This window comes from Myiozetetes cayanensis, unplaced genomic scaffold (genome assembly GCF_022539395.1).
Source record: "Myiozetetes cayanensis isolate MyiCay16 unplaced genomic scaffold, myiCay2020 scf22, whole genome shotgun sequence".
NCBI classification, from domain to species: Eukaryota; Metazoa; Chordata; class Aves; order Passeriformes; family Tyrannidae; genus Myiozetetes; species Myiozetetes cayanensis.
The window spans coordinates 2,309,080-2,424,167 of NW_026087434.1; the positions used below are offsets into that span (position 1 = coordinate 2,309,080).

At 46.9% G+C, this 115,088-nt stretch overlaps 3 protein-coding genes and 1 long non-coding RNA gene across 5 annotated transcripts; 3 read left to right on the plus strand and 1 right to left on the minus strand.

Moving 5' to 3' along the window:
* Positions 1-212: 212 nt before the first annotated feature.
* On the plus strand, positions 213-34,894 carry ABCA5 (ATP binding cassette subfamily A member 5). 2 transcript variants are annotated; one of them, XM_050319213.1, is made up of 40 exons: positions 213-545; positions 4,496-4,633; positions 5,287-5,400; positions 6,029-6,251; positions 7,393-7,551; positions 7,825-7,922; positions 8,546-8,775; positions 9,965-10,106; positions 10,978-11,166; positions 11,480-11,627; positions 12,339-12,507; positions 14,078-14,136; positions 14,649-14,759; positions 15,244-15,419; positions 15,630-15,749; positions 16,548-16,686; positions 16,814-16,904; positions 17,150-17,289; positions 18,817-18,936; positions 19,877-20,078; positions 20,314-20,483; positions 21,390-21,523; positions 22,481-22,618; positions 23,109-23,222; positions 23,474-23,644; positions 24,484-24,597; positions 24,846-24,983; positions 25,740-25,814; positions 26,303-26,394; positions 26,839-26,965; positions 27,066-27,183; positions 27,282-27,373; positions 27,520-27,695; positions 28,236-28,311; positions 28,393-28,487; positions 28,967-29,086; positions 29,301-29,450; positions 30,378-30,457; positions 30,698-30,753; positions 31,595-34,894. In XM_050319213.1, the coding sequence occupies exons 3-40, from the start codon at positions 5,296-5,298 to the stop codon at positions 31,700-31,702; spliced, it is 4,965 nt and encodes a 1,654-aa protein (XP_050175170.1). In that variant the 5' UTR covers positions 213-545; positions 4,496-4,633; positions 5,287-5,295; the 3' UTR covers positions 31,703-34,894. The 2 variants fall into 2 exon arrangements, with proteins under 2 accessions (XP_050175170.1, XP_050175171.1); XM_050319214.1 differs by lacking the exon at positions 213-545 and adding an exon at positions 1,322-1,451.
* Positions 34,895-42,656: 7,762 nt separating this feature from the next.
* Positions 42,657-61,436, plus strand: LOC126641927 (ATP-binding cassette sub-family A member 9-like). Its single transcript, XM_050319098.1, is given in 34 exon segments — positions 42,657-42,776; positions 43,242-43,427; positions 43,914-44,046; positions 44,665-44,836; positions 45,637-45,695; positions 46,595-46,604; positions 46,606-46,703; positions 47,186-47,361; positions 47,678-47,797; positions 48,124-48,262; positions 48,666-48,756; positions 49,320-49,459; positions 49,908-50,027; positions 50,568-50,727; positions 50,994-51,160; positions 51,612-51,739; positions 51,949-52,086; positions 52,898-53,011; positions 53,596-53,766; positions 53,893-54,006; positions 54,178-54,285; positions 54,859-54,927; positions 55,492-55,583; positions 56,667-56,787; positions 57,144-57,261; positions 57,523-57,614; positions 58,429-58,607; positions 59,240-59,315; positions 59,828-59,922; positions 60,230-60,346; positions 60,528-60,668; positions 60,811-60,890; positions 60,983-61,038; positions 61,164-61,436. Coding segments are annotated over 33 exon segments (3,855 nt in total). The 5' UTR covers positions 42,657-42,776; positions 43,242-43,256; the 3' UTR covers positions 61,254-61,436.
* A 1,720-nt stretch (positions 61,437-63,156) lies between these two features.
* LOC126642041 (ABC-type organic anion transporter ABCA8-like) lies at positions 63,157-84,542 on the plus strand. The gene is made up of 39 exons (XM_050319312.1): positions 63,157-63,534; positions 65,658-65,770; positions 66,157-66,367; positions 66,785-66,943; positions 67,200-67,300; positions 67,524-67,750; positions 68,082-68,220; positions 68,570-68,755; positions 69,758-69,905; positions 70,377-70,548; positions 71,104-71,162; positions 71,587-71,697; positions 71,792-71,967; positions 72,288-72,407; positions 72,732-72,870; positions 72,993-73,083; positions 73,356-73,495; positions 73,828-73,953; positions 74,107-74,302; positions 75,297-75,463; positions 75,622-75,749; positions 76,113-76,250; positions 76,747-76,860; positions 77,299-77,466; positions 77,782-77,892; positions 78,016-78,180; positions 78,387-78,434; positions 78,872-78,963; positions 79,387-79,507; positions 79,843-79,960; positions 80,411-80,502; positions 80,858-81,030; positions 81,626-81,701; positions 81,961-82,055; positions 82,518-82,637; positions 82,824-82,964; positions 83,224-83,303; positions 83,384-83,439; positions 83,993-84,542. The coding sequence occupies exons 2-39, from the start codon at positions 65,669-65,671 to the stop codon at positions 84,089-84,091; spliced, it is 4,905 nt and encodes a 1,634-aa protein (XP_050175269.1). The 5' UTR covers positions 63,157-63,534; positions 65,658-65,668; the 3' UTR covers positions 84,092-84,542.
* A 6,262-nt stretch (positions 84,543-90,804) lies between these two features.
* Positions 90,805-94,785, minus strand: LOC126642096 (uncharacterized). The gene is made up of 2 exons (XR_007629385.1): positions 94,389-94,785; positions 90,805-93,598 (listed from the first exon to the last, which is right to left on the minus strand). It is a non-coding gene; the product is annotated as an uncharacterized LOC126642096 (long non-coding RNA).
* Between the last annotated feature and the right edge of the window lie 20,303 nt (positions 94,786-115,088).

A 115,088-nucleotide genomic window follows, 5' to 3' on the forward strand; every position in this document is an offset into this window, starting at 1 on the left:
TTCCAGACGAGGACACAGCCTCCTGACTGTTTCCAAGGAAAAACGTGGATTCCACACTGCGGTTACAGAGCTGTGCATCGCCAGCTCCTCAGGTGCACAAAACAAGGCGGACGGACGAGGAATTCCAAACCCTCCTGCATCCTCCGCAGGGACCCTGGGAGCGCTCGCCCCGAGGCGGAGCGGGAGCCGCCCGGTGTTCTCCTGAGCGCTGGATTGCAGCGTCTCTGCGGCAGAGCTCGGGATGCTCGGAGGCACCGCCGGCTCTGATGTTCGGCTCAGCCCTTCCCAGCGGCTCGCAGGAGGCGTTTAGGAAAAACGAGCACGTCGGATTGCGCTCCCGGCGACGGGAACAGGGTGATTTACATCGCAGTGGGTTTGAGCGCATCCCAACGTCAGCAAAAGGATGGTCACGGACTCAGGCCCGTCCCGAGGGTGACAGGGACACTGGCCGGAGGGCGAATAACTCGCTGGGAACCAGCAGCCACCCCAGGAATTCGGCGTTTGTATTCAGGGCAGCATTTTCAATGCTTTAATTATATTTTTGGGTAATGCAATAAAATCCTGGCGACCTCCTGGATGCAGGCAGGAGAAGGCAGCACCGGATGGAGGGAGGTGGCTCCCACCCAGCCCCCTGGGACTATTTTCCAGCCCCTTTCCTCTGCTCCTCAGCGAGGTTGTGCTGGGAGGCAGAGTGGGGTTGTCCCTGGGGGATGCGGTCCCCGAGAGGGGGGATCCCTTGGAGGAGGGAGTCCTTGGAAGATAGGGTCACTTGGAGGATGGGGTCCCCGGGAAAGGGGTGCTCAGGAGGGATGGGGTCCCCCGGGAAAAGGGAGACCCATTGGATGAGGTCACCGGGATGGGGGGACCGCGGGAGAGGTGGTCACCTGGAGAATGGAGTCCCCGAGAGGAGAGTCCATGGAAAGGGGGTCACCCGGAGGATGGGGTGCTCGGTAGGGGGGTGCCTGGGTGGAAAAAAAGGGATCCCGGGAGCAGAGGTATCTCCGGGAGGGGAGGAAGGTCACCAGGAGGGAGGGGGATGTCCCGGCACTGCCGACGGACACGGGGATGCGGGGCCAGGGGTGGAGGGTTGGCAGCCCCGCTCCATCCCGTTCCATCGCGTTCCATCCCGCTCCGCTCCGCCCCGGGACAGCGGTCCGGCCCCTCGGAGCGCCGGGTGGAGGGGACGGGGGGGGCACCCGGGGGTACCGGGGAGATACCGGAGGGTACCAGGGCTGTGCCGACCCCGCTCCGCTGCGGAGGGAGGCGGGACCGGGGCGGGGGGGCGGTGTTGGGACCGGGGGAAGGGCCCCGCCCGGGGTGGGTCGAACGGGAAGAAGCGGAGAGGAAGAGGAGGAGTTGGGCTGCACCTGAAATGCGCGTCATTACTCGGGAGCACGGGCTGGGCTGGTGATGGCTGTGCGTGCCGAGGGTCCGTGGCTGCGCGGAAAATGGTGAGGAAACCGCGCCTGAAGGGGTTTGGGATGGGCAAAAAAGGGAGAAATGGAAATCCGAAGGAGTGTCTTTCCCCCCCACCGTCCTCCCTCGAGACCTGCGGGGGTCCCCGGGGGCGGCGGGGATGCAGGAGGATGCTCGGGGATGCAGGAGGATGCTCGGGGATGCTGCGGGACCGGGAGCCGTGCTGGAACAGCCCGGCCTGGCTCTGCTCCGTGTCATTCCTTGCCCCCGCAGCTGAGCGAGGATGAGTTCGGAGGGGAGCGGTTCGTGGTTGCGGGGCTCCCTCGGGCTGCGCAGCCCCAGGCACGGCTGGGCTTCCCTTGGGGGGATCAGATGAGGGGCAAAATTCAGCCCGTTTTTAGAGATCCATAAACAGAGCATCTCGCTTTATTATTGCATATTATTGTATTTGCAATTTGAATAATTGAGCAGTAAAGAGCACATCAGAGTTTTGCTTAAGTACCATTTCAGCTGCTGTTCTCTTGCAGCAAGATCAATAATCTTATTTTCTGACCCTTCTGCAGGTGTGGTTCAGTGATAAGTTGTTTTTTGACTCAAGCCACAGCTCAGTTAGCTGAGGCTCTTACCCCCCTTGTTTGGTTTTCTTTTGGATTTTTTTTTTTTTTAGCTTAAAAGACAAGGAAAACATAATATGCAGCACTAAATCATCACCTGACCTTTAAAGACCGTTGCCAGGCTGATGAGTCTGGGGAAGGGAGGGGAGTCTTCCCAAGTATCAGCTGAGCATTATTTAAGAAGCACTGGCATCTCTCGTGGAATTAAAGCCCAAACCCAGTCATCTCCTTGAGATTGCTTTGATTGAGATGCCCACAAGCAGTTGTGTGTCACCTGCTTCCCTTGTCAGTGCAAATCATAAATCTGTAGCTAAATTCGGGGAGCATCTCATAGGTTCAGAGTTTTTTCATTTTGTCCAGAATAATTCAATTAAATGCCTTGGCAGCTTGTTCTGCTCAGCCTACATGCTCATTTCCTTCATCTGGAGTTTCAAGGAGGATTTGGGGTTGTTTTTTTTTTAATCCCAAATACAATTTTTCACCGTACATGTGATGCTTCTTCAGTGTCCTTCATCATCATGATGTAGCTTCAGTTGCTTACATGGAGGTGGCAGGTGTAGTATGAAAAGTTAATTAACATTCTTAAAATGACCCTTCCTCCAACCCAGGTGATGTAAATTTAAGCGTGGCAGTGTTCCAGTGAAGATGTGGGAGTGTTTTGGTTTTTACAAGTGGATAGAAAATAATTAGAGAAACAGTAACTGGCACTGGTGATTGAATGTGATTGTGATTAAATCATCTTGGCCAAATTTTAGGTTTCATTAAAACAGAGAAGTGTGGCTGAGTGCTTTTGAAATGTGCTCCCGAGAGCCAGCAGTGGCAGTCCAGGCACTTGGAGGGTGTGCTGTGAGCAGAAGGGAGAAGGACAGTGGTTTTTATGACCTGTAAGCAATAACTGCTGCTTTTGATTATTTTTAAAACACTCTACTGCCAGTGTGAAGCGTTCCTTCCTCGAAAATATCTGGAGGAGTCGTACTCATTTTTCCTGCAGGACTTAGTTACTATCACGGGTTGGTGCTTAAGCATTTTGTGGTTGGATTTTTCTTTTTTTTTTTTTTTTTTTTTTTTTTTTTTTTTTTTTTTTTTTTTTTTTTACATTTTATTGTCACGTTTGAAGTAGATTGGGTGAGACTTTAAGGGCAGCACTGCGAGCTGGGGGTGGGATTCCTCTTCCCAAGGCTTCTCTTTCAGTGACGAGCAGCTGTGTCCCACGTGGGTCCTCGTGCTGCTGGCAGGGTCACTGCTCCCTGCAGGACCCCAAAACGCAGCCAGAGGAGCTGGGAATGGGGGATTTGATCCCTTTTAGCCCCTTTTCCCTGCTCTCCTCCCTCCTGCACTCAGACACAGGCTCTCAGTGCTGTCTGTGTGTAAGGTGTTTGTTTGTTTGAAGTTCTCCCAGCTCAGCTCAGCGGGGCTGACATCTGAGCAACCTCGAGTGAGATGCTGTCTGTGCTCCAAAAATAGATTTCCGTATTAAAATACAGCCAGGGCAGGAAGTTTGAGCCATGTGGTGTCTAACAGATAACACAGAAACCGGGTCCTGCTGTTGCCAATTACCTCCAAAATCACTGGGATAAATAGAATCTCTAGCACTGTCTTTTTAGTGTTAGAAAGCAAGGCATTGTTTTTGTTTTCAGTGCTGGATGTGTGCGTGGCCAGTAAAACTCTTGCCTCCACACGGGCACCAATACATCACTTTTTCACTATTTATATGTTTTTAGCAAACAAAGAAATTAATATTTATTGGTTCTTAATTACATAATTCTCTTTAATTAGTTAGTATTCTGCCTTCTATTGGTTATTAATTTTGCAATTTCTATGCTAATTAAGGACACACTTTTAGTCTTTTTAGTATCTTTTTCTCCAGTAGGGACTTCCAGCAGTCACACTGAATTCTTTGTTAGTTCTTTCATCTTCTGGTTTCTGCAAAAGGACCTTGTAGGTCACAAATCCGTGTCCCAAATGTCCAATTTCAACAATACATCTTTCTCCCTCCCTGGGCTTTGTCCATTGAAGCATATCAAGGTTAACAAAACTTAGAGTTTTAGTACTTTTCCCAAGCTGTGTTCTCACAGAAGTTGCTCCTGACAGCTTTTTTTGCTCTATGCTGGCTAAAAGTGATTTAAGGCCTAACACACAACTTGTGATTAGTTAAAGCAGCTAACAGAAAGGTTAATTAGGATCACTGAAAAGTTAGAAAAGCGATATCATTTCCAACACTGCCTGGAGACCACAGGCACCAGGAACATCAGCCCGCCTCTGGAATGAGTGTTGGTAGCTGCAAAGCCTGGAATATGGATAAATTCCTGGAATCTGCCCTGAGTTTTGGCTGAAGTGTTGAGGAGTGACTCAGTTGTTCACTGGGATGTGGGTGTGGGTGGGACTGGAAGGGTGGTGGCCGTGGAGCTGTGCTGGTGCTCTGCTGTCCCTGCCGAGCGGCTCATGGTTGTGTTTCCCCTTCCCAGATGAAACATTCCAGCATTCACAGGTGAGGAAGCAGAGGGAGATGTAGATCAACCCATAACTCCAAACCTGAGGCAGCAAAGTGGCGGCAAAACTGGGGGAGAGACCTGCTGGCTCCTCAGCCCACTGCCCCTTTGCAGGTACGTGCAGGCTGCTGTCTGCTGGGAGAGCCTTTTTAGTGTGATTTAAGCATTTTCCCCTTTTCCAGAAGGTTACCCTGGGCACTCGTGTGCTGTGCAGCTGGGCTGATGAAAAGGTTAAAATGTAATGGGGAGGGAAATAAGCAGTGCTGGATGTGCTCCAGGATGGAAGGGGGTTACTCACGGTAAATTGAACAGCTTGCCTGGGGTGAGCTGGCTCTGGCTCTCGCATGCATCGCCCTGGCTGGATGCCCTCAGCTCCTGCCACGGATGCTGGAATTCTGCTCCCAGAGAAATGCTTGGGTTTGTAGTTTGTGTGGGGAAAAATAAGCCCAGGTTAGGTCAAGTCTAGTGAGCTCGCCTAGAGCTGGTCCTGCCCTTGGGTGAAGGGTTGGCTCGGGGGCATCCCGAGGCATCTTCTGCCTGGATTCCCAGCTGGATTCCCGAGCCCTAAAGGAGCATCACCAGTTTCTCCATGTAACAGACACCCAGCATTATGTATCAGAAGGCATTTAAAGTATGAAAAAAACTGAAAATAAAACATTTCTACGGAAATGTAAAAATAGGAGACACTGAAAGCTGCAACCGCCAGGCTTTGGATTTTTAAATTATGTTGTCACTTAATATTGATTTATTTGTTTTTCCTAAACCAGTCTTGAAAAATGGCACCAGCTGCTCCCAGAGAAGCAGGAGTATGGAGACAAACCCGAGCTCTCCTGTTCAAGAACTGTCTTATTAAGGGTAGGACTAAGAAAAGCAGTGTCCAGGTAAGGGGGGAGTCCTTGGGTCCTGCTGCTGATGCATCCCCAGTTACTCTGTGCTTAAATAATTCCCAAATCAGAGGCAACACTGGGTTTTATTATGATGTTTATGAGGCTTCATGGTCTGTGTTGAATTTTGGGTTGAAATAGGCTTCTCCAAAAGATGTTTTGTGATCCTTTGGTTGAAGATGTATCCTAATGTGTAAGGCTCTGTACAGAAAAAATAAACAGTTCAGCCCTGTGTGTTGGTGTTGTGATGGTACTTCAGGATGAATTTTGAGGAGAAGAAGAGACAGTGCAGTGCTTGGCTGGGCTTGTTTAGTTGTTCACAGCTTGTGTTTTGCTACTTCCCAAAGAGCACGAATTTGCAGATGTTTAAAGCTTGTGGAATTATCCCTTTGGGCCTTCAAATGGCTTCTTAGGTTACTAATGCAGGCGATTAAAATCCTGCTTCAGCGCCAGGGCAGGATTTGGCATTAAAATTGCTGTTGCATTGAGAACATCCAGGGAATTTCCCAGTCAAGTAACTGAGCTCACAGTCAGTCCCTCCTTTGAGCTCTGTGTAAGAGAAACCTGAGGAAGGTTTTACTTCCCTGACTGCTCTTTGAAATGCTCGTTTTTTCCCTTTGTCCAGGAGGTCCTTTTCCCTCTGTTTTTCCTGTTTTGGCTCATCCTGATGAGCATGATGCACCCGCACAGGAAGTACGACAAGGTGGCCAACACCGACCTGGGCACCCTGGACACCTCCCAGCTGGTGAACTTCGTCATTGGGTACACGCCACCCACCCAGATGGCACGGGACATCATGAAGAAAGTGGCCTTTGATAACTTTGAGGATGGTATTCACACTCTAAATGGTGTGTTTTTTCTCCCCAAGTCCCACTCTATGACTTGTGTTTGGAGAGGGAGCTCACGGGTGCTGCTAGCAGGAAAAATCCATTTATTTTCCGTCCAAGTGAAGGCGCTGGTGGGGGATTTTTGCTTGTTTTTCCTGGGGTGACAAATGTTCTGGCACTGCCATCTCGAAGTGATTCCCGTTCTCCTGGTGCAGCCAAAGTGTTGTGTGGCTGCAGGGAAAGGTTTGGGTACAAAAAGCCCCTGAGCAGCTCTAGGGCTGATTGACACCTGTCCTGTGACACCCTGGAGCAAACTCAGGGGGTGGTGCTGTTCTAGGTTGTGTTTTCTATCCTGGTGTCACTATGAAAACAGCATTTTTAATTTTTTTTTAAATGCTTATTCTCATTAACACTTTGTCACCTCTCCTCTTGAAAGCAATTTTCCTTTTCTTTTGCTGTTTTTCCCCCTGATTGTTTTTTTTTTTCCCATTTGTTTTTTCCTGTTTTTCTCCTTCTGATTGGTTTTCTTCACACTTGTTTGGGTTTTCATGTTTATTATTTTTCTTCCATTTGTTTGGTTTCCCTGGGTTTTGTTTATTTTCCCTATTTGTTTGGGGTTTTCCTATTTGTTTCCCATTTGTTTGGATTTTTCTATTTGTTTGAGTTTTTAATTTGACAGTGTTTTTCCGTTTGTTTTGGTTTTCCTCCTTGTTTTTTTTTTCCTATTTTTTTCCTTTTATTTATTGTTTCTTTTTTTCTCCAGTGCTCTACCTGCTCACCTCACACGTGTAGCAGGGACTTGACTCTCCAAACCCACTGATGTATTTTTAGTTTGATATCTTTGATGTCTCCTCTCTGTGTTCCTCCTGCTTCAGAGGAACCTGGCCTTGGACACTTCCAGGGATGGAGCATCTGCAGCTTCCCTGGACAACCTGTGCCAGGGCCTCACCACCCTCAGAGGGAAGAATTTCTTCCTAAAATCTAATCTAAACTTACTCCCTGTCAGTTTGAAGCCATTCCCCCTTGTCATGTCATACATTATATATCTCCAAACTCAAATAATTAATGATTAACACAACACTTTAAAAACTGTTGCCCATTTTTTTTTCTCCCTGCTGTGCCAGCACCTAAATCAACACGATAATTCCTTGATATCCCTCAGGCATCATCACTGAGGAGTATTTGAGTGAGGAGGAGCTGCAAGAGGCCAGTGCTCTCAAACCCTCCAACTTCGTGGGGGTCGTGTTCAAGGATTCCATGTCCTACCAGCTGAGGTTCCACGACTCCATCGCCATGTCCTCCATTTATATGGAATCCAGAGGTAAATGGGAGCTCTCTCACGTGTGCTCTGCAAGGGGAGAAACTGGAAAATTGTTTTCTATTTTGGGTTGTTTTGTTTTTTTTGCCTGGTGTGGCAATATATTGATTTATGGAGGTTGTTTCTGGCACTGTCAGGGGTGGCCTCGAGCTGCGCCTTGGGGACAGGGCAGGGGTAACTCTGGTTTTTGGCATTTTAACACGGAAACAGGGAGTCTTAGAGCAGCCTGGGCTGAAGGGGACTTTATGGATCCTCATTCCTTGCTTTATTCTGCAGCCAGCTGCTCCAACCTGCGGAAGGGCTGTGAGTCAGTGACCTACTGGAGCTCGGGGTTCACGGCGCTCCAGGCCTGTATTGATGCTGCCATTATACAGGTAACTCTGGAAAAACCCATCACAAACCCAGGGAGGTTCAGCTCCATGGGCTGCCTTGGCTCTGGCTGCTTGTCTGATGTTGGCTTTAAAGAATGGGAAAGGCCATATCAGAAGTCAATCTCACCCCTGATGAGAAGGCAGAATGTTTTTGGCTGTGCTTTGCTGTATTTGGTGCAGAGTTGTTCTTGTTGGGATGGATAATGTGGATGTTTGTCTCAAACTGCATCCAAATGAGCCCAAACACCCATCACAACAGTGCTCAGAACACAAAGGTGCTCACCCCAAAATGCCATTTTGGGTGCTGTACCAAAGGGGCTGTGGAATTTGCCTCATTTTGGTGTCAGTATTGATCAACAGTTTTTCCAATACCCCTCCCCTCATCCTGCTCGTGGTGAGAGCAAATTTCATCCTTTCAAGGGCCAGAAATTTCACATGTGCTGCTTTTGCCTCCAGGTGTTCAGATGTTCTCCAGTTTCCCTGCTTTTGGATTGGGATTTGGGGTCTTCAGGTCCTTCCCTGCCAGCAGGGAGGGAGGTGGAGCTGAGCTGGAGCCTGGGATGGGGCTGAAAAATCAGGAGCAATCCCGAAATAACTCTTCCTTCTCTTCCTTCTCTTCCCCTCAGCTGAAGACGAATCAGTCGGTTTGGGAGCAGCTTGAACTGACGAGAGCAGTGGTTATGGGAGAGGCTGCTGTGGTGGAAATAGATAATTTCCCCCGTGCAATCATTTTAATTTACCTGGTGATCGCCTTCTCCCCGTTTGGGTATTATTTGGCAATTCATATTGTGGCAGAGAAGGAGAGGAAGTTGAAGGAATTCCTGAAAATACTGGGACTCCATGACACTGCCTTCTGGTATGTGAGTGTTTAGTGTAACTTGTTCTTTATGAAAGAATTGTATATGTTTATAAAAAGAATTACTTGAAGAAAAACACTTTCTAGGAAAACTCTTCTCTTCCATCCTTCATTTTTTAAATTGTTTTCAGTCTGATTAACTGAAAACAACCAACAAGGGAAATATTCTGTAAAATCAAACATAGAGACACTTGCAGTATTATGAAAATATGAATATTTTAGTAAGTAAACACCAGAGTAATACTGTTGCATTTATGCATGTAAATCTGTGCCAGACTCAGAGGGATTAAGTCTGATGATGTGTGAGGTTTTTATGTAGGTTTTTCTTTCTCTTTAAATATTTTTGGCTCGGTATCTCCTTTCCTAGGGGCCCAACAGGTAACCTGCAGTCTGTTCAGAGCTTAGCAGCAGTTTCCCTGGCACATAATTAAATTAATCCAACTCTATAATTTTAACACGACAGAGTAGTCGTAGCAACAGGTTTTACTGTTTCCTTACCATGATGGAAATTGTCCTGTGCAATACAACGTTTTATTTTTCCCCCCAAATGAGAGGATGTGCTGATTTGAAATCACTGATAGCTGAAGAGATAAAACCAGGTTTGGCTTTGCCCTTTCCTGCAGCGTTTTCACATCTGTCCCAACTGCACCGAAACAGCCACCTGGGCTTGCTGGAATGATTTTTTTTTTTTCCCCTCTACTTCTGAGGAAATGTCTTTTTTTTACTACCTGTACACAAACCACCCTTGTTTCCTGAGGTCAGAGTTGCTCACAGGCTCAGCTTTTCAGAAGAAAAGGATTTTATTACCCTGCCCGGCGACTGGAATGACTAGTGGATTAAATTTTAAATAGAATTTCGTGAATTATTGAAACCTATGACTCTGTTACTCTCTTTTGGTTATACCAGGGAATTAATTATGCAAGTTTTTTTTTTTAAAAAATATAATAGTGAATCATCTAATTGTGTGTCTTTAGCTGCTGTGGGTATCTGTGTGTGCTCTAGTGCTGAGTACAATTCCAGGGGTGTTTACAAGAGCTCTTTTATTTGGGGACTCTTGTTTTGTTCCAAGCCTGGCCTTTGGTGCAGCTGTGTGGAATATTAAAGAATGGTGGGTTTAGCTGTTTGTGTGGCCGCTTCAGGCTGGGGATTCACTGCCTGGTTTCTGTTCTTTCCCCCCTTTTGTTCCTAGGCTTTCCTGGGTGCTGCTCTACGTGAGCCTGATTTTTGTCATGTCCATTCTCATGGCAGTGATCGCCACGGCCTCTTCCCTCTTTCCCCAGAGCAGTGCCTTCGTGATATTTCTCCTTTTTTTCCTATATGGAGTCTCCTCAGTAAGTATTCCTGGTCTTGTTAAACTCAGCCATCCCATCCCTGTGGGTTTTATTCCCTTCCCACCTGATCTTATTCTTTCTCCTGAAGCATTTGGGACAAGCTTTGCTCCTGGAGGGCCAAACAGTGCTGGGTGTCTGACATGTCCCATCCCCTTCCTTGGCTCTCCTCCAGTTCAGGATGTTGCTCAGGTGTCACCCATCACTATGGGGAAGACATTTCCCTACTGAAATATCTGGGTTTATAATAATCAGTCTTTGAGCTGAAAACACTGTACAGAACCATTTAGCAGTCCAAACCCACGTCCTCTTCAAAACATTTGTTGTTACTATATAGTGTAATGCTAAAACCCTAATTAAAGCTCAGAGAATTATATTAGAATGTGTTATAAATAGCTGGCAGATTTCCTGTCTGAGTTTATAAGCAGCCAGTGCCCGAGTAGGTATTTGTTTGCTGTCATTGGCAGAAGGGACACTCGCCAGGGTGGAGGTGCACACTCAGCTCTATAAAAGAAGAATTAGGAGCCATAATTGTTTTCTGTGCTCTGTCTCCTGGCATCCCTGGGAAATCTGTCCCTCCTGATGTTCTGGAGGGATATAAAAGCCATGTAGGTGTGGCACTTGAGGACACGCTTCAGTGGCAGCCTTGGCAGTGCTGGGGAAGCAGTTGGACTCGATGACCTGAAAGCTCTTTTCCACACAAAATGATTCCATGATTCTCTGTGGGTGAATGCTGTCATCACTATACCAGGAAAATGATATGATTATCAGAGGCAAAATGGCATTTTACCTTAGTTTTCCTGTACCTGTATTATTATTATTTTTAAAACAGCACCTTCCTCTCTGTTTTTGTTTATTTTTTTTTTGCCCTCAGGTTTTCTTCGCCCTTATGCTGACACCTCTGTTTAAAAAGTCGAAGCATGTGGGGATAGTGGAGTTCTTGGCCACGCTGGCTTTTGGGTTTGTGGGCCTTAATATTGTCCTGCTGGAGGATTTCCCCAAATCTTTCGTGTGGTTTCTCAGCCCTTTGTGTCAGTGCAGCTTCTTGATCGGTGTCGCGCAGGTAAAGAACCACCAGCTCCTCATCACCCCTTTGTCATGGATCATTTTCAAATAGATCTTGATGGAGATGCTCTGAAATATTTATTTTATTTCTAACAAATTGATGATGGTGGGGGAAAATGCCAATTTTAATAACTTCCCCTGGGAATTTAATGTCAAGCACCGTCAAGGGGCTGTTATTCTTGGTGTTTGTTGCTGTGATCTCAGCCACTTTCTCATTATTTTTGTTTCTTTTGCCAGGTTTTTGCACTGTGCTGTTGTGTCTCTCAGGCTGGCCCAGTGCTGGTGTGTAACATCTCCCTCTCCCTGTGCAGGTCATGCATCTGGAAGATTATGAAGATGGGGCAACATTTGCAAATATAAATGATGGTCCTTACCCGCTCTGTATCTCTCTTATTTTGCTGGTGCTGGACAGCATCTTTTACCTGCTTGTAGCTGTGTACCTTGACCAGGTTATCCCAGGTATGTTCCCAAGAGCTGAAGCAATTCCTGCAGTCCTGAGCAGGCTGATGGCATCTCTCCCTTAAATTCAGCTGTGGAGGAAGGAGGTGATACTCTTTGCAGATGGATTTTTATGCTGTTACTCAGAATACTTTTAGCTGAAATAATTTATTTTCTGTTAAAACCGTGAGGTGTGAGGAGGGGTTTTGGACCTAAAAAGCGAAATTTTTCCCTCTTTCTAGAAGAAAAACTTCCTTACTGGGCTAATGAATGCTTTGACCTTTAAAATTTGCTCTTTGAGGGTTGAAAATCAAAGACCCCTCTGCCTGTTCCAGACCTTTCCCTGTGACAGAAGTGGTTTAACATGAAACACAGGATAAAGTTGATAATCTTACCACTCAATCCTGGTTAAGCCCCTCAGCTCCGTTCACCTCTGATCCCTCTGGATTTGTGTTATTGTGTTTTAAGTCACCGTTTTTTTCAGCCCTGGGTATTTCTCTTGCACAGAAGGAGATTTGCACTATATATGTTTAAACTCCTGGCAATCCTGGAGCCTGCCAGCAGCGTTGATGGCAGCGATGGCTGAAGTGCAGGTGGTTGAAGTGGGCTGAAAAAATCCCTCTGGAACAGAGGCGCAGGGTGGGGCTCGTGGGCCTTTCACGGGAGAGCTGAAACCCAAGAGCTGAGGAATATCTGATCAGAGGCTGGGGCTTTTCCCTGTGTTCCCTCCAGGGGAGTTCGGGCTGCGCCGTGCCCCGTTTTTCTTCATGAAACCCTCGTTCTGGTCCAAGCACAGGAAGAATTACAGGGAGCTGTACGAGAGCAGCGTCAACGGCAGCTTGAGCTTCAGCGAGATCGTGGAGCCCGTGCCTTCGGAATTCCAGGGGAAAGAAGCCATCAGGTACAGGCCCTGCCCCGCCCCACAGCAGATGAGCAGGTCACCTGGGCTCCCTGGGAATTATTTTTGGTTTTTTTTTAATGTGGGATTTGGAAAATCCCCTCGTAGTTCTGCCCCTGTTGGATTCAAATAGCATATGGTATGCATTGCAGAGAGCCCGGCGTGGCTCCCTCCCGGAGGATCCCCGTCCTCAGTGGATGCTCTCCAGGGATAAATCACTGGGCTTAAAGAGAGGGCTTGCTGGTGGATGGTTTTCCTCTGGTTGGAGTCCTCTCCAGCCCGACTGGTTTTCCATTCCCTCAGTTTCGCTCGGGCCACGGGCGGCGTAAGCGGTTGCAGATGTTGGAGCGTCTGCTCCGCTGGGAGGGTTTAGTTTCTGGTAAAACAGATTTTTTTAGGACAAAAAGCCGAATTCTAGGTTTGTGTGAAGGTTTTGGTGTTCTCCATAGACCAGAGGGGAACTTCCTGGTGGTTTTACCCAGCTGCCACAGGCAAGAGAGTAAAAGGAAACTGAGAAGAAATAGATGTCCCCACTCTCATGTTTCGTGCTGTGCTGCGTGTCACCTGCTGTCTTGCATCTGGACTGTCATGTGCTTTGTGGTGTTTCTCAGATGTTATTTTCAATGTCTTCCTTGTTTCCATCATTTTCCAGTGGCATAGCCTGATGGGAGGTGGGGAGCTCTGCATCTTCACTCCTGGTTGGCTCCACTAGTCTCAAATGAATATTTGAGCTCAGTGACCAGAACAAGTCTTGTGTTGTCCACACCATCCATGTCTCTTTGGGCACCTGCCATGGGTTCAAGGGTCCAGTTTTAATCCTGCTGTTCACATGAGAACACTGTGACCGCTGTTGCATTAAGTCCATCCAGCCTGGACTCCTCCCATATCATCCCTTCAGCAGCTCTCTAGAATTTTCACATTATCTTGTCATCTTTACGTGTACAGGTTTTGTTTTCTTTCATACCTGGTTCTCCTCCCCGCTTCTCGCCCATAACCCACTCTCATCCTCATTTCCAGGGCAGCCAGGCTTCCAAAACCCATCCTGAAGGATGGGTGCCCTTAGATTTTTCTTACTTGGAAAACCAGTGGGGCTGGAAGGTTTTTACCCTTCTTGAAGAGAAAGATACCTGCTTGCTTTTACCTAATTTTGATGAAGAGCTGTCAGTAATCACATCTTTGCAGCCTGTTCTACTAAAACCTCTTTTCTCTATCATATCTCTGGAGTGTTTTGTTGTATTGTGCAACCACTGGGAAGTAGCTGTTCCCTTTTCTACCTTGAGAAACCTTTGTTGTGTTGTTCTACCATGTGAAAGAGGCACAGATTTTAAAGAATTCAATTTGTCAACACAGGAAGTACCTTAGAAGGTGATCAGAAAAAGCTTTCTGATGCCAGGGTGGAGGTGGGCAAAGCTCATCAAGATGTCCTGTCTCTTGATGTGCCTCGATGGGTCTTGAACGTGTCTGGTGCCAGTTTAGTCTGATCATCTTGTCGTGCCTGTTGCCAAGTACTGATCATTCAAAATGCCATATAAAGATCCTGAAACAGTTTATACAATGACATGTCTTCTTTCAGAATCAGCTGTGTTCAGAAAACATTCAGGAAAAAGGGGGAAACTGTGGAGGCTCTCAGAAGTAAGAACATTTTAGCTTTTTAGCTGCTTGTCAGATGCAGAGGAGCAAGAGCTGAATTGCTGAGTGATCTTTTGTGTTTCAGTTCAGGCTTTTTGGTTTCTTTTAGAGGGGTGGGACCTTGGAGCATGAATGCCAGGTGTGCTTGTGTGTGTATTTCTCTCACAGCTTGGGCAGTAATCTTGTTTAGAACAGCACCCCAAGAAGTGATCCCTTTTATCACTAAGGAAAGCCTACTGTTACCATCCCTGTTATTCCTCCTCTGCCCATGTAGTGATATGATCTTCCCTGCCCCTCCTCCCTGATATTTTCATCTTGTTTCCCTGGGTGGTTTTGGATGTGGGTGCAGGGCCCATCCTGTGCCCGGCCGTGGAGGTAAGGATGCCCCCAGCAGAGCGTGAATGCATACCCCATATGTCAGTATTTGAATTTACCTCTGCCTTGGGAGCTGGCTCCAGGTGCCAGGAGCACAACTCTGACATCTCCTCCTCCTCCTCCTCTGCCCTGGGGACCAGATTTGTCCTTTGACATCTACGAGGGTCAGATCACGGCTCTGCTGGGACACAGCGGCACCGGGAAGACGACGCTGATGAACATCCTCTGCGGGCTGTGCCCACCCACGGACGGTGAGTCCTCGGGGCTCCTGGGTGCCCTGCTTTCAAAACCAGAGCTCGTGACCTTCGTGGTTATTTCAGGGTGCACCGGAGTTTGAAAGGGAATCACAGAATCCCAGGCTGGTTTGGGTTGGCAGGGACCTTAAAGCCCATCTCATTCCAACCCCCTGCTGTGGGCAGGGACGTCTGCCACTAGACCAGGGTGCTCCAAGCCCTGGACAACCTGTGCCAGTGCTTCACTACCCTTATAATAATAAAGAATTTCTTCATAATATCAAATCTAGCCCTGCCCTCCTTCATCTTAAGGTCTTTCCCTTGTCCTGTCACTCCATGCCCTTGTGAAAAGTCCCTCTCCAGCCTGCCTGTAATTCCCTCTCAGACCTTATAAGGTCTCCCAAAATTCTCTTTCAATTCATATCCACATTCACCTGCTCTCTGGCTGTAAAAACCTTCTTTCTTGATCGCTCCTGGATATTTTGTTTACTTCTTGTTTTAGGGTTTGTCTCTGTCTATGGGCACAGAGTGTCGGAGATCGACGAGATGCTGGAAGTGCGGCAGATAACGGGGGTGTGCCCTCAGTCTGACATACACTTCGATATTCTAACTGTGGAGGAGAATCTCTCCCTGTTTGCTGCCATTAAGGGAATCCCTCAGAATGATTTGATTCAGGAAGTAAGTCACCTGGGCACAGGTGTTGCCTTATGTGTTCACTTCTAACCTGTAGATGAAAATATCCTTTTAGATGAGTTTGCAGGGAAATATTACTTTATGGGGCAGTAGACAAAGAGGTACAGACAGATATTTTGGCAAAGATAAACTGTTAAAAACAGTTTTGTGTTTTGTTTTTTTTTAAACAGTAAATGTGTTTCTTGTGTTTTCAAGGTGCAGAAGGTGTTGTTGGATTTGGAGATGCAGCCCATCAGGGACAATCAAGCTAAAAAACTAAGTGGGGGGCAGAAGAGGAGGCTGTCGGTGGGAGTTGCTGTTCTTGGGAACCCCAAGGTGAGAGTAATGGAGCTGTTCCCAGCTTGGCATCACTGATACATTGATGGTCTCTTGTCTAAACCAATTAATACATATAATAACGTGTAAGATGCAGCAATTGTTACTTTCAGCATCTGTTGCTCCTTTATTTTTTATTTTTTTTCCTTCCTTTATGGCTTAATTAAAATCACTTTAATGACTCAGCCTTTGTGCTTGAGGCTGTTAAAGGCTCAGGTAATGGCAGTAACTCTGGATTTGATGTCTTTGGGAAATAAACAGTGTGACAAGTTTTCTGTAATTTCTGGCAGGCAACATTTAGCCCCCAACAGTCAAATTGTTGGATACTTTCCTCACAAAGCCATCCAGGAGCAGGAATGGAGCCAGAGAACTCTTTTGTGTTACAGCTCTGTAATTTCTGGCCTGTGAGAAGGGGGAGTGCTTTGAGATCTGTGTTTAAAAATGATGTGTGTGACAGTTCCTGGGGGTTTTAAAAGCAGGTGTGTGTATTTAACCACCCCTTAGGAGAAAAAGTGAACCCACAGCTAAATTGTTAATTCTAATATATCATTGTGTTAGAACCAGAATAAAACAGACTCTGGCATTAAGTTATTATAGGATTTTTCCAATTGTCACAACAGGAGATGGATTTATTCAAAGCGTAGTGGCAGCAGCTGCATTACTTAGTCTGGGGATGTTCCTTATATATTTTAGAGGAATAACTGACAGGCTTCAAACAAAACCCCCTGGATCCGTAGGGATTCCTGAGGTCAGTGCCCGTGGCTGTGGCTTTGAAAGCACTCCTGGTTTTGCACCAAGGTTCTGCTGCTGGACGAGCCCACGGCCGGGATGGATCCGTGCTCGCGTCACATCGTCTGGAACCTCCTGAAGAACAGGAAAGCCAACGGTGTGACCGTGTTCAGCACCCACTTCATGGACGAGGCAGATATCCTGGCTGGTGAGATGCTCTGCCGCCCTGGGGTGCCAGACCACGGAATGCACACGTGTTTGAAATGTGTCACTGAGCTTTGGAGGAAATTCTCAGTCTTCTGCTTCAAAGGGGCCTTCTCGACTTCTGTTTCCAGATCGCAAAGCCGTGATTTCTCAAGGGATGTTGAAGTGCCTCGGATCTTCTCTCTTTCTCAAAAGCAAGTGGGGCATTGGCTACCGCTTGAGGTAAGTGTTTTGTGGCATTTCTGTGCCATCAGGTTGTTGGTTTTTTTAATTCTTTTGCAAATATCTAAGGTAGCACCCTCTGCCTCCCCCGCCCCCACCCCCCAAAGAAAATCCTATTATCATCTTGAATGATAAAATTGAGTGGTGAAATTGGTGACTGTGGTGCTCTGCTGGCTGATAGTTGTGGTGCAGTGTCAGGAGAAGGTCAAGCTTTGAACCCCCAGTTTCTGGTGCTGTGTTTTCAGCATGCACATCGATGCCTATTGCAACACAGAAGCTACAACCTCTCTGATCAGGCAGCACATCCCTGCAGCCACCCTGATCCAGCAGAACGATGAGCAGCTCGTGTACACCCTCCCCCTCAAGGACATGGACAAATTTGCAGGTATTGATGGGTTTTTTTGTGCTGCAGAGGGGATATCCATCAGGTGTGGCTGTAGCTGCACCTCTTGGTAAAGTGTCAGTTCTGCATTTGTCTGGTTTTATATGTGGTATTATTTGGCTGATGGTGAGTCAGTGAGGTCTTTCTCAGGTGAGTGGGGACCTTCTTGCTTCCTCCAGGGGGCCTGTGGGGTGTCAGAGGGATGTGGGTCCCTGTGATGCCTCTGTGGTGAAGAGACTCCTTCACCCGACCATCCCTTCGTCCTGCAGAAGCATCATCTTGTTGCAGAGGGTTTTAATAAGCCAGGCTGGCCTCCAGTGGGAATCCAGCAAGCCCCAAATCCTACAAAAAATCCTTATGTGAGCTGCAAAGAGCATCGTAACAAACAAAACCAATCTGTGAAGTCAGTAAACTGACAACCTCTGTACCAGTAATGCTGTCTGTGCCACTGCCTTGAAAATTCAGTGATGAGAGGGAGCGTGGAGCAGATGTGAGGATTTCACTAGATGGCAGCAATTATCTGATCAGTCCTGTGCAGAGCTCCTTGTTCACCTCCCAGAAATAAATGGAATAAACACAGCGTCCTCTGTGCCATGTGGAAAGTGAAGGGAGAATCAATTCTGATGGGAATATGCAGCTGAGATTTCATAAGTGGGTTTTTTTTTTTCCCTGCTGCATCTGAGTTAATAATTTATTAACTTTGCCTTTAGCAGCCACATCGTGTACTTTCTGAAAACAGGCACCTTTTATGTAAGATGGAATCAATTCTCCCAAACTGTTACAAGGAGAAACCAAGGTTGGGAATTTGCCTTGGTTAGTGGGGCAGAAGAAATTGCAGAGATTGGAGCAGCAGCATCAGGGATCCAGCTGCTCTTCCCATTTTATGCATTTGCATTTCCCTGCAGCCTGACCTTGGCTCTAAGCTCCTTGTTTCAAGTCCTTTATTTCACAGGATTGACCAAAGAGCCCAAAAGCATTTTTTCATCCACAGGTATTAATTAATGCTCTCTCTGAACCTCATCCTGCCTGTCCAGGATCTCCTGCCCAGTTAACCTTGCTTCACACATCTGGGAATTCTTTTTATATGCATAAAAGTATGTATTTTATACAGATTAAAAAATTACTCAGTGGTTTTATTTGTAAAATCCCTTTGTGCCTGGGCAGGGATTCAGGTAGGATGACCCTTCCTGCAGACCCTCAATGTGATGCTACCAGGACAGGGCCTCCTGAAGCTGCCCAGAGGCAACTCTCAGCCCAGGAGCTTTAGGATGCTGAGGTGGTTTTCATCAACACCACAGCTTCAGGAAAACCTGCCACATTTCCCTGACCCCAGAGATCGAAGTTTAGTGCTAAAAGAGGGAGAACCAACCTTGTTCTCAAGCCATGACCCGCGTCTTCGTCTTTAAACACTGACATTTCTATGTCCGTGCTTTTTCCAAGGCTTTAGGGATGTGTCTGATGTGCTTGAGTCTCTCTCAGGAGGTGGTGGAGCACAGCTGCAGGGTAGTTACGTGTCATGTCTGTCCCCAGGCTTGTTTTCTGACCTGGACACCCACTCCCACCTGGGTGTTATCACCTACGGCGTGTCCATGACCACACTGGAGGATGTCTACCTGAAGCTGGAAGTTGAGGCAGAGATCGACCAAGCAGGTGGGGTGGACCAGGAATGTTTTCTTCTTTTCCCTCATGTTTGATTTAGCCACTGTTAGTGTGGAATTGTCACTGCCAGAAGGAGGTGGGAGTAACAACAACTCTCCCAAGGTGCTGCATCCAGCACGTGGGGCTCCTTTGGCCTCACAATGCTCCAGGCTGTTGAAATATTTAACATGAAACCCAGGAAAAAGCAGTGAATTGGGTGGGAGGTGGTTATGGGAGGATCCAGGGGAAAAAAAGCTTTCTGCTTATTATTAATTTTTCATCCAGCACACTCACATCTGACTCCTCTGCTTTACAGTCACACATTTAATGACTTGCTTTTTAAAATGTCCTTTATTTTCCTAATGGACTCTGCTTTCAAGAATTTATAAATGCACAGCATGAAATTAATTTCCAACTTTCTGCAACATTAGTGGCTGCACTTAGGGCTGAAACAGCTCAACTTGTCTCACTTCCCCTCCTTTGAAATTAACTTTCAATTCAAATGATAAGTAGAATAAGCTTAATGTTATTCCAGAATTAATAAATTCTTTTTTTGATGTTAAATTTGAATGGTTTAAGCCATTTTAATAGTTCTAAAGCTTTCTGTGTGATACAGACTTACTAGTGTAAGTATATATACTCTGTAGGGTATATATAGTGTACTGGTATATAAACTTAGGAAGTTAAGTAGAATTACTACCCTCCTCCACAAAGTTTATGTGAGTATGAGAGGATTTAACAGCTGAATATGCTGGTGCTGAGTAATACAGGTGCCTGGATCAGTGTCAGTGGCCTTGGGGTTAAGTTGAGAGATTGGGATGGGATGGGATGGAATGGGATGGGATGAGGTCTCCTGTAGGAAGGACCACCTGGCTCCTCCACCTCTCCCATTTCAACCCTGTAGCTCTGTGAGAGCATCGACTCTGGAGAGTTCTCCTGTCCCCTTTTCCAGATTACAGCGTGTTCCACTCCCAGCAAGTGCAGGAGGAGATGGATAACAAATCCCTGGATGACATGGAGCAGAGCCTGCTGATGCTGTCGGAGACAAAGGCACCAGCCATGAGCAACACAGCCCTGTGGAAGAAGCAGGTTTCCACCATAGCCAAAGTGCATTTCCTTACCCTGAAGAGGGAAAATAAATGTGTGAGAGTTATGTAAGTACTGGGATAGCCAAATCTTAACCTGTTTGAATGACACCAGAGAAAGGGCAGAATTTGATTATTTTTTTTGTTCACGTGCTTACTGTTTTTTAAATGTAAATATGAAGCTATTATTTTTGTTGAAAACATTCTTTTTTGGGGGGTGAGGGAGATGTTTTATTAACATGCACATAAACTGGGCTGCCTTTCGCTGGATTTTAATAAACCCCAAACTTTTATTTCTTTTCAGGTTGTTGCTTTTTCTGATATTTCTTGTCGTTCAGATTTTATTGTTTTTCATTCACCACATCATCAAAAATTCTGTAGCTGCTATCAAACTTTCCCCAGATTTGTACTTGCTGAAGCCTGGAGAGAACTATCACAAGTACAGGAGTCGGCTCCTGCTGCAGAACTCCACAGGTAGGGGAGCAGCTCCTGTCTCCACCTCTCTCTTTAGTGTAGCTGCTTTTGGGATTGGGGACAAAATTTTCCTGAAAATTAACCCAGATAAACAGTTTTGAAGTACCCAGAGATGATAAAGAGTGAATATCCTTTGTGCTATTGGGTTTGGTTTGGGAATCTTCCTCCTCCTCCCATGCCCAGTAGCCTTTTTCTTGCTGTGTCAGAGAATGATCCACATGAAGGAACTGGCCAGAGATGTTTGGATACATCAACATTAAAGTCCTACTACAAAACATTTTGGAAAATTTGCTTTTTGTTTCAACTTAAAATGTTTTAAAAGTGCACAGCAGTAATCCAGGCAGTGAAAAGGGGCATCTGTTCCAGCTATTGGGAATTTGTGGTTAATACAACTTATTTTCTCTGCACACCATGTCAAAGTGTTGCTGTTTTTCTGTTGGTTTTTTTTTTTTTTTTTTTTTTAGCTAATTTGCTGTTCAACTCAAACCTTGAATATCCTGATAATGCTTGTTGGCAGCTCTGCTCCCTCACTGCTGCATTTGACTTGCACAAACTTACTGTAGAATGTAACAAAAAAAAAATTTCCTGTGTTCTTTGGAGGCTGTTGAGTGGGAAACCAAAATAAAATACTTTATGTTGTTCAGAATAGCAGAGGGCTCTCTGGTGGGCATGAGTGAAAGGAAACAGTGGTCTGTCATGGGGTTACATCAGTGAGAAAATGCATCAGTAATTTTGTGTAAAATGCTGCAAGCTGGTGATAAGGAGGGATTTCAAAGTCATGGGGATGTGGCACTCAGGGACACGGTTTAGTGGTGGGCTTGGCAGTGCTGGATTAATGGTTGGACTCATTGATATTAAAGCTCTTTTCCAGTTTGAGTGATTCTGTGTTTTCTCTGTTCTCACCAGAATCGGATATCGATGACATTGTCCACTCCCTTGGGAGCATGAACATACTCTGGGAGATGTTCAATGACAGTGATTATGTCTCAGCTGCACCTCACAGTGCAGCTTTAAACGTGCAAGCCCTTGAGTCCAGGCAGGTGAGATGGACAGACTGGCTGGGTTGTGCCCCCAAAGAGCCCCCCAAGCAGCTGGTGGGGGCTGGTTTGTGATACTCTTACCTGGAAAGCAACTACTGAGTCAGAGAATGAAGTAATATTACATAGTATTCCTCATGCAAAAGGCCTGAAAAGAGGACTTGTATTGACAGAGTGGCAATATTAGAAAAATAAATGTTATTCCATAATTATAATTATAATAGGCCAATCAAACTTCCATCCTCCTTTCTTTCCCAAAAGGACACAAAAAGCCAAGAAAAATGTTTTATTTCACAAGAGACCTGACATAGGGATTTTTTTAATCTTTTTTTTTTTTTTCCTCATACTGTCTGAATTACACAATCTGACAGAAGTACAGTTCCATGGTGCTCTCATGTGTAAAGAAAAATGAGTTTCTTGGATCTTAACGTGTCCTTTTCCGTATGGTCACTGAAGGGCTGTCGGGAAGATGTGAACTTTGGGGTTGTATTTAATCCCCCAGCAAAGGAACTGCTTTGCAGCCTGCCAGCTCTGGCTCTTGTTCCCATTTTACTCATTGACACTGCTCACATCAGTGTGCCAGTGCAGCCCCTCAGCTCCTGTAAATTTTTGCCTGCCTGCTTTTTAAATCCATTAGCGAGAACATCCGAGTGTGGGGTCCTTGTGGGTTTTGTTTTTCAGGCTGTAATTGTCTGGAGTGTCATTTGTCACAGTGTCACTGTTCCATAAAACATGCTGGGAATTTATTCCAAATAACTTCTTCTCTGTGAACATGACTGTTTTCCTGAATTAGGTTGTGTGTTACAACCACTGTGAGCAGCCCAGAGCTTCCTGCAAAGCAGAAAATTATACAAAGATTTTTTTTTTTTTCCCCAATGCTCAGATTTAATTAAGGAGAGCCCTCACAGGGAATTGCCCTTCATGCAGAAGAATTAATACAGCACGTACTTTTCTTCCCAGAATTACGTTTTCACCATCGTATTCAACAGCACCATGGTGCACTCCCTGCCAGTTTTGATGAATATTGTCAGCAATCTCCTGTTGCGCAGCTTAAACGTGACTGAGAGCATCCAGATCTGGAGCAACCCCTTCATTCAGGTGAGCAGCATCCCAGAAGTCACCCTGAAACACGGGGTGGGCAGCAAAGCATCCCTGGACTGAGAGGGGGAGTGCAGAAACACCCCACAAACCAAGGGAAAAGCTGGCTGGGATTGTTTGAGGGCTTAAGAGGACATGAAAGGTGCTGGGGTTTGGCTCTGCAGGTGGAAGTGGGGGATAAAAGGGCTTGGAAAGAGGATGTTGTGTTGGGAATTAAAGGTTGTACAGGGCTGGGAGTAACCTGGTTTAGAGGAAGGTGTCCCTGCCCGTGGCAGGGGGTGGAACTCGGTGATCTCTAAGATTCCTACCAACCCAAACCACAAATTCATGATCCCAGAACTTCCCTGGGTATTTCTCTTCATGCTGCAGCGCAGGTGATGTTGATGAAGACAGAATTTATGTTTTAGCATTTACAGTCACGTTGCAGTACTTAAGGTGGTGTTTTGGTCCTGCACGTTCTGGCATTGAAGAACTCTGGTTTGTGTTCCAGAACCTTCCAGACACGATTTTCAGGCTGGAGATCTACTTTGAAGCTGTGTTGCTGGGGATCATCATCACTGGAATGCCGCCCTATTTTGCCATGGACAACGCGGAAAACCATAAGGTGACTGCCAGGCATTGAGCCAGAGATGCACAAGAAGTTAAAAATCCTGGGATTTGGGGGAAAAACCTGCAGAGCTGTTTAAAATAGTGCCCTGAGAGGCATCATGGATGGGATGGCTGTTTGCTACCTCAGCTGGAGCAGATTTGGGAAAAGCTAAAATTGGCAATAACCAGGTAACACCGGGGCAGATTAACGTGGCACTGATTTTAATTGCTGTGTAATTAACACTGTGATTTCTTCTCCTGTTGCAGATCAAGGCCTACACACAGCTGAAGATTGCAGGGCTCTATCCCTCTGCTTACTGGACTGGCCAAGCCATTGTCGACCTCCCGCTGTTCTTCTCCATCCTCGTCCTGATGATCGGGAGCCTCTTCGCCTTCCACTACGGAGTTTATTTCTATGTGGGCAAGTTCCTGGCTGTGGTGAGTGTGGTGAGGAAGGGAGAGCCTGGTTACCTTGTTTATTAGGTGGTTCAGCCCAATTTTTCCGATGGATTTACAGGGAAAGCGCCCAATTAAAGCCGCAGGCGCTGAGGCTGCACCAAAGGCACAGTACTCTTTTATGGGGAAAATTATTCAAATCTCTGAGTTTCATTTGGAGCTGGAGTAATAAAGCTTTGAAATACCAGTGTTTCCCAAGGAAATGCTCCTTCCTTTTTCCCCCTGCTTTCCCAGCCTGCTTTGTGTTCTTTGCTGTGACTGATAATTGTTCTGTTTGCATCCACGTGCTCCTAATGACAAGGTCACAGTGACTCTGAGCACAGCCCATCTCTGCAGTGAACTGCAGCATGTCATTAAACTGAAGGCACCACGAGACTTTGTGTCTCTGATATTCAGAGCGGGCTTCCCTGTGAGATTGGCTGTAATTGAGAGGAGTCAGCTTTTCCTGGCTGCTCCGAGATGATCAGGTTTGGGATGTGCCTGGTGTGCTGCAGGGCTGGTTCTCTCCCCTTGTTTTAATTTCTACAGAAATGCCAAGGTAGAACTCTTACTATTTGCCAAAATCTTGAGGTCAGCATTTATGGGAGCCTGTGTTATAAAAAAATGGGAAAGAGTTCAAAGGAGGGAGTTTAAAGCTCCTGCCTCTCCTCACACTCTTGCATTTGTGTCTCTAATAATACATGTACCAAGGCAGCAAAATATATCAAATTAAGTGACAAAGATGAACCAAGAGTTATGTATCACACCAAAGTAATTCCAGTTGATACTTAAACAAGAAATTCTTGCTGCACATTCCTGAGAAACCTCCCCTGTGTTTGCAGATTTTTTGCCTGATTGGTTACGTCCCCTCAGTTGTGCTCTTCACTTACGTGGTCTCCTTCACCTTTAGAAAAGTCCAGAACACAAAAGAATTTTGGTCATTTATATTTTCAGTGGTGAGTAACTTGACCTTGAGTCGGGATAACAGGGAGGACTGGTGATCTCCAAAGCCACAACAGCTTCCCAGTTCATTTATTTATCTGTCTGCCCTTAATGCACATTATGAGACATTTAACAATGTCTCTGTCTTACTGTCACATGCTAAATGATAAAAGCTTTAAAAAAATATGCCTCAAATTAGTTAACTTATGCTTAGAGAGTCTGAACTGGATGAAAACGGACTTTTTCCCTTTCTTTTGTACAGACAGCCTTGCTCTGCACAGTTGTCACTGAAGTGGCCTTTTTTCTGGACTATTACCTGGTAACCACCGTCCTGCATTATGTCTTCTCCATCTTCATTCCTATTTATCCCCTTATTGGCTGTCTGATTTGTTTTATAAAGGTAAGGGGACACAGGGGATCCTTTTCAGAGCACTTGTAGCTGGCTGGGGTTGGGGAGTATCTTTGGTGTGTCGTCTGTAGCCATTTAACATGTGAAGAATAGCAATTGTTGGGGAAAAAAACCCCACCTTTTTCCTGTTAAGCAAAATGTTTCAGTTTTAAAATGCTGAAAGCAGCAAGTTTTCCATTAAATTTCCTTCCAGTACCTGAAGGGAACATGCAAGGGAAGATGAAGGAGGGACTTTTGAGAAGAGTGTGTAGTGAGGGGGGATGTTTTTAAACTGAAAGAGAATAGGGTTAGATTAGATACTAGGCAGAAATTCTTCCCTGTGAGGGTGGGGAGGCCCTGGCACAGGTTGACCAGAGAAGCTGAGGCTGCCCCATCCCTGGAAGTGTCCAAGGCCAGGTTGGACATAACTTGGAGCAAACTGGGATAGGGGAAGGTGTCCCTGCCCATGGCAGAGGATGGAAGGAGGTGATCTTTAAGGTTCTTTCCCACCCAAAGCATTCCATGATTCTGTGATATCCCAAGGAAAACCATGTGTTTCTCAGTGAGAAAACCCCATGATGGGTTTTGGATTTGGTGGTTTGAAACCAGGAGCAGCCCAAGGAATTTGGATGGAGCTTTATTGGTGTCAGACTCGTGCAATCAGAGCAGGGCTCAGAAAGTGCTTGAGCACCATAACTTAAATGGCTGCTGGAGATCAAATACACAGTCTCTGGTAGATGATTATGTGGTTTTTCCCTGAATTTTCAGGTCTCCTGGAAAGGCAAACGGAAGAGTGGGGGATACTACGACCCGTGGGACCGGCTGCTGGTGGCAGTTCTGGCTGTGAGCATGGCAATTCCATTATCTGCCTTGTTTTCCCTAGGGAATTGCTGGCTCCTGCTGGGAGCCCCTTCTGTTCACATCTTTGTTAATAAAGGTTTGATCTAGTGCTCAGCATTGCTGAGCCTGCAGCTCCTGCAGCCTGTTGAGCAGAGTCAGTAAAGCTCAACATCTGCTGCCTCAGTGGCCTGGGTAACACTGCCAGTATTAATTCTGATTATTGTGGGAGTCTGTGCTGATGGAACAAGTACTCCAGAGCAGGGGCAATCCCTTCTCTCTCCAAACCCCCAAAATAATTGCCTTTAAATCTAAGCAGACTTTGATTGTGCATCCTCAGCCCCGCTGAGCAGTGTTTAATGATGTATTTAACGTTCTTGGAAACACCAGCACTTCTGTGGTGGTGCAGAGCTTCTTGTCCCTCATCACACTGGTGGGGTCACCTGTAGGGTCGCTGGCAGTGCTCCCAGTAATCAGGGTGGTGTTTGTTTCAGCCCTATTTGCAGTGTGTCGTGTGGCTCTTCCTGCTGAGGTACTTCGAGCTGAAGAACGGGGGGAGGACGGTCAGGGAGGATCCCTTTTTCAGGTGTGTCTCTTAAAACAGTTGGTTTTCTTTTCTTAAAGCAGTGGTGCAAAGAAACTGGACTGTGCAGTAGGAGAAATACAATAACTTCGATGATATTCCATCCCAGGTGTCTGAAAAATTTGTTTCCCTCGCTTCAGTTGTGTGAAATTCAGGCACTGAAGGGCAGATATAGGTGGATTTTTTTCTTTTTAAGTTATATCAGTGCAAAATCAAGAATTTTTAAGCATGTTCCCTCTATAAAAACAGGGGGCAGTGCCTTTCCCATTGCATGACCAGAGATGCCGTAACTCAACAGAGGTGACACGGTGACAGTCCCTGACAGCTCCTCCTGCTCTCGGATGAGCTGCAGGAATCTGTTCCCCCTGGGCTTGGCAAACACAAATGGCTTTCAGCATCAAAGCCCTGAGCCAGGCTCAAGCTCAGCGTTGCTTTCTTCCCCTTCAGAAAATGCTTCACAAAAGCCAGGACCTGGAAGTTCCCGGATGTGCCGCACGAGGAGAACGAGGATGAAGATGTGAGGGCGGAGAGGTTGCGAGTCAAAGAGATCCTGAGCAGCCCCAAAAGCGAGGAGGTAAAACCCCCTGCACGCCCCCAGGCACTGCCCAAACCCCGCATTTTGGAGGTTTCCCAGAGCTGCTGGGATCTGCAGCCACCTCCCTCTCCCCTACTAGATGCCAGCAATCCTGGTCAGCAGCTTGCACAAGGAGTTTGATGAAAGGAAGGAATTTCTTCTGGGCAGGAAAATAAAGAAAGTGGCAACAAAACACGTTTCTCTCTGCGTAAAAAAAGGTTGGAGTTCAGTGACTTGCTGTTTTATGTACAAAAGCAACTCTTGGATCCGTTTATCTGACCTCATGGGCAATGGCTTTGTGTCATCCCTTCTTTAGGAGAAATACTGGGTTTGTTGGGACCCAATGGAGCCGGGAAAAGCACGCTAATTAATATGCTCGTTGGAGAGATTGAACCCACCAGTGGGCAAGTATGTTACCTGCTACAAGTTACAAGGGAAATTAACTTTTATTTAGATTTTATTATTATTATTTCAAGCATTCCTGACTGCAATATGCAAAAGCAGTTTGGAAATCTGTAATGTCCTGGAGTGAGGTGTGTGCGTTTTCCTCGCAGGTTCTGATGGGAGATTATTCTTTGGGGCTGAGCAGTGAAGATGACTCAGTGAAATTTGTGGGGTACTGTCCTCAGACGAACCCGCTCTGGCCAGATATTACACTGCAGGAACACTTTGAAATTTATGGTGCTATCAAAGGAATGAGTCAGTCTGATGTTAAGGAAGTCGTCAAACGGTGAGTACATCACCTTAGAAATCCTTGATTTTTCTTAGGGTTTTTTCAGGTTTATTGCTGGAGGTTTTTTGGCCCTTTTGTGATGTGATTTTCCCCCCACACACACCTTTCCTAATGCAGTAGTTTTGTTTTGTTTTTTTTTTCATTTAAGTTGAATTGGATCTTTCCAGCAAATTCAGCAAGTGTGAATATTTAGATGAGGTGATATAGAATTCAATTGGCACTTCTAATTTATATATATATATATAAATATATACTTTTAAAGTTAGGAAGTGCTAACAATGACCTTTGGAGAAGCTGCAAGGGCAGGGAGTCCCAGGCTTGGAGCTGTTCCTGGGTTGTCACCACAAGCTCCTCCAGGACATGGGGCAGGTGGCTTTTGTACAGAAGCGCCTACCTCCACTTGTGCCTATTGCTCTGGTTTTTTTGTGCTCTATATACAGATATTTGTAACTGAGCTTTTCAGGTGGGGCTGTTTGCACCCTGTGATGAGGGGGAAGCTGAACCACCACCCTTTCTCTGGTCCTTCCCCTTCCGCAGCATCGCGAGCGCCCTGGACTTGAAGGATCACCTGCAGAAGATGACAAAGAAGTTGGGTGTGGGGCTGAAACGCAAGGTATGGGGGCTGCTTGAGCGCCTGTGCTGGGGGTCAGCAGCACCAGCCTGTCCTCACCCTGCCCCTTTGCCTCCCTGCCAGCTGTGCTTTGCCCTCAGTATGCTGGGAAACCCCCGGGTCACGCTGCTGGATGAACCGTCCACCGGGATGGATCCGAAAGCCAAGCAGCACATGTGGTGAGTGCCCCCCCAGGGCCATGCTGGCCCCCAGGGTGCTTCCTCCTTGGGAATGTGCCTGAATTTATGTGTGCATTATCCATGTTAACACTAGAGAGAGCCATAGACAGGGAATCACAGAATGGTTTGGTTTGGAAGGGACCTTAAAGCTTATCCAGTTCCACCCTCCTGCCATGGGCAGGGACACCTTCCACTAGACCAGGTTGCTCCAAGCCCTGTCCAACCTGGCCTTGGACACTTCCAGGGATGCTGGATTAAAAGCTTGAAAGTTGAAAGAAATCCTTAAAATAATACAAGGAGTACAGATTTGAGTCATCTTTAGAAGATTCAGGTGTTGATTATTGCTGTGGGAGAAGTGTCAGCCCATTATTAGAGGGTTTGTGTTGGACCATCACAGTCGTCTTTTCTTGCTAACCCAGGACTTATCTGCCAAAAGTTTTATTCAGGTTTTTTGTTGTTGTTGTTGTTATGTTTTGTAGGAGGGCAATTCGAGCAGCCTTTAAAAACAAGGAGAGAGCAGCAATCCTGACCACCCACTACATGGAGGAGGCAGATGCTGTGTGTGACCGTGTGGCCATCCTGGTGTCTGGGCAGCTCAGGTACCACCAGAGCCTCCCCTGGGGCAGGGGGGACAGGACAGCCATCAGCTAAAATATATTCCTTTGAAAATATAGATAAACAATTTTTTTTTTTTGTACCTTAAATTTGGAACAAAATTAATCTCAAACTGCCAGAAGGGTCTGTTTGAAGTTCAGCTGCTCCTTGAGTGTGATCTCACGTGTACAACTGGTATTTTCTCTCTGCACCTGCCAGATGTATAGGTACTGTCCAGCACCTGAAGAGTAAGTTTGGCAGAGGATACTTCTTGGAGATGAAATTAAAAGAAACAGCAGATGTGCAGCAGGTGGAGTATCTGCAGAGCCAGATCTTGCACATCTTCCCCAACGCCAACCGCCAGGAAAGGTGAAGTTTGACAAATACGCAGCACATGATGTTAATAAAAGCCTTTGATTTTCTCAGCAGCAACTTGGCACCGGGTAGGGAATGTAAATATTTACACACAGCAAAAAAGAGGAAGGGTTCTGGGAGCCAGCAGAGCCCAGGATGCCAGGGCAGGGCCAGGAGCCTGTGCAGATGTTCGGCACGGGGGGAAGCAAAACTCGATTTCTGCATAGCTGTGGCCTGACAACTTCCTCCTTGGTCAGGGCCTCTGGGAACAGGGGAAAAGCAGAGTCACTGGCCCTTACCTAGAAATGCCTGAGTGTTCTCTGGGGTATCTCAGTTTGAGGGTGGGCTGGTTGGTTTTCCACCAACAGCTTTCTTTGAACTTCTGCCCTCTGAACTCGAGGGTCTGGCTCTCTGACTGCTGACGAGTGTTTCCAAAAAGTGCACTGCAGGCATCGTATAAGGAGTGTTCCTCAAATGTGGGGGATCAGGAGGAAGGAGAGTTCCTTTTTCAGCAGCAGATGTGGGGGGGCAGAGCAGCTCCCTGTCCTGGAATCTGGGTTGCGGTAACTGCTGCGTGGCACAGAGTTCCAGGAGATCCTGTGTGTGGCCTCTAAGGTCGTTTCAAAGGAAAAACCTCAGAACTCTGGGACTTCCAGGCAGCGAATCTTCCATGAGTAAGCAGAATAGGAATGGCTGAATCTAAGTTGAAGAGCATGCAAGTCAGAGAACAGTCTCTGGGGATCTCAGCTGGTGCACCTGGACCTGCATCTCTGAGGTGAAAAACCAGCTGGAGTTGCATCATTCTTCCTGTCTTTGTGATCATGACTAGTCAAAATGCCTGGGGGAATGCTCAGAGAATGAGTTCAAATCCGTTCAGTTGGATATTAAGATTTTTACTTTGATTTTGCTCGAAGCTAAATTTGTTTTGTCTCTTTGTTCCAGTTTTGCTTCTATTTTGGCCTATAAGATTCCTAAAGAAGATGTACAGTCGCTTTCTCATTCTTTTTCCAAGCTGGAAGAAGGTAATTAAGCACTTGCCATAGATCACATACAGAAATCCTTTTGTCTCCTATAAGTGACACTTTTGCCATGCAGTGTCACTGCTCCATTTCCACATTTATTTAATTTACTTTTCTTTTATCATTGTTGTCCCCAACTCCGTTCCTTGTGAAATCACAATTGAGCACTTGTACCAGCCTAAAATCCAGTTGTGTGAGATAGTGAGGTACCCTCAAATCTCCTCTTATTAATTCTTTCCACAGTAAAACACGCCTTTAACATCGAGGACTACAGCTTCTCTCAGGCAACACTGGAACAGGTATGTTAAGTTATATTTTGTGGAAGTAAACCCTGCCAGGTGAAGGTGTCAGAGAGAAGGGTTAGATTGCATATTGGGAAGAAGCTCTTAGTCTGTGAGGGTGGGCAGGCCCTGGCACAGGTTGCCCAGAGAAGCTGTGGCTGCCCCATCCCTGGAAGTGTCCAAGGCCAGGTTGGACGGGGCTTGGAGCAACCTGGGCTGGTGGAAGGTGTCCCTGCCCATGGCAGGGGATTGGAATGAGATGTTCTCTAAGGTTCCTTCCAACCCAAACCATTCCATGATTCTGTGGTGAAGGGCCCTGTGCAGGCAGCTCATCCCCCACGCCTGGCCTTCAAGCCACTGGGGCCAATTTGCTGATGCCTATTGGGGCATTTTTGGGAAACTGAGTTCCCCTTTTCCAAAGTGAATAGGAATTGCCAGTTCCCCCCCCTCCTCTTTATTCCCATTTTCTCCTTTGGCAAATAAGATGCCAACTGCAGTGACTGGAAGGAAATAAATCAGTGGCATTAATGGGAAAGCTGCTCTGATTTATTCCAAGAACAGGTGTCGCTGCTCATGGCTGAAAGGAGGGTGAAGCTGAGGCTTGTTATTGCTTATTCTGGATTAATTATTGCTGATGATAGATGTCATTCAGTGCCTTTGGTTCAACTTCCTTTACACTGTGCTTCTAAAGAAACGAGGTGGGAGGGTACAAGCAAGGAGAACATCTCCAAGCTTTTAGTACTTTGGGGGTTAAGCAATACTTGCAGTGCCCATGAGCTTTTTAGCATGAGTTGTGTTTGTGACTGAGAATGTTCCTACAAGGAGCACGGGGTATCCATGTCCTCTCCGTGTGCTCCAGGTGTTTGTGGAGCTGGCTAAGGAGCAGGAGGAGGAGGACAGCAGCTTTGGCACCATGAACAGCACGCTGTGGTGGGAGAGGACGCAGGAGGACCGAGTCATCTTCTGAGCTCCTCGTGTCCAGATCTGCTCAGAAGCTCCTGTTGGTGCCAGCAGTGATCCCCTGCACACACGCTGGGGCACGTGCCTGGAAAACATCGGAGCTGGGAAGGACAAGGAGAACCGTGTTTGGAAGCCCTGAGCGTGTCCCACCATCCTGGCCTTAGGAATAACGCCACAGCCGCGGCGTGAGCGTCCCCAGCTGACCTGGAATTCCTCCTCCCCTCGCTGTCCCCTGCTTTGTGTCAGGCCAAGAGGACACTGGTCGTCTCCTGGTGTTGGTGGCTGGTGCAGGAGCTCCCACCTGCCTTCCCTCAGCCCTGCCGTGCCGAGTGGGTGCCAGAGGTTGGGCTGTCTTAAAGGAGACCCTGCATCTGAGCAAAACCGGGGGCCACTGGAGCATCCTTCCCTGTGGGGCTGGGTCACGGGGTCCTGCTGTGCCCTGTACCCTCATTTGGGCTGCCTGTCCCACGAGGGGCCCTGCAGACACAGCCCTGCAAGGTCCTGCTCCTCCACCAGCTCATCCATCCCTGCGTATGCTTTGAAGATGCACCTGCTTAGAAGAGAGGGGGGGAAAACCACTCCAGAGTGATTGTATCACTGCAAGAGAGGGTCCTGAATTCCCAAAAAACCCCACTCCAGAGTGATTGCATCACTGCAGAGAGGGTCCTGAATTCCACCGCGAGCTCGGCTTGGCGCCCGACCAGCGTGAAAATGTTCATTTACAGGCATACCATGGCACTTGTTGGCACTTCCATCCGTTTCCCCTGCAGGTTGGCAGCTGTGGCTGAGCCCTGCTGCCGTTGTGGGTGGCACTGGTGTTTGTCCTGCATGCGCTGGGGGGTGGCAGGGGGTGCACAGAGGGGATCTGTTCCCTTCCCCCCCCCGCCTGGTGAAAGTACAGAGACATAACTGTGCAGTCACGGGATTTGCAGAGATGTGAGTATTCCTTGTGTTCATTAAAAACAGCCCGATTCTTTCCTTGGGTGTAACAACATGTGTCCTGCCAGCTGCTCTCACACAATCCTTTGGAGATGTTTTCCTTCTCCTTGCCAGTGGATTCGTAAGTACACGTACCAGCGTTTCCTAATCTGTCTTTGTTGGGATAGCAGTCAGTAACACGGGGACTTCTGCTTCGTCCTGGCCTGGCAACTTGTCACTCACCTTCGTAAAACCCCAGCTCAGATGATCCCAATTCACAGCCTCACCCATAGGAACGGTGCCTTTGGTTTGCACAGAAGCACTAAGAGGAGTAGAATAGGTGATCTTTCAGCCTAAGAGATGACAGATGTATGTTGAAAATATTTTTGTTGTTGTTTTTCTACACAAAGATAGCATCACTTTTTGTTTGTTTGTTTGTTTTTTTGTTTTATAAGGTGAAATTAAAGGTTGCTCCCAGTTCATTGTGCTCTGCAATGAACAGAGATGTGTTTATAGTGAGACATTGGCTTCATAAGTCATATCATTCATGCCTCTTCACAGTAAAGTTAGAAAAGATCTTTTGTTTTTCTTGTGAAAACTCAAAAATCTGGGTTAAGGTGGAGTTGTGGTTCAGCTGTTTGTAATTATCAGGCAATAATGTGTGTAACTGTCTGATAGTGGTTTATCATTGTGTTGAGCCAAAACCTCTTTTGATTAGTTTCTTATTCCACTGTAGGGAGATGTGAACTCTTTATGTACCACTTTGCTTCCCGTTTTGTGCCCGTGCATTGCACATGAATGTACAGCTTTGGTTTGGTGGTTAAAAATGAGCCTGCAGAAAGGGACATCCCATTTGCTTCCCCAGGGACCCACAGCCTGTGGTTCTGCCCGTTTTGGTGAGCCCTGGAAGTGAAACAGAGGCACGGGGTGGGATTAAAGCACCAGCTTCTGAACTGCAGCTCCAGTGGAACCTTCTAGGGGTGAATCTTCCCTGTCAGAGAAGAAAATGCCCCAAATTCAGTTGTTTTGTTTATTTAGCCCCCCCAACCTGTTGCTCCCAGCCTGAGCGTTTTCCTTTACTTGAAGCAAAGGTGGGACCCAGGATTTTGTCTGGTGGCACTTTCCCATGTAGGTAAGTTCAGTGTGTCTTCTTCAAGTCCCACATTTCTTACTTTGTTAGTGGTCAGCCAAGTGTCACATCAGTCCATCAGTGCACAGCACGTTCTTGTCACGTGAACTTATGGAAGCCCAGTGTGACCTGTGAGCCTTGGTGTCTTCTTTTCATTTTATTCTTTAACTTAAAAGTTAATGGTCTGTAAAATAGTTCTGTCTGTCTGGGTGACACCATCCTGTTTCAGATAATTCCATATTTTCCTAACTCTTCAGATGGATCTTCGGTTAGCAGCCACATGAGCTCAGTTTGGGTGCTGTTGTTTATCCTGGAGGAACCCAGGGGATGGGGGCACTGTATTTGTGCAGCTACACGGACAAAGATTTTGGCTCAGTTAATTAACTGTGTGCTTGGGTGGGATCTCTTTGGCGGGGTGTGTCAGTGTGGGGGTATGATGCCACCCCCAAACATCACTGTCATCATAGAGTGTTGTGTCAGAAGTGTTTCAAAGTGGCACTCAGTGTCTGCAACCGCCAGGATAGGGGAAAAAAACCTACAAAATTAAAGCAGAGGATCCCCTGGAAGCACAAGAGCTTTACTGCTGTGATTTTTGAGTCCCTTTGTTCAGCTGTTATCAGTGACATGCCAAATCCCACATGTGCAGCACACACAGAGCCTGTGCTGGAGGAGATAAACTGGAGCCAAGGCAGCTGGATCTGGGGCAAATCCACCCCGTTTTGGGTCACTGTTCCCAGGTGTTACGGTTTTAGTTACCTTGCAGGGTTGTTGTGAGATAGTAGCTGATGTATCCAAAGCTTGGAAAACGCATTTACTTTGTGGTGTTGTTACAAGGTTGTATTTTTCTATGGAGAATTTAATGTGTCTCGATTTTTTTGTTTACATTCTCGAGAAAAAGTCCTTATTTAAAAATATCTCTGTATAGTGAGTGAAGTCTCTTGCATAGCCAACATCCAGAACTTTGGTAGCAGAAGCAGAAGGTGTTGGGCCCGAAGGTGCCACGTTTGTGATGCTCCTCCTGGTGTTGAACCACGTGCAGTTCATTTTATACACTTGCCTTTCTTTTACCACTTGCCTGTATTTGTAAAGGTGAGGATTTTCCTTTCCCAGCAGAAAGTACTACCAAAATAAAGATGGACTGGATTGTTAAAACGCTTGGCTTTCTGTCCTTGTGCGTGAGTTTTGACGGAAACAAAGGGGTTGTTTTCAAAAGCTTTGGCTGTTTTTGGGTTTCAGGTGAGTGGGCTCGGGCAGAGCGTGGGGGGGCCCCAGCCCTTGGCGTGGCCTGGAGGGTCAGGGTGCGTGTTTTTAACTGAATTTGGGGAGTTTTTCAGGATTGCGACACTCGGGATTCGACCTCCCGCGGTTGTATCGCGTTTTGCAGCCGGATTAATTCAGCCCAACTTGGGGCTAGAAGTGCCTTCCCCCCCTCACCGACAGCTGTGCGCTCCTGGCACGGCACGTCCTGCATCTGCAGGGATGAATCACCTCCAGCCACTGGAAAATTAACCCCACTGAATTAAAAAATAACTCATTTTTCTGGTTGGAGCTGTGCCCCAGGCCAGCTCGCTGGGTGGGTGGGTGGGTGGGTGCTGGCTCTGGGGTTGAGGGACAGGGAAATGGGGAGGTTTGGCTGAAGGTGGGACGTGGAAATGTGTGTGCAGGGATGGAGGGCACTGCCTGCTCCTTGGGTGTGCTCTGGGACTGCTGGCTCCCCAGAGTGAGGAGGAGGAGGAGGAGGAGGAGGAGGATGTCACCTCCAGCCCTGTGAAGGGTGTAGCAAACTGAAAGGGGTTTGTGCTCTCCAGACCCATCACTGGAGAGGGAAATAACCCCAAAGAAATCTAATCTCATTTTGGTGACAGTTCCCAGAATTTCATACTTGTTTGTCTCTAATGGTGTGTAGGGGCAGTGTGCCACGTGGTTTTTTGGTTTTTTTTTTTAAACTGTAAAATTAATTCATTCCCTTATAATCCTGCCTTTAAGAGACCTTCAGAAAGTCCCTGCTTTAACATGCAGAATTTCTCTTTGATAAGGGTTTCCCGGAGCTCTCACTGTTCCTTTTTCCTGCAATGCACAGCTTGGCATGTCCCCCTGCGAGGGTCTGGCTCCATTCCCAGCCCTTCTCCTCCTCCTGGCAGACATAAAGGATGCTCCCAAGTCCCCTTCTCAGAAATCCTGAGGAGCATCTGCTTGGGGCTTTAATTAATGGTATTTTTGTGTGTTCTCCTGCTGCTTTTCAGTGAAACCCTGAGGGCTTGCCTTGGACTGGGGTCCAGCAGCAGAGCCGTGCCCAGGATGGGAAACCCCAAGAAACACTCGGAGCAGGTGTTATTTTTGTGTTGAAAAGCCTTTTTGTAGCTGATGTGCAGTCATGGCAGGGCTGGGTGCTGCCAGCACGCTGTGGGCACGGTCAGAAACGTGCTGATTTTTAGTGAAGTGCATCTCAGAAGGGCTTTTTGCAGTCACGAGGAGCCTTCCCCATTTCCCACTTGTTGCCCAATGGGAAGTGATGCCGGAAAACACTCTCCTAAATGAGCTCATTCCTTGAAAATGAGTAAATCAGCAGCTGCAGCAGAGCTGCAGACTTTTGTTAAGCAACAACCAGACAGCTCTTGTTTGGGTCAGCTCTGCAAATTAGATGCACAGTCCTCAAGTTGCTGAAGTTCCAGGACAGTCAAATTAATTTAAATAGTTGAATTATCGTGTGGCCATGCTCCCTTCCAGCTCATTTGGACTTCCTGACTTATCTGATTTCCTCACCTCCCTGTTTTGAATGCAGATCCATTGGAAAGATGTTTTGTAAAAGCCCAACACGTTCTATCCTGATCCCAGCTGTGTGGCAGCTGCTGGAAAAGCAATTAAAAGGAGTGGAAACAGAAAAAAGGAAAAAAAAATTACAAAAAACAACGAGGAAAGGAGGAACAAGAACCGAAATCCCCTTGATCCTGGAAGGCAGGATTCACCTCGGCAGAGGAAGGAACGTTTGCTGAGTCAGGCTTTGAGCAAGATGAGGAAAAAGCAGCGAAATTTTCTCTCTGGAGAAGCTGGGGCAGTGAGGAGGTGGCTTTGCCAGCACTCAGGAGCTCCTGTTCACCCCAGAAACGTTGCTGTTGTATCACACACGACGCACGAGTTGTATTAAATCCTACAAACTCTGGTGCGTAAACATCTCCAGGCTCGGGGCCAGCAGGTTGTAGGGATTGCTCCATGGCTGGGTCATCACTCCAGAAGTTCTGGGAGCGTTCACACCCCTGGGATGGGGCTGTGACGTCTGGAGAGGGGCATGGCCATCGGGCTGGGCTACGGCGCTGAGCCCTCGCTGGGGCTGCAAAGGGACCAGGAGCTCGGACACCTCAGAGCTGGGGGGCACCTAGTCCTGATGGAAAACACAGTATCAGGTAAGGAGCCTCATATTTCTCTTTTTTTTTTTTTTTTTCCTTAAGGGAAAATTGATTTAGAAATAGAAGTATTCTCCTTGGGGCATTTTCATGCAGGACTTCTGTTGGGTGGTCAATTTTTTTCCTGATTGTCTCAATACAGTGTTATACTGAGAGCAGGGGAGCTTCCAGCTCATGTTCTCTGACAAATTTTAAGCTTCACAGCAAAATGTTTAAGAGGCAAAGGAGCAAAATTATCCAGCTTTTCTGGGTGTGCGTGGATTTTGATTCTCACCACGGATGTACTTTTGGCTGCAGGTGAAGAGCTGCAGATTGATCACTGGGTCTTCCCAGATGATAATCACTCCCTCCACTCTCCTCCTCCTGCTTTGCTAATACCACTAAAGGCAGTTAGAAATGAAAAAACCCACCAAGTTTCACTTCTCAGTAAGAGTTAAAGCATTGAACTTTGATAAAGGGCAGGCTTAGGGTTGTTATTTTCAAGTTGAGAGCAGGAAAACAACTTGTTTTAAAGTTTGTGTGTTGGAGAGTGGAGTCAGTGCAAATCTGTCCTGCCTTTATCAGGGGGTCAGATGCAAACAAAATAACTGCAATCACTGCTGAACAGAAGGGTACAGAAAAGAGCACATTCACCTCTGCACTCCCCATGTGCAGGGATTAATCCTTGGCTCCTGGAAAACCTGTGGCTCCTCTGGGAAGCGGGAGATGCAGCGTTCATTGCTTCCTTCGTAGCCAGCATGGAGAGGCTGCTGACTGTGCTCCCAAAGATTTTAGGAGTTAGAATCATCAGCTCAGAGAATATTCTGGGTTGGAAGGGACCTTGAAAGGGCATCTAGTCCATCCCCCTGCAATGAGCAGGGACACCTTCAACCAGATCACAGCAACTTAATTTTTTATTAGGGGGAAATAAGTCTGAGGAGGTGCCAAATAGGAATTCCCCAAGTCAGTGAATAAAGGAAAGGGTTATATGGGATGTGCCTTTCTGGGACAACCTTTGGGAGAGCACAGGGTCCAGTGGAAGTTACTGCAACACCTGAGCAGTGTGTTCCTGGAGAGCAAGAAGTTCGGGTGTATTTAATGAGCTCTCAGGAGGCAAACACTTCCAGAGACACCCAGTTTTACAGGGGATGCTCTGAACTGGTTTAGAGCTTCTCAAACACTGCTGCTTCCAGATAAACTCCTGATAGGTTTATTTTGTCTTCTGAGCAGGAAGTTTTGTACCTCAGGTCTTGCAGAGGACTCTCTCTTGCTTTACCTTTTGGTCATTATCTAATGGCTTAATTAAATATCTAATTTAAAGTTAATAACATCTAGTATTTATTAGGTATCTGATCAAAAGTTAAATTCCTCCTGATTATGTTCATACAGCTTTTCTGGGCAGCATCACTTGTTTGAATTCCTGGCTTCATATTTGGCTTCCAGTGGTATTTGCTTCTTGCTCCACAGGAAAAAAATAAATTAAAACTGGTGGAAACTTAGTTGGAATTTTCTAAAAAGTTTTAGATCCACTCCATCATTTTTTAAATGAAGTGCTTGTCGTGCTTGTAGAGATTCAGTGCAGTTTTTACAAGACCATCATGTTTTCCATGAGCCTTTGTTTACTGCCCAGACATCCTGATTTCAGTTCACAGCGCCTGAAATCCAGACTTGGGCAAAAAGAAGTAACATTTCCTAGAAATCCCTTCCTATTTGCCTTTAACCTTCACTGCAGACCAGGGTGGGGAAGCACAGGAGAAAGGAGAGCACCAGGAGATAAGCCCTGTGATAACAGTCAGAGGGTAAACAGGGATTCTGGATCCACTGCCCTCCGAGCAGGCAAATATGTAATTCTTCCAAAAACAAGCAGGGAAGGGAACAGAGTAGTAGAACCATTTATTAACTCCAGCTGCCCAACCTGTGAAATCAGGAAGTGATGTCCAAGGGGAATAGAGCACTGTGCATTTGAGGTTGCTTTGATTTGGGGTTTCAGGCCATTTGAAAGGATTAAAATACAAAAACATGCTGGGAGGTTCCCTCCCCTGCTCTCCTCCTGGGAAAGGGGTGAAAGCTGTCACTCTGAACTCGCTGCTGTTCTTGTGCAGGGAGTTAAACTTGGAGCTGAAATAAATATACCTCATAAAAGTATCCCCCAATAAATGCTCCCTGCTCAGTATTTAGGAGGATATAAAGGAACACATGGGTGTTTTAAAGCTGCCCAGCTCTGGCTATGCTAGAGCCAAAGTTCATCACCATTTGGGTGAAACCAGAACAATTTGCTCTTTCTGCAGTGAAATGTAGAAAGTGAACAGTTGTCTCATCTACAAAGATGAAAAAGGATGAATCTCTGCACATGGAAGAGGCAGCTGAGTCTGACCCAGCTCTCTGTTCCCTTGCATGATCTTGGGCTATTTCCTTTGAACTTCACCTTAGTTGTCCAAACTCTAAAATGGAGACAACTTCTCAACCTTTAGCATGTTATTGGCTTCCCCTGAAGTGCTTTTTACACAAGTTAATATATTAACTTCCAGTGACCTGTTTGATTCTTAATTATATCCTTCTCTTTCTCATCTCAGCTGGAAAAATGCAGGGGATATTCAAGAAAGCCTCAAAACTATCTCAACAAACCCGTGCTCTCCAATGGAAAAACGTTCTTCTGGTGTGGAGGATGAAGGCTCAAAGTTTTCAGGCAAGTGCCGGTCCTTCCAAAGGGAAATCAGGATTTCCACTACAAAGTGTTTTTGCACTGCGCTGTTTTTATGCAAGGGGACATGAGAAGCCTCAGCTGGTAAAGAGGTTCCCTGGGAAATGTCAGCAGTTGCACTTCTTCCCGTGGCACTGGAATACCCCAGCACAACACAGCCCTGTGGCCAAGCTGGATTGTTGCTTTTGGTTGCTGCTCCCACCCTGCGCCGGACAAAAGGAACACAATGTCCGATTCACGGTCGCGGTGTAAAGCTGCCAGCAGACCTCCCTGGCTCCGGCGCTAAGAAAACAACATCTTTTCCCCTGGAAACCTTCCTGGTGTTCTCAGATCTCTCCACACCTGTGGAACGGCTCTCCCTCGCTCCCAGTCGGAGGAGCTGGGCTGAGGAGGGGCCTGGAAGAGCCTTCCCAATCCTTGGGCTGCAGCTCAACCTCTGCGTTTCCTTCCTTCCCTGCAGGAGTGGGTGACCACGGCGGTTTTCCTCTTCACGCTGCGGGAGGCGGCGGATATGATCTGGTACTACCCCAGGACAGAGTTCCCCTACAAATCCCTGGGGAGGCTGGACGACCCAGCCCTTAACGCTACGGGACTGACGCTCATGTACACACCTGTGACCAGCAGCACCAGGAGGATAATGGGCAGGGTGGCCTCGGATTCGGTGCTCAGGGGTAAATGCTGCTCTTAAATCCTTGTTCCATCTGCTGTGTCTGAACCAGCCATGGGGGGTGGGAGGAAAAACCTTGGGCCAACCTGATTTTTTGAGGGTCCAAATTGTAGTGATGCCCGTTTTTGTGTTGTTGCCTGACTAATCAGAGTTTTAGCTGGTTTATTTATTTTTTTAAATATTATTTATTTATTTTAATGACAGGCATAATAATAGAAGAGACGGAAAATGAGGAAAAAATGGAAGCAAAAGGAATTTTGGAGGATGAAGTTATTGGTGTTGTTTTTAAGGATGACTTCTCCTACAGCCTCAGATTTCAACTCAGCAAAACTATGTTTCCAAATGATGTCTTTGACCACATCGGTAACAAGCCAAATGAAACCACAGAATCTGATCTTACATTAAAAGCTGTTTGGTGGGATCTCTGTGCTGCTGTGCCACTCCAAAGGGATGGAACCTGCAGGGCTAAACGACTCCAGAAAGATGTTAATTAAAATTTGAGAGTCTGTTTTTGTGAAAGGAAACAAGTGTCAGAGAAAAAAAGCTTTAAGAATAACTAAACATTATCCACAGTCAAAGAATCATGGAATGGTTTGGGTTGAAGGGAGCTCAAAAGTTGTCCAATTCGAACCTTGTCCCGTCCAACCTGGCCTTGGACACTTCCAGGGATCCGGGGGCAGCCACAGCTCCTCTGGGCAACCTGTGCCAGGGTCTGACCAACCTCACAGGGAAGAATTTCTTCCCAACACCTCACCTAAATTTCCCCTCTTCCAGTTAGAACTCAATCCCCATTGTCCTGTCACTCCAGTTCCTGATGAACAGTCCCTCTCTGGATTCCCTGTAGCCCCTTCAGACACACAACCTTCTCTTCTCCAGGCTGAACAACCCCAACTCTCCCAACCTCTCTTCACATTCAAACATAAAAGGCTGAGTAAAACTAGATCTTGATTTCCTGACTCTTGGGTAAAAGACATTTTCAACCTCACCCGTTATACATAAGTATTTATACACACATACATACGGAAAAGTAATAATTATTTTTTTTTTTTTTAATTTCTTTCCCCACAGAATCTTGCTGGGATTATTCAGAAAATTACTGCAAAGTTCCTTTGTACTGGTACGGGGGTTTCCTCTCAGTGCAGTCCAGCATTGATGCAGCACTCATAGAAGTAAGTGATCACTATGGAAAACATGTTTTCTGTTCTTTGCAGAGTTATCTGTAAACTTTAAAAAACAAAAACAAAAACAAACAAACAACCAAACAAACAAACAGACAAAAAACAAACAGCAAAAACCAAAAGCAAACAGCAACCCCCCTCACAAAAACCTCCCCACCAAACCAGTTCATTTTCCTCATCCCTGGAAGTGTCCAAGGCCAGGTTGGATGGAGCTTGGAGCACCCTGGTCTAGTGGAAGGTGTCCCTGCCCATGGCATGGGACTGGAATGAGATGAGCTTTCAGGTCCCTTCCAACCCCAACCATTCTGGGATTCTATGATCCTGTGATTTTCTGTGATCATTAGCTTCTTTAATACATGGTATGACTCAAAAATTCAGAGAATGGCAGATCATTCTCAAGGCTCAAGGGAGGGTTAGTGTTTTTTACAAGGCAGTACAAAAAGATACTAAATATTTGTTATTTGCCCCTTATAATCATATTGAAAAACTAATAGTTTTCATGCTTTTAAAAACCTGTTTGTTCTGATGTTGCCTCTTTCATTACAGAAATGAAATTAATGCCTAGTTTCTTTTCTTTAGATGAAGACCAACCATTCTGTGTGGAAAGAAATGAAGTCCATTTCTGGGGTTCATCTGAAATCACCCCTGCTGAAACCTGTGTTCAGACTGGATTATGTCGTGTTCATTTTTTGTGCCATACTGTGCTACTCCCCATTCATGTACTTTTTATCAGTGAGAGTTCTGAGGGAGAAGAAGCTCAAGGTACTGATGGGAGCAATGGGTTTGCAGGATGTTGCCTTCTGGTAAGTCTGGCAGAAATTAACTGTGTGATTACAGGGCTTGCATTATCTAACATGTGTAGGATGTGCACTTCCACTCTGGAAACTGCAAATGTACTGAAATTGTGAAGTGTTTGAATTAAAGAGTGTGTCATTTCAGGGCCAAAAATAACTGTGCCTTCCTTTGCAGGTTGTCCTGGAGTTTGCTGTACACTGTGTACGTCTCAGTATCAGCCATTCCGCTGGCACTGATCACACTGACAGACGCTTTGAACCATCAGAGCTTTTTAGAGCTGTATTTTTTTTATTTCTTTTATGGCACGGCCTCTGTAAGTCTGCTTTTGTCTTCTTAAATTATGCAACTTTTTTTTCTGGTTTCCTGTGAGAAACTAACAAAAACTTCTCACTACTGGAATTTATTGTTATAATTTATATCTCTGTATATATCAACATATTCTATATTTTGTATGCCTAAAAATTTATGTTTTATCTATATTTTAATATAACATCTAAACATATCACTCCCATTACATTTTGAGAGATTCTGACTTGAAATCAGAGTAAAAAGAGGTGTAAACACCAGGCTGGGAGTGGTTTGTCTGTCCTTATAAACCTGCCTTAACTCTCAGAACTGTCTGCTAAATGATGCAAATCTTGTGATGTGCCATGTGCATCTGTAGGGGACGACTGAAACTCAGCTGGGTCTATAATTTTACTCCTATTTTCACATTGTGGGTTTTTTTTAATTGCCAGCAGAAATGCACCCTGCTAACTCCTGGTTTTCTCTGCTGCAGATTCACTTCACTTTCATGATCAGCTCGTTGTTAAAGCAGCCAAATATTGCCAGTTTTGTGGGATTTCTCCTTCACATCCTCTTTGGCTCAGTGGGCTTTTTGACGCTGTTTGACTTTTTGCCACCGTCCGCAGGATGGATTTTGAGTCTCTTCAGTCCTTTTGCCTTCACCTCCGGCCTGGCAACGGTAGGTCCAGAAGAAAACCATTGCACCATGCAAGTTCAGCCCACAGCAATCCCTCTGCCCTAAATCCTTGGGAAATCTGACTCCAAAAAGTCCATCCTAATCTGTAACAAAGATTGCTGGACACTCAACTGCTCTGTGCATTTTGCTGCCTCTGTATATGCAGTGTACTGAAACCTCTGCACGTCACTGCAGCGGTGGGATGTGTGTGGTGGGCACCCAACACTGCGTGCGTCACTCTGCTGGTGTAGTAACTTCTCCACAGCTCTGAATTCAGCTTACTGAAGCATTTCTGGTGCTTGTGGTCACAACAAAGCCCTTGCCTCCTTGGAAACAGCGTCGTGACCGTGAGCGGGCTCGGCTTTTCAGTGAAAGTGGTTGTGATGACGCAGCAGGAGGTTGCACGCAGAATTTCTGCCTGGAGGAACTGTCATATCTGACACTTCTAACTTGTGCTTGTTTGTTGTTTTTGGTTTTTTTTCCCCCTAGATGGTAAAATTAGAAAAACATGGACCAGCAGCTAACCCCGAACTGTACCCTTTCTACAACCTCTACCTCACACTGAGCCTTGACAGTGTCTTGTATTTCCTACTGGCCATCTACTTTGATAAGGTTTTTCCTGGTGAGTGGAAACATGAGAGGGGGGGAAAAATGCAAAAATGCAAATTTCCTTGCATTTTCTTCTGTAATTCTCTCCCCTTGTTAGGGGGAAACTACCCCCAAAGGGGTGGTAGGTGTGAGAGAAGACTGTAACCCACGGGGAGCAACGAAAAAGGTGTCCTGGTAGCGTGCTGGTCAGGTTGTGGAAGGGCACCTTAACAGCCTTGACAGGTGTCATATCAGGGGATGAAAATGGGATTTACTGCATTTCTCAGGAAGTAAATGGTTGGGAAGAGTCCTGTTTGCCCAGAATCTGGGTGGGTGGAACTGCTTTGTTTGACCCTGCCTCAAAAACAGGCTTAAACCTCGCAGTGAGATCCTACTCCCACAGCCCTGACCACTGGGTTTGGAAGGATGTTGCAGGACTTGAGCTGGTATTTTTGGACCAAAGAGTTTGCAAGTGGAGTCTTTGCTGTGATTATTCTCCACCTGCATTTACAGACACAAATGAGTGGACAACTTAAATAGCAGAATTTATCAATTATTTTACTCTTCTGAGAGTCTGAATCCTGCAGCTGTCGAGGAAGAGACGGCTGGACAGTTTGGGGCTGATATTTCGCCTTCTCTGTCTCTGAATTAGGCAAGTATGGGGTGCCACATCCTCCTGCCTTCTTCCTGAGGCCCTCCTACTGGTTCAAGCCCAGCAGTGGGTACGTGGGGGTGAGAGCTGGCAGTGAGAGCAGCCACGACCCCGTTCTCAGCGGCAACACCGAGCCGATGCCCCCGGGCTTCCATGGGAAGGAAGCAATCAGGTGAGGACTCCTGTAGGCATGGAAAATACACCTCTACATGCAATAGTTGACTCTAGAGAGCACAGTCACGCTGCACTGGTGAATGTTAGACTGAGCCATGTTATATAGAGAGATCAGGTTAATGGTAAATGTGTGAAAGGGAGGGCTTGTTCAGGGTTTCATTCTGCTCCAGAGCTGGATTTGAACATTTACTGGACGTGGTGAATCCTCCAAGCCAGGGCCAAACTCGCTGCCCTACACTTTCCTCTCTGCAGAGCATCAGCAGTGACTCTGTTCCCCTTCACCATCATCCTGTGCAGGGCTGGGTTGGATTTGATGATCCTTGTGGGTCCCTTCCAACTCAGCATATTCTGTGATCTTTAAGCACAAAGTTGATGGAATGTGGTGAATAAAATACTTCTGTGCACATCCTTCCAGGGCTACTTGGGCTTTTTTGCTGATGCTGCCTGTTGCTTGTTACCAGAAAACAAACACAAATCTGCTGAATTAATAGCTAAGTCATCACTTTTAATTAGATAACCACATGTTATCTCATTCCCTGGGCCCTCATGCTTCGTTCACTGAGTGTTCCTCGAGTTGGGCTTGGAAACCTTTTAAACAGCCTTTAAAAAAGTACAGTTACTAATTCTGCTTTAGAGGTACAAGAAATGAATTGCATGAAGTGATTCCTTCAGAATGAGCAGGGCCAGCTTGGGGAGGAGGTTGGGAAATACTCTTCTAATAGGTTTCAAGGGTTATTTTGAGGGAACATGCCCAAATTGTGAGATTCTATTGTAATGGCCTCCTTACCTTTCCTTTAGACTAAACAACATTAAAAAGATATATGAGAAGAAGGGCAAGAGCACCGAAGCTTTAAAGGGTAAGAAGAGATTCTGTAATTCTTTTTTATTCATTTTTCACTAGGTAAGAACTCAAAGTGTTTTGAAATGTACTGGATGTACTGAATTCTGCCTCTGGTACAGTTGAATTACATTGTGCAATGGTTATTTCTGCTAGGGTAAATTACTGGCAAATTTCTACCAGCTTGTTTGTTATCTCCCTTTTCCCTCCAGGAAAATCACTGCTTATTACTTTTTGCAACAGCAAAAATCTCCTTAAAAGCTGTGTGTTTTTTCCACCACTCTAAAAATCCCCTCTCAAACCTCCCTTTCAAAATGTAAGCTATTTTGGAAAAACAAAACTTGGGGTTTTTTGGTCCCTGGTTGTAGCCAAATCTGCTGTCTCTGCCTGAGCTGAGCTCTCCAAGTACTTGCCAATGCAAATAGTTGACATGGTCACAGCATAGTTGTGGGGTATTTGTTAAATGCCTTTGTTCAACAGGAACTCCAAGTGAAAATATAAAAAGAGAAAAATATGAAAAATATGAAAAATATCAATACGGTCCCCAAATGTCTATATTGAGTAAAAAACCCAACAGAACCCAACACAAACAACCCACAGAAAGACAAATCAAGTTTGTTTGTTTGTTTGTTTTAAAGAAAATGAGGTGGCAAAGTCTGGCTGCTTTGAAGTCACTCTTGAAATCTCCCGTGTTGAGGTTACTACACTTGTTCCCTCAATTCAGTTAAGACTTGACAGGAGGTTCCTTGCAAGGCTCAGTCCCAGCTTTTGAAGAACCAACCTGTGCTTTTTGGATCTGTGGTTTTGCCCCTCAGCTTCAAAAGAAAAGTCACTCCTTCACTCGTGGCAACAAGCTCTGGGAACAAGTTCCACAAACTTCTCACAACCTTCCATCCTAATCTTCTATTTCTCTTCCAGGTTTGTCCTTAAATATATGAAGGCCAGATCACTGCATTGCTTGGCCACAGTGGGGCTGGGAAAACTGCTCTTTTAAATGTGCTTAGTGGATTTTCCAAGCCTTCTGAAGGTAAGATCATGGACCTGAATGCTCAAGACAAGGAACTGTTTGGTTTTTTCAAGTGGAAGGGGGAATTATGCAAAAAACCAAAACCAAACCAATTTTCCCTCATGCTGGGTTGTTCCAGTGCAAATTTCTCCTTCCACATGAGCTCCAGGGATGATGTGCCCTTTATGGATACGCTCACATGTGTAAGGAGGTTGTTTCTCCATCTGGATGGCCTGATGTTTTCAAAGGAAAAACACCTGTGGGAAATATGTTTTTATTCTCAAGGGAGAGATCTGGTGCTCTGAAATACTTTTGAGGGGTATTAAAGCTTTGGACAGCACAGTTGTTTTGCTTTTTTTAAAATATTTTTAGTTTTTATTTTATCACTTGAGAAACACCCACGGTGCTGAGATTATTGTCAAAGGTATGAACACAAACCACTCTGTTTTCTCCTTATAACTGGGAAACAGGATGAAATTTGTTTCCTTCATCCCCCTGTGCAGGTTCTGCAATGATATACAACTACAACGTTTCTGAAATACTGGACAGGGAAGGAATTCAGGCGATGGTTGGGGTTTGCCCCCAACTTAATTTGCATTTTGAAGCCTTGACAGTGAAGGAAAACCTGGAAACTTTTGCCCACACCAAGGGGATTGAGCGGAAGGAAGTAGAGCAAGAGGTTGGTATGTGCTTGCCAGCCACTGACTCCTCTTTTATGGCATCTTGGGCAGTTTGGGCTTTATTTATGAAAGATCATCACCAGCATCTGGTTCTGTGGAAATGAGAACAACCCTATTTTAGGGGTGAAGTGCTTTTTCAGTTCTTCCTTATCCTCATGTTGTGAGTTAGAACTTGGATTTGCAGTATTTAACTCTGAGAACAAAGCCATTTAAAGTTGATAAGTTGGAAGCTGTGCTCTCCTGTACTGTGGGTAGCTCTTTATGAATCTAAAAAGTGCTTTGGAAATCTGACTCTTGTCTTCGTGTCTCACCAAGGTGCAGAAAGTCCTCGTGATGTTGGACCTCACCGACCTTCAGAATGTTTATGCTGATGCTCTGAGTGGGAGCCAAAAAAGAAAGTTGTCTCTTGGAATTGCAATTTTAGGGAACCCCCAGGTAGGGACCTGATTTATACACACGCAGTGTGTACTGTTTTACCACACAGCTTTGCATTTTGACCTGGCACAGAGACAGCTGTAATTTTTCCCTTGCATTCCAAGGCTACTGACCTACCAGGAAGGATGGAGGTATCTAGTTCAGTGAGAACCACATTTTTAATTAAAGAGTGGTAATATTGTAACAGGAGAAAGAGCAGTAAAAATGGCTGATATTTGAGGATGCATTTCATTCTCTGAGTGAGATCACCAGAAGAATGAAACGAGGTGATGTCAACATGGAACTGAGCCATGGGAACAGGGTTCTGATCAGGTTGGCCTTTGCAGGTGTTGCTTTTGGACGAGCCAACGGCTGGGCTGGATCCCTGCTCCAGGCACCACGTGTGGAGACTCCTGAAGGAGCGCCGGGCTGGACACGTCACGCTCTTCACCACCCAGTCCATGGAGGAGGCTGATGTTCACGCTGGTGAGCACAGATTTGCACTTTGTGGCTTTGATGTGTCCCTCCAAGACCTTGCCTGTGCTCTTCCTCAGGATAAAGCACTTCCATGTTGTCTGGATATGTCACTAACAGCACCCACAGACATCAGTGCTACTGTTTGAATTAATGTCTTTCCTGTTTCCTGATTATTCCCGTGCTGCGTGGGAAATTCTCCACGAGCCCAGAAGAACTGATAATTAAAAGGGTGACCTTGACATTTAGGAGAAAGGCAGTGGTTTAAAAAGAAAAAAGACCTTCAGCACTGGCCTGGTTTTACTCCTCTCAGTGTGTTATTAACATGTCTGTTGAGCTCAGAAGGAGCAGGGTGAGGTCAGTCTACTGCACTCTTGTAAATCCCCCTAAATCCTTTGTTTTCATACCTCCTCAGATCGGAAAGCTTTCCTCTCTAAAGGGAGATTACAGAGTGTTGGCTCATCCCTGTACTTGAAGAGAAAATGGGGAATTGGCTACCACTTAAGGTAAATACTTTTCTTTCAGTCATTACTCTTTCTGGAAAGAAAAAAATAAAAAACACAACAACTTCTAGTTCTCATGAGTGTTTTCCTGTAGAGTCTGTGTTTCTGCACAGTTTCTATACAGAGCAATAAGAATCTCAACTATCCATTTTAAAAGACTTTTGAGGGTGCCAAAAATACCCTGCATTGGACAGCAAGCTGCTTTTGTTTGGAACCCAATCCTGAAAGCCCTAAGCAGGTAGCTAAAACGACCTTGCAACCTCCTTTGCAGCTGAAAGGGGACCAGAGTGAGGTGCAACAACTTTAACGTGAAATTGTTTTCCTTTGGATCCTAATTTCTGTGTTCTTGCTTTAGCAGTACTGGCCAGGATCACTATTCCCAACCTCAGCTGTTTTTTGCATTCATGGTAAAACCAGGGGCACTGCAGACAGCTATAAAAATTCCCACTGAAATGCTGCCCAGTTCTGAAGGTTTCCCTGGCTTTGGATTTGAAGCAGATGACACACACATTTTTTTTTTTCCTCCCTCATTTAACATTATAACAATGGTTTTTTAACACAAACAGGATGCACATAAATGACCTGTGTGACCCAGAACTGATCTCATCCCTGGTCAGACAGTACATCCCTGATGCTGTGCTCAAAGGGAAGAAGAGGGATGAGCTGTGTTACATGCTGCCCCTGGAAAACACTGACAGCTTCCCAGGTAAGGAAACCTGTCACTATGCCAGGGTTTCAAAGGGAAACCAAGTGGTGGGAAAAGCAGAAAGCAAAGTTGCTGTGAAGAGAGTAACTCTATTCCCTTGGTCTGTACTGTGTGGGACTGGGGAGCTGCATAAACATCAGTGTTACAGAAAGACCCCAGTGCACATGTTAATATTAATAGTGCAGATGAACAAAAGAAAATCCACCAACTAATCTCCAAACTAAAATCCACTGAGTCTCCTCTGTTTTCAGGATGGCCCATGTTAATCAAAAACTCTGAATTTCCCTCTACTTACCTCTAAAGAGTACGATAATTCTGTGATGGTTTTTAAGTTATGGAGATTAATGATGTGAATGCTGGAACATCCATATTTAATTATACCTGTCTGAGTTTGTGCTCGGCACCAGCCTTGGCCACTGGGCTGAGTCTGGTTGTTCCTGCTGTGCAGATCTGTTCAGCCACCTCGAGAGCAGCCTTTTGCAGGGGGTTGTCAATTATGAGGTCACCAGGACAACCCTGGAAGATGTTTTCCTGAAGCTGGAGGGTGAGGAAGCCGTTGATCGAGAAGGTAAAGCTCCGACTCCAGTTTACACATGTGATATTATTAAAGTCCCCTATGTCCAGATGTTTTAATTGAACACCTAATGAGTTTCTGTTAATTGTGACCTTTGGTATGTCTAGAGTAGCAGTTGTATCCCACTTTCCTTTAGTGAAGAATACCTTCTTGGGGAAGTCTGGATGATTTGGTCTTAACTTCCCAAAGGCTTTTAAGCACAAGAATTGAAGGTTGATGGCTGATGTTGGAAGGGTATGTACCTTTGAAGGGTTTTACTGCCCAGACAGGGAGGTGGGAAGACCTAAACTGGGCAGAAGGCATTTCCCAGGGCCAGTGAAGATACTGTGTGTGTTGCCATACAAGCCCAGGTTCAGCCAGTCTGAACTCACCAATGTAATTGATATTCTGGATGAATTAAGACCCTTTTTCTCTGCCCTTGTTCCTTCTCTGACTTATAAAACCCAAAGTGTATCTCTGTTCAGAACTTACTGATTGTGGTTAAAGTGTGTCCTGTGAAGGCTCTTTGTGGATGATGGCATCTCTAACCCACAGGAGACGGAGACCTGGAGGAGAGGGACCAAACCCTCCCGGGGTTTCCCAGGCAGGGGATCCTGGCAGGGAGTGGGATGGGGCTCTGGAGGCAGCAAGTGCGTGCTGTGATGAGAGTTCGCCTCCTGAAACTGCGGCACGACGGGAAGTTCCTCAGGGCCGTGTAAGTACAGGAGCTCTCACCTGCCCTGCAGCCCCTGTGCTGGCTCAGTGCTTTCCAAGGGATTTGATCATTCCCTGGAGTGACTTCAGTGGTGCTGGAGATGTTTGGAAGCACAGGATCAGGTGGAAAATGTTTAAAAGCTGCGGTAATAAGGGCAACCTGAACTTACTGGCAGAGCTCGGAATTGCTTCAGTTTCCCCACAAATCACAGTATCTGTTAAGTTGGAGTTCCCCTGGACTCACTCGTGGTCTGTTTTTCCACCTAGATTGTTGTTGTTTGGAACATTCATGCTTCCACTGATGATGATTTTAATTCTCCTTCAACTGTGGCACAGCTCCAGTAGCTGGGAAATCACAGCTAGTCCATATTTTCTTCCCACTAAGGAGAAAATTCAAAATAAGTCCTCAAACCTTCTCATCCTCAATGACACAGGTGAGGAAGAACATGTGATGCTGACTCACTTTCTGCACCAACCTGAATCTTTTTATAGTTGACAGACCAACCTTGCCTTACTCTGTACATTCCTTTATATATCTGTGGGCTTTGGGAGGTGGGTTTTTTTGAGCAAAAAGCAAATCCATTTTTAGTGATGGTAACTGAGTAGATGATATGTGAAAGAGTAATGAACCAGGCAAAATAAAATTTAAAAAAAAAAGGCAATAAATAAGCTAAGAATGGAAACACACATTGTGTTTAACCAGTTTAATTAAAATAGAAAAAAAAATATAGCAAATACATGTTTGCTTAGAATCGCAGTGTTTGGGTTTTTTTTTTTAACATCCTTTGCTTTGCAAGTAGGAACTAGTTTGTATGAAACTGTTTATATTTAAAGTAAAAAACCCTCTCTAAGTACTCTGATTTCTGTTCTTGAACTTGATTTCAGGCTCGGAAATAGAGGATTTCATTGCTGCTTTGAAGGCTCAAAACATAACCCCAGAAATAACTCCTGAGAAGAACATCACAAGCCTTCCACATTATAATGGAGCTATAAAAGTATCCCTGGAAGGCAAGGTGAGGGGTTGTTTTTTTTTTTATTCTTTCATCCTGTACACCAACAGGATCCTCTGAAAAGTATTTAAACGAGGTACAGAGAAATAAACACGCCAGAAAAGGGAGGATTTTTTTTTTTTTTACCTATTAAATAACATTTAATGTTATTCAAGTGCTGCTCACGCTTCTCGAGGGCGCGAAGGTGACAGCTTTTGCTCTCACATCCTCAGAGCTACCGGTTCACGGTCATGTGCAGTGCAGAACCCGTCAACTGCTACCCTGTGCTGGTGAACATCATCAGCAACAGCCTCCTGAGGCTCTTCAACTGCTCCGCGCGCATCCGCCTCTGGAGCGAGCTCTTTTCCAGGGTGAGTGTCCTGCCTTTCCAGGTGAAAACTAGCTGGAATGCTGAAGAGATGAGGACTGTGCAGGTTGGGAAACCTTCCTGGGGGAGCAAGTTCCAAGGTTTTGGGGCCAGTGGTCTGACTGCTGGGGGTGTTTAGTGACGGTTCCTTCTGCTGTGTTTGAGAGCTCCGTGGGGTTTTCACTGCCGTGGCCTTCCAGTACCGGAAGGGAACCTGCAAGGAAGATGGAGAGAGACTATTTACAAGAGCCTGGAGCGACAGAACAAGGGGGATTGGCTTCAAACTGGCAGAGATTAGGTTCAGAATAGATATTAGGAAGAAATTCTTCGCTGTGAGGGTGGTGGGACACTGGCACAGGTTGCCCAGAGGAGCTGTGGCTGCCCCATCCCTGGAAGTGTCCAAGGCCAGGTTGGACGGGGCTTGGAGCAACCTGGGCTAGTGGAGGGTGTCCCTGCCCATGGCAGGGGGTGGACTGTGATGAGCTCTAAGGTCCCTTCCAACCCATTCTATGATGATGAATATGGTCAGAATACAACAGTGATGCTTGCAAACCTCACCTTTCTCCAACATCCATTTTGCAGGAATCAGCATCAAAAAGCTGGCCTCTTTCCTCAGCAATTTAGTTATTCAAATACTTTTTGAAAATTCAAAGATGCCAAATACCTTTTTTTTTTTTATTTGCCTCGTTTTATGTTCTTACCTACAAATGGTTTACCATTAGTGCTCTTGCTCACTTGCATGTTCAGCCATCCTACGAGCCAGATTTTCTCTGGATAGCTCTTGATTTTGGGTGACTCTGAATTTCTCTCCACAGGTACAAGGCCCAGATTTAAAGAACTATATTTTTTTCCACTGTCTCAGCTACCTGCTGATTTTGGCTGCTGGTTTGCCTCCCCTCTTGGCAGTGAGCAGCATGGAGGATTACAAGGTAAAGAGCCCGAACTGCAGATGGTCTTACACAAGAAGTGAACATAAATTCAGTATCTCTGGAGACCAGTTACCAGTGGTGATGCCATAGCACAGGTTGCCCAGAAAAGCTGTGGCTGCCCCATCCCTGGAAGTGTCCAAGGCCAGGTTAGATGGGGCTTGGAGCAACCTGGTCTAGTGGAAGGTGACCCTGCTCATGTCAGGGGGTGAAACGAGATGGGCTTTAAGATCCCCTTCAACCCAAACCCTTCTGTGATTCTACGATTTCTAGGTAGGATGATAAAAGAAATACAACCACACAAGCACAGTGTTGTACCAAAGTGCATTTCCCTGCATCCCAGGGAATCAGCTGGGGCTCAGAATAACTTGCACGTTAATAAAGATTTTGAGATCAGAATGATTTAATTATTATTTTTTCTTCTTTTTAGGAATAATGTGGTTTTAAACAATAGTAGAACTAAGAATTGCAAGTGCTTGGGAAGGAGGGGAAGGCTCAGCCAGGGAAGGGAGGAGCAAGGGAATTGAGAAGGAGAAGGAGCAGGAATGGTGTTCTGGACTCCTCTAACTCCCTGTTCCCACTTGCAGCTCCAGGCTCGCTCCCAGCTGCGGCTCTCGGGGCTCTTCCCCTCGGCATACTGGTGTGGGCAGGCCCTGGTGGACGTCCCGCTCTTCTGGGCCCTGATGTGCCTCATGTTCGGGCTTTTGGTGGCCTCCAGCCGCACCTTCCCCTTGCAGACCGGCACCATCCTGCTCCTGGTGAGCTCTTTGCGTGCAGGAAGCGAGCTTGTGCTTTAATGATTTGATTATTGACCTGCTCCAGGCAGGTCCCACATGCCCTCATCCTCCTCCTTGTCACTGATGTTTCTCTCTCTCTCTCCCTAGATCGTTTGCATCGTTGGCTATGGGGTATCTCTCGTCCTCCTCACCTATTTAATTGCCTTCAAGCTTCGCAGGGGCCGAAGCAATCGTTATGTTTGGTCTTTAATCTTCATTCTGGTAAGTCAAGAGCGGCTTCACTCTGAAATGCTTGGTTTACACGTCTTGCCACTCGAGGCTTCATTTCAGGCATATCACCATGCAGCAGAATAACCCAAATCAGTGACAAAGAGCCTGTTTTTTAGCAACAATGCATTGATACTGGAAATCCTTTTTCCTGCATTATTCCAGGTGAATTATGCCATCTATATAATCAGTGGCTACGATGAACCGCTTTACTACACCTGTACTTTGATTCCTGTGTTTCCACCCCTGGGCTGGATGATGTTCTCTGCACCAGTAAGTAAAGCACACCCTGCTGAATTCCATGACGGTCCTGATGGTGTAAACTGGCAAAGCAAGAGGCACTTTCCAAGTTCCCTGTCTCGAAGTGCCCAAAAGAGAGAGTGAGGAAAGACAGCAGGAGAAAAAAAGGTCCGGGCAGGGGAGTGAGAGAAGGAGCCAAGATTTGAGTTGTTAATCCTTTGTTTGATGGGGATATTTTTGGTTTGTTTAGTCACCAAGGGCTGTTACAATGGCTGTATTTTGGTAGCACGGGAGGGGAAGGAGGTGGAGCGGGAAGACCTGGAGGGAGGAAGTGAAGCTGGCAGGAGGTAAAAGAACTGGGAAGAGAGAAGCAATGATGGGAAAGGTCAATCTAACCTGCTCTGATGTGAGGCCCCTCTGAATTACTGTGGCCAAGGAAGCCACAACCCTTTGAGGCAGCGTGAAGCCAAACCAAAGTGCAGCTCAAAGCTGCTTTATCCCATCCTGAAGAAAAGCTAAGCAAACCTCCCACACTTGCTCCAACTCTACACTCACACACACCGTGCTAAGGAATTTTCCTAATTCACTGACATTCTCTTCTTGTAGCACTTCACAGCTTTTAGCAGCGACGAACTTCTTCACTCCTGGAATCACATCTACATGTCTGTCTTCGTGGTAAGGAACAACTGGAAGATGGTTGCTTTGGAAAGGGTGGCTGTTGTGATGCAGGGGACTGGCACTGGGCTTGTACAACTCTCCCCATAAATAAACCACGGGTTATGTGGTCAAAGTTTCACTTTAAGGGTTGGCAGGGGAGGCACATCCAAGGAATCGTGGGCTTGTGCCTCGTGTGGCCCCTGGATGCTGCACCATCTGTGCATAAAAACTGGGGAGGGAAGGGGGGTGTGAAGTGGAGCTCATGTATAAGGGAGAGATATTATTAATCAACTGATCAGTTGAATGCTGCTTCTACAACAGAATGATGTGATCCTCGATCCTGTAGGATCTGTTAAGGTGCAGATTTTCTGGGCTAAAGCTGCTGAAGGAATTCAGGGCTTTTGCAAAAGGTCTGCATGTCAGATGAACATGTATGGGAAGCATCAACTTAATTTCTTCCCCTTTTAAACCTTTTAGCTGAAATAAATGAGAGAGGTTCCTGCATCCCCCTATAATTAATATTTATCAAGTGTGTTGTTACCTTGTCTCCATACAAACCTAATTAATTTCTGGTTTTTTTAGCCATACCTCCACAGTGTGATTTTTGCTCTCCTCCTGCGCTTTTTGGAGATGAGATATGGAGAAGGAGTTGCGAGATTTGATCCCGTCTTCAGGTGTGTCCCAGGGGTTCCTCGTGAGCCAGAATTACCCCAGTCTGCAGGGTGGGCTTGGTGCTGCTCCTGGCTCACCCCTGACAGCAGGAGGAGGAGAGGGGGAACTTAAAAAAAATTTGCAAAAAGTGGATAAACGTTGTGCTTTTTTAGTTTTAACCAGTTTATCTGAAGGGAAGGAAACGAAAGACAAGTGGGAGGGATTTTTAATTCTTTTGGGTCATTGCAGTTTACAACTTAACTTACTGGAGATTCCCTGAATGTGTCTGGTGGCAAACTCCCACCCAGTGTGTTGCAACAGAAGATCAGTTGAACTACAGTGTCCTTGAGAGGATAAAAATGTGATTTAAGCTTTTTTTTTAAATAAGCTTCATAGCTGACATTTCAGGACATTTCACTGCAGCTGGAAAACTTATAGTTACAAATCAAAACACAGCATTTTAACTCCTTTTCAAACATGTCAGTATTGCTCCTGGTAGGATGGAGACTTCCCCTAAAGCTTCATCAGGCTGGTCAACTGCTACCTGCTCTTCTTCTTCTCTGTCACCAACAGCTAGAGACTGACCACCTAAGTCATGTGGGAGAAGATTTGTAGAAAATACTGGATTTTTCAAGCGTTAACAAATGTGACTCAGCTGGGTTGAGTTGGACCTGATGGTCCTTGTGGATCCCTTCCAACTCAGAATATTCTGTGATTTTGTGGCTCTGGGTTAGATGCCCAAATCGCTTTGAAAACCTGCTGTGTGTATTTTAATCCTCCTTGAACAGATCACTGGTGTGTGTGAAGCAGGAACCAGTGAATGGTTACGGATGAAGGAAAAGCTAAACTTGGCCCTTATTTTCTCAAGGATGCCAGTGGGGTTTATTTTCTCCCCCACAAATAAATGTTTGAGCAAACACTGTCAGTGGAACAGCCCAATGATCCCTGTGAATTCCCTTCCAGCTCAGGATATTTTACGGGCCCCCTGAGTTCAAATGAATTTTGCAGTGGCTGCGTCGGTGCTGCCCCGGGAGCAAACTTGGAAACACTTGGAGCCTTTTTGGAGGTGACTCCCAGTGATGCCACCTCTCCTCCTCCACTTGTAGGATCCAGCAGAGGAGAGTGGTCGCCCACCAGAACAGGGACCACCCTGGGGAGGAGCCCCCAGAGGTGCAGGCGGAGAGGGAGCGGGTGCGGAGCGCGATGGTCTCCCTGCAGCAGGAGGGGGTGAGTCCAACCCTCTCCCTCCTTTCCCTTTTCATTCTCCATCTTCAGGTTGCTTTCTTAGCCACTTTACCTTCATCTCTGCTTCCTGAGCTCGTTCACTCGTATGTCCTGACCCGATCTCACCACCCAGCCCGTGGTCATCCTGGCACCAGAAGGAGTTTAGCTGACGCTATTATTTTTATTCCCATTCTGCTTATTTTCTTTTTTTTAATTATTTTTTTTCCTGTTGCTCTCTTTCCTGGATTTTTATTTGAGAAATCTTCTCTTTTTAGAGAGTCACACTTAATGGTAAGAACAGCCCAGCTGTCCCATGGGACAGGAGGAGAGTTTTTATTTCCCTCTCCATCTCTTCACAGGAGTCCGCCGTCGTTGTCAACAGTTTGCGCAAGGAATATGAAGTCAAGAAAGCCACTTCCATCTTCAAGAAACAGAAGAAACTTGCTGTCAAAAACCTCTCTTTTAGTGTTAAAAAAGGTTCAAGTATTTGGCTGCACTCCCTGTAACAGAAATGACTAAAATCTAAAGTGAAGGTCACGTTTGGAGAAATATTTTTGTATGAATTTTCTCATGGACAACCAGACTCAACATCTCCTGCACTCCAAGCTTTAATTCATGGGGGGATAAGTTAATGAACAATCCCTTCCCCTACTGTACATTTAGATATTGCCCAGCACAGATGGAAGAAGGTCTTATTAATAGTAATTAATATTAACAGTTCTTGCATATTTGTTTTAGGAGAAGTATTAGGTCTGTTAGGACCCAGTGGAGCTGGAAAAAGCACAACTATCAACATGATTTCTGGAGAAGTAACAGTGACTGCTGGGGAGGTAGGTGGTTCCTCTGGAGGTGACCTTGATGCCTTTATAAATTTAAGGGTGTGATAAGGCAAGTCAGCAACACAGCCCTTCAGTCAAGGAATTTATGGACATTTATGTACAATTTATATACTCTGGATATTTACAGAAGTGAGGGGAAAGTGTTGATTTACTTCAAGCACATTCTGGTTTCCATCAAAGTCAATGTTGCAGATTTAAGGATCTGAGCTAGAGAAAATCTTGGGGAGCATTGGAAACCCATTGTGAAATCTCCCAAGCCCTGCAGGAAATGTTCCCATATAAAAAAAAAACCAAACCAAAACAAAAATAACACTCTCCATAAACAGCCTTGCAAAAGCAGGAAATTGAAAACGAATGTGGACAGTGTTGGGCCAGTGACAATCCATCAATTAATTATGTGCAGAATGATTAATGGCATGTGCTGGGGGAGGGGAAATGCCATTGCAGTTACAGATTTGGGACTGAATGTTGGAAACAGAAAAGCATTACTAGGAAAAGGGAGTCTCATGTTGGCACTATTGCCAAAGTTTCATGGCAGTGAAAAGGCAGATGGAGCAAGATCACCCCATCCATGAAGCTTTCTGGGCAGCCACAGGGTGACCACTCACCAGTGTCTGCTGGCTGCTCATCTGGCTACTGTTTGACTTGGCCAGGGCTTGGAGCAACCTGGGCTAGTGGAAGGTGTCCCTGCCCGTGGCAGGGGGTTGGAATGAGATGAGCTTTAAGGTCTCTTCCAACCCAAACCATTCTGTGATTCTGTGGCTGCCACACCCCCAGCTCTGTGTGTGTTTGTGTGTTTGTGCAGGTGCTGCTCAGGGACCACGATGTAGCCTCCCTGTCCCCAGGGCAGGGCAGCCTGGGCTGCCTGGGCTGTTGCCCTCAGCAGGACCCGCTCTGGCCAGACCTGACGGTGCTCCAGCACCTGGAGGCATTTGCTGCCGTGAGAGGGATGAGGAAAGAAGATGCAGCTCTTACCATCAGCTGGTATGAAGCCAAATGACCTCAGCTTTGTGGTCTTCCCCCCTCCAGAGGCAGGGTCCTTCCCAGCCCAAGCCACTCTACGATTCTATAGGGCAGGGGAAGGTTTTTCCTGGTAACAAACCTGCTTGGTGGTCACAGCACCAAGCCTGACAGAGCTCAAGGAGCATTTGGGGTGAGTCTTGGGGATGGTCCTGTGCAGGGTCAGGAGGGGGACTCAATGGTTCTTGTGGGTCCCTTCCAACTCAGCATATTCTGTGACTCAGAGACAGAGCCTTCAATGCCTCTTTACTTTGGAGAAATGGGATCTCTTAATAAGACCTGCTACTTCATGCTGTTCTCAGTCTCTTGTCAAGGAAGATTTTAGCCCAAGTTTATCTAGAAAACTTCAGGAGAAAATTAAACTTCCCCCAGTTCATGGCCAGTTATATGAGGAACTCATTTCTTTCATTAACTGCACTTAATGCCTTCAATTCCTGCAAAAATTCCTTAATTTACCATCCAAGTTAAGAGTAAAATCACCAAGTAACCCAAGGTGATATGTGTAGCCAAGCATATCTGGTTCCTCAGCTCCCCTGACCACAGTGTTTGCACACCAAGATGGTCATTTTGGCATTTTCCCTTTCCATTGCCCACAGCATAGGCAAGGCCTTGGACCTCCTGAAGCATTTCAAGACCCCAGCCAGGAGGTTGTCTGCTGGAGAAGCCAGAAAGGTACGTGTTACCTTCATCTTTGCTGCCTGAGCAAACCCTGCTTGCTCTTCCTTGGACAGAAAACCTTCAGCTGAGTGGGTTCCTGCCATCATTTATTTTCATCAATAGCTTTGGACTCAAGCCTGGCAGGTTCCTCCCTCCTCTTTCCCCCTCTCTCCCACACTGTGGGTTTAATAAGAGCTAACCACAAATTGGATTTACAAGGTAATCACCTCTTCATGCCCCACCACGTGCATCTGCCAGTAAATGGGATGGAAAAGCACTTTCTCATCTTTGGCAGGCTTAGGAGTTTTGGGGAAATCTGATTTTGAGAGATTAAAATGTTAACTGAGAACACCTGCTGTGGTGTTGTTTTTTTTTTTTTTTTTTTTTTAATCCCTGTTCCTCCTGCGTTTTGGAATCAAGAGCTTCAGCTTCGAAAAGATTGACGGGGATTAAGATATATCAGGACAACTCACCAGTTTTGCAGGTAAAGTAAAGCAGCCCTGACCTCCTGGTTGTTCCCATTTCAGGTGTGCTTTGCTCTGAGCATCCTGGGGGATCCGGCAGTGATGCTTTGGGATGAGCCATCCGTGGGAATGGACCCGAAAGGGCAGCGCCGCATGTGGTGAGCGTGACAAAAAGGCCTAAATGCCTGTTTTCTTCAGAGAAAAAGAAAAAATTATAGGTAGTTCTTCCTTTAGTCATTCAGCCCTCGTGATTGCTTTAGTGTAAAATTTGGGGGGATGCTACCATGACAAACTGGAACATTGAAATCGGCATCCACATCACCTTCAAGCGAGATAACAGAAGTCTTTCAAATAGTCCTCCACTTTGTAATAACTTTCCCATTTCAGCTGCTTTTAGGAAGGGAGACATAAACCAGGTTTTCTCTGGCTGTTCCTGGGAAGTAACTGTGATCCCTCTGTCCCCAGGAAGCTGATCCAGGCCTCCATGAAAAGCAAGGAACGAGCAGCCATCCTGAGCACGCAGTCCCTGGAGGCGGCGGCGATGTGTGACCGCGTGGCCATCCTGGTGTCGGGGCGCCTACGGTGGGCATTGGGTCACACCCAGCACCAGGATGACACCTGGTTTTCAGCTGGGTGGCTTGTTTGTCTTTCCTGTGGTGTTTTTTTGTTTGTTTGTTTGTTTGTTTTTGTTTGTTTGTTTTTTATCCTTCCTAATCTAAGAGAAAATACTGATTTGGATTGTGGATTGTGCCCTCCTCTGCAGGTACATCGGTTCCCCCGAGGACCTCAAAAGTAAGTTTGGCACAAGTTACCACCTAGAAATCAAGATGTCAGACCTGGAGAAAAGTGATGCTCTCCACGCCGAAATCCTGAACCTGTTCCCCTGCGCGGCTCGGCAAGAAAGGTGAGTGGCCTGTGGGCTTCACACCAGCCTGGATTTGTGCTGGGATTCTCTGTTGCTCCCACTGACCTTGCTCAGTAATTTACCCAAACTTTGATGCTGAGTCACAAAATTATGAATTAATTTGTTTTAATTGCCTTTTCAGGACCTCTTCCTTGCTCATCTACAAGATACCAATGGCAGATGCGCTGCCCCTGTCCCGGTCTTTCTCCAAGCTAGAAGCAGGTAAAAGGAAACAATCAATTGAGTAAGGAGATGGCTTTCAAGTTGTTTATCTGGATTTGGGTTTTAAGGATTCTTTCTCCACCCCCCTGCAGTTAAACAGAATTTCAGGCTTGAGGAGTACAGCCTGTCACTGAACACTTTGCAACAGGTATGTTGGTGTGGGAGTCCCAGGTTAGAAACTGCCTGCATAAAAGGAAGAAATAACCCATGACCAGCACAAAAACTGTCAGTCCTTGGCAATGATGGGGTTGTTTCCTCTGTGCCACGTTGCAGGTCTTTATAGACATCACCAGGGATGCAGAGGAGCACGACCTGGATGCAGCATCCAACGGGGCTGTGGAGCAGAGACCCCTTCAGCCCTGACTCTTGGACCCACAGTGAAAATATTCAGCATATTTTCATCAGTGTTGCTGACCCCTGTGATCAGCTGCAGCCCCAGAACTTGGTTACTCATTGCCACAACACATCCAGCTCTGCAGGTGTTCTGCCTCACAAAGAGAAGAAGAATTACTATTTTAATAAATAAAGCCTTTATCCTTTGACAAATTGATGCCTGCTGTTCATCTGTACCCCTGCTCAGACTGCCTTGTTCGTTGTGCTGAGGAATAACCCTGTTGGGATGAGTTGCTGGTCCCCAGGCAGCGAGGGAGACTGTGGCTGTGTGGGAGGGCTTGCTCAAACTCAGAGGAGGCTCTGACACCTCACTCATCCATGGCAGGAGGACACTGGGTGCTGTAATGTGGCCATGGAGGTGGTGATTTCTGGTGGAGGGATATGTGTCTTCTGTGTTTTGACCTAAAAATCTGCTGTGTGTTCCAGCTCAGGTCACCTTGACCCCTCACTGGTCCTTCCAGAGACTTGGAAGGACTCAGCGGTGCCTGGAAAAGTGTAAAGAAAACTGGCAGCTCTTGTATCACCACCTGTAAAACCCCAGTGATTATCTAGACTCAAAATGAGATGTGCTTCAACCCAAAGTAACAGTGCAGGAGGACAGCAGGCTGAACCTTGCTTTGGTCATTGAAAAGACAGGGTGGGCTTCTTGACAGCACCCAGCCCTGGGGGAACTGGTGGGGGACATGGGGACAAGCCACCAGCACCCTGACCCTGTCTGAGCAGATCAGCACCTCCTTTTAAACACCTGCCTGCCAGGGCTGGCTTTAAAGAATAAATTTAAAAAAAAATCTAAATAAAATAGCAACTCCCTACCTCCAGGTGTTTCTCCTGGTGCCCTGTTGTCCTGTCCCCCAGCATCCTCAGCCTCAGGGAAAGGTGGGCTGGGGACCCACTGGAGAAGTCCCACAGGGGCAGTGCCATCCCATGGGAGGGACAGAGCAGCAGGACCTTCACCCTTCCCCTGCCTCCTGTGGATGATGCTGGTGCTACAGGTATGGATGATGCAGGAGTGGGACACAGGCAAGGAGAATGCAGGTGGTTCTGGCAGGCAGAGATGCATGTCCAGGCACTGCAGGCAGGGATGTGGGCAAGCAGGTACCAGCAGGTGGCTGCCGTGGCTCAGAGTTGGGCTGTTGCCACCAGGAAAAATCCCCAAGGCAGCACTCACACCCCCAGGAAGCTGCTTTCCACGTGGATCTCCAAACATCAGTGCCCTGTCAAGGAGCTGGGCAGGGAGGTGTCTTTGCTTGTGGTTCACCGATTGGGAACTGGCATAGCCACCTCAGGGTTGGGGTTTTTTTCCCTTTGAAAGGGTTTGGACATGCAGGAGATGTACTGGGGACAGGTTTTAACCTCACGCTGTGCCCTGACTTTCTGCACCCCTGCACTTTGCCTCGCTCTGAAACATCCGAGTGTTATTTAAATCTTAGGGATTGTTTTTTTTCCCACCAGGCAGAGCACAGGGAAGCAAATCCAGCTCCTGCACACTTCCAAGCCCAGCCTCTGCCCCAGCTGGTCGTGCTCCCTCCCACCACGGGTCCCTCAGCCGTGCTGCTGCCGGGGATGCTGCGGTGGGTGACCGAGCTCCACAGCCTGGGGATGGAATCAAACCCACCCCCTTTAGAAGCTCAGAGTCAGCCAAGAGAAGTTTGTTTCAATGTTTACAACGTGTTTTTTAATCAGAAGAGCTGTTGCTATCCCGGAGGCAGCGCTTCACTGCTCCTCCTGCGCCAGGGGATGGTGGCACTGGAGCAGTTTTCCGACACAACCTTTGCCATTTGGAGAGGAGGGAGAGCCACTGTTTGCCCCCCACCCCCCGCATGTGCCGTGATATCATTGACTTCAGCCTCTCTTGCTGCGCTGAGAAACACAATGGAGCTTGCCAGAGAAAGGATTTTTGTGTGGTTTGTTGTTGGGCTTGTTTTCCTTCCCTTGGCCAAGGCTCAAGAATTTCCCGGACAACTTTTCAGAGAATCCGCTCCAGCGACTCGACAGCAAAGTGCTCTGTTTGCTTTTTATAATACAGATAAAGCTGAAGCTCTGCCAAGGAGGAAGAGGGAAGAAAGCCAGGGAAGAGAGAAGTGATGGTGTGAGGAATGCCTTTTGCAGAAGTGCCTGAGTGAGAAAGGGATTGTGTGGACAAAGGAGCACTGAGAGCCGCCAGTCCATCCCAGGGAGCCTCAGCATCTCCACTTGCACAGGCACACGGTGAAGGACAAGCTCTGGATCCCTTCCAAACCTTCCCCTTAAGGTAAGACTTAAGCATTCTTCCTAAAGCAAATGAAAAAAAAAAAAAAAAAAAGTTATTTTAAAGGTATGAAAACATCCAGTAAATTATGATCCTGTTAATAATACTGGGAAAGGATACAAATGTATAGGTGGGGCATCTTTCTAACAGGCTGAGTTAAGTTTGTGATTAGGTTTAGAGGCTGTTTAAAGGCAATAGAATGTTTTTAGCCTTACTTTGAGATGAAATAACACACAAATGGAGCTCAGTGTACGGCAGAGTTTTATTTCCAGTGTTTCTTGGAACTAAGAGGATGCTGCAGGTTCAGCTCAGCACTTTAATCCAGCACATACAAGGAGCAGATTTCTTTCCCTACATGCAGTGTAAGCTAAAGGTTGAATTTTAAAAGCCCTGTCCATCTTATACTCTTAAAAATTCCCCCTGAAATACTGCAGGAGCAGAGAAATCACTCCTACCTCATTTCCCCAAACCCTGCAGCAGTGGGGTCAGACAGCACTGAGGGGTGACACGTGGGATATCCGTGATGGGAGCCTGGTGTGCCAGCTCTCCATCCCACCCAGGATCTCCTGGGTGTGTCAGCTTGTCGAGGTTACTCCATGTGAGTATCAGAACAGAGGGCAAACTGGAAATCTGCTTTAGCTGTGACACAAAGCCCTTGCCAGGGTGGAAATGCACGCAGGTGATACAGAGCATCCAGCACCTCCCTTCTGCTGGGTGTGCAAAGTGACCACACAATTTCAAGTTTTACTTTGGTTTCCCCAAGGAAGTCTAGAAGTTACTAACACAGGCTAAATTCAAATCTTTATACATCTGGATTTATAAAGTGAGATCATGTGCAAGAAAACAAATCTATCCAGAGATACTGGCAAAGGAGCAGATTCCTTCCCCTGAGCCGTGCCCGTGCCCTGTCCTGCTGTGCCAGTGCAAGTGTTTGTTTGCAGTGTGTGCCCTGGGAAGGCCATTTGTTGCAGCTGCTTTTTCCAGCATTTCAGTGCCTGCTGTGTCATTACTCGGGGATGTTCCTCTCCCAGGGGCTGAATGTAAATATTTGGAAGAAGATGATAAACTCCCTCTTGCCTGTCAGCACAGCGAGGCATCATCCCCCAGGGGAACAGGAGAACACAAATCTCCCTTCAGTGTGACAGGGAGGCTTGAAAGGATTAGATCTATAAACTGCTCTGGTCTTTCTACCTGAGAATCACTTGCAGAAGGCAAGGATCTTGTTGGAAAGCAGGTTTTAGCTATAGATGTGACAGCAGAGTGCTTTGGCTGTGTGAGTGGAGCTGTTTCACACAGGGGTACTTAATCCTTTCTCTCATTAAAGGCACTAATAAATATTTTACTCACGGCTAATGTGCACATATCCCATCTGCAAAGCAGTCTGACGCCCAGCTTTATGCCTTCTCATTGCAGCTTCCAGCACTAATCCAGGCAAAAATTCCTTTTTTTTTTTTTTTTTTTTTTTTTTTAAATCAGGTCTTTTTAAGGGTGCTGCCACACCTTTTGGAGCAGCACACAGATGCATGCTCACAGATACCTGTTTTTGTCTCCCTTTTCATTAATATCCCAGCCCTGACATCTCTCTCCCAGCTCACTTCCAAGAATTTGTTCTCTGGTGGCTCCGAGTTGCCTTCGACTGACGCTGTTTTCCAAATGAGCTCAGCTCACACCACAGCCAGGAGTTACTCAACCCTTCTTGGTGCTGAGCCTGTAGCAGATTAAAATTACATGCAAGGGGTTTTAGTGACTTTAATTGACTGTGTTGTTGTCATTCCTTGGATATGAAGCCCACCCAAGCCAATTAGGGTCATGTAGCATGATATTCCCTTTATTTATGTCTTAAATAACTCCTCCCAAAACTCACCATGCCACAGCACGGAATTCTGGTTATAAATCAGTGTTTGCTGCTGAGCTGGGAGGGCTGGAGTGTGCTGAGGGTGATGAGGTCTCCTGGACCCTGTGCTGCGGGGGTGGCTTGTGCTCAGCACACAACAGCTGAGATGCTTCAGCTCTCATTTTTGCTGTAAAAAGGGAAAGAAAGTGTCACTGGGCACATCTGCCAGGACTGTGCAAATAAAAGCAGTCTCTGCTGTTTTAGAAAGTAACTTTTTAAAAAATATTGTCAGTAGGTTCAGAGATGAAGACACTGCAGAGAAAGATGAGTGTATTCCAGCAAACGAAAATTCTCTTGTGGAAAAATGTCCTTCTCAAGTGGAGGATGAAGATGCAGAGCTTTCAGGTAAGAAAAAAAATTAAAAATAATAATTAAAAAAAGAACAGCTAAGCACTGTGAGAGTGCCCAATTCCTGCCTGCCCCTGGACACCAACTTCTTTGGGTAAAACCTGAAGTACCTTTTTAAAACCTGACTGGTAGTGAACACTTTGAGACTTTAATTTTTTTAACTGATGATTTTTATGCCTGTTTTGTGCCATGTGAGAGCTCCAGTTGGGCCCTTTGAGCAGAGTAATTTCCTGAGGTGCCTGATGGGCACAATGCAGAGAGTTTCAACATCTCAGGAATCGGAGTGCCTAAGTGTCTATTTTAATCCCACAAAGAATATGCTCCTACCCTGCTGTATTTCATATGTTATTAAATTCTCCTCCCTGCTCTCCCCCATGCCACAGGAGTGGATGCTGTCCCTGCTCTTCCTGCCCTTGCTGCTCATTGTGTCCTACTGTATGATCAACATCGAGTTCCCCGAAGTGCCCTTCAGCCACCTCGGGCAGTTGGATGATCCTGCCTATAATGCCACCGGGGTCACCGTGGCTTTCACACCCACCACTGCCACCACCAGGCAGATAATGAATAAAGTGGCCTCCAAATCTGTCATGAGGGGTAGGTTTTTTGCTTTTTAAACGTTGAGTTTTGTCATTATTTCGCCTCTTGCGCATACATTGTGCTTTGGTGGCTCCCCAGAATCTCTGGTCAGGAGAGAAAATTCACCCTAAATCCTCTATTTTCACAAATATCCCTTCTCTAGTATTTAAATTACTGGTGAGGCCAGTGTGTTCTTCTGAACTGTAAAGCTCTGCCTTACCTGATATTCCCTCATTCTTTTAAGACATTTTGGTTCATTCCTTTGAGTTGCATTTCTTAACTGGTAAAGCACAAAATATTTTAAGGTAAATATCTCAATGAGAACTGGAAAAAGAGGAGCTGAAATGCTGAAAAAGCAGAACGTACCCCCAGTGCCCGTGGACACGTTTCCAGATTTACAGAAACTCATTGCAATGTTATTCTTACACACCACAGGTATAAAACTGGAGGCACTGGACAGTGAGAACGCCCTGGAAAAAGCCTGGATTTCAAATAATGCAATTATAGGGGTTGTATTTAAGGACAACTTCTCCTATCACCTCAGGTTTCCTACTACAAAAATGATTATTCCAAATGAAGTCTTTGGACACATAGGTAATACAAAATGAGAATTCTTGGGTGGGTCATTGCCTGGCATGGACAGGCATCATTTTGTCAGAATAATCCATATATGTTCAGTGATTTAATAAACTGGGGGGTTTTGTTTGTTTGTGTTTTTTTTTTTTTTGTCTGTATGTCACTGCCCATTTGAAGAGTTTCCCATAGTGCAAATGTATTATTTTCATCCCCTTTTGTAGTGAAAATCAACTCCCTCTCACTGCTCTTACCTGTGATGCCCTTAACCTTGCAGACAGCTGTTACAATTTCTCGTCGGGGAACTGTGACAGCCCCAGGTACTGGTACAGAGGCTTTCTGTCCCTGCAGTCCAGCATTGATGCTGCTATCATAGAGGTAAATCCAACCTGAGATCTGATGTAGGAACATCCTTTCATTTTGAACTTGACACAGGAAAGGCAAATTGCACTGTGGGAATAGCAAGGGATGGGTTTGTCGGAAAAAAAAACTGCCTCAAAAAGTTGATCTGGAGGGGATGAATCAGAAGGTTCCTTATATAAATACACCTCACTGTAGAAAATAAATGAAATACTGACATGCTGACCTTAAATTCCTATAGGTGGTAGCAAATCATTCTGTTTGGGAAGAAATGAATTCAATTGCTGGAGTCCGAATGAAGTCCCGGAGCATCGTCTTCTCAATTACACTCGATTACAGCTTTTACATGATCACTATCGTGATGTGTTTCTTTCCCTTCATGTATTTCTTATCAATGAATGTCACAAGAGAAAAGAAGAAGCTCAAGGAGCTGATGAAGACGATGGGGCTGCAGGATGTTGCGTTTTGGTGAGTTCTTTTGCAACTAAAGTACGTCTGCCAAAAACCAGTCTGTTCCAGGGCACTTGTGCAGTCAGGTAATAAGTTAAATGAGTTCATAAGTTTTCTCCAGCACTCTAAGGACAAACCAGAGGGTTGAGCATGGCAGTGGTGTACCCTTCTCCCGTGGGTATTTCCTCCTGAGGTGGATCGTGCTCTGTGTTCTGCCTTGGGATGTAAAGGAGTTGACCATGGGAAATAAAATTAATATTTAAATTTAAAACAGTTCTGACGTGGCAGATGAAGTTGTAACAACAGTTCTTAATTAACCAGAAGTATAACAGCCCCTTTCCATCCCCAGGCTCTCCTGGAGTCTGCTGTATTCTCTCTATGTGTTGATCTTCTCCTGCCTGCTGACGGCCCTCGTGCTGTGGAACCCTTTTTACATCAGCAGCTTCCCTGCGGTCTTGCTGCTGTTTTTCCTCTATGGCCTGGCATGTGTAAGTCAGGCTTTAAAGCCAAATTTTCTCACCACATGATTTATCACCTTGTTGATGTGCTGAGCTATTACTCCAGAGCTTTTTGCACAGTGCTTTGCACGGCCTTGCTGACTGAAACAGCTCAGTGGCTCCTGTGACTCAGCAGCAGTGATTTGATTTGCAGCCTGAAAGTCTGACAGGCAGTGGGTTGGCTACACAAAGCCTGATTTGAAACTCAGATCAACCCACCAAGAAAGACTTTATTGTATTGTATTAACTCACCAGAGATCTCTTTGCCTGGCAAACGGATGCGCTGCCCTTAAAGATATTTATTTCCTTCAGTGATTGAGGGAAACCTCTGTTCTTACAGATCCACCTGGTTTTCCTCCTCTGCTCCCTCTTAAGGACCTCCAAACTTGTCAGCTCCGTGGGGTTCCTCATCACCTTCATCTTTGGATGCCTGAGCCTGGCATTGCTGATAGAGAACGTTCCTGAACCACTGAAGTGGTTTCTCGGTCTCTTCTGCCCTTTCGCATTTAACGCGGGCATTGCCCAGGTAAGGGCCCCACCTCTGCAGCTGAACCTTCCCCTGCTGGCAGGGAAAGGCGTGGGAAGGCACCTCCTCATTTCAAAAGTCCAGCTGCAAAATCTCCAGGTATTTTCACCCCTATCCACGCCCTGTTTTGAAACCTCCCCGCGACCTGAGCTGCTGTTGGGCAGCAAAGAGGGGCTCCGGTGCCCCCATCCCGTCCCGCTGTTTTAAAAGCAGATGAACGCACTGGCAACACGGCCCTGGTCACAAAAAATCTGCTGTTGTCCACTTCTGTCCCTTGCACATGACCCCGAGGAGTCCATCCCTGCACACAACAGCACCATTATCCTCGGGGCTGGGCCCAGGCGGGCAGGAGTCGGCTCGGGGACATCAGGGACATCATCTCTTGGCTGCCCCATCATTCCCCTCTCGCTGCTGCAACTCTTCCTGGCAGCAGACACTGTGCAAATACAACTGGGGACTCCTGCTGCTGCCATCCTTCCTCCATCCCCACTCTGTGCAACTGCCCAGTTTTCCATCAGTCGTATCTCCATAGCTCTGAGTGATGTTTTCTGGCTCCAGCAGTCTAAGATTTGATTTCCTGGTATAAATATTAAAAAGCATCTGCCTGGGAGAGGAGATTTATGCACCAGCAGAAAAGGAGACTGAATTTGCTGCTAATTTACCATATGGTTAAATCAGTCACTATGTAAAGTTATACCGTTTTCATTGTGACTCTGTCACATCAAGGGTGACAAAATCACATTTCTTGAATGATTTCTTCTAAAACTCTGGTATTTGTTTCTGTTTCTGGATTGTTCTGGAAAAATCTGGATTAAAACATTAAGATCTCTGCACGGAGCAAATTTATCCCCTTAAATTTATTCCCCTCTAGAAAGTAAGAACAATTGATCAGTACTGCAGGTGATTTCCAGGTTAACAAAGACAATTGGACCCACTGTTTGATGGTATGTGCATCATTTTCCAGCCTGAAAGTTATTCTTCTTTGTCCTTTTTTTCTCTCAGATTTTCCATTTGGAAAAATATGGAATGGGTTTCTCTTTTTCCAACCTTATGGAGGAAGCATACTTTTTATTTTCAACTTACATTATGCTGGCCTTTGATTCAGTCTTGTACATGCTGTTGGCTCTGTATTTCGACAAAGTTCTGCCAGGTAGGTCTGATTTATGCTTATGGTCCTATTTTCTCCTTAACACTTTATATTTATGTGGATTGCATGGGATATATCAAGGAAATGATGGGCTGCTCTGAGTCAGCCAAAATAGGGTTTGGTTTTTGACTGTTCTGCCCCTGGCAAATGCAAAACTCACAGAATCAAAGACAACACATTATTTAGTGTTTTTTCTTTCTATTTATGCTGCTGTTGAACTGTTTATGAGATTACAGTGTAATAACACGTGGGACAACATCTTGAAGTGATGACACAAATTATTGAATTCATTAAACAAACCCCTGAAGCCAAACTTCTTGTCTCTGCTACCCTCCCCCCTCCAAACCTGGGGTCTTTTTAACTGGACAAAGTAGCAGTTTTGAGGCAGCCAAGCACTTGTTAGAACCTCCTAAATGTTTAGTCTTGGCTGGTGCTTTGGTTAATGGCAGGTTATCTTCTTTGCTTTCCTGGCAGGCAAATATGGCATTCCAGACCCCCCTTTCTTCTGCCTGAAACCTTCCTACTGGATGAGGAGCAGGAGGGGCTCCACCAGGGACACTCCCAGATCCACAGCCAGCCCCGAGGAGCTCCTTGGTGATGATGTAGAGCCAGTGCCCCCCGAATTCAGGGGGAAGGAGGCCATCAGGTTAGGAGAGAATTAGCTGCTATTCATGCTTATTGAGTTGGGTACTTGGGTTTAACACCCCACAGATCCCAGAGCCTTCCCAGAGCTTGGGTCTGACTTATCCAGGCAGCTCTCATGTTTGTGTAAAAACACTTTGTTCCACAGACAAAAAATTAGAGATAAAATGCAGATGAGATAATTAGGTAATTCAGACCAGTCACTAATGGTGAAATTTAGATAAATTCATAAAAAATAACTGGTTTGTGTTTTGTTTGTTTGTTTGTTTTTTTTTTTGCTACGGACTTCAAATGTTCTTTAAGGACAAAAACCCACTGGAAATCTGTTGCAACGAGTTTGGCCTTGTCCTTGCAAGGCTTGGTGCCCCATTATTGGTGCCAGTTAGTGACACTCACACCTGAGTAGAGAGGATGCCAAACCTGTGGATCTCAGCATTGTTTCCCTCTATCTCTTATTATTTTTTGTGCCATTTCTGTCATTTTAACTGAAGGTCCACAAAAATGTAAAGGGAAATGCATCTAGAAATCCCAGATTAATAACCTCCTTTCTTTTCTTTAGGCTCCACAGTATTAAAAAAGCCTATAAAAAGAAGGACAAGAAGACAGAAGCTTTAAGAGGTAGGAAAGCTGTGATATTGATTTCTGTTAAAGATGAGGGGAAAAAAACCCAGTTTTGCACAAACATTTCAGTCAGTCAATGAAATAAAACACCTGCATTACTTGGAAATTTATGTCAAATATTAATTAATGTGATTTATTACCGTTTTGTTCAGATTTTACAGAATCTTCCATCTTTAATAAGACTAAAGGGAAGAAAGATTTGTTTAATTGTTGTATTTCTGTCTTTTCTGCTAAATTCAGAACAACTTCTTAAACCATTAGTTAAAGTTTTGCAGAACTTCACCCTACATTGCTTAATGCACTTTTAGCTAATTAGTGTCTCTTACTTCTTCTTGTACTTCTTGACTTCTCTTGACCTTGGCAATAAGTGGAAGCAAGTCAGACCTCGTTTCTTCCCAGCTTGATGTTGTTTCCATTCTAGGTTTGTCTTTAACTATTTATGAGGGGCAGATCACTGCCTTACTTGGCCACAGTGGGGCTGGAAAGACCACGCTGTTGAATGTGCTCAGCGGGCTCACCTTCCCCTCAGAAGGTGAGATGGAAAATGGTGGGATGGGCTGGCCTCAGCTCAAAAGCTGTAAATACCAGCTCATTCCACCTCATCACCTGTTTATTCCTGTAAACAGGCTCTGCCACCATATACAACTACAAACTCTCCAAAATAGGAGACAGGGAGGAGATTAGGGAGATGATTGGCATTTGCCCCCAGTTCAACTCCCAGTTCGAAGTCTTGACGGTGAAGGAAAACTTGAAAACTTTTGCAGAAATCAAGGGCATCAAGCCCAAGGAGGTGGAGAGAGAGGTGAGTGTGTGCTCCCCTGCAAAGCAGCAGCATGGGGCTGTTGGAAACCCCATAATTCCATAAAGGCTCCTTTAGCACTGGGAAGCTCAAAGGATCCACTTGGATGTCGTGTCTTCTGGAAATTGAAGCTCAAAGCCTCATCCCACCTGGCCTTGGACACTTCCTGGGATGGGGCATCCACAGCTTCTCTGGGCAACCTGTGCCAGGGCCTCAGCACCTTCCCAGGGAAGAATTTCTCCCTGATATCTAATTTAAATCTACCCTAATAAAGGATGGAAGGACAACTGCTGCTGAGAATGGACATCCTTGTGCTGTTCTAGGTGCAAAATGTTTTGGAACTGCTGGATATCAGTAACATTCAAGACACTCAAGCTGAGAAACTCAGTGGTGGGCAGAAAAGGAAGTTATCCATTGGAATAGCCATGCTTGGAAACCCCCAGGTAAAGCAGAAGGCACGGCTCTGTAATAGAGGGAATATTCAGGTCCAACACTACTAAAACCTTGCCCATGTATTTGGCTAAAAGTTATTAAAATTAACAAATTTAATGATTTATTTTTTTTAAATTCACAACTCACCCTGCTTAGTGCAGTTTTGAAGCAGACAGAGAGTTCCCTGACCTCATACAGCTCCCAGGACAGCCACCCTTGCATGAAAGGTGACCTGGGTGTCTCGCCTGCGGGACCTGAGGCTTCCAGGACACCAAACCCAAGGGATGTGCAGCTGCTCCAGCGATGAGGAATGCCTGATTTCATCCCCTCTGCAGGTTTTGCTCCTGGACGAGCCAACAGCTGGGTTGGATCCTCTCTCCAGGCACCAGGTGTGGAGCCTCCTGAGGGAGCGGCGGGCGGGCCGGGTGATCCTGTTCAGCACCCAGTTCATGGACGAGGCCGATATCCTGGCAGGTGGGCAGGGGCTCAGCCTGGGGCACCTCTGCAGGACAGCCCTGGAGCAGAAAGCCATTTGCCAGAAAAGTTTGGAATGACTGCTGTGCACTGTGAATCCCTTTGGCTTTTCCTTGCTTCAGACCGTAAGGCTTTTATCTCGCACGGGAGGCTGAAGTGTGTCGGTTCCTCGCTGTTCCTGAAGAAAAAATGGGGGATTTGTTACCATTTAAGGTACCTACTTGAGCTCCATGACCTGGTATCTTGGGGGGGTATCAAAATTAATGCAAATGGTAGAGCAGGTGTCATCAAAACAAACAAAATAACTAAATTTATAGTGATTTAAATTATCTGAAACAGCACTTTACCCTAGGGTAGGGAAGGAATGAAGTATTCTGGAGTTTTCTTTTATTCATCTTAGCAATAATAGTGACTGTTGTTTGTTTGGGTGGGTTTTGGTGGTTTTCATTCCAAAACTAAGCATCTGTGTTTCTTCAATCCAACAGGATCCACGTCAGTGAGTCCTGTGACTTGGAGAATGTGACATCCCAGGTTAAGCGGTACATCCCCAACGCCACCTTCTCAGGACACAGCCAGTATGAGCTGAGATATAAACTGCCATTAGAAAACGTGAATAGGTTCCCAGGTAATGTGTGCTAAAATAACTGAGAATCAGCCATAGAGAAACAAATAGTCACAGCTGTGGGGAAAGTGAAATGAAAAGGGAGATTTTCTACAGGGATCACATCAGGACTTCAGAACTGTTCCGTTTTGGGTTTTCCACACAATTTTATCATCTCTGTGTTTAAGATCAAACTGTGCAATAAATGCTTTTCTACTGCTTGTAATGACAAACCCAGCAGGCTAAACTGTGGTACTGAGAGTTCAGTTTTCTTGCTGCTACGTGAAAAGGGCTCAGCTGAACCAAAGTGACCTGGAGACACGTGCTCATGGCCTTGTTTTATCTCTGTCCTGCAGATCTGTTCAGTGGCCTCGACAGCTGCTCTGGGAAGGGCATTATCAATTATGGGGTCAGCATGACAACCCTGGAGGACGTCTTCCTGAAACTGGAGGGAGAAGACACGGCGGACCGGAGAAGGTGCGGTCGTGGTTGTGAATGTACAACCCACAGGCAAAGAGATCAGCTCCTCTGAGATAACCCCTGCACGGGCCTCCAAGGGTGGCTCTTAAATTTTCATGAATTACAACACAGAGGGTGTTCTTAGACATAAATGTGCCCGTGGGGACTCTCTGCAGATGAGCACGTCCTCGGGGACGAGTGGGCAGAGGCAGGACCGCAAGGCTCCGACGAGATCAAGCCGGGCTCCCTCCTGCTCTCGGACGCTGGGAAGGTGACAGTGGATGGCCTGGCCCTCTGGAGGCAGCAGGTCTCTGCCATGGCATGGGTGCACTTCTTAAAGCTCAAGAGTTCGGTGAAAAACCTGCGGTCAATGTAAGTACCACAGTGAGTGTCCCTCGGAGATCTGGAGCTGGACATGACCACACTCGGGGGGACAATTTCCACACCCCTGTTCTGATGGAGTTTGGATTAACTGGTGTCAGGTCTCGGGTATGAATAATCTGGGAAATCTGCACTCAGAGGAGAGGAAAGCTTCTTCCTTTCCAGTGCCAGTAACACAAAATCTCCCTTTTGTGCACTTCATTTCTGTATGAATAATTTATATAAGAGAAATGCATTTTCTTTCTGAAGAAAGAAACACTTGTATTTCAGATGGAGGAGGAGGTTTCAAAACAAGCTAGTGTCTACAGAGGGTATCTTCAGACTTCCTCTGCAATTTTTTTTAAACTTCTCTAGTGATGCCACTGCCTGATTTGGCCCCGTTGGTGTTCAAGCTGTCATTTCCTGGTGGAGCACAAGAAACAAAAGGAAGATGCTCATTTACTGAAAACCTGTATCTAAAGGAAGTCTGAAAGGCATTTCATGGCCCTAAAAAATTGAGCACTCCAGATCTGAGATCCTCTCCCTCCTAAATTTCGAGTGTCTTGGTGAACGATCAAGGCTTGAGACTTCTGGAAATAAAATTCTCCTCTCTGGTGACCAGTGACAGGACCCAAGGGAATGACTGGAGCTGTGTCAGGGCAGGGTCAGGTTGGATCTCAGGGAAAGGTTCTTCCTCCAGAGGGTGGTTGGGCACTGAACAGGCTCCCCAGGGCAGTGGGCACAGCCCCAAGGCTGCCAGAGCTTCAGGAGGGTTTGGACAATGCTCTGAGGGACAAAGTGGCATTGCTGGGGTGTCTGTGCAGGGCCAGGAGTTGGATTCCACAGTTATTGTGAGTCCCTTCCAGCTCAGGATGTTCTGTGATTCTATGATTTTTACCAGAAAGAGTTTTGATAACCTGAATATCACCCACTGTTTCCAACACACAAATGCATTTCTGCTGAACGTCTGGTTTCAGAGTGTTTATTCATCTCTTTCTTGATGCAGTTTGCTGCTCTATGTGGTTTTTCTGCTTCCTGTGGTTTTGCAACTGTCCCTGGTTGCTGCCTGGAAGAGTGTGAGTGTCTGGGAGCTCTCGTCTGCACGGTACTTCCTGCCCCTGGGGAAGAAATCCTACCTGGAGACAACCACCCTCCTGGTCCACAACAACACAGGTGAGCCTTTCCTCATCCTTCCCTGTTCTGGGGCCTCTTATTAGACATCCCCTGGTTTCACGGTCACAGGTTTGAAAACAAGATTAAAAATCGACCCATCAAAGGCTCTTTTGTTTTTCAGTATTATGATTGCTCTGCTTTTGGCCCCTTCACCCCAGGCACAGGCATTGACAGCTTCATCCACGTGCTCCAGAGCCAAGACCTTACGGTGGAAATAACGAGCGAGGGCAATATCACCGAGGAAATGAAACACAATGGGGCCATAGAAGTGTCTCTCGAAGGTCAGGTGAGGATTTGTCTTCTCTCCCTCCAGTTCCTTCCTCCACCAGTTGAATAACAACAGCAAGATGTCTCCATCAGCTCTCTCTGTGGGATGGCCCTGTTGAATAAGGCCCACAGGTTCAAAGATTGGAAAGTGTTCTAAGTAGTAAACCACATGCTAGAGGAGACTTTATCTCCCTCACCCTCCACCTCAAAATTTACATTTTTTTAGCACAGACTTCCAACACCTCGTAACTTGGTTTTTAACAAACAAGGGCATAAACAAAGTTATTCCAGGCCTGGATTCTCCCCGTGTGCTCCTTTCCCATTGCTTCCCTGCAGATGAGAAAAACGAGGAGTTTTCATCTTGTTTCCTTGCTCTTTGAAGAGCTACAGGTTCACCGTGTTGTGCCACTTGGAGGCCATGAACTGCTTCCCTGTGCTTGTGAACATCATCAGCAACGCCCTGCTGAGAACCCTCAACTCCACCGGGCACATCCGCGTCTGGAGCCACCCCTTTTTCTCTGTAAGCGAAGCCAGAAGGGGTCAGAGAGCAGTTCAAGGTCTCAGTAAACCCTCAGGTTTTAAGGGGGAGCTGTGCAGGGCTGTCTGTGCCTGTAAACCCACTGGTGGCTGTGGAGCCACCACGTTTGACACCAGGAAAACTGATGCTCATTTTTCCCTTGTGGGTCTTGAGTGCTGCTGATCAGAGAGGGTGGCTGGGAGGGCTTCTCCAGGAGGCTCCTTATTCCCTACATCACATTTTTCAAGCTGTGGCCCATCAAAGAGAGCTCATCCCAAGCCTGGGATGGAGGAGTAGGACCTTCACCATCCATCTCTCCTCAACAGAGGCAAGCACTTTGCAGGGCTATGGTTTGGGAAACCCTCCTCCTGCCACTATCTGGTTTCAAATCCCACTTTCTGTTCACAGTGCCCTGTAATCCACGAGAAATGCAGTACGATGAATGGTTGCATTTCACTGCAGACCATTTTCTACAAATGCTTTTTTCTTCTGTTTTCAGCTCCAAAATCCACTATACTGGGATTATTTTATTCCCTTTTACCTCATTTATATGCTGGTGTTATTCCCTGGTTTTCCTCCTCACTTTGCAATGGGCTGCATGCAGGACTACAAGGTAAATTCCTTGAAAAGGAGCAGATTTGGGGTGGGCAGAAGGGGCTGCAACTGCATTGCCTCAAGGATGACTGAATATAGAAACAGAGCATCATTTAGGCTGGAATAGAATTATAGAATCATTTAGGTTGGAGTAGAATCATAGAATCATTTAGATTAGAATTGAATCAGTTAGGTTGGAGTAGAATTATAAAATAATTCAGGTTGGAACAGAAGCACAGAATCATTTAGATTGACTCCAAGGTCATTGAGTCCAACCATGTGATGGGCAGCTCACAGTGTTTTGATCTGTGTTGCCATGAGCAGCTTTGCAGCCAGCACAGAGTGTGAAAAGACAAAGAGAGGTCGAATTTTATTCTGATTTTTATTACCTTTTTATTTCCTGGAGCCGTTCCCATGGCACTGACAGCAAACTCCCCTTTGCATTGTGCCTTCCCAGGTGGGAGCTCGTGACCAGCTGAGGGTCTCGGGGCTCTTCCCTTCGGCCTACTGGTGTGGCCAGGCACTGGTGGACATCCCACTGTGCTGGATCCTGCTCTTCTCCATGTTTGGGCTCCTGTTTGCCATGAGCAACAAGATTTCTGGGTCCATCAACACCTTCTCACTGGTACGTCCCGTCCTGGTGACTGTTGGTTCCCTGGGGAGGGATTGGGGGAATACCTGGAGCACGTGTAGGGGCAGCTGAGACACCTCTGGGTCCTCTTACTGACATCCTATCATTTGGATTTCTCCAGCAGGAAACAAAAGGCAGTAAATCTTGCTTTGGTATGTTCTTTTACACCTCGCAGTAAAATTGGGGTAATCACTAAATGACCTTAATATATGATCATTTACACCGAGCTCCATTGCTGTGTATGGGTTTCTGATGGTTTAGGTCACTCCATTTTCTCCAGTGAAAGCCTTTTTTTTTTTTTTCCTGCAGGTCATGGTGACGTTGGGTTATGGGATTTCTCTCGTTCTCTTAATCTACTTGATCTCCTTCAACTCTCGCAAGGGATGGAACTGTGACCTTTGGTCTTTTATCCTGATAGTGGTAAGCACATGGTTGGATAACCCACTGCAGGCTTTGCACAAGGGTGTCTTGAGATCTTAAGGATGAGCTGGGTGTCAAATCACCCTTCCCACCAGCTAAGTTGCCCTCTTGTTTTGTTTTCAGGTGTGCCTTATCTCTCTTTTAATCGGCAGAGTCATGGATTTTTCAAGCGACCCTCGGAACTCCCTCTACATTCTGTCTCTCCTGATTCCCGTGTATCCCCTGCTGGGGTTTGTGTTCCAGCAGGTAAATGGTGCTGCTTGGCAAGGACAGGCACAGAGCACAACTGTGGGCCCTTGGGAGCAAAGTCTGGGGAGGCTCATTCTGGGTGAGATTTCCCAAATGGACTGAGTCCATTGTTAAATAACCTTCTCGGGTCAGGTCTCGTTTTTCCAGCTGTTCATTGAGGGCTGGGGGGTCCTTCTCAGGCTGCAGATACTAAAGAATTATGGGTTTTTGTATTTTTTTTTTGTTCTTACAGCCTTTTATGGAAGACACTGTCATCGACTTCTGGCAACGATGCACTAGTCGCTGTCTTTGCAGTAAGAAAACATTGAACATCACTTTTATATAGGAATGTGGGTCTTCTCAGCCCCCCCCCAGGTTATGAGGAAGCAGGAAAAACCCTGAGCTCGTGTCATGCAGGAGGAGGATCTGGGTGACAGATCATCCACTGTGCTGAAATAACCTCACACCTTTGAAATGGGAAAGGGAAAAGGGAATAAACCCAGATTCCGTACTGCTGCCCTGTTATTCTATGAACTGGGGCTTTTCCCTGCCCTTAGTATTTTCTGCAGTGTTGGTAAGTGATAACAGAGTTCACAGCCTTCAGAACTACCCTGAGTTTAGATGGTAATGGACTCCATTTGCACATCCTGTGTTTTCCCACCTATTTTGTAACACTGCCACCACCTCAGTGCCAGCTGTAGTAGGAGGGAAGGCAAGGCTGTTAATGATGTGGCAACCTCTTTTGTTTCAGCCCTATGTCCATTCTGTGGCTTTCATTTTTCTCCTCCGCTACTTGGAGTTAAAATATGGAAGAGCAGTTCTGAGAAAGGACCCAATATTTAGGTTTGTATAAGCACACATGCCCCACAGGCACATGTGAGATCTAAACTCCTTGATTGCCCTTGTGTCCTTATTTTTAAATAGGGTTTTTATTTAAATAGTGATGATTTTTTAATGGGTAAAATAGCCCCTTAAATACCACAGTGCTGTGATAATATAAAACAGCTCTCAAGCTTGTAAGTACCACCACATGATGTTGTCTGTGCTCTGGGATGTACCAGTTTGGTTCTTTGTACAACACAGAGACATTATAAATATTTTAATAATAATAATGATGATGATGGTGATAATAGTAATAAAATAAATAATTAAAAAGTAGAAGGAACACTGAATCAGAGGGACATTCACTCTTGGTCTCTCCAAAATGCGTTGGTGGAGAAAAAAGGTAAAGAACAAAATCCTAAGACAAATCTGTGGGGTTTTCAGGATTTCCCCAAGAAGAGAAAGCAGCCACCAGCACCCCAAGGAGCTGGAAGAGGAAGATGAAGATGTTAAAGCTGAAAGAGAAGCAGTGAAAAATGCCATAGCAGCTCCGAGCCAGGACGAGGTACAACTGAGTGTTGTTCTTCTTGTTTTGTTTTATTTTATACCTGTAAAACACAAACCACCAGCTGTCAATTAGAGCAGGTCAGTGGTCTGGCTGTGTTGTTCTTACTGGGAAAATAAAACTCCCCAAAGTACAGTGTGGGTTCCATCAGGGTAGAAGAGAAAGTTGTTCGGGGAACATGGACAATAAAGTGTCCTGTGGCACCTCATATTCCTGGTGAACTATAAAAAGAAGATCTTTAAAGGCTTTCTAGCTCTTTAATGGAAAAACATTACTGAAGTATTAATGATATCCAAAATAATAAACTGATCTTGCTTCTTCCTCTTCTCCTACAGAAATCAGTCATTATAGTCAGCAATCTGTGCAAGGAATACAAAATAAAGCAAGCTGGTTCTGTTTTTAAGAAGAAGAAGAAAACAGCCACCAAGAATGTTTCCTTCCATGTTAAAAAAGGTGAGAACTGGGACTGTTCTAGACCTGTTTTGATCACACCCAGAGAGTTAATTCTCTGCAGATTCTCAGTTATCTGAGCAAGGACATAAAGGTCAAATGTATTTGCTCAGTCACTGAGGCATGTTTGGTCTGGGGTTGATGTGTTAATGAACCATATGATAGGGATCCATCCTATTAGTTACCTTTGACTATCCATTATCTAAAATAATGTAGAGACTGGAGAGAGGGTCCTGTTTTAGCAGTGGCTTCTGGGATCAAAGCTCAGACTTGCAGCATCAGCTAGAGTTGGAATGTTGTGGGCTCTCAGAGCATGTATTGTATAAAATAAAATAGTTTATTTTATATGATCTTTGATATTATATTCTGTCTTTTATATTTTTTCTCTTGGGGGACTGTGATATGTTTCTTGGATGGAGAGTATTCTTGAGAAATGACATGTATTGGTTCCAGGAGAAGTATTAGGACTTCTGGGGCCCAACGGAGCTGGTAAAAGCACAGCTATCAAAATGATTACTGGAGAGACAACCCTGACTGCTGGGCAGGTAGGAAACATCTGGAGAAAAAGGGGTGGATTCATGATAAAAGAGCAAAACCTGCACCTAAGCTAAGCTATAACTTTCACCATAGTGATCAAGGTTTTAACTTCGTGCTTCTAAATTAAATAATGTATAAATAAAAAATATTGTGAGCTGCTTGTAATTTTGACAAGCAGTTTCATCTGCCCTAATTAGCTGTGTTTATACTTTAAAACCATACAAATGAGGGTTGTGAGATCACTCCTTGAGCTCTTGGGGTCTCCTCTCCCCCCATGCCCCAGCAAAGCCCACAGCTCCCAACGCACCCCTGTGCCTGGGCAAGGCTGGGGGGGAGGAAAACCACCCTGCCCTGGTTGTGCAGGTGCTGATGAAGAGGGGAGGTGGAGCAGCCCCCCAGGACCACGGGCCCGCCTTCCTGGGGTACTGCCCTCAGGAGAGCCCGCTCTGGCTGGACCTCACCGTGCTCGAGCACCTGAAGGTCTACGCGGCCGTGAAGGGGCTGCGCAAGGGGGACGCCACAGCCGCCGTCACCAGGTACCGAGGGGGGGTCTTCAACATCTTACCCCCTACAGGGGAGGGCACCAAAAGGTCAAAATTCACCGTGAGCCACAGAAAACCTTGACAGAAACTCAGGAAATGTGGTTGCAAAAGTGCTTTTGTGCCGAAAGCCGTGATGGAGTGGGTTAAGAAAACCTCCAGTTTTCCTGAGGGCGTTTAGAGGGGATATTTTTTTCTTTAAATTTACCACTAATGTCCTTTTAGGGGATGTTATCTTTTAGGTGTGTTATCTGCAGGCAGATTTCTAAAATCTTTAATGCTACAGTTTGGTACAACAAGAAAGGGTTTTAAGTACTGCCTGCTCAGCTGACTCTGGCAAGGTGGAATGGATTTATAATGCTCTTGACACTAATGATGGGTTTAGAAAAGAACTTGTGGCTTATTCAGTACACTTTGCTTCAAATATTCACTTACAGTTTAATAACACAATAAATGTTTAATAAAAACAAGCAGGAGTCAAGAGCAAGGGGAAGACAGTTCCTTCTCCTTGTCATTTTGGGAATCCTTGATGAGCTATTGATTTGGAATAACAAAAATGTTCTTTTTTTTCACTTGCTCCCTTTCCCCACAGGATAGTGAATGCTCTTCAGCTTCAAGACTACTTAAAAAAAAAAGCCAGAAAATTGTCTGCTGGGATAACCAGAAAGGTTTGGTATTCTTTGCCTGTAATGGGATCTGCAATGCTCACAGCACAAATTAAAAACCTCCTTCACGAGCAGAGGGACCTGCCTGTGCTCTGAGAGACCCGGGAGGGCATCACATTGCTTCCCATAGCGGGGTGATGGGAATAAGCCTTTTCCAAACTGGCATTTCCCATAAATAAGAACCTTAATTCCCAAAAAGCAGGCAAATTGCAGAGTGCCAAGGAGTGTAAAAGCTTTGACCGAGCCCCTTTCCCTGCCCTAGCTGTGTGTTGCAGTGTGTATGCTGGGCAACCCCTCCATCCTGCTCCTGGACGAGCCCTCCACGGGCATGGACCCCAACGGGCAGCGCTGTGTCTGGTGAGTAGGAACTCAGGCATTGTGCCACCCCAGTGGTCAAGGGGTGGGAAAGCAAAAAGCAGGTGCCTAATTTTAGGTAAAGAGTGTTTTACCCCCTCCACAGTTGGTGTCGCTCAGAGTGTGCCAACGCCATGTTCTTGGCTCTCTCTAGATCAGCCACGGGCAAGGAGAGAGAAGAACCATTTTACCTTCCTCCTTTTTGCAGACTTTAGGGCAGTCATATATGGGATTTGGAAGAATTCACGATGACACTTGAGCCAAAAGTACTTCTTGTCATTATTTCAAAGCACTACCCTGTGCTCATCAGTCTAAACTTGCTCTGTGTGAAGATTACACACTTGCTTTAGGGGAGAGGCACTTGGAGGGACAAAGGTGTAGGGAAAAGTGTCTGACATTTCTAGGGAGTGTTGGACATTCTTTTTTTTTTTTTTTTTTTTTTTTTCTTTCCCCTCTGTCCCTCAGGAAGATGATCCGTGATGCCCTGACAACCCAGGAGTCGGGAGCCATCCTGACCACGCACTACATGGAGGAGGCAGAGGCCGTGTGTGACCGTGTGGCCATCCTGGTGTCTGGGCAGCTGAGGCACGTGGCTGAGCTGGGAAACCATCCATGTTCCTCCTCTGGTCTCACCTGCCCCACCCCATCACCGTGGGCTTTATGAAGCGCTCCCCGAGGTTTCCCCACTGTATGGGAAGCAGCAGGCAGTGGGGTTGCAGTGGTTTCACACCAGCTTCTCTTCTTGCTCCTCCCTCCCTCCCTCCCCTGCAGGTGCATTGGCTCCATTCAGTACCTGAAGAACAAGTTTGGCAAAGGGTATCTGCTGGAAATCAAGGCCAAGGATCCAGAGCACACAGATCTTCTCCACGCCGAGATTTTGAAGATTTTCCCAAGTGCAGCCCGTCAGGAGCGGTAACTAAAGAATATGGGATGAATAGTGGTTCCAACACTGCCTCATCCCTAAAAATATGCCCTGTGTGATGGCCAGACACAGGATACCAGCTGGAGAAGGAGGAACAGCTCAGAGTCCCACTATGGAGACCTGGTTTGATAAAGTCCCCACATCCAGCCCTGCTGTGATCCTGACAGCAAAACACCCAAACATCCACAAAGTTTTGATCCCAGAACCTTATTGCAGAGCAAGAATCACCTTTCCTTCTTTTTCTTGAAGGTTCCCCTCTTTGCTTGTCTACAAGGTCCCAATGGAAGATGCACTGCCCCTGTCTCAGTCTTTCTCCAAGCTAGAGGAAGGTAAGAACAAAACAAGGTGACCTGTTGAAAAGGTGGAGCACAGACTGCTGATTTTTGACTCTCTTCCCATTTCTCCACAGCCAAACGAAGCTGCAGCCTCGAGGAGTACAGCTTCTCCTTGAATACTTTGACTCAGGCAGGTGATTTCAGGGCTAGTTGTGCTGTAAAGGCCTGAGAAGAAACAAAGGCTGCAGTGAAAGCTGGGCTGGTGCAGTGGCAGCTCCACCAAAAAACTGCCTGAGGGTGATGGGTGGGGGGTCCTCAGCTGGGAAAGTGGTGATAAATGGTTGGGGTTTTTTACTGCTGGGATTTTCCATGGTGGGAAAAAAGTGTGGGTAAAGTCTCAGACTCCACTCACACATCACACCCAAGGGATGGATGCCCTTGGTAGGTGCCCATGCCCAACCTCTCCAGTTTCTTTGGAAGCAACAGGTTATTGCTGCTTGTACAGGGCTGCAAGGAAAGATGAGGAATGTTTATGCCAATTAATTGGTGGGTAAAATCTACTGTATGGACGTACCTATGGCAGGTCATACCAGAGAACACATTGAGTCTCAGCTGCCAGGTACCTGCTCCTCACATAAAAATGCTTCACACACCTCTCACAGGGGCTTCAGAGCTGTAAAGGAGCATCACAGCATCTCATGAAAGCCAGGAAAGTCATCTGAGCTTTATCTTGCACATTTCAGGTGTTTCTGGAACTCTCCCGAGAGCAGGAAAAGGATAATTTTGATCTGACTTTGGACGGGACTTTCGAATGGAAGCAGCTTCAGCAGCAGGAGTGTTGAAGGCCCAAGATGCTCATTTATGCATTACTCAGTATTAACCAAATGTGTGTATTTACTGCCACTATCAGTGTATCCCAGAGAGGGGGAACAGGCTCTGCCTTTCCAGTGACCAGCAGTGAAGGACAGGACATTCCACCTGGACCCTGCAGGTGTCTGAGGCCCATCCCAAGCTGCACTTCCAAAGGGTGGTGGATGAAATAGTGCCTGACTGGTGAGAGCTCTTGTCAAGCAGAGCAGGCTGCAGCCCAGGGACTGGAAGGTTTGCAGAAAGAAGGGTCATGGCCCATCTTTGGGGATGGAGTCTCTCTGGATCTGGGGGCATCAGGGAATCCTGACAGGCTGCTGACCTTCTGGGCTCCTCCCCCACCAGTGTCTGGGACTGTTTGCCTACGACATGTTCAAATATTGAAATTTGCACTCTATACCCTTCCAATAAATGCCTCTATGGAAACTGCAGTTACGTCCTCATCTGTCATCATTGCTGGGGACCACCAGGAACAGCTCAAGCTCCTTCCCCTGGGAATGGAGGTGCTGCAGAGGGCTGGGGGTGATGGCCAGGTGGTTGCAGTCCATCATGTTGAACTATCTCTGGCAGCCTGGCTTGGCGAGTGCTCTCCCCTGCCCTCTCTCCATGCTTGGGCAAGGGACTGTCAGTCCTTCCCCCTGGAAACCACCCTGGGCTCTGCAGCCTGGAGAAGATTCCAGGGATATCTCAGAGCCCCTTCCAGTAGCTAAAGGGTCTACGAGAGAGCTGGAGAGGGATTTTTCACAAGGGCATGTAGTGACAGGACAAGGGGGAATGACTTCACACTGACAGGGGGCAGGGTTACATCAGAGATTAGGAACCAATTTTTTACAAGGAGGGTGGTGAGACCCTGGCACAGGCTGTCCAGAGAAGCTGTGGGTGCCCCATCCCTTGGAACATTCCAGGCCAGGTTGAATGGGGCTTGGAGCAACCTGGGATAGTGGAAAATGGCCTTGCTCACTGCAGAGGGGGTGGACTAGATGACCCTTAATAGTCCCTTTCAACCCCAACCTCTGACTCTGTGATTTCCCTCCTGTTATCCCTGTGCCCAGATCATTTGCAAAGGTTAAAACTCTCACAGAAAATATTGATTCAAATTCTCTCCACACAATCCCAGTGGTGGCTGTGTTGCAATCACCGCTTGTGTATGTTCCCCACTCAGCTTCAAAACATATTTTGGCAGTTGGAGGACACACATTTAGAGAGATCCTGGCTATTTCCATCCTGGTTGCACAACAGCTCCCTTTCTACTCCTCACCCCTGAGAAACGGGTAAGTGAAGTCACCAAACATTTTTGTCACCTGTTCTTACACTCAGCTCCAGGAAGTGGGAATTCTGTGCAAGGGAAAAGTTTTATTTAGTGCCCTGGGGATATCAGCAGTGCTGAGGAACTAAAGCCACGAGCCTCCTGAGATGGATACAGTTTATATGACCCATTAGTGTTAAGGGTTTTTTCTCATCAGCATTTTGTGGTCTTTGCCTCTGGAGATGCTGCTGGTGGTGTTGGTCCCTCTGCTGCACTGGCTGCTGATTTGAGTGGACTTGTGAAATAGTTTGGCTTCCCTCTGTTCTGCCCTCTGTCTCTCTGCCCTTACACAGGAACCCTCCAGGAAACCTCTTCTCTTCACCACCCAGCACGATGGAACCAGGCCCCTTTGGAGCTCTTTGGATGATGCAAAGACCCAAACAGTACTAAAAGGCCCAGGAAACAAGTCCTGTCTTAGAGAGAACATCTCTGGAGCTGGAAATGATGGGTTCCTTCTGACAGCACTTGGACAGTTGTGTCTTCCAAGGAGCTGCCACCACCACCCTCCACTCCCACAGGTTTGACTGACTATTCCTCATGATATTTGGCATTTTCCATCGCTTGCTCCATCACCCCCTGCACAGGGAGGAGAAGGAAACAGACCCACAGAGAGTCCCCAGAGAGGAGCTGGTTGGAGCTGGGGCTTTGCATCAGCCTGGAGGGAAGGGGGAACAGGGCTTGTGGCATTGCCAGCACACACTGGAGATTTCCATGTCCTGGCTCACAGCCAGTGCTTGGAGAAAGGGGTTCTGTCACCAGCACAAAGCAGAGCTTAGCTGGCAAGGGGGAATGAACAAAAGTTCTCAAAAAGTTCACGAGGACTGAGCTTTTCCACTGGAAAGAAAAAAAAAAAAAGGAAAAGAAAGAAAAAAGAACAAGAGAGAGATTTCCTGGAAATGCACTGACTTACTGAATATTCCCTTTGGAGTTTGCCTCCACCCCTCTCCCTTCCCCTGCCTGGAGCTGAATTGCTGCAGGAGGAAAACCATCCCCAGCAGCTGCAGTCGCTCTACCTGCTCTGGGATTGCAGGGGCTGTGACAGCATCACCTCCAGCACAAAACCAGCCCCAGAACTGCCCTGACAGCCTGGTTATTCCCCTTGTTTTGCAGCAGAGCACGAGCCCCCCATGCCCTTTGCCTCTGGCCATGCCAGAGGGTGGATCCATCGTCCAGCAGGCAGTGGGTGAGGCAGCTCCTGCTGCAGATGCCACACGCTCCCCTCAGTAACTCAGGCAACAACTTAATCTTATTAACAGGAAGATTCTTATTTGTTAGATCTAATAATGGCCCCTTTGTGCAGCAAAGCCACCAAGCACACAAAGGGCCATTCATGAGCTGCCTCCGGCTCTGATCCACAAGCACCACATCCCAAACGGGCATCCCGACAGCAAGGAGCAGCCCAGACCTTACAGGTTACTGAGAAAAACAAGGCCAGATGGCAGGTTTTGAGTGCTGGGGACCAGGGGAGCAAGGCACGTGTGTGCTCAAGGTTTAGGAGCCTGGGGACAGTGTGTCACCCCAAGATTTGGGGAGCTAAGGGGTGTTTGAAGGACAGTCCACAGGTCTGGGCAGGAATGGCTTTCCAGGTCTCCTCAAAGCTGTGACAGAGATGGGCATTGTCTAGTTCAAAGGCTAATTAAGCAACTCCCTTGAGTGCAAGTAAGCAAAGCCAGCAAAAAGTGGTATTTCTGAGAATTCCAAGGAACTTCACAAGAAGGGGTGACACAGCTTCTGTGAGACAAACCTCTGCAGGGTGGGGGGAGGGCAAAGCTGAGAGATGCCAAGCAAAGGGCTGGTGTCCTGCAGAGGAAGCCCAGAGCAGGGTCTGTGAGATGGTGTCCTGCCTGCAGACACCTTGTGGGGTGCAGGAAACATCCCCCTGCCCTGGGCAGCTCCTCACAGCCCCTCCTGTGCCCCCTTCCCAGCAGCAGTGCCACGGCCACATGTGCCTCCTCTGGGCAGGCACCTCCGGATCTTGGAGCTTGGCTGGACAAAAAAAAAACATCCCTTTTTTTCAGAGCAACCCAGGAGTCAGGACCAGCATCAAAGAGAAAGTTATTTGTGTGTGTTCTGGAAGGAAAGGCACCATGAATATGGAGTGTCCCCTGCCAGGATGGCAATGAGTATCCCCAGCCAGGCTTCAAGAGGCTTCATCACAGTGCACACAGCTCCACTGGCCACGCATGGCTGTCCCAGAGCAGAGCCAGATGTTCTTCAAGCTGAAGAAATGAGGCAAGGCAGATGCTGGCAACCTCCACAGCACAGGAATCCAACTCTCTTTTTCCGTTCACTTGAGAGGAAATCAGAGCTGGATCCCATCCCCACGAGTGGAGGGGTGAGCAGGGTGTATCAGCTCCTCAGATGGGACCCAGCACGGCACTGGAGTACCAGGATGTTGTAACAAGCATCTCCCAGCATTTAATTTTTATGGTGTTTCAGCCTGAATGACTGTGCATGGGAAGGCTCAGAGAGGAGATGTTTTTGTCTTGTGCTGGTACTTCCCTGATTCGACTCAGCCCCTCAGAACCCTTTTGAGACTTTCAGCTAAAAAATATTCTCCTTAGCAGCAGATGGATAAAATATCAGGCAGAAGACGATGTGTGGCTGTGACAGCAGCCAAACCCAACAAAACATTTGCTTCAAAGCAGGAAGAGGGATAGTGTGTCCAGCTGGAAAAAGCAGGAAATGGTTTCTAAAAGAGTGAAAGAAGGGGACAGAGAAGGAGATGATTGTGTAAGACATGATGTTTCAATTAGAGCAGGCCTGAATGATAACAGAAGTTCACGAACTCGTGTTCTGGGCAAAAGGGAGGTGTTTGGTTTGTTCCTGTGCATCTTCATCCTGGCACAGACATCAGATGATGTTTTATGGACAGGTAAATGGATGTAGCTATAGGAAATAGTCAGATCTTGGAGCTTGGCCCTTGCTTTGGACAACTTCTTTCATTCTATCTATCTATCTATCTATCTATCTATCTATCTATCTATCTATCTATCTATCTATCTGTCTATCTTTCTGTTTTGTCTTTGTCTTCTTCTGTGCCCTAAAGCCTTGAGAGCCAGGAGCCAGCCCAGCCATCAGCTCCTCCAGCCACAAAACCCACCAAGATGACCCAAGGCATCTTCCTTCTCCTCCAGGCACGTGAAGGAAGCTCTTTTTGCCCACCACCACCTGCCCCAGACCCCAGTGGGAAGGGGGGTTGGTGCTGTCAGGATTGAGCTGTAAATGGTCTCTTTTTTTAGGTTTTTTCAGCTATTTCAGTACTGTGGCCACAGATGAACTAAGAGGCAGAGTCTGCACTGGGCTACAGGAAATACTCCTTATGTTCCAAATCCCAGCAAATATTAATTAATTAATTAATTAATTGGTTAAAGCAAGTGCCACAGGATGAGGGGAGGATTTAAGGCAGTGCTCATCCTCACCTTAGGCAGCTGAGGACACCTCCTTGCTGGCACTGGCTGCTGGCATGGGCTGCAGCTTCCTCCACCCACAGACCTCAGTTTTCTTTGGCCTCATTGTGAGAAATTCATTTCATGTTCTACATGCAAAATCCTCTGAAGGGTTCTCAGGATGCTAAGCAGGAATTCGGAAAGAACAACAAAAAGAAGTAAGAAGGGATATTTTTTGTTGTGGGTTTTGTTTTGGTTTGGTTTGTTTGTTTGTTTTTCTTTTTTGGTTTTTTTTGTTTGTTTTTTTGCTGTAATTTGAAAGATAATTGGCCTTGAATCTGCTGTTTGTTTCCCTCTGAAGACAGGACAGAAGCCTCCTGCCAACCTCACATCACAGGCCTACACCACATTTCACAGGGGGATCTGTGATTGACTCTTGCGAGGGACTGAGGAGGAAAAACGGGCTCCGGTGAGTAAATTATTGCACAACATCTCCTACATCTGATTTCCTGCCTTTGCAGAACATCTATCCCTGTCCTGGCGCTTTCCTGGAAGATGCTGCAGCGACTACAGGGAAAACAGATGGGGAATCTGAGTGGGAGGGTTGGAGAGCAGCAGCTCTTTGTCCCCCCTGGATGCTCTCACAGGGGTGTCCTGCACCAACCCCTCCAGCCTGAGATGGGAGGGCAGGACATGAAGTCACTGCATCCCCAAGGAAAGCTAAAAGATGAGCTGGATTTAAAAAGCAAACCCAAGAAGGAAAAACTGGGAGAGAAGGAACTCTTCATTGGGAAGAAATCACTTTTTTTCTTTTGTTACAAGCTGGGTGTGGGCTAAGTGGCCAAGGCCAGGGTGGATGTGGCTCTGCCTGCTCTGGTGGAAGGTGTCCCTGCCCACGGCAGGGGTTGGAACAAGATGATCTTTAACATCCTTTCCAGCCCAAACCATTCTGGGATTCTGGTTTACCAACAATAGCACTTCAAAATCGTCTGTTCAAGTGAAATACAGACCATAATTTTCTTGAAGTGCAAGGTTTCCAGTAGAAGGGCTGCAGGTCAGTGCTCCCTTCAAAACAAACACTTCTGCTCTGCAATCACAGACCCATTAAGGTTGGAAAAGGCCTCTGGGATCATCCAGTCCAATTGCTGATGACTGACCTCTTCCTTCTGCAGCCTCTGTTCTGCCCTTTCTAGGAAGGGAAAATTGCCATCATTGAGAAAAAAATGCTGATTTGCCATTTCCAGGTGTCTCACCTCAGACTCAAGTACCCACAGACCCCCACAAGGGTTAAACAAGACCTGTGGGGAAAATGCTTTTGATTCCACCCTGGGAATCCGGAGATGGAGACCTCTGGATGGGACTCTCAGAGGCCACAGGACACCTTGTCCTCTCTGCTCCATGGAGTCTTTCTGGTTTTGTGCTGCTGCTGGATCTGCTTTTTGCAGGAGAAACCTCTGCGAGCTGCTGGCTGTTAACGTGCTACAAGAGTTTCCTTGAGGAACAGACTGCTGGGATTTGGAGCAGGGAATGAGGGCACCGGAGAGGGGGAAGAGGAGTCAGTGCAGAAAGGCCACGGGGACACAGGCAGTGGGTGTCCCGTGCTCTCAAAGCAGGGCTCATTTTTGCCTTTTTTTTTTGTTTGTTTGGTTTTCTTTTGTTTGGGGTGGTTTTTTTTGTTTTGGTTTGGTTTGGTTTTTTTTTTGTTTTGGTTTTTTTCGGTCCGTTTGTGTTCCATGCGCGAGGGTTTTGCACAAGGGCTTTCCGAGAAAGAAGACGCGAGGCTTTTCCCCCTCTCTCCCGGAACCGATGAATCACTTCGCTCGCTTTTGGGGGGTGCCGGGATGCGGGTCCAGCGCGGGATGCGGGGCCCGGCGCGACATCCCCGCTCGAGCTGTGCCACCTCCTGGTGACACAGCATCCCTGCATCCCTTCCCCAAAACCGGCCTCCTCACAGGTTTGCATCTCCAGAGTTGTTTGGGGGTTTGCTGGTGGGTTTTTCTTCTCAGATTTTACGAGCCGGACCCTTGTTCTGCAGCTCAGCGCTGCCGTCCTAAGGCTTTGGATCCACGCCGAGGATTCACGGATGGAAGGAGAGGGTCGAAAAGCTGGATCACGGGTGATGTGGACGTGGCTGGTGGCCCCAGGAGTGCAGCAGCCACCCCCGGCAGGGGTGTCACTTCTCTCACGGTGAAACTCCTTTTGTTCGGTGCAAAGACCTGGTCCAGCTCTGGGGGCAGATGGTTCCCAGGACTCCCCTTTGCCAAAGGGACATCTCAGGATCAAGTGGATCAGTGATACTGAAGAAAGAGAGAGGAAAAGTGAACAGGTGTTATTCCAGCATATTCCTCTCTCTCCTCCAGGTGCCAGCCTTCACTGAGCTGGCATGACCACGCCAGGGGCTTGGAACTGGATGACCTTTGAGGTGCCTTCCAACCCAAACCATTCCATGATTCTGTATGATGGAAAGGTATCCCAGCACTTTTCTCTGCAGTTTGGGATTATAGCTATCTGTAACCTTTAATCTCTGCTCAGCCAAGGTGTTTCTGGTTACTTGTGCCTCAATGCTGCCAAATTAGACCCTCATTTTTTACAGACAACACTCCACCTGGTCCTTCAGCAGCCATAAATCCGTGCCTCCTTTCTCCTTCGAGGGGCTGAGGATGCTCCCAGTTCAGGACAAGAGGAAGCATCTAATTAATATGAAAAGAATAACAAGTGTGGGCACAGATCTGAGCCCAGGATTTATTTAGGGTGATTTTCTGGTTATTATCTACTTAGGAACAGGGGATTTGTCAGAGCAGATCAGAGCATTTTAATCAAATCTGGCATCCTGTATCTAGCAGAGATAGTGAGAGGGTGCTCCACAGGGAAAACTCTCTCCAGCCTCTCCCACAAATGCATGTAGAGAGTGCAAAGTCGTTGGAAGGGGAGCAGAGGCAACAACTGGGTAGAATCAGAACCAGCAGCACATGTCCAGCTCCTGCCAGACTGGAACCAGTAAAGGCAACTTCATCCTGCCCTGAGTCTCAGCCTGAGCTGAGCCAGTGGAAGCAGAGGGGATGCTCCCCTCCTGCAGGGTGGTGAGGGCTGGCCTTGGGCACATGAACACAAACCCTTCTCCAGCTGAGCCCCAGCACCAGCCATGTCCAGCTGGCTCAGCCAGAAGGAGCCATCGGAGTCACATTTGGAGTCAGGCAGCACAAAATCCCCAGGCTCCACCAAGAAATACATTCTGGATATTCCCACTGGCATTCCAGTAACCATAACGTCATCTGAGACACAGAGTGCTGGGGAAATGTTTGGTTTACGAAGCAGGGCAGGAGCTGCTACAAAAACAGTCCCTGTTTTTAAAAAAGAAAACATTCCCTTGTAAACAAGAGGAGAAAAACCATGTGTGCCTATCCAAGGGAAAGGACCCTGGGAAATGCCCTTTCCCTTGCAGGATGGGGCTCTGGCAGGGCTGTGGAGATGAGCAGCTCGATGGCAGAGGGTGAGGGAGCACCAGGGCTGTGGTGGCCTCAGGAGCAGAGATTTTTGGCTGTTTCTCCTAAAATCACAGAGCACGAGCTCTTCCAGTGCCACTCTTCTCCTGAAAGATGCACATGGGCTCATCATAGATTATCTTATCTTGTCTAAGCTCCTCTATACCCCCTAACTGTAGAGCTCCTGCTTTAAAAATCTTGTTTTTCTTATCTGCCTCTCTGTTGAAAGCCACATTTTTCTTTGATCTATACATTATAGCTTCCAAAATATGTTCCTTAATCCACAGAACTGCACCCAGTAATGCTCAGAGATCCAGGACTGAAAGCATTTCCCTGGTGAACGTCCTTTCCAGAGCCAGCAGTGTCAGAGGGAAAGGAAAACAACACACACATGATCAATATTTTTTAAAATAGGATTTGAAAGCAAAGCATGAGAAGCCTCTATCTGGTTTTAATTTCAACGAATGAAAAATATGGCTATTAATATGTGGTCGTGTCACTCCCCTGGAAGAACAAAGTGTAGATAAAACCTGCAGGCTTAATGAGGCTCAGGAAAAATCAAATTGAAAGCAAATCTTTGAAAATCTCTAGGTAATCTCTGTTCCATTTATCATGCTTTGGCAATCAGAAAGTAAAACCAGGCTTAACATAATGAGGAAAATCAAACAGGCTGCTTTTTTTTTTTTTTCTCCTCTTTTTTCTTTTTCCCTGCTGCCCTAAAAAATCACAGAATATCCTCATCACAAAAAGGGGGGGAAAGGAAAGAACTCCTGCCCTCCTGCCAGTGCACAGGGAATCTAATTGCAAAGGTTTCTTCCTGCATGTCTGAGGAGATGCTGCAAGGCTGGGATTTTTTAATGACGATATTTAAGCTCTCCCTGGCGACACAGGGCTAAAGCACTGTGGTTCTCCCCTGGGCTGACAGATGCAGAGGGAACAACGGCTGTTAACAAGCTGAAAAGTGTGAAAAAGCAAAAAAAAAAAAATGACTTGCCTTGACATCTCCACCTGGCCAGGTCAGCAGCACAGCACCGACCCCAGCCAGGCTGGGGGAGGCTGAGGACACCAGTGGGTGGATAACTCTGCTGAGGAAAAACCTGTGGGTTTGGGGTGGGATGATTCCAGACCCCTGAATCTTTGGAGGGGGATCGTGCCATGCACCCCTGGAGCCGCCAGGTTCCATCCATGTATGGACCCATTTTTGGGGTTGGCATGGATAAAACCCAAGGCATCGTAGCCAGGACTGCTGGTGAGGGGTGCCCCCAGCACTGACCATCTCTGGGTTTCTTGGCCCAGTGGCAGGAGCTGTGAACACAGAAGGAAAGCTGCTCTTTGGGAATTAGGTCCCCAAAAGTCCCAGAAGGAACCGCTAGGCTCTGGGATGGATGTTCCCAATTCTGATGCCACCTGATTAAAGCACATTAAAAAAAATAAAACAGAGGTATAAAACTGCCAGTTGCCCACAGAATCAAATAAAATTAGTTCAGCTCAGCCTCCCCCATCTTTCCTCGGTAATAAAACCACCCACTATGAAAAATATGTAATTTCAGGTGTATAGGAAAGCAAGGCATTGAGCTCAGGGGTTATGTGGGGGGGCATGCTCTGCCCAGTGAGGGGTGTTCTGGGCCCTCTCATATCATATTTATATTGTTTATATGACCCATAAATAAAACAACAGCTCTCCACCAAGGGACAGGCAACAGGGGTAGATCATGAGTTTTCTTGGAGCTGTGGTGGCCTCAGGCAGCAGCCAAAAGTCTTCTCCTTCCCATCCAGTGGGCACCAGAGTCAAGGGAGGTTTTTCCTTCACCAGTTCACATCCATCCTCACCCTCCTCATCCCTCACCACCTTGCAGGGCTCTGTGGAGGGTCCAGAGCAGCTGCCAAGGGTTAAAGTGCAAAATATCCTGAGTGAATCAGGCTGGTTAATGAGCATCTCTCCTGCAGGTGAAGACCTGTGATGAGAATCTGCTCTGCTCCACTAATGCTGGGGACAGAACAGCCCACCCAGGAGGGAGCTGGGAGGTGAAGTGAGACAATCGTCTCCCCTCAGCTGGATCGCAGTTCCAGCCAAGTTCATCTGCATTAATCTTACGCTCATTAAAATCAGTTGTTCTGTTTCTAATTCAGCCAGTGCTGCCAAGCTCAGGAATTAAAAATTGATGAGCCAGTGATGTCCCTGAAAAAAAAAAAAAGAAAAAAAAAAAGTAAGTAAGTTCATCCTCTAGAGCAGCACTGATTTTTAAAACAAGGCACCACATCACATCAGGTCATGCTTTGGGTGCCCTCCAGCACCCACTTCACCCCCCCATACCACCCCTGTGCCAATCCAGCTTCCCAGAAGCAGAGCAGCACCCAGGAGGAACATGGGAGTTAACAGTAAAAGTAAATAAAATGACTTTTTAATTGTGCACCTGTGAGTGACAAACCAGACGTGATTTCTAGCATGTTCCTAATTAAGGTCGTGGATGACAATAGCTGGGGAGCTGGAGACAAAGGCACCAAACACCATTTATTTGAAGCAGATCAGAACTTGGAAAGGGCTCTCCAACAGCCAAAACTAAATAATATTTCACAGAGAGACAGAGCCCTCCCAGCCCACGAAAACACCCCCAGTCTCCACTGGCCTTTGCTGACCCAGGCTGGAGTGATTCTGCTGAGCTGTCTGGGTCTCTCTCCACAAAAGCTGACGTTTTTCCCCATAAAAAAAGCACCATGTTTACAAAGTAAAGCTCGAGTAGGAAAACACTGAGCCAGCCCAGTCCAACCCTGGGAATAGGTCAGGATTAACTCCTCCAGAGCTGAGCAGAGTTTGTTTCCTGAGGAAGAAAGAGCATAAATAAAGATGGGTTGTCAGTAAGCACAGTTATTTATAGCAGGCATTAATTTCCTTCACGATCTGGATAAATACCCATTAGCCTTTGAGGTGATGAATCAAGTGTTAATTAACCTGCTGGGTGAAAAAAATAATGTGGATATTAATGTTTTAAAGGGAAGCTTCCAGCTGAGAAAAACAAGAGAAGAGAATCACCCTGAACTCTTCACCTAAAACCTTATTTCATTGGAAAGGAGCAATGGGCAAAGAATGAACCATTTGGATACACAAGCTGGGAATGTCAGTCTCTGCTTTGGTAACAGGGGGTAAAAAATTTAAAAAAAAAAAAAAAAAAGTGATTTTGGCAGGTCTATGGACCCTCAGGGTGGAGAAGAGCTTGGAGGGAAAATTTAATGGGTGTTTTCCACCTGGTAGCAACAACCCCCAACATCTTTTCCAGCTGCCACCCCCTGGTAGGGCACAGGCAGCAGTGCCTGAGCCAAACCCCAGCCAGCACAGAGCCATGGGTGCTCCCAGGAGCCATCACCCACCCTGGCAGAGTGGGAAGTGCTATTTCACCTTCAGACAATGATGCAACCACTGTTTTTTTCCTCTAATTTCCCTCTCGATGTTCAAACCACAGACCAGACCCTTCTTCTAGTGCAAGCAGTGAAAATCCAGAGCAACCATCAGGAAGGCAGCACAACAGCCAGGACATGCTCTGGCTGTTACACATCCAAGGGAGGAGACCTTGGCCCTCAGTTCCCCACCTTCCCTCTGTCCCCCTCAGGGACCAGCTGAGCCAACTCCCCTTTTTTTGGAGTTCCTGCGAAGCAGCAAAACAGCGTCCTGTGGAGACCAGCGGGGCTCAGCTCGAGGAAATGCAAAATCAAGAAAGAAAAGAGAAATGTTTCTAAAGAACAAGGCTGTTTTCCAAGCAAAAATGCCAAAAATGAGATGTGACACCAAACTGGACAGCAGAAAGAACCCAATTTCCTGGTGGCACCCTGGGACGGCCTGGCTGCCCCCCTCCTCCTCCCTGCAGAGCAGGGCAGCTTCCAAGGGACGTAAATCAGAAGTTTGGATGGTTATTTTGCAAACTGAGACACAGCCCTCCTGCAGTCAAGGGGGGCACGGTGCTTAATGAAGCACAGAATTGTCCTGGGTTAGATGTGATCTTCAGGATCACCTTCCTTTGCCTGTGCTCCATCCCCACAAACCTCAAATCTTTAACACCTTGAAGATCTTCTTTAATGTTTTTTATATATGGGGGGAAAAAAGCATATGCACCCAGCCTGTTCCTGCCCATTTTTAGCTTTTTTCTTTCCCTCTGCATATTTCCCAGTTCTCTACCCACACATACCCACACTACAGACAAACCATCCTTAAAAAAAAATAAATTTGAAAGATGTCTAAAAAAACAACAGTAATCCAGGGCGTCATCAACTTCCAGAAATGAAAACTGGCTTGAGAAACCACAACCTCTTTCTGTTGTTGTTGTTATTTTTCATATGGGCTTTTTTTTTATTTTTTTTACAGTCTTTTACAATCTCGTTTTAAAAAATGGCACGAATTTGCTCCTTCCTCACCCTGCTCAGCCCTCTCTCTCTCTCTTTCCCCTGCTATATTCAGAAAGCATTTCTTGCTCATCTCACATTTCAGGGCAGAGCAAATGTTTGTGCATGATGGGAGGGGGGGGGGCAGGGATGATGAGTCAATTAGACACCTAATAAAAATGTGATTTAGAAAATTCCCTTTCCGGCTGCGAGCGTGGCAGTCACAAACCAGCCCGCCCAGTGCCCCCCTTGCAGACAGAGAATGGTTTCCTACGGTGAAACCTCACTCAGCCTGTGTTAAATGTCATGTAGGATGAGGCATCTGCCACTGAATGTGAGAGACACCATCACAGCTTAATAAATCACACTGCCAGAAAGACTTTTGTGCCACCACCACTGCTCTTTTAACTACCCAGCCTTCCCCCTCCGTATGCTCCCGCTCATCAGCCCTCACGTGCTGCAGCTGATTAACTCCTCCTGGAAAAGGCAGCCAAGCTAAGCCCTCTGAGCCCTCTGGTCCTGCAAGCCACCTCTTCTGTTGCTGCCATCACTCCAGCCACGGCTTTCTGAGGCTCAAAGGAAAGCCCAGGAGATGAACCATTTGTCATCCACGTGCCACTTCTGACACCGACAGCACCTGCAGCTGCCTTCTTTTCCAGGCAAGCACTAAATTGGGGGGTGGATGGGAGGGATGGTGCCTATTCCTTCTCCTTGCAGATGGTCAGGCCACAAAGCAGCCACCCAAGCAGAGCCACATCCTTCCTTCCAGCCTCCTCTCCCTGGACGAGACCCAAACCACCCACCGGTGGAGACGTGTCGGACCTGCACGTTCTCCCTCAGTGCACAACCTTCTCTCCTGGTGCCTCCACCCTGGCAACACCTCTAAACGTGCTCATTTCCCATGCACGAAGTGCAATTTGAGCAGCTTTAGTATTTTAGGTTAGATTTTGATATCGTGGGACCAGGTCGGGTTTAGATGAGGGAATGTTAAAGAGCCGTCCCCGAGCTTTGGCACGTCTGAGCAGCATCGTTTCGAGCAGAACACAGCACTGCAATATTCATGCCACCAGAAACCAGCTCCATATTAAAAAGGGCTGAATTTTTAAAATGTCACAGTAAAAACCAGCCGTTTCATAACCAACACCCCTGCAGGACGCAACCGAAGCCAGAGGATATTACAAAGGAGCACAAAGAAATTTCTGGGACTGCATCAGCCCCCTGTGAAACCTTCCATCAGGCAGCCACGCTCACCAGCAGCTACTGGGGCCAGTAGCCAACAGGACTGGGATGAGGACTGGTCTGGCTGTGCTGATCATAGCCTGGAGTAACCAAAATCACAGAGGAGTGGAAGGCCATCGGATCATGGAATGCTTGTTTCCATCAACAGCTTTACACCCTCCCCACAATGGAGCTGGTGGTTTCCTTTGTAGGACAGATGATTTTGTTGCACCAGGAGGGCCCCTGTTTCATCCTGCTCTGGGTAAATATGCCCAGTTTTGTGGCTGGGTAAAGTAACTAAACTCATTATTCAATCAAACTTGCCTGGATTTTATTTTCCTTTTCTCCAGTGAACCCAGGGGACACCAGGAGGGGTCCAGGTAGGAGAGGGCTCTGAGAGGGCAGCAAACTGTGGCCAGACCCCAGAAAGGATAAAACCCATGGATTCAATGCCAATGCCAGCAAAACAGAACAGGGAGAGCATGAGCCAGGTAAGGATTTAGCAGCCATCCCAGAATAATGCATGTATTTTCCAGTGGACAGGTCTCCTCCTTTCCCCAGCAGAGCCCAGCCCATGGGAGTGCTGGCCCAGACATAAAACCCAGGTTCCTGGCTACTTGTTGGAGATAGCACATCCCAGAGTAATCAAATGCAGGGGAAGGAAGGGCACTGTCCTTGGATCAGTCCTTTGCAGCCATGAAAACAAGTTCATGTTGGTGACCATTATTTGCCATTGAGCTTCATAAAAATGTGAGGACAGATGTATGCATTTTAATTAAGTTCTGGGAGGAGAAAAAATGAGTACCTGGCTAGACTGCAGAGAGATGAACTCATTACTTCATCCATGTCTCAGGCTGCTGCCTATTTTCCCCTGCAACAGAACGATCAGCCTGGGCTGCAGACAGGGACTTTAAAAAGGAAATAATCCCTGTGAAAGAGCCAGGACAGCACTCTGTGATTCCTGCATCCCTGAACAGGGAGTCCTCATGCAGGCACGTTTCTAGGGAGACCCATGGGCAAGCACTCAGAAGGCAGAAGTGGGGAGCTCCCCAAATCAGGGTGGCAGGAGGGGACACTGATGGAGCTCTCTACAGCTTTTTCCAGCAGCCAGACTTCTTCCAGCTCCTGCAGCTGCCAGACTTTTCCACAGATTGGATTGCCCAGGTCTGATTTTTCTGCCACAGGACCAGCCCAGGCCCGAGCTGCCCTTTTCATCTCAGGAATGCACAGCTGCAAAAGTGAGGTCGGGGTTCCTCTGGCAGGACGTGGTTCCAGGAGTGGGGATTTGTGCCCAAGCCACTGAGGCCATGCTGGGATCACATTCGTGCTCAGGCTGCACATGATGGGAGGGGTGGGCAGGTGGGGGGAGCAGACACCCAGCTGTCCTTGATTTTAAAAAAAAAAACACAGCAAAACCCATCCAGTGTTGGAACAGCAAAGCAAAACAAGTAAAACAACTTAAACCCCCATCCAGAAAGTTTTTAGAGCATAAAGAAAGACAGAGCAACCACCATCAGCCTCCTCTCCCCGAGAGCCAGCTGAGCAACCTTCCAGGCTGGAAAGCACTTTCTGCTCTTCTCAAACGCTCAGGCAGAGCTCCTGTGAAAGTCACTGCTCCTCCAACAGTCAGATTTGGTGTCTCTGGGCTTGATAAAGACTCAAAAATCTGTTTGCTGCTGTTGCTCCTTGTGTGATGAGACTGGAGCAGGTAGATCTTTGAGGTGCCAGTCAATAATCCCAAGTGCTGGGTGGAAATCCCGCGTGCTCCTTGCTGGCATCACACAGCCAGACCCACCAAGGCCCCTCCCCAGCCAAATCCCTGTGGAATTCAGCGGAAACACATCTAAGATCTCTAAAGGGAAGCATTTCTTGAAGCGTTTTGCCACAGCTTTTTGTGGAGTCAGGCACAAAGGTGGTGCCACGGTCTGGGGCAAAACCCTTCTTGTTTCTAGGGGCTGTTTCAGCTGCTTTCCTGCAAAGACCACGTCAGTGGTCTTTGCAGGAAAGCAGCTGAAACAGCCCCTAGAAGGTGCAAGGCCCAGGATCACAGCTCTGAGAGCTGCTGGCACATCAAAACCACAGAGCTTCAGCCTCGCCTCACATCATGGACAATGCTCCCTGCCCTCCCCATCCTGCTGGGAAGAGCCTGGCTCCAGCCCCAGCGGGCTGACCACAAACCCTGTCTGCACGAATGTGTTTGTCAGAACACTCGTTCACGCTGTAAGCCACGGCGCTGGCTGGAAGGACGAACATCAGGCTCCTCGTCAAACAAAACCCATTCCAGCTGTCTGGGAGGACGGGGAACTCTGCCCTCGCTCTGCCTCGAAGGGTTTACAGCTCTCTGCAGCCCTTCAGAGCTGCAGTTGTTTCCAGAAGCAAGTCCAAGAGAGCCTGTGAACAGGAAGGAATTAGGCACTCATGCAAAGACCATTAAAGTCAAGGGGAATCTTTCCATTGGCTTGAGAGGGTTTGGCTCCCAGCCCTGGATATCAGGGTCTGCTGTGAGGGATTTAGAGCAGGAAATGGGGGCAGGACTTTGAAGGTTTTCTCAGCATTTGTTACGGAGTTCAGCACAGGAGCTCCCTGGGCCCATTTCCCTGCATGTAAATTAAGAAGTGAGTGCTCATCCAAGATGCAAGGCCCTCACTGACCATCCTCCTGCTCAGTCTGGGCACCTCCTCCATCACTCCTGGGATCACAGACCTAACAGGCTGGGCTGGCACATCCCTATGGGCAACGAGATTTCCTTATGGGCCCTGTCATGTCAGTCCCTGATGCACAACCCACTTGTGATGGGTCAGTCCAAGAGACAGAAACAACACAACCCAGCAGCTCCAGCAGATCTGAAAGGATCTGAAAAGCTTGTTAATCCAAAGCCCAAATTCACACTGGGGATCAACCTCCCACTGGGGTTTAAGTAGCATTTCAATGATTCCATTTCTGCCTGTTCAGCTGCACCAAGAGCTTTGCGCAGGTGTGTTCTCTTGATGGAGTGCAGAAACGTGCACCAAAATGACAAAGGATATGAGTTACCTCCACTGTTACATGCAGAGAAGCAGGATCTGACCTTCATGGTTTGGGACATCACCTCTGGAAAACAACACTTTCCAAGGTGTGTCCCCCTGGGCACCCAAAACTGCCAGCACATGAACCACAATGTGCTGGGAAACTTCAGGCCCTTTTAAAATACACCTGAGACTCTGATTTCCTGCTAAAAGAGGAGCAGAGGTGCTTCTCTGGGCTTGCAGGAGGAGAATTGGTCAGGTGAGTTCAGCACAGGGCTGTGCCAAGTGTCTGCAGGTCAGGGTGGAAGGCACTGGCACCTGGAAGATGTTGGGTCATTTTCTGCCTCAACCACTTCATTGTTGCTCTGGTGGTAGAGCAGGGAGGACATTTCTCCACTCCAGGTGCCATGGGAAAGGTCACACCACAACCCCAGAGAGAGTGCAATGAGGAGGTTTTGAGCCTGGCCAGCAGTGCATTCCCATTATCCCAGGCCGTGGGTTCACAGGAGGCAGCATCCAGTGGTCAGAGTTGTCCTTCCCACTCCTCGTGGGCAGTATGTGCCTGGGAGAGGAGCAAGGCTGCAAAGAATGAGTTATTCAAACCACAGGCTTAGGAAAACCTCTGTCTCCTGGCAGATGTTCATTACTTGGGCTGGGTTTTGGAAAAACAGAGGTGACCAAGCCCTGCTTCAGCCTTCAGTGGGAAACTGAAGAGAGACAAGAGTAGCTCAGCTGCAAGGAACTTGATCCCAGAAAGGGGAGAAAAGAGGGTGGAGAAGGAAATGCATCCTAAACCGAAACCAACTCGGTGACCCAAACGAGCCCTGGTGGAGCCAGAGAGAACAGAACCACCCAAAAAGCAGATCGGCTGTGGTGGCTGCAGCCTCACACCGCCAGCACCACATCCAACAGGACGGGCTTCGGGCAGTGAGTGCCACCTTTTCTAAGATGACTTGACAAGGGTGATGTGCCAATCCAAATATCATCTCTGGGGAGTGGTGGTATCCAGGTTTCCTGTGCAGGAACATCCATCCCCACACCTGGAATCCCCTGCCAGCCCGGAGGGAGACGCGGCCGCCTCGCCGTGGGAAGTCAGGTGGGACTTTTTGCTTTCCAGGGGGATGTGGTTTTAGGAAATGAGCTTTGCTACCACCTGCTGCAAGTTCACTGGTTTAGAGGGATAGGCTGCCAAATCCGACAGGAACTGGGGTCTCATTAACATGACTGAGGCTTTGGCAGTGGGAAGCTCCTCCACTTCCATTTATAGGACGCGCTGAGAGGCCGTGGCAGGAGTTCAAGGCACCGCTGCATTAGGAAGTCTAGACAGAGCCCTGCAAGCCTGGAGAATCCCTCTTCCCTGCCCTCCTGTGCTATTCAACACCCAGCAGCATTCCTCAGGCAGGAGGGATGCAGGGAAGCGTTTCATTCCCTTGTTCAAACAGGCTCCTCTGCACCACTGTGCCCCTCCAAAACCTCCTCCTCCTCCTCCAAAGCTCTGCCTGCAGAACGGGAGGTTGCCAGCATGAACTCTTGTTTGACCAAACCCTGCCAGGCTGCTCAGAGGAAGAGCAGAAAAATTTTTAAAACTGCCTAAATCCCGTGTTTTTATTCCTACCTGGAATGAAAACAGCAGCTTAGGAGCAATTCTTGAAATATCTGCTTTGAGCTCGTTTTGTTCCTCCTTTTTCCTCACTCTGAGCTGAGCAGGGAAACCCACGTGCTGAGAGATTCCTCTGCCCCCACAGACCTGCAGGCAGTGTCCAAGCAGCTGTGTCACTGACACCTGCCACCAGCCTCAGGGGGAGCAGGAGACCTCTTGGACCTAAACCAAACATTAAAACAGAATTAACTTTAATTTATCGGAAGACTTATGTTGGGCTAAATGGATTTTCATGGGCTGAGAAGCAATTTTCCTGGGAAAGCATTCCAGAATCTCCTGCAAGACAACCTGGAGGAAGGCTGGGGGAAATTGGGTGGCATTTTCCTACCCATTGTCAGAAACCGGGATGAAATCTGGGCAATGTCTCCCCGCCTCCAACTGCTCACCCTGCAGCAGGTCTGGTGGCAAGGACTCAGTCATTCAGCAGCAATTCAAAGGAAGAAAAATGGGATCAAATGATGCTTTAGAATTTCCAGGCTGCCTCTGCCTGCACAGAGAGCACGTACATGCTCTCCTAAGTGGATTGATAAGCGCTCTGAATCAGTATTAACACATGCCAGATGCTGGGGAATCATCTCCCACTCACAGCAATTACGAGGATGTCCCAGAATCCAATAAAGCAACTGAGAAGATGAGCATCTGGTGGTGGTTGTCAGGCCCCGCCACAGCGAGATAAATCTGTGTAATAAAGAGGTGTGATTTTCCTTCCCTTGACTCAGATGGCATTTGGCACTGGAGATGTGTGATTCCTCCTCCCTGTGGTGGCTCTCCTAGGGAGGAGATGAGCAGAGCATCCTTCCTCCTGCAGGGATGAGGAGCTGCTCCCCTTCTCCTGCCCTTTGCTGATGGCAGGGACTTCATCAGCATCCCCAGCCAAAATTCTTCAGAGGGAACCATGAAAATCAGCCCTTCACACCATCAAACAGCACCTCCAGCCTGAGAAACCACCAGGTGAGACTTTGTCCCTCTCCCTGACCTTGTTCACTCCATGTTCCAGCCATGGGCAAAACTCCTCAGCTCCAGATAAGAGAATCATGGAATGGTTTGGGTTGGAAGGGATCTTAAAGCTCATCTCATTACACCCCCTGCCATGGGCAGGGACACCTTCCACTAGCCCAGGTTGCTCCAAGCCCTGCCCAACCTGGCCTTGGACACTTCCAGAGATGCCACAGTTTCTCTGGGCACCCTGTGCCAGGGCCTCCCCACCCTCACAGGGAGGAATTTCTTCCTAATATCTAACCTACCCCCACCCTCTGGCAGTTTGAACCCATTCCTATCACCACAGTTCCTGATACAGAGTCCTTACAGGTCTCCACACAACCTTCTCTTCTCCAAAGAATCTGCAACATATTCAGGTTTAGAAGCCCTACGAAGTGGTGAGGCAGTGAAGGCTTCTTCCTTCATAAACCAGCCAAACAATAATGCCAGTGCAGAGGGAACACTGTGGATGACACAACAGCGATCCCATCTAGCACAAACACGGACGGACGCGCTGCTGAGCAGCGCCTTAAAAAACTGATGATTCCTGGAAGGAACAGCCAGCACATTTTATTCATGGGAAAGGCAGCAGAGCTGAGCTATATTTAATAGAGGGAAGAAGATAAAAGTAATCTCCAAAGGTCTGGAAATGCAGGCTCTGTGCTGGGATAGACTTCAGTACATCCTTGTGCAGTAAATGCCAGGGATGTTTCTCCCGGCGTGGGCAGCAATTCTGGGACTATTTGGTTTTAAGATCAGAAGCAGCCATTAAAGCATCTCCTGCGAGCTTCTCTTCACCACAAGCCAAAATGTCCCATCCAATGACTGAAGAGGGATGAAGGTTTGATAATTTAGAGCTGTTTGCAATGAGTGACACAGCACAGGGCAGGGCCAGCCGAGCTCCAGCCATTCCTGCTGCCAGGGCCACTCTCCCTCCTTAATTCACTCCCTGCCCCCACAGACAATTTTTACTCCCCTTTTCATTCCCATTTCTTCTCAGACAACATGGAGAAAATGAGCTGAGGGAGAACAGCACGAAGAAAAGTCTGAGCAAACATGGGGGACCCTCAGTGCCAGCAAACACCACCCACCCGGGACCACGTGCTCACCTCTGCAGCATCCTCCAGGCTCCCAAACCTCCCACCTTGCTCAAATCCTCCTGCCAGGAAGGCTTCCAAAAGACCTCCAGACTCAGTGGTCCTTGGAGAATCTGCTCCTTCTTTTCATTTCATTTTCCTTTGGGCTCTTCCTAAAGCAGAGCTTTTTAATCCACATAATTCCCTACAAACATCTGAAAAGAAAACACGACCAGAATCTGTTGTAGCAGCAGCATCCACTTAAAAAGCATTGAGCTGCCCCAAAGCCACCCAATACACTTACAGTGTCACAATGTTAACACTGAAATAATTTTACAAGTCGATTTTTATGCAAATTGGTGCTCACTGTTTACTTTTGGTAAGATTAAAATGCTTGGCATCAGCTCTTGGTTTTCAGGACTGTGGATTCAATTTGCAGAGGGCACCTGGGAGAGAGTGGGATGGTTTTTTTCCTGGGGAATAATATTGCTTGTTTGAAAGATCTTAAAGCCTATGAAACCATCATTCTGGTTCCTGGTTCGTGAGAAAGCCGAAGTTTTTAAAACAAAATTACATTTGGCAGTCAAACTCACCTTATTCCTTTCAAAAAGATGCTGTTTTTCTTCTTAAACCTTTAACTTTGACCCTTTTGTGTTTGAGATCTTCCTGTTTCTGTGTCCCCAGCACCTGGGCTGAGTTCCCCTCCTATCACTTGGGATCTTAGCACAGAACTACAACTATATCAACTCCATCAAATATACTTTTTATGTCTCCACTAGGGGACTTAAAAAACAAGCTTTAAAGTACAAATTTAATGACTTAGGATGAAATTTAGTTCATAAGCAGTATTTGACTCTGAAAGCTTGTGTAAATATTTAATCAATTCATGCACCAAGTCCCCTTGCAGGGAACACAGTTAAGATAATTTGGCTCCTATTTTTTGGGGAAGTTGATCTGGACTTGCCCATGACCTCCCAGATGCTGAGTAAGGAAATAAATGGTTTGTGCCACTGAGTCAGACCTCAGGTCTTTTCAAGCTCCCCTCCCTGCAGCCCAAACAGCCCTTCCCTGGCCTGCCCTGCCAAGGCTCAGGGCCAAACTCCCCCTGCAATTTAACATATATATAATATATATAATTTATAGGTATGTATATTATATATAATTTAGCATATAGAGTTACCTTTTCATAGAATCACAGAAACATTTAGGTTGGAAGAGACCTCTAAGACCATCAAGTCCAACTTCTGACCAATCCCTGCTTTGTCCCCCAGCCCAGAGTGCCACGTCCAGTCATTCCTTGAACACCTCCAGGGATGGGGACTCCACCACCTCCCTGGGCAGCTCATTCCAGTGCTTAACCACCCTTTCAGTGAAGAAATTCCTCCTGATGCCCAACCTGAACCTCCCCTGAGGCATCTTGAGGTAATTTCCTCTTTGTTGTTTTAATATGCTTTTCTGCACATTAAAACAACAGAGACCAGACAAAGAAAGAATCAGTTGTCACCTTATTTTCAAGGACATTTTGCACTTGTGCTTCCCCTACTTAACTGTGCCTCCAGCTAAAGCTAAACCACACCAGCCACAGCAGCAAAAAAGCCCAGCCCTGAGGAGATCTGGATGCTTGGGGATCTCATAAAATGACAGCAAGCTCAGCTATGATTATTGCCCTGTAATCTGCATGTCATGAATAAGTTGGTAATTCAGCAGTAGCTGCAATCACTGCACACAGTTATTTGCTCCTTGCATTCAGCTGAAGTGGAGGGGAAGATGGACAACAATTGAGTGCTGTGTAAATATTCATTTTCAACCCTTTCTGGTCAACAGACCCTTAGCATTTTTATTTTGGAGGCCCCACACAACAAAAAGAGGGAAGGGGTGCAGGGTCTTGCCTCCCTGAGATGTTGTCTGCACACCCCAAAACCAGCCATCACCCTCAGTGTGAGCTGAGGGCTGGGAAGAAAGGTGGGCAATTTGGAAAAGGGGAACAAAAAATAAATCTTTACCCACAACTAAAAGTGAGGTTTTTTTCTCTTGTTGTTCTTTGAGCCATTTGGTTCACAGATGTTTTTAACAGCCTTCAGAGTGTGGGAGTCAGAGCCAACAGGGCACCCACATAGTGGCCAAGGGGAAAACTGGCTGTTCTCATCTCATTTTGGTGCCTGGACTAAGTGTTTGTGTTTTATGCAGGGAAAAACACTGAAAAGGCTGATCTGGAAACCACAAGAGGCCCCATCTACCCACACAGTGCAATGCCAGGGTGGAGAAGGAGAACAAACACCTCTTGTGTCTCTGAGATCTGATGGGAAAAGTTGTGACTTTGAGCTATCCAACATATTTTTGCACATCAGGATCGCTGCATGACTTATTTTTGACAAAACAAGTTATCTCTGCAGCCAAACTCAGCTCCAGAAGTGCTGGAGCCATTGGTGCCCCCACAGATGCTGTAGGGTGACAGACAGACCCAGAGGAACATCTGGAGCAGCAGAAAGCAGAGGGACAACTTCAGCAGTTTGCAGGAACAGCTGGGGCTTCTCTCACTGCCAATTAAACAGTTTCCCTGGCAGTTTCTTTTATAAAGATTAACCATCCCCACACACCAACGTGGCTCTGCAGTTCCACCAGCCAGGACACAAAGAACGAGGGCTCCACAACCTTTTGCTTCCCATCATCACAGAAAACCAACTACCAAGGGCAGGCAGAACCTTTTATATGAAATAATAACCTCTGTGGTTAATTGCACACAGCAGATGAACAAATCCAGTTCATTGGCATTTACCTCTGGATGAGCAACAAAGGCAGAGGAACAAAAAAACCCCAAGGACAAGCACAAACCCCCCACAAGAGCCCTTGTGTTACACCCAGTAGCTCGCTGGAGAAATGTGATACCATGGAAATGCTTTGGCTCCAGCTGAATCCGTGTGTGAACATGAATTAAGTGGAATAATTCACTGTGCACTGACTTTCACCACAGGCCCTAAGATTCAAATCCGTGTTCTTTCCAAATTACTGTAATTTCCAGCCCATCTCCTGTGATGAGGTACATACAGCCAGCCCAAAATCACCCCACAGCACTTTGATAGAGAGTTTAACTTGAGATATAATTTACTAAGATTTAAATGTGTGCCCAGGAAGATCTATTTCTGCTGCAGGAACTTGGGCTAAAATTGGCATCACCTCCCTCCAAGGTTTTCTCCACGGAGCACACTGGGCTTGGATGGAAAAGTCTGCCTGTGCCCTTTCCCAGGGACTGCAGGGGCTTGAAAATATGGAGAGAAACAAGGTCAGAGATGTTTGTCACTCTTGGAGTCCCCAGCACCCATTCTGGCCCTCTCCTGTGCACTCCAGCCCACTCCAGTGTGTTGTTCAAGGTTTTTTGTCTCAGGGACTGTGAGGGTGGGAAGGCCCTGGCACAGGGTGCCCAGAGAAGCTGTGGCTGCCCCTGGATCCCTGGAAGTGTCCAAGGCCAGGTTGGACAGGGCTTGGAGCAACCAGGGCTAGTGGAAGGTGTCCCTGCCCATGGCAGGGGGTGGAATGAGATGGGCTTTAAGATCCCTTCCAACCCAAACCATTCCATGATTCTCTACTAGGAAAACTTGCTAATTTGTCGATATGACTAAAAAATCAGAGCAGTTTAAGCAATTCAGCTCCTTCTGTACTCCCCTGATTCTCCACACCAAACTTTTCCCTTCAGGCAGCAACTCCCTTTCTGCTCTGCACAGAATTCCCTGCCCTGGTGCTCATCCTTGGTGACACGGGGTTAAAAAGGAAGTCAAGGGAGGACAGAGTGGGAAAACAGCTGAATTTTCTGCTGATAAGAGACTCTTCCTCCTGAACCTCATTAAAACTACTCTGATTATTTTTTTTTGCTTGAAAAAATATCTTACTGCTGGTTCTCCAGAAAGACAGTGAGTTTTCTGGTGTAAATGGGATGAACCCACAGTAAGTGACCCCTAAAGCAGTACTGGAGGGCAGATTAAGTCAAAGATCATTGCTCTGGTGCAGGAACCCATGTTTAAAATGCTGGAGGCGTTTTACACGGAGACAATTGATCTACATGGGGTCCCAGTGCCATAATTTCATCTTAATTTGATCTGCACACACGATGGTGCTGCAGACAGATAAAGACCCCTGGGAGGACACAATCAGGCTCAGCAGCTCTCCTTCAGTGCAGGGGATTAACTGATTCTCCTGATTTTACAATCCTACTGGTGAAAAAAAAGCCCTCAGCATTGGGGTTGACTTCCAACAAAGTGAGAAAACAGGAAGCAAAGCTGACAAGCAGTTAAGGCCCAAATATTTTCAAGCTGTTTGATGGTAGAAAAACCAGAGGAGGAGGAAGGTGATCGATCTGGGTGTTGATTACCCAGATCCAGCAGACACATCCATCCTGGAAACACTAGGAATGGAGCAGTTGCCCTCTCAGGGTCCTTCGCAGCTCCTCCATTTGTTCTGATTTTTTTTTAATATATATTTTTTAATTTATGCTGCATTTATTGCAGAATAAGCTATTTAACCAATTCCTGCCATGCAGCTCCCTACATGAGCTCTGTGCTCCAAAACTGTGGCTTTTATTACCAAATTCTGTGCCCACAGAGAGCTCCTCCAGCACAGTTATTGCCAACAGCCCTTTCCCAGAGCCAGCACAGAGCCAAGGTTAAGATGACCCTGAGATTAAGGTGTCAGGAAGGGGAAGAACAAATAGAAACACAAAAAAAAAACCCTCCAGGAAAAGCCAGGGAGGGATGTGGTGCCACAAAAGCTGCCTGGGAAGGATCTTCCCCACTGGCTGGTGTTGTGGTTAAGCACACACCTACAGCACCTTCACTAGTGGGAAGCAACATCTTGCTGCTCTGCAGTTTGCTTTTGACCATCCCAATTTACTGGTGCTTTTTAATGAACAATTTCAGTTGTGGATTAAGGATGAAAGGGCTTTCCCCCTTTCCTTCAACTGAAAAACAGTTTGTGACTGAGAAGTTCACTCCCTTTCATTTTCTTCCCTTTGTAGTTTTGAAACATGAGGGTGCTTCCAAAAAAATCAAGGTATACAGAGGTGCTGGAATAAAACACCAGTGGTATTTGTATTATTGTAATTATTATTATTATTATTATTACTGCTATTGCTACTATTATTGCTGTTGTTATTATTGCTATTATTAGGCAGACTTTCCTTTCAAACTTGTTACTAAACCCCAGCCCAAACAAGTGCATGGCTGACTTCAGGCTGAAGTTTGGGGTGCTCAGCTCTGCTCTGTGTGTGGCCACAGGTGAGTTCTGGAGCATTTTGGAGGTTCAGGGGAGCAGGATCTCCTGCCCTTATGTGCACCCTGCAGTGGCACAACAGAGATGCCCCCACCAGGAACCAGCACAAGAAAGTGCCCTCACAGCCCCGAGGCTGTGATTGGTTTTTACTCTTTTCCTTCTTGAACTTTTTAGGGAAGGTTGGTGGAGCCACCCTTTCCTCCCCCTTTTCCTCCCTGTGCAGTGCCCTTGGCACCTGAAAACACACAAAGTGTCCCCTCCATCCCATGGCTGATCCCTTGGCACTTCCAAAGCCACCCAAGGTCCTTCTCAAATCTGTGATCCCGCCCACAACACGCTCCCAGGATATCCGAGCATCCATCCTTCCCTGCTTTAACAGTTCTGCTTTATCTGCCTGCTAAAAAACAGCCATAATTTCCCAGCCTGTCTGCCTGTGGTTTTCTCTGAGACAAGATGCACCATCACAGAGTAAACATCAACTAAGATTGTATATTTTCCTCTAAATAATTGAAATCACTGTTCTTGCAGACACAGAGGAGTCAGCCGGCCTCCTCCATGGAGGGATATGATGTACAATTACAATTAACTCATGAGGCACTTAATTGCTACTGATAAAATCTTTTTTTCCTCAGAGTATTTACTCTTGGGGATAAAGTTGTCCCATCTTCCATCCCAGCCTCCAAATGGGAGATTGGGTATTCTCTTTTGTGGTCTGGATGAACGGGTGCTGGGTTGAGAGCTGGAAGTTTGGGATCCATCTGTGATTTTCCCATCGATGGAAGGAAGCACAAAGCCCTTCATTTTCTCTGCTTTGTAAACAAACCTTGTCCCCTCCACTGTCACGCTTTAAAATTGTTATACAGGGAGTCCCACACCAGCCCTCAGTGGTTTTGCTGGGAAACTGGTGGGCAGAGGAGCTATTGCAAGCCTTGGAAAATGTTACAGCAGCTTTGGAGGGAGGTTCAAACCCTCTGCCTTGGGTTTGGGTGCCTGTCCCAGCCAATGGCAAAGGGAACATCTGTGCCTCTTCCCAGCCCTTCTGCTCGGTTTCCACGGCACTGTCTGCTAACAATAGACCAAAAAAATAATAAAAGTTCCTCTCTCTGAAAAAGCCACTAAAACAAAATAAAAACCCTTCTGCAAACAATCTGCATTTTATCTTCTTAATGCCTCTAAAGCCTCCACTTGTCTCCAAAAATAATTGCACTCAGCAAGGGTCGAAGAATATTCCTTCCAAATCATGGGCCAGATGTTCCACTGAGACCATTACACAGTTAACTCCCAATAAAAGTAATTCAACAAACTAAACACTGATTAAATAATGTGCACACACAGCCCGGCACGAGAAACGTGATTTGCTGTTACTTAACCTTTAACGGCAGCGACTGTTCCCTTCCTCCTTGGCAAGGGCGAGCCTGGCCATTGGACAGGGTTGTTTTGCTTTTACTATCTTGGAAATCAGACCTTATAAACTCAACACAAGCTGAGCCACTGCCTGGCCGGCCAAAAACCCCCCCAGTGTTGCTCAAGAGGTCAGCGCTGTTTTCCAGCCCATCCCAGCACGTCCAAGACAAACAGCCCCCGTGTCACCCGCTCTGCAGGGACGTGCAGGCAGCCCTGCCCTTGTGCTGGCTCCCTGCAGGTCGCCACCACCTTCCTCCACGAGTTCTGCTGGCTACAGACCTTTTTTAGGCTCGCAGGGTCGGCGTCCATCAGCTGGATTTCAGATGGGAGCGTGGGGAGCGCAGCGGAGCCTTCTCATCCCCCACACGCTCTGCCAGGGCTCGCGGCTTGCCCATCATCCCGGGACAACGTGGCGTTGGGATTGATCATGGGAAGCTGCCCCAGCCCCTCAAGGCTTTGTTCTAAACAACACACCATCTCCAGAGATGTTTAGAGGGAGAGAGGGATGGGGGAAGCAGAGTTGTGCTGGAGGAGGTGGCCCCGGCACACGACGGCCGCTCGCCTGGACCGTGAAGGTGGATTCCTCCGGGTCGTGCTGAGCTGTGCAAAAGCTCATTGCCAGTTGGGATAGGAACCACCCGGCCTCCTGAGCCCAGAGCAGCAGCTGGGAGCTTGCTGAGGCCAAGGGATGAGCCTGGAACAGCAGCTGAGCCTGGAACAGCAGCCAGGAGAGGTGCATGGGAGGGAAATGAAACCACGAGTTGATGGGAGCTGCTGCCAGGGCTGGCAGGTGGGAGGGGAAGTGTTAGGGGTGTCATGCCTGGGGCATCTCTTACCTTCTGTCTTCCCTGTCCTGTGGCAAAGGAGGCTCCAGACTCATTCCTGCTTTGCATGTTTCTAAATGTTCCCTTTTATACCCTGTAATTGCATTTTTGTACTAAAAAAATCCCCTGGAGTGAACAGGCTTCCTCTCTCAAAAGACTCATCTCCAGTGCAAGTGGAGAGGCACTGATTGCCCTATCAGGGTCTCCTGGGCTTTCCTCTGTATTGTTAGCTATCAAAAACGTGTTCTTAATTTCAGCACTTAGCCCAAATATTTCATTTCTAATTACAAGCCAAGGCAGAGCGTGAGACAGCCCAGAGCAACAGCGAAGGCTGCTCCCACCAAACCAGCACAGCACAGGCTGGGGAGGGATCTCACACAGCCCTGGTGGTGGGAAACCCCCAGTCCTGAGGGGTTCAGGCAGCGGGGACCCCACCAAACAGCCTGTGAGAGGCACCACCTTCCCTGGGAAATAAATTCCAGCCCTGGGACGAGGGTGGAAGATGCACTTCGGGGACCACGATGACCACGACCAACAAAACAACCACCACCACCATCACCACCACCACCATCACACAGGAAGAAGATGGACCTGCCTCTCTGAGTCCTGACTGGACCAGCCAGACCAGGAACAGGACTGGAACTGTGGGAAGTGCTTCTGGCATGCCTGTGCCATGATGTGCTCAGACACATCTTGATTGTGAGGCAGCAAATGCAGAACTTGGCTCCTCCAACTCGTATTTTTATTTTGTCTGCAATGCTGTGTAGCTGCCTTGGTGTTTAATCCTTGTAATTAATGACAGTGAGAAAGGGATAGTTCTCATCTCCTCCCTTTTCCAAACATTACAATCTGCAGGGTGGGACCAGGGCAGCTCTGCAGCATTTCAAGTAAAAAAGACAAAAAGCAGCAGACAGAGGCATTTACCTTTTGGCAAGTAAGAGGCATCTCTGAGTAAGATGATTTTTAAATCCACCCTGTGTGAAAGAATTCAAATGACATACTTAAAACTCCAAATATTGTAAGTTGCGTGTCTGGAAAAGCAAGAGGAATATCCTTCATTAAAAAACGACTTTGAAAAGGATTCCTGGTTCCTATCTGAAACACAAAGGAAGTCTTTTTTAACACCAGATGTCATCATACATTTATTTAAAGCTTTAATGATATGTTTTGGGACATCATCTACGCCTGAACATTTCTCCACTGCAGTTGTGTGGAAGAGGGAGCTTTTTTTTTTCCCCCCCATCTCTAAATAGCAAATGAGGCCAATTATCTCATGGTAATTCCAAACGCTAATTTGGTTCCGCTGTAGCTGTCAGTGGCCTATCAAAGCAGCATTTCCAGGTTAATTTTAGGAACACATCCACCCTTTCCAGGCTGCAGAGCCCGAGGGTGGGGAGTGACGCTCAGCTGCAGCCCAGGGACTGCAGGGGCTACGCACAGACCAGGTACAGCCTGGCAGCAAGAGCCACCAACCAAGAAACCAGAACACAGAGAGATGCTGAGGGATGGAGACAAACTCCAGAGACATCCCCCCTGCTCCCAAGGCACTCCAAGCCGTGGATGAGCGGGAAAGCACTGCTGGGCAGGCACAGCCCAGGTAGCACTGGCATTGCTGAGCTGTTCTAAATAACATCAGTGATTTTGCATCCCAGCGTGTGGGGAGCCTGCAGTCACTGCACGCTTTGGGAAGGACCACAGCGCTTCGATTTATTACAGATTAATGGGATTGATTTATTATTTTTTTGTTTCTTTTTTTAATTGGGCTCATTAAAAGCAAAACAATCTTCCTGCGGAGTGTGCAAACAACGGAGCCACGGGCCCGGGCACTGCTGGTTCCTGGTGCCTTTGTTCAGAATCAGCCTTGCAAACCAGGGAAGATTTATTAATGGTTCCTGGGAGAGATTAGCAATGGGGAAACAGCTCAGGGAGGATTAGGAGCCAAGCAAGTATTAGCCAGTTTTTTGATGGAGTGTTTGTCGAAAGTTGCTCTTTGAGTTTGGAGTGAGGCAGCGAGTGCCCTTCAGCGGGCTGGCAGCCACGGGGCAGGCTCTGCTCCCGGTGATTCATCCGGGTTTGCTGAATTCCAGGGTTTGTTAACTTCAGCTGGTTAATCTTTTTTTGAATTTTTTTTTTTTTTTTAAATAAGAATTCTATTGTTAGCCCCCGTTAGGCTGTTGCTTTGTATCGGGCTCGTGATGACACTGGTCTGGGGAAGCTGCCAGGTCACCTGGAGGGACTGAGGACCTCGGTGTTCCTGGACAGAGTGTGCAGCTGCAGCAAAACACACTTTGCTCTCTCCTGAGCAACCCAGTCAGAGAGCTGGACATCATTTCCCCCCTTATTTGCATCCAATTTCATATACTGAAAGTTTCTTCTCTCCTTCAGTGCCGGGAGGATCAGCTCTGAGGCTTCCCACCCTGCAGACCCCACCCCAGCACCTCTGAGCAGAGCCCCTGCCCACCCAGTGGCCCCCAAGCCTTTCCAATACAGGCAGGATCCTAAAATTCTCCCTCTTGGTATCTCTTGCCTGGTTTAGAGCCTGAAGGAATCCGACTGCAATCATTACACCAGTTTTGTCCCCAAAGGGCAGAGAAGGCCAAGCACAGCCAGTGCCCCCAAAAGCCAAGCAGTGTGGGGAGCACCTCATTTGCTCCCACCAATCCTCACTGGCCACAGAAGCACCAGCTGCAGTCTGTGCTTATGATTTTTCTGACACTCTGTGGAAAATACATAAAGCTTGGTATTGTAGGGAAAAAAAAAGTTTAGAGCAAACCCCAAAAACCTGAAACCCAAATATCAAAAGATGAAGGAATTTTGAAATTGCATTCCTAAACGAGAACAGCCCCTGACTTCCAAAGATCAAGAGACCAAGGGGCCAGATGTACTCTAGGTCCCTCCAGCCACAGTTGAGCCCAGGATCATCTTTTCTCCCCTGCTCAACCAAAGGGCCCTCTCAGGCTCCAGGACAGATGCCCAGCCAGCAGGTTCACCCCGTTTGCA

Bases quoted from the DNA above. Each gene is read 5' to 3' on its own strand.
- ABCA5 (XM_050319213.1), top strand. From the start codon at position 5,296: ATGGCACCAGCTGCTCCCAGAGAAGCAGGAGTATGGAGACAAACCCGA. The intron at 17,290-18,816 runs GTATTGATGGGT...GTCTGTCCCCAG, and splicing joins GGACATGGACAAATTTGCAG to GCTTGTTTTCTGACCTGGAC. The intron at 20,484-21,389 runs GTAGGGGAGCAG...TGTTCTCACCAG, and splicing joins CCTGCTGCAGAACTCCACAG to AATCGGATATCGATGACATT.
- LOC126642041 (XM_050319312.1), top strand. From the start codon at position 65,669: ATGAAGACACTGCAGAGAAAGATGAGTGTATTCCAGCAAACGAAAATT. The intron at 69,906-70,376 runs GTAGGTCTGATT...CTTTCCTGGCAG, and splicing joins TTTCGACAAAGTTCTGCCAG to GCAAATATGGCATTCCAGAC. The intron at 76,861-77,298 runs GTAAATTCCTTG...GTGCCTTCCCAG, and splicing joins GCTGCATGCAGGACTACAAG to GTGGGAGCTCGTGACCAGCT.